We start from the raw sequence: 140,935 nt of genomic DNA, 5'->3' as shown, positions 1-140,935 counted from the left end.
CTGCAGCAGAGTTTAGCGTCACTTCAGGTGACTGTCATTGTGACATCACGACCTTACTGAAGCTTACCGGTACTTTCACAGTATTTATATAGCAACTAGATTGGCTTTACAATCGAAAAAAAACAAGTACATCTCATTTGCTACAATATGGGAACTTTAAGCCATTACTGTGTAGCTTTGGCTCACTGTCTTACTAGAAAACAAAACTTTCAAATCGGTTTAAACAGGTTTTATAAACATTGTAAACATGAGTTTATGTCTCAATCTCCAGTTTCAAGTCTTCTTCAACACAGCATGATGTTCATTTAGTACATTATGGTCCATTTAGAGTCAAACAGACCATAAAGCAGGGGATGCTTTAGGGCGGGGCTACGTGGTGATTTACAGCTGTCTGGTCTGGGAGTTAACAACTTTAACCCTTTCACAGTTTGTTTTCAGTTCAAAAAACAAGATGGCGATGGACAAAAACAAAGATGGCGGCGGGCAACATGCTTAACTCAAGGCTTCAAAAATGACAGTTCACAGACCAATGGGTGATGTCAGGGGGAATATGTCCACTTCTTAAATACAGTCTATGGCTCAGAGTGAAATGTTTGTTGGATGAATTGACAAGAAATGTGTTACAGATGTTCTATGGGATAAACTTTGGTGATCCTCTGACTTTTCCTCAAGCTGGTATGGGTTGATTTATAATATCTTGACAATCGGACATCAGAGGATGAATTGTTAGAACTTTGACTCGGGGACCTTTGATCCAGAGTACCAGTATGTGTGACGGGTGAATACTTTAATAAGAGTACCAGTATGTGTGGGAGGTGAATACTTTAATAAGAGTACCAGTATGTGTGAGAGGTGAATACTTTAATAAGAGTACCAGTATGTGTGACGGGTGAATACTTTAATAAGATTACCAGTATGTGTGACGGGTGAATACTTTAATAAGATTACCAGTATGTGTGACGGGTGAATACTTTAATAAGAGTACCATTATGTGTGACAGGTGAGTACTTTAATAAGAGTACCAGTATGTGTTAGAGGTGAATACTTTAATAAGAGTACCAGTATGTGTGAGAGGTGAACACTTTAATAAGAGTACCAGTATGTGTGAGAGGTGAATACTTTAATAAGAGTACCAGTATGTGTGAGAGGTGAGTACTTTAATAAGAGTTCCAGTATGTGTGAGAGGTGAATACTTTAATAAGAGTACCAGTATGTGTGAGAGGTGAACACTTTAATAAGAGTACCAGTATGTGTGAGAGGTGAATACTTTAATAAGAGTACCAGTATGTGTGAGAGGTGAATACTTTAATAAGAGTACCAGTATGTGTGAGAGGTGAATACTTTAATAAGAGTACCAGTATGTGTGAGAGGTGAGTACTTTAATAAGAGTTCCAGTATGTGTGAGAGGTGAATACTTTAATAAGAGTACCAGTATGTGTTAGAGGTGAACACTTTAATAAGAGTACCAGTATGTGTGAGAGGTGAACACTTTAATAAGAGTACCAGTATGTGTGAGAGGTGAGTACTTTAATAAGAGTACCAGTATGTGTGACAGGTGAATACTTTAATAAGAGTACCAGTATGTGTGAGAGGTGAATACTTTAATAAGAGTACCAGTATGTGTGAGAGGTGAACACTTTAATAAGAGTTCCAGTATGTGTGAGAGGTGAATACTTTAATAAGAGTACCAGTATGTGTGAGAGGTGAGTACTTTAATAAGAGTACCAGTATGTGTGAGAGGTGAGTACTTTAATAAGAGTACCAGTATGTGTGACAGGTGAATACTTTAATAAGAGTACCAGTATGTGTGAGAGGTGAGTACTTTAATAAGAGTACCAGTATGTGTGACAGGTGAATACTTTAATAAGAGTACCAGTATGTGTGAGAGGTGAATACTTTAATAAGAGTACCAGTATGTGTGAGAGGTGAATACTTTAATAAGAGTACCAGTATGTGTGAGAGGTGAATACTTTAATAAGAGTACCAGTATGTGTGAGAGGTGAGTACTTTAATAAGAGTACCAGTATGTGTGAGAGGTGAATACTTTAATAAGAGTACCAGTATGTGTGAGAGGTGAATACTTTAATAAGAGTACCAGTATGTGTGAGAGGTGAGTACTTTAATAAGAGTACCAGTATGTGTGAGAGGTGAATACTTTAATAAGAGTACCAGTATGTGTGAGAGGTGAATACTTTAATAAGAGTACCAGTATGTGTGAGAGGTGAACACTTTAATAAGAGTACCAGTATGTGTGAGAGGTGAATACTTTAATAAGAGTACCAGTATGTGTGAGAGGTGAATACTTTAATAAGAGTACCAGTATGTGTGAGAGGTGAACACTTTAATAAGAGTACCAGTATGTGTGACAGGTGAGTACTTTAATAAGAGTACCAGTATGTGTGACAGGTGAGTACTTTAATAAGAGTACCAGTATGTGTGACGGGTGAATACTTTAATAAGAGTACCAGTATGTGTGACAGGTGAGTACTTTAATAAGAGTACCAGTATGTGTGACGGGTGAATACTTTAATAAGAGTACCAGTATGTGTGACAGGTGAGTACTTTAATAAGAGTACCAGTATGTGTGACGGGTGAATACTTTAATAAGAGTACCAGTATGTGTGACAGGTGAGTACTTTAATAAGAGTACCAGTATGTGTGAGAGGTGAATACTTTAATAAGAGTACCAGTATGTGTGAGAGGTGAATACTTTAATAAGAGTACCAGTATGTGTGACAGGTGAGTACTTTAATAAGAGTACCAGTATGTGTGACAGGTGAGTACTTTAATAAGAGTACCAGTATGTGTGACAGGTGAGTACTTTAATAAGAGTACCAGTATGTGTGACGGGTGAATACTTTAATAAGAGTACCAGTATGTGTGACAGGTGAGTACTTTAATAAGAGTACCAGTATGTGTGAGAGGTGAATACTTTAATAAGAGTACCAGTATGTGTGAGAGGTGAATACTTTAATAAGAGTACCAGTATGTGTGACAGGTGAATACTTTAATAAGAGTACCAGTATGTGTGAGAGGTGAATACTTTAATAAGAGTACCAGTATGTGTGAGAGGTGAACACTTTAATAAGAGTACCAGTATGTGTGACAGGTGAATACTTTAATAAGAGTACCAGTATGTGTGAGAGGTGAATACTTTAATAAGAGTTCCAGTATGTGTGAGAGGTGAATACTTTAATAAGAGTACCAGTATGTGTGAGAGGTGAATACTTTAATAAGAGTACCAGTATGTGTGAGAGGTGAATACTTTAATAAGAGTACCAGTATGTGTGAGAGGTGAATACTTTAATAAGAGTACCAGTATGTGTGAGAGGTGAATACTTTAATAAGAGTACCAGTATGTGTGACAGGTGAATACTTTAATAAGAGTACCAGTATGTGTGACAGGTGAATACTTTAATAAGAGTACCAGTATGTGTGACAGGTGAATACTTTAATAAGAGTACCAGTATGTGTGAGAGGTGAACACTTTAATAAGAGCACCAGTATGTGTGAGAGGTGAATACTTTAATAAGAGTACCAGTATGTGTGAGAGGTGAATACTTTAATAAGAGTACCAGTATGTGTGAGAGGTGAGTACTTTAATAAGAGTACCAGTATGTGTGAGAGGTGAACACTTTAATAAGAGTACCAGTATGTGTGAGAGGTGAATACTTTAATAAGAGCACCAGTATGTGTGAGAGGTGAATACTTTAATAAGAGTACCAGTATGTGTGAGAGGTGAGTACTTTAATAAGAGTACCAGTATGTGTGAGAGGTGAACACTTTAATAAGAGTACCAGTATGTGTGACAGGTGAATACTTTAATAAGAGTACCAGTATGTGTGAGAGGTGAATACTTTAATAAGAGTACCAGTATGTGTGAGAGGTGAACACTTTAATAAGAGTTCCAGTATGTGTGAGAGGTGAATACTTTAATAAGAGTTCCAGTATGTGTGACAGGTGAATACTTTAATAAGAGTACCAGTATGTGTGACAGGTGAATACTTTAATAAGAGTTCCAGTATGTGTGAGAGGTGAATACTTTAATAAGAGTACCAGTATGTGTGACAGGTGAATACTTTAATAAGAGTACCAGTATGTGTGAGAGGTGAATACTTTAATAAGAGTACCAGTATGTGTGAGAGGTGAATACTTTAATAAGAGTACCAGTATGTGTGACAGGTGAATACTTTAATAAGAGTACCAGTATGTGTGACAGGTGAATACTTTAATAAGAGTACCAGTATGTGTGAGAGGTGAATACTTTAATAAGAGCACCAGTATGTGTGAGAGGTGAACACTTTAATAAGAGTACCAGTATGTGTGAGAGGTGAACACTTTAATAAGAGTTCCAGTATGTGTGAGAGGTGAATACTTTAATAAGAGTACCAGTATGTGTGAGAGGTGAACACTTTAATAAGAGTTCCAGTATGTGTGAGAGGTGAATACTTTAATAAGAGTACCAGTATGTGTGAGAGGTGAATACTTTAATAAGAGTACCAGTATGTGTGAGAGGTGAATACTTTAATAAGAGTACCAGTATGTGTGAGAGGTGAATACTTTAATAAGAGTACCAGTATGTGTGACGGGTGAGTACTTTAATAAGAGTACCAGTATGTGTGAGAGGTGAGTACTTTAATAAGAGTACCAGTATGTGTGAGAGGTGAATACTTTAATAAGAGTACCAGTATGTGTGAGAGGTGAATACTTTAATAAGAGTACCAGTATGTGTGAGAGGTGAACACTTTAATAAGAGTACCAGTATGTGTGAGAGGTGAATACTTTAATAAGAGTACCAGTATGTGTGAGAGGTGAGTACTTTAATAAGAGTACCAGTATGTGTGAGAGGTGAGTACTTTAATAAGAGTACCAGTATGTGTGAGAGGTGAATACTTTAATAAGAGTACCAGTATGTGTGAGAGGTGAATACTTTAATAAGAGTACCAGTATGTGTGAGAGGTGAACACTTTAATAAGAGTACCAGTATGTGTGAGAGGTGAACACTTTAATAAGAGTACCAGTATGTGTGAGAGGTGAACACTTTAATAAGAGTACCAGTATGTGTGAGAGGTGAACACTTTAATAAGAGTACCAGTATGTGTGAGAGGTGAATACTTTAATAAGAGTACCAGTATGTGTGAGAGGTGAGTACTTTAATAAGAGTACCAGTATGTGTGAGAGGTGAATACTTTAATAAGAGTACCAGTATGTGTGAGAGGTGAATACTTTAATAAGAGTACCAGTATGTGTGAGAGGTGAATACTTTAATAAGAGTACCAGTATGTGTGAGAGGTGAGTACTTTAATAAGAGTACCAGTATGTGTGACAGGTGAATACTTTAATAAGAGTACCAGTATGTGTGACAGGTGAACACTTTAATAAGAGTACCAGTATGTGTGAGAGGTGAATACTTTAATAAGAGTACCAGTATGTGTGAGAGGTGAATACTTTAATAAGAGTACCAGTATGTGTGAGAGGTGAGTACTTTAATAAGAGTACCAGTATGTGTGAGAGGTGAATACTTTAATAAGAGTACCAGTATGTGTGACAGGTGAATACTTTAATAAGAGTACCAGTATGTGTGAGAGGTGAGTACTTTAATAAGAGTACCAGTATGTGTGACAGGTGAATACTTTAATAAGAGTACCAGTATGTGTGACAGGTGAACACTTTAATAAGAGTACCAGTATGTGTGAGAGGTGAATACTTTAATAAGAGTACCAGTATGTGTGAGAGGTGAATACTTTAATAAGAGTACCAGTATGTGTGAGAGGTGAATACTTTAATAAGAGTACCAGTATGTGTGAGAGGTGAATACTTTAATAAGAGTACCAGTATGTGTGAGAGGTGAATACTTTAATAAGAGTACCAGTATGTGTGACAGGTGAACACTTTAATAAGAGTACCAGTATGTGTGAGAGGTGAATACTTTAATAAGAGTACCAGTATGTGTGAGAGGTGAGTACTTTAATAAGAGTACCAGTATGTGTGAGAGGTGAATACTTTAATAAGAGTACCAGTATGTGTGAGAGGTGAGTACTTTAATAAGAGTACCAGTATGTGTGACAGGTGAATACTTTAATAAGAGTACCAGTATGTGTGACAGGTGAACACTTTAATAAGAGTACCAGTATGTGTGAGAGGTGAATACTTTAATAAGAGTACCAGTATGTGTGAGAGGTGAATACTTTAATGAGAGTACCAGTATGTGTGAGAGGTGAGTACTTTAATAAGAGTACCAGTATGTGTGAGAGGTGAATACTTTAATAAGAGTACCAGTATGTGTGACAGGTGAATACTTTAATAAGAGTACCAGTATGTGTGAGAGGTGAACACTTTAATAAGAGTACCAGTATGTGTGAGAGGTGAATACTTTAATAAGAGTACCAGTATGTGTGAGAGGTGAGTACTTTAATAAGAGTACCAGTATGTGTGAGAGGTGAGTACTTTAATAAGAGTACCAGTATGTGTGACAGGTGAATACTTTAATAAGAGTACCAGTATGTGTGACAGGTGAACACTTTAATAAGAGTACCAGTATGTGTGAGAGGTGAATACTTTAATAAGAGTACCAGTATGTGTGAGAGGTGAATACTTTAATAAGAGTACCAGTATGTGTGACAGGTGAATACTTTAATAAGAGTTCCAGTATGTGTGAGAGGTGAGTACTTTAATAAGAGTACCAGTATGTGTGAGAGGTGAGTACTTTAATAAGAGTACCAGTATGTGTGAGAGGTGAGTACTTTAATAAGAGTACCAGTATGTGTGAGAGGTGAATACTTTAATAAGAGTACCAGTATGTGTGAGAGGTGAGTACTTTAATAAGAGTACCAGTATGTGTGAGAGGTGAACACTTTAATAAGAGTACCAGTATGTGTGACAGGTGAATACTTTAATAAGAGTACCAGTATGTGTGAGAGGTGAACACTTTAATAAGAGTACCAGTATGTGTGACAGGTGAGTACTTTAATAAGAGTTCCAGTATGTGTGAGAGGTGAACACTTTAATAAGAGTACCAGTATGTGTGAGAGGTGAACACTTTAATAAGAGTACCAGTATGTGTGAGAGGTGAACACTTTAATAAGAGTACCAGTATGTGTGAGAGGTGAATACTTTAATAAGAGTACCAGTATGTGTGAGAGGTGAACACTTTAATAAGAGTACCAGTATGTGTGACAGGTGAGTACTTTAATAAGAGTTCCAGTATGTGTGAGAGGTGAACACTTTAATAAGAGTACCAGTATGTGTGAGAGGTGAACACTTTAATAAGAGTACCAGTATGTGTGAGAGGTGAACACTTTAATAAGAGTACCAGTATGTGTGAGAGGTGAATACTTTAATAAGAGTACCAGTATGTGTGAGAGGTGAATACTTTAATAAGAGTTCCAGTATGTGTGAGAGGTGAATACTTTAATAAGAGTACCAGTATGTGTGAGAGGTGAACACTTTAATAAGAGTACCAGTATGTGTGAGAGGTGAACACTTTAATAAGAGTACCAGTATGTGTGAGAGGTGAACACTTTAATAAGAGTACCAGTATGTGTGAGAGGTGAATACTTTAATAAGAGTACCAGTATGTGTGAGAGGTGAACACTTTAATAAGAGTACCAGTATGTGTGAGAGGTGAACACTTTAATAAGAGTACCAGTATGTGTGAGAGGTGAATACTTTAATAAGAGTACCAGTATGTGTGAGAGGTGAACACTTTAATAAGAGTACCAGTATGTGTGACAGGTGAGTACTTTAATAAGAGTTCCAGTATGTGTGAGAGGTGAACACTTTAATAAGAGTACCAGTATGTGTGAGAGGTGAACACTTTAATAAGAGTACCAGTATGTGTGAGAGGTGAACACTTTAATAAGAGTACCAGTATGTGTGAGAGGTGAATACTTTAATAAGAGTACCAGTATGTGTGAGAGGTGAATACTTTAATAAGAGTTCCAGTATGTGTGAGAGGTGAATACTTTAATAAGAGTACCAGTATGTGTGAGAGGTGAACACTTTAATAAGAGTACCAGTATGTGTGAGAGGTGAATACTTTAATAAGAGTACCAGTATGTGTGAGAGGTGAATACTTTAATAAGAGTACCAGTATGTGTGAGAGGTGAATACTTTAATAAGAGTACCAGTATGTGTGAGAGGTGAATACTTTAATAAGAGTACCAGTATGTGTTAGAGGTGAATACTTTAATAAGAGTTCCAGTATGTGTGAGAGGTGAGTACTTTAATAAGAGTTCCAGTATGTGTGAGAGGTGAACACTTTAATAAGAGTTCCAGTATGTGTGAGAGGTGAACACTTTAATAAGAGTACCAGTATGTGTGAGAGGTGAATACTTTAATAAGAGTACCAGTATGTGTGAGAGGTGAATACTTTAATAAGAGTACCAGTATGTGTGAGAGGTGAATACTTTAATAAGAGTACCAGTATGTGTGAGAGGTGAACACTTTAATAAGAGTACCAGTATGTGTGAGAGGTGAATACTTTAATAAGAGTACCAGTATGTGTGAGAGGTGAATACTTTAATAAGAGTACCAGTATGTGTGAGAGGTGAATACTTTAATAAGAGTACCAGTATGTGTGAGAGGTGAACACTTTAATAAGAGTACCAGTATGTGTGAGAGGTGACTACTTTAATAAGAGTACCAGTATGTGTTAGAGGTGAATACTTTAATAAGAGTTCCAGTATGTGTGAGAGGTGAATACTTTAATAAGAGTACCAGTATGTGTGAGAGGTGACTACTTTAATAAGAGTACCAGTATGTGTTAGAGGTGAATACTTTAATAAGAGTTCCAGTATGTGTGAGAGGTGAACACTTTAATAAGAGTTCCAGTATGTGTGAGAGGTGAATACTTTAATAAGAGTACCAGTATGTGTGAGAGGTGAATACTTTAATAAGAGTTCCAGTATGTGTGAGAGGTGAATACTTTAATAAGAGTACCAGTATGTGTGAGAGGTGAGTACTTTAATAAGAGTACCAGTATGTGTGAGAGGTGAACACTTTAATAAGAGTACCAGTATGTGTGAGAGGTGAATACTTTAATAAGAGTACCAGTATGTGTGAGAGGTGAACACTTTAATAAGAGTACCAGTATGTGTGAGAGGTGAACACTTTAATAAGAGTACCAGTATGTGTGAGAGGTGAGTACTTTAATAAGAGTTCCAGTATGTGTGAGAGGTGAGTACTTTAATAAGAGTACCAGTATGTGTGAGAGGTGAACACTTTAATAAGAGTACCAGTATGTGTGAGAGGTGAGTACTTTAATAAGAGTACCAGTATGTGTGAGAGATGAATACTTTTATAAGAGTACCAGTATGTGTGAGAGGTGAACACTTTAATAAGAGTACCAGTATGTGTGAGAGGTGAATACTTTAATAAGAGTACCAGTATGTGTGAGAGGTGAATACTTTAATAAGAGTACCAGTATGTGTGAGAGATGAATACTTTTATAAGAATACCAGTATGTGTGAGAGGTGAACACTTTAATAAGAGTACCAGTATGTGTGAGAGGTGAACACTTTAATAAGAGTACCAGTATGTGTGAGAGGTGAGTACTTTAATAAGAGTACCAGTATGTGTGAGAGGTGAATACTTTAATAAGAGTACCAGTATGTGTGAGAGGTGAATACTTTAATAAGAGTACCAGTATGTGTGAGAGGTGAATACTTTAATAAGAGTACCAGTATGTGTGAGAGGTGAACACTTTAATAAGAGTACCAGTATGTGTGAGAGGTGAGTACTTTAATAAGAGTACCAGTATGTGTGAGAGGTGAATACTTTAATAAGAGTACCAGTATGTGTGAGAGGTGAATACTTTAATAAGAGTACCAGTATGTGTGAGAGGTGAATACTTTAATAAGAGTACCAGTATGTGTGACAGGTGAACACTTTAATAAGAGTACCAGTATGTGTGAGAGGTGAATACTTTAATAAGAGTACCAGTATGTGTGAGAGGTGAACACTTTAATAACAGTACCAGTATGTGTGAGAGGTGAACACTTTAATAAGAGCACCAGTATGTGTGAGAGGTGAATACTTTAATAAGAGTACCAGTATGTGTGAGAGGTGAGTACTTTAATAAGAGTACCAGTATGTGTGAGAGGTGAATACTTTAATAAGAGTACCAGTATGTGTGACAGGTGAACACTTTAATAAGAGTACCAGTATGTGTGAGAGGTGAATACTTTAATAAGAGTACCAGTATGTGTGAGAGGTGAATACTTTAATAAGAGTACCAGTATGTGTGAGAGGTGAATACTTTAATAAGAGCTCCAGTATGTGTGAGAGGTGAACACTTTAATAAGAGTACCAGTATGTGTGAGAGGTGAACACTTTAATAAGAGCACCAGTATGTGTGAGAGGTGAATACTTTAATAAGAGCTCCAGTATGTGTGAGAGGTGAATACTTTAATAAGAGTACCAGTATGTGTGAGAGGTGAACACTTTAATAAGAGCACCAGTATGTGTGAGAGGTGAAAACTTTAATAAGAGTACCAGTATGTGTGAGAGGTGAATACTTTAATAAGAGTACCAGTATGTGTGAGAGGTGAACACTTTAATAAGAGTACCAGTATGTGTGAGAGGTGAATACTTTAATAAGAGTACCAGTATGTGTGAGAGGTGAATACTTTAATAAGAGTACCAGTATGTGTGAGAGGTGAATACTTTAATAAGAGTACCAGTATGTGTGAGAGGTGAACACTTTAATAAGAGTACCAGTATGTGTGAGAGGTGAACACTTTAATAAGAGTACCAGTATGTGTGAGAGGTGAACACTTTAATAAGAGTACCAGTATGTGTGAGAGGTGAATACTTTAATAAGAGTACCAGTATGTGTGAGAGGTGAACACTTTAATAAGAGTACCAGTATGTGTGAGAGGTGAACACTTTAATAAGAGTACCAGTATGTGTGAGAGGTGAATACTTTAATAAGAGTACCAGTATGTGTGAGAGGTGAACACTTTAATAAGAGTACCAGTATGTGTGAGAGGTGAACACTTTAATAAGAGTACCAGTATGTGTGAGAGGTGAACACTTTAATAAGAGTACCAGTATGTGTGAGAGGTGAACACTTTAATAAGAGTACCAGTATGTGTGAGAGGTGAACACTTTAATAAGAGTACCAGTATGTGTGAGAGGTGAGTACTTTAATAAGAGTACCAGTATGTGTGAGAGGTGAATACTTTAATAAGAGTACCAGTATGTGTGAGAGGTGAATACTTTAATAAGAGTACCAGTATGTGTGAGAGGTGAATACTTTAATAAGAGTACCAGTATGTGTGAGAGGTGAACACTTTAATAAGAGTACCAGTATGTGTGAGAGGTGAGTACTTTAATAAGAGTACCAGTATGTGTGAGAGGTGAATACTTTAATAAGAGTACCAGTATGTGTGAGAGGTGAATACTTTAATAAGAGTACCAGTATGTGTGAGAGGTGAATACTTTAATAAGAGTACCAGTATGTGTGACAGGTGAACACTTTAATAAGAGTACCAGTATGTGTGAGAGGTGAATACTTTAATAAGAGTACCAGTATGTGTGAGAGGTGAACACTTTAATAACAGTACCAGTATGTGTGAGAGGTGAACACTTTAATAAGAGCACCAGTATGTGTGAGAGGTGAATACTTTAATAAGAGTACCAGTATGTGTGAGAGGTGAGTACTTTAATAAGAGTACCAGTATGTGTGAGAGGTGAATACTTTAATAAGAGTACCAGTATGTGTGACAGGTGAACACTTTAATAAGAGTACCAGTATGTGTGAGAGGTGAATACTTTAATAAGAGTACCAGTATGTGTGAGAGGTGAATACTTTAATAAGAGTACCAGTATGTGTGAGAGGTGAATACTTTAATAAGAGCTCCAGTATGTGTGAGAGGTGAACACTTTAATAAGAGTACCAGTATGTGTGAGAGGTGAACACTTTAATAAGAGCACCAGTATGTGTGAGAGGTGAATACTTTAATAAGAGCTCCAGTATGTGTGAGAGGTGAATACTTTAATAAGAGTACCAGTATGTGTGAGAGGTGAACACTTTAATAAGAGCACCAGTATGTGTGAGAGGTGAAAACTTTAATAAGAGTACCAGTATGTGTGAGAGGTGAATACTTTAATAAGAGTACCAGTATGTGTGAGAGGTGAACACTTTAATAAGAGTACCAGTATGTGTGAGAGGTGAATACTTTAATAAGAGTACCAGTATGTGTGAGAGGTGAATACTTTAATAAGAGTACCAGTATGTGTGAGAGGTGAATACTTTAATAAGAGTACCAGTATGTGTGAGAGGTGAACACTTTAATAAGAGTACCAGTATGTGTGAGAGGTGAACACTTTAATAAGAGTACCAGTATGTGTGAGAGGTGAACACTTTAATAAGAGTACCAGTATGTGTGAGAGGTGAACACTTTAATAAGAGTACCAGTATGTGTGAGAGGTGAACACTTTAATAAGAGTACCAGTATGTGTGAGAGGTGAACACTTTAATAAGAGTACCAGTATGTGTTAGAGGTGAATACTTTAATAAGAGTACCAGTATGTGTGAGAGGTGAGTACTTTAATAAGAGTACCAGTATGTGTGAGAGGTGAATACTTTAATAAGAGTTCCAGTATGTGTGAGAGGTGAATACTTTAATAAGAGTACCAGTATGTGTGAGAGGTGAACACTTTAATAAGAGTACCAGTATGTGTGAGAGGTGAGTACTTTAATAAGAGTACCAGTATGTGTGAGAGGTGAATACTTTAATAAGAGTACCAGTATGTGTGAGAGGTGAATACTTTAATAAGAGTACCAGTATGTGTGAGAGGTGAGTACTTTAATAAGAGTTCCAGTATGTGTGAGAGGTGAACACTTTAATAAGAGTACCAGTATGTGTGAGAGGTGAATACTTTAATAAGAGTACCAGTATGTGTGAGAGGTGAATACTTTAATAAGAGTACCAGTATGTGTGAGAGGTGAGTACTTTAATAAGAGTTCCAGTATGTGTGAGAGGTGAAGACTTTAATAAGAGTTCCAGTATGTGTGAGAGGTGAATACTTTAATAAGAGCACCAGTATGTGTGAGAGGTGAACACTTTAATAAGAGTACCAGTATGTGTGAGAGGTGAATACTTTAATAAGAGTACCAGTATGTGTGAGAGGTGAATACTTTAATAAGAGTACCAGTATGTGTGAGAGGTGAACACTTTAATAAGAGTACCAGTATGTGTGAGAGGTGAATACTTTAATAAGAGTACCAGTATGTGTGAGAGGTGAATACTTTAATAAGAGTACCAGTATGTGTGAGAGGTGAATACTTTAATAAGAGTACCAGTATGTGTGAGAGGTGAGTACTTTAATAAGAGTTCCAGTATGTGTGAGAGGTGAAGACTTTAATAAGAGTTCCAGTATGTGTGAGAGGTGAATACTTTAATAAGAGTACCAGTATGTGTGACAGGTGAATACTTTAATAAGAGTACCAGTATGTGTGAGAGGTGAACACTTTAATAAGAGTACCAGTATGTGTGAGAGGTGAATACTTTAATAAGAGTACCAGTATGTGTGAGAGGTGAATACTTTAATAAGAGTACCAGTATGTGTGAGAGGTGAATACTTTAATAAGAGTACCAGTATGTGTGAGAGGTGAATACTTTAATAAGAGTACCAGTATGTGTGAGAGGTGAAGACTTTAATAAGAGTTCCAGTATGTGTGAGAGGTGAATACTTTAATAAGAGTACCAGTATGTGTGAGAGGTGAATACTTTAATAAGAGTTCCAGTATGTGTGAGAGGTGAATACTTTAATAAGAGTACCAGTATGTGTGAGAGGTGAATACTTTAATAAGAGTACCAGTATGTGTGAGAGGTGAGTACTTTAATAAGAGTACCAGTATGTGTGAGAGGTGAATACTTTAATAAGAGTTCCAGTATGTGTGAGAGGTGAATACTTTAATAAGAGTACCAGTATGTGTGAGAGGTGAATACTTTAATAAGAGTTCCAGTATGTGTGAGAGGTGAAGACTTTAATAAGAGTTCCAGTATGTGTGAGAGGTGAATACTTTAATAAGAGTACCAGTATGTGTGAGAGGTGAGTACTTTAATAAGAGTACCAGTATGTGTGAGAGGTGAATACTTTAATAAGAGTTCCAGTATGTGTGAGAGGTGAAGACTTTAATAAGAGTTCCAGTATGTGTGAGAGGTGAATACTTTAATAAGAGTACCAGTATGTGTGAGAGGTGAATACTTTAATAAGAGTACCAGTATGTGTGAGAGGTGAATACTTTAATAAGAGTACCAGTATGTGTGAGAGGTGAGTACTTTAATAAGAGTTCCAGTATGTGTGAGAGGTGAAGACTTTAATAAGAGTACCAGTATGTGTGAGAGGTGAATACTTTAATAAGAGTACCAGTATGTGTGAGAGGTGAGTACTTTAATAAGAGTTCCAGTATGTGTGAGAGGTGAATACTTTAATAAGAGTACCAGTATGTGTGAGAGGTGAATACTTTAATAAGAGTACCAGTATGTGTGAGAGGTGAATACTTTAATAAGAGTACCAGTATATGTGAGAGGTGAACACTTTAATAAGAGTACCAGTATGTGTGAGAGGTGAATACTTTAATAAGAGTACCAGTATGTGTGAGAGGTGAGTACTTTAATAAGAGTACCAGTATGTGTGAGAGGTGAACACTTTAATAAGAGTACCAGTATGTGTGAGAGGTGAACACTTTAATAAGAGTACCAGTATGTGTGAGAGGTGAATACTTTAATAAGAGTTCCAGTATGTGTGAGAGGTGAATACTTTAATAACAGTACCAGTATGTGTGAGAGGTGAATACTTTAATAAGAGTACCAGTATGTGTGAGAGGTGAATACTTTAATAAGAGTACCAGTATGTGTGAGAGGTGAACACTTTAATAAGAGTACCAGTATGTGTGAGAGGTGAACACTTTAATAAGAGTACCAGTATGTGTGAGAGGTGAGTACTTTAATAAGAGTACCAGTATGTGTGAGAGGTGAGTACTTTAATAAGAGTACCAGTATGTGTGAGAGGTGAATACTTTAATAAGAGTACCAGTATGTGTGAGAGGTGAATACTTTAATAAGAGTACCAGTATGTGTGAGAGGTGAACACTTTAATAAGAGTACCAGTATGTGTGAGAGGTGAATACTTTAATAAGAGTACCAGTATGTGTGAGAGGTGAGTACTTTAATAAGAGTACCAGTATGTGTGAGAGGTGAACACTTTAATAAGAGTACCAGTATGTGTGAGAGGTGAACACTTTAATAAGAGTACCAGTATGTGTGAGAGGTGAGTACTTTAATAAGAGTACCAGTGTGTGTGAGAGGTGAACACTTTAATAAGAGTACCAGTATGTGTGAGAGGTGAATACTTTAATAAGAGTACCAGTATGTGTGAGAGGTGAACACTTTAATAAGAGTACCAGTATGTGTGAGAGGTGAGTACTTTAATAAGAGTACCAGTATGTGTGAGAGGTGAATACTTTAATAAGAGTACCAGTATGTGTGAGAGGTGAACACTTTAATAAGAGTACCAGTATGTGTGAGAGGTGAATACTTTAATAAGAGTACCAGTATGTGTGAGAGGTGAATACTTTAATAAGAGTACCAGTATGTGTGAGAGGTGAACACTTTAATAAGAGTACCAGTATGTGTGAGAGGTGAATACTTTAATAAGAGTACCAGTATGTGTGAGAGGTGAATACTTTAATAAGAGTACCAGTATGTGTGAGAGGTGAATACTTTAATAAGAGTACCAGTATGTGTGAGAGGTGAATACTTTAATAAGAGCTCCAGTATGTGTGAGAGGTGAATACTTTAATAAGAGTACCAGTATGTGTGAGAGGTGAATACTTTAATAAGAGTACCAGTATGTGTGAGAGGTGAATACTTTAATAAGAGTACCAGTATGTGTGAGAGGTGAACACTTTAATAAGAGTACCAGTATGTGTGAGAGGTGAATACTTTAATAAGAGTACCAGTATGTGTGAGAGGTGAATACTTTAATAAGAGTACCAGTATGTGTGAGAGGTGAACACTTTAATAAGAGTACCAGTATGTGTGAGAGGTGAATACTTTAATAAGAGTACCAGTATGTGTGAGAGGTGAATACTTTAATAAGAGTACCAGTATGTGTGAGAGGTGAATACTTTAATAAGAGCACCAGTATGTGTGAGAGGTGAATACTTTAATAAGAGCACCAGTATGTGTGAGAGGTGAATACTTTAATAAGAGTACCAGTATGTGTTAGAGGTGAATACTTTAATAAGAGTACCAGTATGTGTGAGAGGTGAACACTTTAATAAGAGTACCAGTATGTGTGAGAGGTGAATACTTTAATAAGAGTACCAGTATGTGTGAGAGGTGAACACTTTAATAAGAGTACCAGTATGTGTGAGAGGTGAATACTTTAATAAGAGTACCAGTATGTGTGAGAGGTGAACACTTTAATAAGAGTACCAGTATGTGTGAGAGGTGAATACTTTAATAAGAGTACCAGTATGTGTGACGGGTGAATACTTTAATAAGAGTTCCAGTATGTGTGAGAGGTGAATACTTTAATAAGAGTACCAGTATGTGTGAGAGGTGAATACTTTAATAAGAGTACCAGTATGTGTGAGAGGTGAACACTTTAATAAGAGTACCAGTATGTGTGAGAGGTGAATACTTTAATAAGAGTACCAGTATGTGTGAGAGGTGAATACTTTAATAAGAGTTCCAGTATGTGTGAGAGGTGAATACTTTCATAAGAGTACCAGTATGTGTGAGAGGTGAATACTTTAATAAGAGTACCAGTATGTGTGAGAGGTGAATACTTTAATAAGAGTACCAGTATGTGTGAGAGGTGAATACTTTAATAAGAGTACCAGTATGTGTGAGAGGTGAATACTTTAATAAGAGTACCAGTATGTGTGAGAGGTGAACACTTTAATAAGAGTACCAGTATGTGTGAGAGGTGAATACTTTAATAAGAGTACCAGTATGTGTGAGAGGTGAATACTTTAATAAGAGTACCAGTATGTGTGAGAGGTGAGTACTTTAATAAGAGTACCAGTATGTGTGAGAGGTGAGTACTTTAATAAGAGTACCAGTATGTGTGAGAGGTGAATACTTTAATAAGAGTACCAGTATGTGTGAGAGGTGAATACTTTAATAAGAGTACCAGTATGTGTGAGAGGTGAACACTTTAATAAGAGTACCAGTATGTGTGAGAGGTGAGTACTTTAATAAGAGTACCAGTATGTGTGAGAGGTGAGTACTTTAATAAGAGTACCAGTATGTGTGAGAGGTGAACACTTTAATAAGAGTACCAGTATGTGTGAGAGGTGAACACTTTAATAAGAGTACCAGTATGTGTGAGAGGTGAGTACTTTAATAAGAGTACCAGTATGTGTGAGAGGTGAATACTTTAATAAGAGTACCAGTATGTGTGAGAGGTGAATACTTTAATAAGAGTACCAGTATGTGTGAGAGGTGAACACTTTAATAAGAGTACCAGTATGTGTGAGAGGTGAGTACTTTAATAAGAGTACCAGTATGTGTGAGAGGTGAGTACTTTAATAAGAGTACCAGTATGTGTGAGAGGTGAACACTTTAATAAGAGTTCCAGTATGTGTGAGAGGTGAACACTTTAATAAGAGTACCAGTATGTGTGAGAGGTGAACACTTTAATAAGAGTACCAGTATGTGTGAGAGGTGAACACTTTAATAAGAGTACCAGTATGTGTGAGAGGTGAATACTTTAATAAGAGTACCAGTATGTGTGAGAGGTGAACACTTTAATAAGAGTACCAGTATGTGTGAGAGGTGAGTACTTTAATAAGAGTACCAGTATGTGTGAGAGGTGAATACTTTAATAAGAGTACCAGTATGTGTGAGAGGTGAGTACTTTAATAAGAGTACCAGTATGTGTGAGAGGTGAATACTTTAATAAGAGTACCAGTATGTGTGAGAGGTGAGTACTTTAATAAGAGTACCAGTATGTGTGAGAGGTGAGTACTTTAATAAGAGTACCAGTATGTGTGAGAGGTGAATACTTTAATAAGAGTACCAGTATGTGTGAGAGGTGAACACTTTAATAAGAGTACCAGTATGTGTGAGAGGTGAACACTTTAATAAGAGTTCCAGTATGTGTGAGAGGTGAATACTTTAATAAGAGTACCAGTATGTGTGACAGGTGAATACTTTAATAAGAGTACCAGTATGTGTGAGAGGTGAACACTTTAATAAGAGTACCAGTATGTGTGAGAGGTGAGTACTTTAATAAGAGTACCAGTATGTGTGAGAGGTGAACACTTTAATAAGAGTACCAGTATGTGTGAGAGGTGAATACTTTAATAAGAGTACCAGTATGTGTGACAGGTGAGTACTTTAATAAGAGTACCAGTATGTGTGAGAGGTGAATACTTTAATAAGAGTACCAGTATGTGTGAGAGGTGAATACTTTAATAAGAGTACCAGTATGTGTGAGAGGTGAACACTTTAATAAGAGTACCAGTATGTGTGAGAGGTGAATACTTTAATAAGAGTACCAGTATGTGTGAGAGGTGAATACTTTAATAAGAGTTCCAGTATGTGTGAGAGGTGAATACTTTAATAAGAGTACCAGTATGTGTGAGAGGTGAATACTTTAATAAGAGTACCAGTATGTGTGAGAGGTGAATACTTTAATAAGAGTACGAGTATGTGTGAGAGGTGAACACTTTAATAAGAGTACCAGTATGTGTGAGAGGTGAACACTTTAATAAGAGTACCAGTATGTGTGAGAGGTGAATACTTTAATAAGAGTACCAGTATGTGTGAGAGGTGAGTACTTTAATAAGAGTACCAGTATGTGTGAGAGGTGAACACTTTAATAAGAGTACCAGTATGTGTGAGAGGTGAATACTTTAATAAGAGTTCCAGTATGTGTGAGAGGTGAATACTTTAATAAGAGTACCAGTATGTGTGAGAGGTGAATACTTTAATAAGAGTACCAGTATGTGTGAGAGGTGAATACTTTAATAAGAGTACCAGTATGTGTGAGAGGTGAGTACTTTAATAAGAGTACCAGTATGTGTGAGAGGTGAATACTTTAATAAGAGTTCCAGTATGTGTGAGAGGTGAACACTTTAATAAGAGTACCAGTATGTGTGAGAGATGAATACTTTTATAAGAGTACCAGTATGTGTGAGAGGTGAGTACTTTAATAAGAGTTCCAGTATGTGTGAGAGGTGAACACTTTAATAAGAGTACCAGTATGTGTGAGAGATGAATACTTTTATAAGAGTACCAGTATGTGTGAGAGGTGAGTACTTTAATAAGAGTACCAGTATGTGTGAGAGGTGAACACTTTAATAAGAGTACCAGTATGTGTGAGAGATGAATACTTTTATAAGAGTACCAGTATGTGTGAGAGATGAATACTTTTATAAGAGTACCAGTATGTGTGAGAGGTGAACACTTTAATAAGAGTACCAGTATGTGTGAGAGGTGAATACTTTAATAAGAGTTCCAGTATGTGTGAGAGATGAATACTTTTATAAGAGTACCAGTATGTGTGAGAGATGAATACTTTTATAAGAGTACCAGTATGTGTGAGAGGTGAACACTTTAATAAGAGTACCAGTATGTGTGAGAGGTGAATACTTTAATAAGAGTACCAGTATGTGTGAGAGGTGAATACTTTAATAAGAGTACCAGTATGTGTGAGAGGTGAGTACTTTAATAAGAGTACCAGTATGTGTGAGAGGTGAACACTTTAATAAGAGTACCAGTATGTGTGAGAGGTGAATACTTTAATAAGAGTACCAGTATGTGTGAGAGGTGAATACTTTAATAAGAGTACCAGTATGTGTGAGAGGTGAATACTTTAATAAGAGTACCAGTATGTGTGAGAGGTGAACACTTTAATAAGAGTACCAGTATGTGTGAGAGGTGAATACTTTAATAAGAGTACCAGTATGTGTGAGAGGTGAATACTTGAATAAGAGTTCCAGTATGTGTGAGAGGTGAACACTTTAATAAGAGTACCAGTATGTGTGAGAGATGAATACTTTTATAAGAGTACCAGTATGTGTGAGAGGTGAGTACTTTAATAAGAGTACCAGTATGTGTGAGAGGTGAATACTTTTATAAGAGTACCAGTATGTGTGAGAGGTGAACACTTTAATAAGAGTACCAGTATGTGTGAGAGGTGAATACTTTAATAAGAGTACCAGTATGTGTGAGAGGTGAGTACTTTAATAAGAGTACCAGTATGTGTGAGAGGTGAATACTTTAATAAGAGTACCAGTATGTGTGAGAGGTGAACACTTTAATAAGAGTACCAGTATGTGTGAGAGGTGAATACTTTAATAAGAGTACCAGTATGTGTGAGAGGTGAATACTTTAATAAGAGTACCAGTATGTGTGAGAGGTGAATACTTTAATAAGAGTACCAGTATGTGTGAGAGGTGAACACTTTAATAAGAGTACCAGTATGTGTGAGAGGTGAATACTTTAATAAGAGTACCAGTATGTGTGAGAGGTGAATACTTTAATAAGAGTACCAGTATGTGTGAGAGGTGAATACTTTAATAAGAGTACCAGTATGTGTGAGAGGTGAATACTTTAATAAGAGCTCCAGTATGTGTGAGAGGTGAATACTTTAATAAGAGTACCAGTATGTGTGAGAGGTGAATACTTTAATAAGAGTACCAGTATGTGTGAGAGGTGAATACTTTAATAAGAGTACCAGTATGTGTGAGAGATGAATACTTTTATAAGAGTACCAGTATGTGTGAGAGGTGAACACTTTAATAAGAGTACCAGTATGTGTGAGAGGTGAATACTTTAATAAGAGTACCAGTATGTGTGAGAGGTGAATACTTTAATAAGAGTACCAGTATGTGTGAGAGGTGAATACTTTAATAAGAGTACCAGTATGTGTGAGAGGTGAACACTTTAATAAGAGTACCAGTATGTGTGAGAGGTGAATACTTTAATAAGAGTACCAGTATGTGTGAGAGGTGAATACTTTAATAAGAGTACCAGTATGTGTGAGAGGTGAATACTTTAATAAGAGTACCAGTATGTGTGAGAGGTGAATACTTTAATAAGAGTACCAGTATGTGTGAGAGGTGAATACTTTAATAAGAGTACCAGTATGTGTGAGAGGTGAATACTTTAATAAGAGTACCAGTATGTGTGAGAGGTGAACACTTTAATAAGAGTACCAGTATGTGTGAGAGGTGAATACTTTAATAAGAGTACCAGTATGTGTGAGAGGTGAATACTTTAATAAGAGTACCAGTATGTGTGAGAGGTGAATACTTTAATAAGAGTACCAGTATGTGTGAGAGGTGAATACTTTAATAAGAGTACCAGTATGTGTGAGAGGTGAACACTTTAATAAGAGTACCAGTATGTGTGAGAGGTGAATACTTTAATAAGAGTACCAGTATGTGTGAGAGGTGAATACTTTAATAAGAGTACCAGTATGTGTGAGAGGTGAATACTTTAATAAGAGTACCAGTATGTGTGAGAGGTGAATACTTTAATAAGAGTACCAGTATGTGTGAGAGGTGAATACTTTAATAAGAGCTCCAGTATGTGTGAGAGGTGAATACTTTAATAAGAGTACCAGTATGTGTGAGAGGTGAATACTTTAATAAGAGTACCAGTATGTGTGAGAGGTGAACACTTTAATAAGAGTACCAGTATGTGTGAGAGGTGAATACTTTAATAAGAGTACCAGTATGTGTGAGAGGTGAATACTTTAATAAGAGTACCAGTATGTGTGAGAGGTGAACACTTTAATAAGAGTACCAGTATGTGTGAGAGGTGAATACTTTAATAAGAGCACCAGTATGTGTGAGAGGTGAATACTTTAATAAGAGTACCAGTATGTGTGAGAGGTGAATACTTTAATAAGAGTACCAGTATGTGTTATAGGTGAATACTTTAATAAGAGTACCAGTATGTGTGAGAGGTGAACACTTTAATAAGAGTACCAGTATGTGTGAGAGGTGAATACTTTAATAAGAGTACCAGTATGTGTGAGAGGTGAACACTTTAATAAGAGTACCAGTATGTGTGAGAGGTGAATACTTTAATAAGAGTACCAGTATGTGTGAGAGGTGAACACTTTAATAAGAGTACCAGTATGTGTGAGAGGTGAATACTTTAATAAGAGTACCAGTATGTGTGACGGGTGAATACTTTAATAAGAGTTCCAGTATGTGTGAGAGGTGAATACTTTAATAAGAGTACCAGTATGTGTGAGAGGTGAATACTTTAATAAGAGTACCAGTATGTGTGAGAGGTGAACACTTTAATAAGAGTACCAGTATGTGTGAGAGGTGAATACTTTAATAAGAGTACCAGTATGTGTGAGAGGTGAACACTTTAATAAGAGTACCAGTATGTGTGAGAGGTGAACACTTTAATAAGAGTACCAGTATGTGTGAGAGGTGAATAGTTTAATAAGAGTACCAGTATGTGTGAGAGGTGAACACTTTAATAAGAGTACCAGTATGTGTGAGAGGTGAATACTTTAATAAGAGTACCAGTATGTGTGAGAGGTGAACACTTTAATAAGAGTACCAGTATGTGTGAGAGGTGAACACTTTAATAAGAGTACCAGTATGTGTGAGAGGTGAGTACTTTAATAAGAGTACCAGTATGTGTGAGAGGTGAGTACTTTAATAAGAGTACCAGTATGTGTGAGAGGTGAATACTTTAATAAGAGTACCAGTATGTGTGAGAGGTGAATACTTTAATAAGAGTACCAGTATGTGTGAGAGGTGAACACTTTAATAAGAGTACCAGTATGTGTTAGAGGTGAATACTTTAATAAGAGTACCAGTATGTGTGAGAGGTGAGTACTTTAATAAGAGTACCAGTATGTGTGAGAGGTGAATACTTTAATAAGAGTTCCAGTATGTGTGAGAGGTGAATACTTTAATAAGAGTTCCAGTATGTGTGAGAGGTGAATACTTTCATAAGAGTACCAGTATGTGTGAGAGGTGAATACTTTAATAAGAGTACCAGTATGTGTGAGAGGTGAATACTTTAATAAGAGTACCAGTATGTGTGAGAGGTGAATACTTTAATAAGAGTACCAGTATGTGTGAGAGGTGAATACTTTAATAAGAGTACCAGTATGTGTGAGAGGTGAATACTTTAATAAGAGTACCAGTATGTGTGAGAGGTGAACACTTTAATAAGAGTACCAGTATGTGTTAGAGGTGAATACTTTAATAAGAGTACCAGTATGTGTGAGAGGTGAGTACTTTAATAAGAGTACCAGTATGTGTGAGAGGTGAATACTTTAATAAGAGTTCCAGTATGTGTGAGAGGTGAATACTTTAATAAGAGTTCCAGTATGTGTGAGAGGTGAATACTTTAATAAGAGTACCAGTATGTGTGAGAGGTGAATACTTTAATAAGAGTACCAGTATGTGTGAGAGGTGAATACTTTAATAAGAGTACCAGTATGTGTGAGAGGTGAATACTTTAATAAGAGTACCAGTATGTGTGAGAGGTGAACACTTTAATAAGAGTACCAGTATGTGTGAGAGGTGAATACTTTAATAAGAGTACCAGTATGTGTGAGAGGTGAATACTTTAATAAGAGTACCAGTATGTGTGAGAGGTGAGTACTTTAATAAGAGTACCAGTATGTGTGAGAGGTGAGTACTTTAATAAGAGTACCAGTATGTGTGAGAGGTGAGTACTTTAATAAGAGTACCAGTATGTGTGAGAGGTGAATACTTTAATAAGAGCACCAGTATGTGTGAGAGGTGAGTACTTTAATAAGAGTACCAGTATGTGTGAGAGGTGAGTACTTTAATAAGAGTACCAGTATGTGTGAGAGGTGAATACTTTAATAAGAGTACCAGTATGTGTGAGAGGTGAATACTTTAATAAGAGTACCAGTATGTGTGAGAGGTGAATACTTTAATAAGAGTACCAGTATGTGTGAGAGGTGAATACTTTAATAAGAGTACCAGTATGTGTGAGAGGTGAATACTTTAATAAGAGTACCAGTATGTGTGAGAGGTGAGTACTTTAATAAGAGTACCAGTATGTGTGAGAGGTGAGTACTTTAATAAGAGTACCAGTATGTGTGAGAGGTGAATACTTTAATAAGAGTACCAGTATGTGTGAGAGGTGAATACTTTAATAAGAGTACCAGTATGTGTGAGAGGTGAATACTTTAATAAGAGTACCAGTATGTGTGAGAGGTGAACACTTTAATAAGAGTACCAGTATGTGTGAGAGGTGAGTACTTTAATAAGAGTACCAGTATGTGTGAGAGGTGAGTACTTTAATAAGAGTACCAGTATGTGTGAGAGGTGAACACTTTAATAAGAGTACCAGTATGTGTGAGAGGTGAGTACTTTAATAAGAGTACCAGTATGTGTGAGAGGTGAACACTTTAATAAGAGTACCAGTATGTGTGAGAGGTGAATACTTTAATAAGAGTACCAGTATGTGTGAGAGGTGAACACTTTAATAAGAGTACCAGTATGTGTGAGAGGTGAGTACTTTAATAAGAGTACCAGTATGTGTGAGAGGTGAGTACTTTAATAAGAGTACCAGTATGTGTGAGAGGTGAATACTTTAATAAGAGTACCAGTATGTGTGAGAGGTGAGTACTTTAATAAGAGTACCAGTATGTGTGAGAGGTGAGTACTTTAATAAGAGTACCAGTATGTGTGAGAGGTGAATACTTTAATAAGAGTACCAGTATGTGTGAGAGGTGAATACTTTAATAAGAGTACCAGTATGTGTGAGAGGTGAGTACTTTAATAAGAGTACCAGTATGTGTGAGAGGTGAATACTTTAATAAGAGTACCAGTATGTGTGAGAGGTGAGTACTTTAATAAGAGTACCAGTATGTGTGAGAGGTGAACACTTTAATAAGAGTTCCAGTATGTGTGAGAGGTGAACACTTTAATAAGAGTACCAGTATGTGTGACAGGTGAATACTTTAATAAGAGTACCAGTATGTGTGAGAGGTGAATACTTTAATAAGAGTACCAGTATGTGTGAGAGGTGAATACTTTAATAAGAGTACCAGTATGTGTGAGAGGTGAATACTTTAATAAGAGTACCAGTATGTGTGAGAGGTGAGTACTTTAATAAGAGTACCAGTATGTGTGAGAGGTGAACACTTTAATAAGAGTACCAGTATGTGTGAGAGGTGAATACTTTAATAAGAGTTCCAGTATGTGTGAGAGGTGAACACTTTAATAAGAGTACCAGTATGTGTGACAGGTGAATACTTTAATAAGAGTACCAGTATGTGTGAGAGGTGAACACTTTAATAAGAGTTCCAGTATGTGTGAGAGGTGAATACTTTAATAAGAGTACCAGTATGTGTGAGAGGTGAATACTTTAATAAGAGTACCAGTATGTGTGAGAGGTGAATACTTTAATAAGAGTACCAGTATGTGTGAGAGGTGAATACTTTAATAAGAGTACCAGTATGTGTGAGAGGTGAGTACTTTAATAAGAGTACCAGTATGTGTGAGAGGTGAACACTTTAATAAGAGTACCAGTATGTGTGAGAGGTGAATACTTTAATAAGAGTACCAGTATGTGTGAGAGGTGAATACTTTAATAAGAGTTCCAGTATGTGTGAGAGGTGAATACTTTAATAAGAGTACCAGTATGTGTGAGAGGTGAGTACTTTAATAAGAGTACCAGTATGTGTGAGAGGTGAATACTTTAATAAGAGTTCCAGTATGTGTGAGAGGTGAATACTTTAATAAGAGTTCCAGTATGTGTGAGAGGTGAACACTTTAATAAGAGTTCCAGTATGTGTGAGAGGTGAATACTTTAATAAGAGTTCCAGTATGTGTGAGAGGTGAATACTTTAATAAGAGTACCAGTATGTGTGAGAGGTGAATACTTTAATAAGAGTACCAGTATGTGTGAGAGGTGAATACTTTAATAAGAGTTCCAGTATGTGTGAGAGGTGAATACTTTAATAAGAGTACCAGTATGTGTGAGAGGTGAGTACTTTAATAAGAGTACCAGTATGTGTGAGAGGTGAATACTTTAATAAGAGTTCCAGTATGTGTGAGAGGTGAATACTTTAATAAGAGTTCCAGTATGTGTGAGAGGTGAACACTTTAATAAGAGTTCCAGTATGTGTGAGAGGTGAATACTTTAATAAGAGTTCCAGTATGTGTGAGAGGTGAACACTTTAATAAGAGTACCAGTATGTGTGAGAGGTGAATACTTTAATAAGAGTTCCAGTATGTGTGAGAGGTGAATACTTTAATAAGAGTTCCAGTATGTGTGAGAGGTGAACACTTTAATAAGAGTTCCAGTATGTGTGAGAGGTGAATACTTTAATAAGAGTTCCAGTATGTGTGAGAGGTGAACACTTTAATAAGAGTACCAGTATGTGTGAGAGGTGAATACTTTAATAAGAGTTCCAGTATGTGTGAGAGGTGAATACTTTAATAAGAGTTCCAGTATGTGTGAGAGGTGAACACTTTAATAAGAGTTCCAGTATGTGTGAGAGGTGAATACTTTAATAAGAGTTCCAGTATGTGTGAGAGGTGAATACTTTAATAAGAGTACCAGTATGTGTGAGAGGTGAACACTTTAATAAGAGTACCAGTATGTGTGAGAGGTGAATACTTTAATAAGAGTACCAGTATGTGTGAGAGGTGAATACTTTAATAAGAGTACCAGTATGTGTGAGAGGTGAATACTTTAATAAGAGTTCCAGTATGTGTGAGAGGTGAATACTTTAATAAGAGTACCAGTATGTGTGAGAGGTGAATACTTTAATAAGAGTTCCAGTATGTGTGAGAGGTGAACACTTTAATAAGAGTACCAGTATGTGTGAGAGGTGAATACTTTAATAAGAGTACCAGTATGTGTGAGAGGTGAACACTTTAATAAGAGTACCAGTATGTGTGAGAGGTGAACACTTTAATAAGAGTACCAGTATGTGTGAGAGGTGAATACTTTAATAAGAGTTCCAGTATGTGTGAGAGGTGAATACTTTAATAAGAGTTCCAGTATGTGTGAGAGGTGAATACTTTAATAAGAGTACCAGTATGTGTGAGAGGTGAATACTTTAATAAGAGTACCAGTATGTGTGAGAGGTGAGTACTTTAATAAGAGTACCAGTATGTGTGAGAGGTGAGTACTTTAATAAGAGTACCAGTATGTGTGAGAGGTGAATACTTTAATAAGAGTACCAGTATGTGTGAGAGGTGAATACTTTAATAAGAGTTCCAGTATGTGTGAGAGGTGAATACTTTAATAAGAGTACCAGTATGTGTGAGAGGTGAATACTTTAATAAGAGTACCAGTATGTGTGAGAGATGAACACTTTAATAAGAGTACCAGTATGTGTGAGAGGTGAACACTTTAATAAGAGTACCAGTATGTGTGAGAGGTGAATACTTTAATAAGAGTTCCAGTATGTGTGAGAGGTGAATACTTTAATAAGAGTACCAGTATGTGTGAGAGGTGAATACTTTAATAAGAGTACCAGTATGTGTGAGAGGTGAATACTTTAATAAGAGTTCCAGTATGTGTGAGAGGTGAATACTTTAATAAGAGTTCCAGTATGTGTGAGAGGTGAATACTTTAATAAGAGTACCAGTATGTGTGAGAGGTGAGTACTTTAATAAGAGTACCAGTATGTGTGAGAGGTGAACACTTTAATAAGAGTACCAGTATGTGTGAGTTGTGAATACTTTAATAAGAGTTCCAGTATGTGTGAGAGGTGAATACTTTAATAAGAGTTCCAGTATGTGTGAGAGGTGAATACTTTAATAAGAGTTCCAGTATGTGTGAGAGGTGAACACTTTAATAAGAGTTCCAGTATGTGTGAGAGGTGAATACTTTAATAAGAGTACCAGTATGTGTGAGAGGTGAACACTTTAATAAGAGTACCAGTATGTGTGAGAGGTGAATACTTTAATAAGAGTACCAGTATGTGTGAGAGGTGAATACTTTAATAAGAGTACCAGTATGTGTGAGAGGTGAATACTTTAATAAGAGTTCCAGTATGTGTGAGAGGTGAATACTTTAATAAGAGTACCAGTATGTGTGAGAGGTGAATACTTTAATAAGAGTACCAGTATGTGTGAGAGGTGAATACTTTAATAAGAGTTCCAGTATGTGTGAGAGGTGAATACTTTAATAAGAGTACCAGTATGTGTGAGAGGTGAATACTTTAATAAGAGTTCCAGTATGTGTGAGAGGTGAATACTTTAATAAGAGTTCCAGTATGTGTGAGAGGTGAGTACTTTAATAAGAGTACCAGTATGTGTGAGAGGTGAATACTTTAATAAGAGTTCCAGTATGTGTGAGAGGTGAATACTTTAATAAGAGTTCCAGTATGTGTGAGAGGTGAATACTTTAATAAGAGTTCCAGTATGTGTGAGAGGTGAACACTTTAATAAGAGTTCCAGTATGTGTGAGAGGTGAATACTTTAATAAGAGTTCCAGTATGTGTGAGAGGTGAATACTTTAATAAGAGTACCAGTATGTGTGAGAGGTGAACACTTTAATAAGAGTACCAGTATGTGTGAGAGGTGAATACTTTAATAAGAGTACCAGTATGTGTGAGAGGTGAATACTTTAATAAGAGTACCAGTATGTGTGAGAGGTGAACACTTTAATAAGAGTACCAGTATGTGTGAGAGGTGAATACTTTAATAAGAGTACCAGTATGTGTGAGAGGTGAATACTTTAATAAGAGTACCAGTATGTGTGAGAGGTGAATACTTTAATAAGAGTTCCAGTATGTGTGAGAGGTGAATACTTTAATAAGAGTTCCAGTATGTGTGAGAGGTGAATACTTTAATAAGAGTACCAGTATGTGTGAGAGGTGAATACTTTAATAAGAGTTCCAGTATGTGTGAGAGGTGAACACTTTAATAAGAGTTCCAGTATGTGTGAGAGGTGAATACTTTAATAAGAGTACCAGTATGTGTGAGAGATGAACACTTTAATAAGAGTTCCAGTATGTGTGAGAGGTGAGTACTTTAATAAGAGTACCAGTATGTGTGAGAGGTGAATACTTTAATAAGAGTACCAGTATGTGTGATGGGTGAATACTTTAATAAGAGTACCAGTATGTGTGACGGGTGAGTACTTTAATAAGAGTACCAGTATGTGTGAGAGGTGAATACTTTAATAAGAGTACCAGTATGTGTGAGAGGTGAATACTTTAATAAGAGTACCAGTATGTGTGAGAGGTGAATACTTTAATAAGAGTACCAGTATGTGTGAGAGGTGAATACTTTAATAAGAGTACCAGTATGTGTGAGAGGTGAATACTTTAATAAGAGTACCAGTATGTGTGAGAGGTGAATACTTTAATAAGAGTACCAGTATGTGTGAGAGGTGAGTACTTTAATAAGAGTACCAGTATGTGTGAGAGGTGAATACTTTAATAAGAGTTCCAGTATGTGTGAGAGGTGAATACTTTAATAAGAGTACCAGTATGTGTGAGAGGTGAATACTTTAATAAGAGTACCAGTATGTGTGAGAGGTGAATACTTTAATAACAGTACCAGTATGTGTGAGAGGTGAATACTTTAATAAGAGTACCAGTATGTGTGAGAGGTGAATACTTTAATAAGAGTACCAGTATGTGTGAGAGGTGAACACTTTAATAAGAGTACCAGTATGTGTGAGAGGTGAATACTTTAATAAGAGTACCAGTATGTGTGAGAGGTGAACACTTTAATAAGAGTACCAGTATGTGTGAGAGGTGAACACTTTAATAAGAGTACCAGTATGTGTGAGAGGTGAACACTTTAATAAGAGTACCAGTATGTGTGAGAGGTGAACACTTTAATAAGAGTACCAGTATGTGTGAGAGGTGAACACTTTAATAAGAGTACCAGTATGTGTGAGAGGTGAATACTTTAATAAGAGTTCCAGTATGTGTGAGAGGTGAATACTTTAATAAGAGTACCAGTATGTGTGAGAGGTGAACACTTTAATAAGAGTACCAGTATGTGTGAGAGGTGAATACTTTAATAAGAGTACCAGTATGTGTGAGAGGTGAATACTTTAATAAGAGTACCAGTATGTGTGAGAGGTGAGTACTTTAATAAGAGTACCAGTATGTGTGAGAGGTGAGTACTTTAATAAGAGTACCAGTATGTGTGAGAGGTGAATACTTTAATAAGAGTACCAGTATGTGTGAGAGGTGAACACTTTAATAAGAGTTCCAGTATGTGTGAGAGGTGAATACTTTAATAAGAGTTCCAGTATGTGTGAGAGGTGAATACTTTAATAAGAGTTCCAGTATGTGTGAGAGGTGAGTACTTTAATAAGAGTACCAGTATGTGTGAGAGGTGAATACTTTAATAAGAGTACCAGTATGTGTGAGAGGTGAACACTTTAATAAGAGTACCAGTATGTGTGAGAGGTGAACACTTTAATAAGAGTACCAGTATGTGTGAGAGATGAATACTTTAATAAGAGTACCAGTATGTGTGAGAGGTGAATACTTTAATAAGAGTACCAGTATGTGTGAGAGGTGAACACTTTAATAAGAGTACGAGTATGTGTGAGAGGTGAATACTTTAATAAGAGTACCAGTATGTGTGAGAGGTGAATACTTTAATAAGAGTTCCAGTATGTGTGAGAGGTGAATACTTTAATAAGAGCTCCAGTATGTGTGAGAGGTGAATACTTTAATAAGAGTACCAGTATGTGTGAGAGGTGAGTACTTTAATAAGAGTACCAGTATGTGTGAGAGGTGAATACTTTAATAAGAGTACCAGTATGTGTGAGAGGTGAACACTTTAATAAGAGTACCAGTATGTGTGAGAGGTGAATACTTTAATAAGAGTACCAGTATGTGTGAGAGGTGAACACTTTAATAAGAGTACCAGTATGTGTGAGAGGTGAACACTTTAATAAGAGTACCAGTATGTGTGAGAGGTGAATACTTTAATAAGAGTACCAGTATGTGTGAGAGGTGAATACTTTAATAAGAGTACCAGTATGTGTGAGAGGTGAACACTTTAATAAGAGTACCAGTATGTGTGAGAGGTGAATACTTTAATAAGAGTTCCAGTATGTGTGAGAGGTGAATACTTTAATAAGAGTTCCAGTATGTGTGAGAGGTGAACACTTTAATAAGAGTACCAGTATGTGTGAGAGGTGAATACTTTAATAAGAGTTCCAGTATGTGTGAGAGGTGAACACTTTAATAAGAGTTCCAGTATGTGTGAGAGGTGAATACTTTAATAAGAGTTCCAGTATGTGTGAGAGGTGAATACTTTAATAAGAGTACCAGTATGTGTGAGAGGTGAACACTTTAATAAGAGTTCCAGTATGTGTGAGAGGTGAGTACTTTAATAAGAGCACCAGTATGTGTGAGAGGTGAGTACTTTAATAAGAGTACCAGTATGTGTGAGAGGTGAATACTTTAATAAGAGTACCAGTATGTGTGAGAGGTGAATACTTTAATAAGAGTACCAGTATGTGTGAGAGGTGAGTACTTTAATAAGAGCACCAGTATGTGTGAGAGGTGAGTACTTTAATAAGAGTACCAGTATGTGTGAGAGGTGAATACTTTAATAAGAGTACCAGTATGTGTGAGAGGTGAATACTTTAATAAGAGTACCAGTATGTGTGAGAGGTGAATACTTTAATAAGAGTACCAGTATGTGTGAGAGGTGAATACTTTAATAAGAGTTCCAGTATGTGTGAGAGGTGAACACTTTAATAAGAGTACCAGTATGTGTGAGAGGTGAATACTTTAATAAGAGTACCAGTATGTGTGAGAGGTGAGTACTTTAATAAGAGTACCAGTATGTGTGAGAGGTGAATACTTTAATAAGAGTACCAGTATGTGTGAGAGGTGAACACTTTAATAAGAGTACCAGTATGTGTGAGAGGTGAATACTTTAATAAGAGTACCAGTATGTGTGAGAGGTGAATACTTTAATAAGAGTACCAGTATGTGTGAGAGGTGAATACTTTAATAAGAGTACCAGTATGTGTGAGAGGTGAATACTTTAATAAGAGTACCAGTATGTGTGAGAGGTGAATACTTTAATAAGAGTACCAGTATGTGTGAGAGGTGAATACTTTAATAAGAGTACTAGTATGTGTGACAGGTGAATACTTTAATAAGAGTACCAGTATGTGTGATATTCATTCTTTACATCACATCATGTCTCTTGTAGCTTCCAGGTGCATGCTGGGAATCCACTTCCCTCCCAGACAGACAGCTGCTTGTCTTTGGCAGGGCAGCATGTTTACCTCCATCAGCAGCATATTAGTGAATGACAAGACCCCCCATTCAGACAGCAAACAGTGCATTAGCTACTGGCCCTGATTTGGCCGGTATAAGTCCCTCTCTCCGGCTTAATGCCAAGTGACTACACGTTTCTCCGTATGTGGCCATGTAGCTCCTTCCCACCGCAAACAAAGCATCATGAGTCGGTTTGTCAACAGCGGTGTGCCCGCGGCTTGACAAATGCTTCAAGTCATTAGGCAAATGATTTGCTCTTCTCCAGTTTCCTATAAGTGTAAATGAAGAGGAGGCGGAGGAGGCCCGCATGTGAATGTGATCATGAATGCGAATGGGGTCCAGACAGCCGAATGCTCGACAGCAGGGAATAGGACGGACCAGAGAGTGAAACTAAATATTTTATTTTCCAAACATAAACTCATCCATATTATGTACAGCTTGAAAAAAATATAACACATCAGACAGAATTTGAATGATTGCTGCAGATTCAACGCAAAAAGATATCACAAATTTACAAAATATATAAAAGTGCTTATGGAAGGAGATGGAGTTCATGGCGGCAGGGCTGCCATGCCGTGTGAAAATCTCCCGATAAATGTCCATTTAAATATAAAGTACTAGACGTGTTGTTTAACAGCATTAAACATATCAACATCCCAATGAAAAGACACTATAATATCACTGTAGTACTTACAGTCTGAGATTACGAAAGTACTATAGTAGCTGTCTATGACTTCATACTATGGAGACATTGTCCATAGTGCACGCGCACCTCTCTACAATCATGTTGGGGAACTCGGCCACTTCTATCTCGGTGTAGTCCCCCTTCTTCACCAGGTACATGATGGGTAACGGGGCGCTGTCCGACACCGTGCACCGCCTCTCCCCAAAGCTGTAGTTGCGCTTGGGCTGCTTGCAGCCTCCGGTGCACCTGAAGGCCTGGTACCCCGCCGGCTCGATGATCCAGTACTGGGTCCAGGTGAGTGCGCGGAAGTCGATGAAGTACTGTTCCCTGCAGCAGGTGTCTTTGTTTCGGTTGATGTCGCAGTCGCCGCGAGAACTGAGGAGGAAAGGATGAAGAACAGTTAGATGGACGCTGTTAGAAAGTCTCATACTGTTTTTAGTTTTTCTCTGGGGGCCCGAAGTCTCTTTGCTACGCCCCTGCGTGCCACAATTATTATTAATTATGTTTTTTAGTGGGTGAATCGACACAATTAGACCTTATTAGAACTCCATTATAACTTCAGCACAAAGGGTCAGAAGTATAAAACACCACAATTTGGGAGAACGCTTGAATTAATTCCATGTGCTTTCTGGACTCTTACTCATTACTCTTAATGATTTCTCCAAACCATGAGAACGTTAACTTGCAATGCAAATGGTGACAGGTAAAAATAGAGGGTGTGGGCCAATTACCACGCTGATACAATATCCTGTATATCAAACGCTCGCGCCCTTACCCGTATTCTTCGAGGTTCAGTGTGTAGAGGATGAGCTCGGGCCTTCCCAAGGTGTTGTCCGTCTGCTCCTGGGTGGTAAAGCGGACACTCTTGGCCACCTCTGCCGCGTAGCTGCCGGGTCTCTCGCCCTCGATCCACACCTCCATGTGCATAGGTGTCTTCTGCTGGGTCTTGGACCAATAGTGCACCGCCTGTGTCACATCAAAGCTCTTCCAGCCGGTCTCGTGAATGGGGATCAACCTGTGAACACGAGAGATAAGGGCGATTAATTAAAAGGAGTTAAAAGAAGAAAAAACAACGGATATTTCCTGGAGATGAATACAATTGAATTATTATTACTAAGATAAGCCACTTAGACTGAGATGATGTCCCCCAGTCATTGCTCGACAATTAAGATATTTACATAAATCCGCCGTGAGGAAACGATCCCTTACCGTGAATCTACCAGTGATGTCCGGTTGGATCCGTTGGGCAGCATCTCCACCCAGTAGATGCTGACCCGAGCGTTGTTGACGGCCCGGTGGTTCTTCCTCTCCACCGCGAAGCGTTTGTGGTAGGAAGCCCGCTGGTAGAGTTTCAGCTCCGCCATGGTCACCTCGCTGTTATCCGGAATCCTCGCCTCCATGTCGAACAATATGCGTTGCCGAGTGGTGTCGGAATACACATACTCCCCGGAAATGTCTAAAACACAGAGCAATGTAAGCGTTATGGGCGATTCTCTCTTCCGAGCAGCTTAAAATGTCCGTTTGGTAAAGGCAGTTTTGTGCGTAAAATAGTCTTTGCGCACCTTATTGTGTCATAATTACGCACGTAAATAACCGTTTACTTTAACTGGTATCTGTGTCAAAGTTACTTCCATTTGAATTGCTACAAATTACATGTTAATAATAATAATAATAATAATCCTTTATTTTATATAGCGCTTTTCTGTTGTGCATTTTTTAAATGGAAACGGTCCATACCTGCATTACCGGGGATTCCTCTGAGGATGCCCGCCAGACTGGGCAGAGATCTGCGTCTCCTGCTCTGGTGCATCTTCAGCATGGACGTGTACTTGTTTCTGATATGCGCTGGAACAACCAGATTCTCCAGATCCCTCTTATGGATCTTTGGAACTTCATCCAACCCGAGTTTCTGCAGCAGCGCGCCCTTCATATCCTGGTGCGTAAAAGCCTCGGCGAGACCGAGGAGAGCGGTGCAGAGGACACAAGCGCGGAGGAAATCCATGAGTCAAAACTTCAGTGTGATAAACAGCAGCACAGTAGCACGAGTCACCCAGAGATAGAAAGTGTCCCCCTGACACTCCTCCGGCCCCTTATATTGTTGCGGCCCTCCCAGTCGTTCGCACTTTGTCAATGGGGGCAGGGCCCCTTATCAGAACAAAGGTGCGACAATACAGCCCCATCCTAAACAGGATATCTAAGTGGCCATACTTCAAACAGCAACAATTAGACTCGAGTGCCATCCGTATTGTGGGTGTAACTTCACCATAGTTCCACTAAAAGATATGCCTGTGTTGCATTTGATGTCAGAATGAGGATTTAAAAAGCGGCTCTTTGTGGTGTAAATAAATAGTCATCAAGATTCATCTGGATTGTGGGAAATCAGACAATCAAATCACCATTTATTTGTACACCTTATGTATTTACATACTTGCTCAACTGTATTCTTGAAAGCCAAATGCACCACAAAGTTCAAATCATGATTGTTCATAATGCTCTTTCTGGGAATTCACTGCCCCAAAAGAGAAAAGGACTATTTGGCAGGATTTATTGTTGTTGTCTTTATACAATCTTCAACAAAATATAACTGACTACAAACATGATTATTAATGTCAACAACCCATCTGTCGGATTACCCAAAGTCACTTCTGTGTCCATTCAATTTCGTATAATCTGAATAGTGTTGGTAATTTATGAGCAGCCATAGCTGGTTATTTCTCCAAAGGTTTGTCTGAAGTGTGTTCTGTGCTGCTACACATGCGTCCCAGACAGACATCTCCTGACCCTGTGAACCTGAAGTGCCCTCTGTCTTCAGTAGCACCCTTGTCTACACACACACCTCACACTCTGCCGTGTACATTCCACTGGACGATGTCAGTCTGGCAACAGTCTGTCACACAGCGGCCTTATCTCTGTCTGGGTGGCCGGAGGGCAATTTTTGTCCAGCAAAAAAGTGGACTAAAGAGCGGGCAAAATAGCAGCAAGCGATTCCAGTCGGTTCATTTTTTGGCACATGTGTATAACAAGGGGGGCCGAGGAGGAAGTGGTGCAGAGCTCTAAAAAGGGAGGAGGGGGGGGACGAGCGGATTAGATGTTTATTCCGAGCCCTGTCACCCATTCTCGGGCAGATTAAAATTATTAGCCAAACAGACAGTTAATCCAGGGGGGCCGGCGGTGGATGTGGATTGGGGCAGGCTCTTCACAGGTTGGTGATTATCTGATTCCATTGCGAGGATTTGCCTTTGCCTTTTTTGTCACACAAACATTAGAAGAGGGGTGCTCTCGCTGGCTGCCCAGAAGGCCCGGCCTGTGGTTGTGTATTGGGCCGTGTTTGCTTAGAGATGTCAGACAGACTGAAGGGGCACACAGGAAGAGCAAATGACAGATGACTGCCAGACCTCCGCTCGCTCCAGCTATACTGCCTGCAGCTTACAAGCGAGACAAATTATGATCTGCTGTAGGCCTGGTACCGCACAACGCAACCCCCGTGTGTGCTACGATCACATGCAGCGATGCTTCACAGTATCAAAGACATATCCAAATGTGTGTGTGCAAAGAGTTCAGACGAATGACTTCATTGCAGAGTTATGGTCTTGGTGCTGTTGCATTTGTGTTTTAATTAACCAAGCACACCAAAGGTTTTTCTCTTTTTGTGTGACTGAACGGACAAATGAAATTTGCAACAGCTATTTGCAATCGTGCATATTGTATAAGCCTTGGTCTTATCCATGATGGAAGTTTTTCACTGAAAGCGTTAGCCTAATCTTAATCTGATTCCCCTGGCCTAAAACAAGAAGGAAAAATGACATACTGCATCGTGTAAAATTGTGTTTAATTATATTTCAAAAACAGTGAATAATGCCAGAGTTGCACACTGTTAAGTTATGTTTTTATAGGCAGGATCTGGGTTTTTCCAAATACTGACGAATGAAAAATGGCAACGTTTCCTCTCATTGTTATTTTTTTTAATGATGTAATTTGGTTATAAAGAAGTAGATCCCTGAATATGAACATCACAACACAGAGTCCAAGCCCTCAGCTGAGGTCCAAACTGCTCCACCGGATCGCCTGAATCATCGGTGCAGACATGTAAATTCAGAGCACACTCATTGTCCAGTCCAGCCAAGGACCAAGTCGAAGTTCCTGTTATAGGAACCCTGCGTTATCCTCTCTCCCTCACATTACAACCCCTAATTCGGGAAATTAAGATGCCCTGTGTGTGATATTTCTCAGTCTTTCTTCCTTCCCATGCCAATCAAAGACAAGTTGCCTAGTTCAAAGCTCATCTGATGCTCCCAGGTGCCATTTCTTTTCAATCAAAGGCCAACAAGCTCCCACAATCAACAACTCAGGTGTTAATTAACATCCAGGCATTTGCATTCAAAAGCGGTCCAATTTATAGGTCATTCCCTTCCATTTGTGAAACATGGCATCCCCTTTGCTCGGCAGGGCTGCTGTTGGCAGAGGGCCCAGATTAAACTCTACTTGAGACAAATATTACCGGGAGCCCCCCGAGAGCTGGCTTCAGTTTGGTTGTTTGTACATTAGACATCAGCATCTCGTGCGGCGTCTCCCTGGCAACAAGGCGGTGCTGCGCCAAAGAGTCAATATTGAACTTGTGTTGGTGGTCGGCGCAAATTCCTCATTATTCACGTGGCTGCTTTGTCACCGACTTCCTGATCTGCTATTGCCTCCTTTATCTCAATATCAAATATTTGGGGACATGAACCAGCGCTCTAGTTTGCACCTTAATGGCTCGCACATACCCCCTCTTATTTCCCCCGCAGCTGCAGACGTCATAAAGACGCACTCCGAGTCTGGATCCATCCATCGAAACGGAAGCCAATAATCATCGAGCAGTCTGTCAGCGGGGAAAGCGCTAGACCTGTGCAGGAATAATGCAAGTATTGCTCAATGGCCTCCACAGCTAGACAGAGTACAGGGCAGTCTGATTGCATTTCACACAGCTGATGGCGGACAATCAGCGCAGAGACGGAGGGTTTAGCGCAGACGTCGCCAAATAGGATCAGACATGATTAGATAGGACTATCAATTCACATTTAGCATTAACTCTTAATTAATCGACATAGGCGAGACTTTTAGTGTGCAGGATACTGATGATGAACCGGATCCAACCAATAAAATAAGTTTAAAAAATGACATCTAGATATTTAGGTTCTGTTGGATGATATGTCTGTAAAGTTCTGCATAAGTCCACAAAATAAACGAAAATATAGTCTGTTCATCGTAGAAATTGATCAATATCTACACGCAAAAGGAAAAAACTACCCTAAAACACACACGATGAAACATGTATAGTAAATACCAGAGTAAATACCCCCCCCCCCCTCGTTTGCAGCTGCATGGAGGCTGTTTGAACAGCAGAGGGCGCTCTAGTGACGCTATACGCAGCTTTAAAGGGAACATCCACCCTTGCGTTGTGTAATTTGGGACAGAGAAGGAACGATTTACAAAAGGTTCTTCTCAAACCGGAAACTACACTCAATACTTCAATCGATGACGTCACCCGTTCACATAATTTCTCTACTACACTTTTATATTCTGTTTTGAATGATGCACCTGAACTCCACTATAACTGCATGTACTGCAATGATCTATGTTATTGTCTACTTTAAAACAATTATATTTTATATATTCTTCACCTTATTTATAATACGTTTTAAAGACATAATAAATAAACAACATCTATATGTATAATATGATTGGAGATGTTTAATTTGAATGTATTTTAAATGTATCGTTGTTGTAGTTGTAGGCTACTCAAAAGGAAACTAAAAGATAAATGTAATAATGATGAAAAATCTTCATTCTGCCTGGCACTAGAGGCCTGGAGCAAGAATCCATTTAAACTGTTTCTGAAATATAGAAGTGTTTTATGTTATGTTGGCATGTTTGCTGGTGCGTGACACTATGTTTCTATGCCTGTCTCTCTACCCCCCGCCACACACGCGCACACACACACACACACAGTGTGACTGTTGTCTGAAGGTTGTTTGAATGTGTCCCACTGCAACAGCTATCAGGTCTCAGCACAGGTTGCATTGATGATGCAGACTCCACCATTGCAAAGGTATAATTAAAGGGACAGCACTCACTGTTGTCCCAGTTCTGCAGAAAATGTGTCCTCTCCGCACCACGTCACCAGCAGCCTGACAGACAGCCCGCAGTTTCCATTCACAACATTGACAGCCCCCCCCCCCCCATCACCCCTCCCGCACAGCAGATGCTGTGACGGGCGCCATGATGATGATCTGGGATTTTGCCTGCAGCAGCAACCAGAGATGCTATAATCTTGGGAGATATGCTGCTAGCTCTAAAGGAAAAGGAGGCGTTCAAGGAATGGCGCGTCAAAGATGGCCGCTTGAGGATTCAGCGCTTTACGCATGCGTGAAAGTTGAAAATGTACGGTGTTCTTCATAAAACACGGCGGTCTCGAAACGTATGGCGTTGCAGCTTAGGCATTCTATATTGAGTAAGGAAGAGGTTAAGTATTTTGAGAAGGTTCTTACGTTTTGTTTTCAATGTGTACATGTGGTGTCGCGAGCTAAGCGTCCATTTGTAACTCATTCGTATTTTACAACCGAGCTCTACTTCCCACAATCCAGTGCGACGTAGCGGACAGAGCTGTCTACTCGGCTGTCTTTCCCCGTCGAAAGTCTCTGTTAGCAGGCTGCTGGTAGCTTGACTGTGCAAAGACGACAAGAAGCGAAGCGACCGACCGGCGGGGGCGGCAGGCAAGGCAAAGGAAAGGAGAGGACGGGGGTAATTTAGGCTGAGTCCCGTATTCGGAATAAGCAAGACTAGACTACAGTTTTGCTCTTGACGTGAAACGAGCTCCCCTGTAACCTTCAAAAAAAGGACCTGCATTTTTGACGGCTAACTTATTGTTGGGCTGTCGGAACTCTTGAACTAATCGTTGTTTGAACTGTGAAGGAACTAAAGAGACATTTGGTTTTCTGGACGAAGAATGGGATTTAAAGAACATATCTGGCAGCACTGAGTTGTGAAAACTGGGAATATTTTCCAGTTTGATGGGAAATAACCAATACTGTCGAAAGGGGACACGTTCAGTGAAACGGCGTTAACACTGTGCGTATTGTTTGTCAACTCACGGGGAAAAGGGGCAACGATGGCATTTAGGAACGGGGAAAAGTAACGTTAACGTCAGCTCGCTGGCTAGCTACAGGGCTAACCTAGCAGCCTGCTAACTAAGCCTGTGTCGCCCTTCCATTCCTGGAGCAGAGGAGGGGCGCTGGGGCTTTGTAGCATTGCAGATCTGCCCTGCATTTTTTGGGGGGTTACTGCAAGAATGGAGAATCCCAAATATCTGCCACAACAGCTCAGGGGGATTTGTTGAACCGCCTCGACAACATTTATTAACATTTCTCCAACAGAAGACCAGAAAACTGCCAGCCTACGTTGGGATTTCATCGAAATCAGCCGGCCCGGGGCAGCCAGGGTCTGTGATTGTAATAAACTAGTTATTTTCCTCAATGCCCTGTGGGGATACGTATTACTAAATGGGGAAGTGCTACGCGTCTTAGTTACTGGGTCTTCTCTAGGGAGATAATGTATTGGGCGATTTTGACGCGGATTTATCCCCCGGCTCGTCCTCAACTTAAAGTTTTATAATTGTCGAGACATTCAAGGTGACAGAACTTCTCTACAGGCCCTGTGTGCTAACTAACAGGCCGAGGAGGTGCTCGCTCATTTCCCCTCCATCACCATCACTTCAAAAACCAGCAAGCCGGAATAAACATGTCGGGAGAGGTGCGTTTGAAGAAGCTGGAGAAGCTGATCCTGGACGGGCCAGCCCAGTCTAACGGCCAGTGTCTGAGTGTGGAGACGCTGCTGGACATCCTGGTCTGCCTCTACGACGAGTGCAACAACTCCCCAATCAGAAGAGAGAAGAATATCCTGGAGTTTTTGGAATGGGGTGAGCAAGTCTATTTCTTTTATTTCGTCTTGTTTGGCCGGTGTTCAGCCTCCCTGTCTGTATTATTTGAGTTGTTCTGGTCAGATGATAGGCTGATCGTGTTGGTGGTGCAGTGGCCCTCCCTTCCCCATCACATTCCTTTTATAGTAGTAGTGAGGCTCAGCTGGCCTGCTCTCTCCTCCCTCAAACTAAAAACAAGGCCACTTCATTCTTGTGTTTTTGCAAATGAAACACGCACGACTGCATGTTGAAGTGGCACGAAACACACATTAATCAGTGTCGTGTCACCCAAAACAAAAAGGTGGTACAGGGCAGACAACGCAAAGAAGTAACCAAGCACACAGAAGGACATTTACTGTAGTGAGGGGGATGTTCAACAGGCCCAGTCAGAGTTTTGATACCAATCCAGGAAAGATCTCATAAAGATGTTCTTATCCTCCAGGCTACCATTTATTCTTATAAAAACGCACGCTTACGTCAGGACGACGCCTCTCTGTCAGTGCACCTAACCCTCTTTGGTTTACTTTTTGTTTTCGCAGCCGCTTCGCATGTCATATTGGTTTCCTTTTTTATGGGCGTGTGTATGTGAAGGTTTGTTGACAACTAACTTAGCTGTCTGTCAGACATACTTTGTCAGAGGCCCAGCTAGCTGCCGGAGCACGCCTGGCTGGCCTGCATGTCTCTTAAAGCCCTGAAAGTCGTGCTGCAGCGGCCTGAGGCCGTGCAGGAGCAAATCATCGCCCCTGAAACGAGACGCATTTATGATTCAGCCGGCAGCACAAGTATCTGGAAAGAAGGGGCCGTTTGGCACATTTGCTGGCATCTTGTATTGTTTGTTTATCTATTTCTGAAACGACAATGTTAAACAGGCAGCAGTTTGGCCCACTGTAGAGAGGCAGACAAACAGGATGGCAGTTAAATCAGTCAAATGGTGGTTAAGTTTGGCTGCGGCTGCTTAGTTGGTTTACCCCACCAGCCACCACCTGGACAACTTATTCTGTGCTAAAGATGGAGCTGCGTTGGCTAGTAAACACTGGAAGTGGCTGGAATTTGGTGATTTTTGTTGTTATTGTGTATCTGACGAGATACTTTCCTGCCTCCCTAAAAGCCATTTTATCAAACTGTGTTTAGTCATTACACATCATGTGTTTCCTTTAGAGCATCCTGTCCCCCCCCCCCCCCCCCCCCCCCCTGACCTGCTGCATCGAGCTGGCCTTGCAGCAGTGCCGGCGTGCCCTGGCCTTGCTGCCTGGGCTTTGGGGGTGCCAAGTGGTGACTTCACCCTGACATTTCCCCGTGTCGACACTCGACACTCGCCCAGACGTGGCACACAGCGTGCAGATGTGCCCGAGCTGTCGAGGTCCCATGTCGTTGCTTGTTATGGTGTTTCACTCCAGAGGGATTTGAATGAGACTCCTCCAGCTTCCTCAGTTAATATCAATTAATTTAATTGAGTTGCAGAGTTTGTTCCCAAGAGGGCAATGAAGCTGAAAGTACTCAACAAAAATGATTTGATTATCCTAATCAGGTGGCGCTGATGGAAAGGCCTTATTGTCTTCTTCCAAAAGAGTCCTGTACTTCTATCGAAGAGTTCTCACTACAGACATGAGAGACAAGGGGACAAACCGTTAAATAAATGGTCTTTGCCATGTTGTGCTCTTAGTTTTACTTTATAAAACTGTACCCACTCCTGACATTAGCAGACACAGCCATCAAAACAGGAAATGCAGCGGACCTCCACTACTCACAGCTGAGGGAAACCCTGCCCAAACAGATGGCCCATGATGCTTCGCTCGCCTCCCTTTACCATGACTGCACATATTGCTCTCTGTAACAAAATTAAAGATGGCTATCAGACACGTGTTGTGGCTCCTGGTGGAGGTACCCAGCGAGACAAAGCGAGATCCTCTGTCTCCGCTGTGGTGTCGGTGATCTGGTGTTTTAGAAGTGTCACCATTAGTGTTGGCTGTCTTTGACTTTCAGCTGTTTGTCCAAATCAAATGTAGAGGGTGTCATCAAGATGGACGATGTGTTCTAAGTTAACCAAATAGACATTTCGGTACATTTGCTCATGCAGTTTCTTGCCGAGAGTTGGATGAGAACATAGATAGCACGTTCATATCTGCTGTTGCTTTATGTGATGCAACCACTGCTGTTCCAGTCGGAGCCTGAACCAGACGACGCTGCCCGTGTGTAACTGTCTGTTAACTGATAACACTTCAAATTGAAATTCTGTATTAAGTATCGTATAAAACAGGAACTCCGTTCAGTTACTGTAATGAAGCTTTTATTCTTTTGTCACATTTTTATTATTGAGCTGAGGTATAACTGCATAGTATCTTAATCACTGAAAATATACGATTACTAACCATATCTCTAGCTTCAACAGTCTGGCAACCACTTTAAAGATAGTGCTGAGCCCTGCTTATCTAATCATTCTATCAGCAGGACAAAATGATCTTAAAATGACAATGATATCAGTTATTGCAATATATCCCAGTTATTGTGACGGGTCCCGGTGAAATGACTTTGTTTTTAGCATTGAGATAAATCACGTCCTCTGGTGAAGCCATCAACGGAAATATGCTCTTGATTTATCTCTTTCAAAAAACACATGCAACGCTTTTTTCTAGTGTTTTGTAGAGTATCAGCTAAATGTTAGCTGAAGAAGTGATCTACCGGTAATGCGCCCCCCCCCCGAGCCAAAGTGCACATGACTGATTGAGGCCTATAAGGAACAGATTGGATCAGACGGAGAGCGTTAACACATACTCAAAACACAGTTTAGTCTTACACACAGAAAAATGGTTCAAGATGCGCCTCGTGAAATCCAAGACCTCTTCAACTTGTGAGTGATTTGCGTTTGTCAGCCACTCTGCAGCTACAGTGAAGAAAAGAAAGCGTACCTGTGCACCTTCTTATTGAAACAGCCGGTTCCGCGTTCCCTTTTTCTTCCTGACAATATCCATGAGCCAGAGAATTTGTATTGGCTTTTCTTTCTTGTTTGGTGACCTCATTTCAGCTGAAATAGAGACCCCGGCGTGACCTGCAGCCACAGGAGAAATGAAGAGGGGAAAGTATCCTGTATCCTGACTCCTCACATACTGTATATACCGCAGCAGCTTACTGTGTCCACCAGCTCACACCTGTGCTTGTCACATTCAACCCAAGCCAGCCAACTTATGGCAACACCTTCCTTGTTTGGAATGTCATCGGTTGTTTTTAATTTAATGAAGTTAATTACTGCAAAGAGTCTGTATTTCTTGGTGTAGGTGTTTTGTGCTCTTCATGGATGCCTACAGTTTTCTAAATAGGAAAGGGTTTCTGTGGACTTGCATTCATTTGTCTTAGATATCTCATACTTTCTTCCATCATTCCCTGCTTTTTTTTGTCCCGATCTCCGTCCCTCTTTTGGGAACCAGATTGCCGGCAGCTGAATGAAAGCGAGCGGCCATGCCAGCCCACAGTTGGCAAACATGGGGGAGGACGCCGAGCCTTTTCTCAATCTAGACTCCACGTTGGCCTGCAGTGGCCAGCTGTTCAGCTGCAGCTGATGTGTGCTCCACCCTGCAAGGCTTTCATTGGCAGCATGCCTCACACACCACTCACAGAGAGGCACACACACACACACACCCACACTTATTCTTGTGGCTCTGCTTAACCAGGCTATCTCATAGTTCACAGACAGAGTTCCTCCCTGTTATTCCCATCATTGCACAGACCAGAAGAGCTGCCACTACGCCTATAAGAATGTCATGGTTTTAAATTCTGCTTGGAGGCCATTACACCCCACCAAGAACAAAGCAGGCTGTATAACAGGCTAGCAGAAATACAGGGATAATGGCAACGCTGGGTCGAACGGTCTCTCTGCCTCGCTCCCTGTCACGCCAGAGAAGTTCACGCTAATGTTACCGAGCTAACTAGCCAGCTATCCGTCCCCGGAACTGCGTCCGCTCCTTCTGGTGAGCGGCGATAACACTTTACGGCCCCGCTGATGTGTGTTGTCACCATGACAACGAACAGCAATCACCATTTTCTTTTATATTAGTCAAATGACCACTGAAAACACAGTTCAATGTCCCATCTAATCCTGTTCTATTTCTATGATTGTGAAGCAGTGATTTATTGAGTTGAGGTCACGGTTCGGACTTTAGATGATAATAAATCCATGAAGACATGAAGTAAATGAAATATGTGCTGATAAACTAGTTGTTCAGATATAAAGTAATCCGGTATTAACAGATTTGAAAGTCATAGTTTACAAATCAAAACTCAAATGCGATCGATGCCGGGGAGATACATGTTTGCATCGAAGATGAACCATTATCACTAATATCCCGAATGTCAATATTGGTGTGGGACTTGAAAATCCGGTTTGGGCCGGATTCTATCAGGACATCCTTTTTGCCCCTCAAGTTGTTCTGCCGTTTCCCGTCTGGCCGTCCGGTGGTTACGGCGGGGCCCAGAGAACAGGAAGCAACCACAAGGACTCCGTTAGCTGGTGCGGACCCCTCCGGGAACATGATGTCATACCAGGAAGCGGGACAGCTGTACGGCATTGTGTCATTGTGTGCTCTGTGCTCGCTCGCTGTCCCAACAGTTTGGTGTTGTTGGGAAGGTGCAAGGTCACCAGCTTGTTTATTTCCTCGCTGGTGGTTTCCCCTCTCACATGCAGACAGTCTGCTCTCTTGAACACTCAGATGCTCTGAGTCTCACACACACACACACACACACACACACACACACAGAGCCTTTTCCATTGTCCGGAGTGGACTCGCAAACAATCAGACATAGCAGAGGGGCCCATGTAGATCCTCTCCTGGTGTCCGCTGCTTCTCACCACAGTTTAGTGTCCCAAAGAGAGCAGTCCAGCAGCCACTGACACTTTTTAATGCTTGTTTAGTTTTTTTGTCTCGACATTTCACTTCCTCTAAATGAACCCGGCAGTATTCCGAACAAGCCGGCCAAAAGAAGCAGACGAATCTCAACAGAAGATCATATAAGGATACAGAAACATGGGGAGCTTTTTGAATTCCAATGAAATCAGTAGCGTCGTCCTGCCTGGTGAACATTCACTCTTCTGTCAAAGTCCATGTCTCAGATTATAGTGCAGGCTTTCTGTTAACACTGAAGCCTCCACAGCTCTAATAACACTGACAACCTAGGTCATTTATTTCTTCTCAGACTTTGTAAAGCTCCCCGTGCAGCTACAGAGGACAGAGGCTGGGTAGTACTCTACATGAAGAATACACCCACCTCCATGTGTAGAATCAGTGGCATCCTTTTTCCCACAATGCAAAAGGCAACTTCTATTCTGGGAAAATAAATGGCATTAAATAAAGTCACATTATAATATACTGGGGCTGCTGGCTAACCATGAGTTATTGTAGCTTTGAGCCGTCATTTCATTTCATTTGAGGTTATTGATAACTTTCCTCCTGATGGGGTATCCATAACTTACTGCAGTGAGTCCAAGTATGATTAAGATTAGTCTGCTCTGATATGGGACCAATACTGACTTTAATATCTGTGGCAATGGGGACGACCTATTCAGTTAAGTTCTGTTTATATACGTCATACACTCTACTTTATATTTGTGTTCAAGTTTTGAGTTTTGTTGCATTTCAAACACTGAAAAAACCTTTAATTAGTTTAGTTTGAAGATTTGTTTTACTAAGTTGCTAGTGTACGATATATTATTTTAATAATAAATAACAACTCAGTAAATTTATATCCATGCATATAAGTTACATTTTTAGCATTTTGTTAAATAAATAATAAAAAATAAATTGGTATCAAGGACTGAAAAAGTGGGATCAGTGCACCCTTAGGTTGGTATCATTTTTTTTAAGTTGTCACGGCACCACTGGGTTAAGTAACTGTGTATGTGATGGGGTGCGGTCCATGCTCAGGTCTACCTGGAGCTGTACCGGAGTACCACACGTGAGACTGTGGTGCTCATTTTCAGCATCTGGGTGTTTTACGTGGCCTTTAAAAACCACTCGAGTCCATCTGTCCGGGAGCTTTTGTAGGCAGAGAAATGCCTGCTACTAATTGTGATGTGTCATCACAAAGCGGCAGGGGAAGGGTGGGCTTCCTGTCTTCGTCTCCCAGAGGACGCGCTGTAGCGCGGGTCATTAGCCCGCCTCTCAGGACCCTCGGGATCTGACTACAAACGGCCTCTCCTCCTCCTCCTCCTCCCCCTTTCCTCTTTACTTCACCTTCACTTCCTCTCATCCTCCTCTCTCCCATCTCCTCTCTCCACCTCATTCTTCCCCTGCAGTGCCCGTTAGCTGGGCTTCATCTGACCTCTGCTCAGCTGTCTGTCCAGTGTTTACAGACCAAATGAAAATGAACCTGCTCGGTTGGCTGCGTCGGCTCATTATAATGTAATGCTTCTTTTTTTCTCTACTGCAGCTTTCTTTCAAAAGGAGTCCCTCGCTAGGTGGACCTATGTTAGCTTGAAGCTCAAAAAAGCATGCATTAGCACAAGTTGCGTCATCAATTCTGTCTCATTAGGAATCGGCATCAGATTTTGTAAACCGTCATCTGTATTGATGTTAATTTAACTGCTTTACCCCCAGTTATTGTTGAGTTTCATTTCTGGTAAATTCCAAGAGGCCTCAGCACTACTTCTACCACTTTTCATCATTGGCGAGTGTGCTGCTCTCCACACACTGAAGGAAAGCTGTCTGTCTGCTCTTCCTGCCATGACTCTTCAGCTCAGAGGAGCAATTAGCAAGTCTTCCTCCTCGTGTGCCAGCTCAGTCTGCACCGATCTCTCTCTCTCACACACACACACACACACACACACACACACACACACACACACACGCAGACAGACAGAGCAACATTGTTTTCATTTTTTTTTTTAATGTTGTGAAAGGGTGACTTTGGGAAAGCTGCTCGCCCCTCCACCGTTAAGCCAAAACGGCCCCGCAGCCAACTGGCGGAGGCGCTTGCCTGCATAGTTTAGTTTCTTCCCATACTCTCTGAATTGTATGTGGTCTCACTGAGCAAGATGGAAGTAAAAGCCAAGTCAATAAACAGCAGAAAAATTCAAAAAACACATTTCTCCTTTCTTCATTCATAAAAACTGTGTAGAATCCATAATAGTTCCAGCATCACACTAAAGGAATGCTCGTATTGTATTCCATAGATTGTAATTTCAATAAGAATGGATCTAAATGTCTATCTCGCTCTGAACCAGGAACCCACAGATAATCATCACCGGACTCTGCAGCTCAACTCATCTCTTCACTAATTCTTTTGGTTTATTGCTATGATTCATGCTCATCGCTCTCGTTGCAGCATTTCCAGCTGCAGCAGGCAGCTGTTCTCACTTTAAGAGTTTTAGAATCCCACTGGCCAGCACCAAACGGCGCGCACACACACACATACACGCGCACACACAAACTAAGCAGCTAGCCGGTGAACATTAGCTATTAGCAGCTGAAGAGAGTCAGGAGTTGGTGGAGATCAAACCGGAGCTTAAAGGAGAGGGAGCGTTGGACTTTGTTTGCCAGAAACCGGTCTCCAATTGTGTGTTGCTTCTTACCTGCTGGTTGTGTAAATAGGCAACTGTATGCTTACAAGGTCGCCAGCAGTATGAGAGGGATGGTTGTGATGTTTACACTTTGCTTGTCCAAAGTACTTCTCCGTACTGTGTATTACTCCAGTAGATGGAGAAACCAGCCCGTGAGCAAAGCGCCTTAATAAACCAATGTCAGTTTAAGTGTGCGCTGTATTTACAATATTTGTACTGCGTTACCTTCCAGTCACACAGCCCTTTCTGACCAGATCATCCATGACTATCCATGCTCTGAATGGTTATTCTTGGTGAGCCTTTCTTGTTGGTGTCTGAAATAGGTCCACAGCAGTACACTGGTTTGCTCCTGTGCTGGTATTCCTGTCTGCTCCAAACTCTCCTGTAGTGATGCAGTATGGAGAAGTACCTCATAGCACACTTATAAACATCAACACTGTCTCTTTAAACTGTTACTATTAAACACCTGTTTTATTGACTGGAAAGGTGGCGCTGAGAAGTTTGTAGCTTTCTCCTTTTTAGAGAATTTCAGACATAGTCAGCCCGGAGTTACAGGTTTCAAATGAGGATCACGAGTCACGTCGTAACCAAAGAAGAAGAAGAAAAGGTCCACAGGATGCAGTGTAGTCCACCTCTCTACAGGGATCTTTGTTTTCATGATGACACACAGTTGCTCTCCTCTGGTTCCTTGTCTCCTCTCCTCGCTTGTTCCTAGGATGTTTCTCAGAGAAGCAGGTTGGCACGACACCCCAGCTGCGGTAGTACCAGGAGTCGCCAGGGAATCCAATCTTACTATCTCACTTCTGTTGTTCTTCTGTGTCTGCATGTTCCCGTTAGCTTTAGCATGGCTCATACCAACCAGCCCGTCCTCCTAGGTCAGTACTGGTGTTGTGTTCTGTAGATGGGGATGATGTTTACTTCCCTGCAACAGCTCTACTTCATCTGCTGTTGTGCCTTGGCTTTCTTTCACTGAGATCATTATCATACCTCTGCAACACCTTGAATGCATCCACTCTAGTGGTCCAACTAACGTCTATATATTTGTTACAAAACACGTGCATGTTTTAATTGCTAATGTATCCTATGACTGAGACGCAGAAGTCTGAAAAAGCAACTCTAACCTTTGGCCCTGGCTGCTTTATGTCCCTCTGCGTGTGCCGTAGCCTGCGCATGTTTGTAAGAAGCGCTGACTCAGGCCCCAGCCCTTCATAGCCTGTGGAATTTGGAGCAGAGGTGCAATGTTAGAGAGAGAGAGCAGCTGTTTAGATGAGGCCAGGTCTGCCTCTTTGTCTGTCCACTAGAGCCACCCGCCCCATTCTGTCTGTCTGTCTGTCTGTCAGCTCCTGGTATGTCTCTTGCTGTCACTGTTTTCTTCCATTCCCTATCTCCTCCACTCAGTCTTCATTGCTCGTGTGCACTGATAACACTGCACACACCTTGTTGGTTTCTCAGCTATCCTTGTCTCAATGTCGTCCCTCTCTTTTCTGTCTCTTTCCCTCCTTCAGTTCCTCTGTTTGTTTCCCCCCCCCCCCTCCCCTCCCTGCGTCTAGCAGCTCCTCCCTTGCTCCTGCTGTATCCCAGCTTTGCCTAGTGACAGAAGTGTGCGCCTATCGTGTGCGAGGGTGTCCGTACTTCTTTTGGGGGTATTTTTGCATGCTATGTTTTGCGTTGGCGTGTGCAAAAAGAGACCCATGTGAAGAGACTGAGTCGATCAGACAGCGCGGTCGGTCCTGACGGCACAGAGCTGAGCTGCATCCTTAATAAAGCTCTACTGCTATATACACACACACACACACACACACACACAGAGGCTTTGATCCTCTATCTGATGCTGTCATACTTGTAAGGGGACCTTCATGCTAAAATGGAAAGGACAGGTATTTGCCCTTTTGAATTGGTTGAGGCTAAATAAGGATGGCACACTAGCTGTCAGAACGGTGCTGGAGCAGCCTACAGGTTACACAAGCAGACAGAATATGTGGGCGAGCACCAGATTCGTCCCATCAGTAGTGATTCACTGATGCAGCATTTAGATCAGATAAAAGTATCCAGAATTTGTGGGTTCCCATGTTGTTGTTTTGAGAGTTGTGATACAGCAATGGACGCACGGCAAGAGCAAAATGGGGCTGGGGGGGGGGGGGCTTAGCCAAGGGTTAATTCTGCCTTTAACGTGAGCAACAGAGACTTTCATACTCTCATCTCCCCCCGACCTCCATCAGTGAAACCTCATGGGGAGAAATAGTTGAAATAGATTTGAGGAGCCCTCACTTTTTGCTGGGATCTGCTGAAGAACATATCGTGTGCAGTCAGTTCATGTACCTGCTGTAGTCTGCCCTCGTTCCTCTGCCTCAGTGCTGCTCACAGCAGCTGACACCGATGGAGCGCTGACCTTGGCTCGTGGTGCGGCGGCAAATTTGACGGTGACCCGCTCTATTTCAAGGCCCATCTGTGTCTACGCTGCTGCAGCGCGCATGTCTCTCGTACCCACTGTTCCGACCTCCCCGTCTGCACAGTGGAGACGCATGACTCGAGTAATGTTCGATGGGCTTGCCAGCTGAGGTCTGCATCCCTGTGTTGTCTCGCTGGATGCTGGGTGGTCAAATGAAGCCCCTGTGCAGCGCCCGGCAATCTGTTCACACACTCACTCGTGAGCGTGTTTCCTCCTCAGCGCTGTTACGTTCTGATTTAGTGGTTTTGTGGTATCTGTTTTGAAGGGGGTGAGAGTGAGTTTGTGACTGGTTATGTGCACAACTGAGAGAGAGCTTAATACCTGTTTGTGGGTGTTATGAAAGTACCTCTGCCCATTTCAGAGACTTGAATGTGGTTGGACCAGCCCACACCCCACTCTGCTGTCACTTTCCTCTCTACTGAGATGTCTCTGGGGAAATCCTGTGGTCGCTCAATTGTCATCACTGGTGTGTGTGTGTGTGTGTGTGTGTGTGTGTGTGTGTGTGTGTGTGTGTGTGTGTGTGTGTGTGTGTGTGTGTGTGTGTGTGTGTGTGTGTGTGTGTGTGTGTGTGTGTGTGTGTGTGTGTGTGTGTGTGTGTGTGTGTGTGTGTGTGTGTGTGTGTGTGTGTGTGTGTGAGAGAATGAATGAGAGCGGCCTCACACGGCTTCCTTCCTGTGCTGAAGGTCACGGTACAGACACAACAATTTGACATGTTGCTGATGAGTAAACTTCATCACCCCCGAAATCCATTTTCCCCTCCTCGGGCGCTTTGACTAAGAATAATCCGTGTCACAGTAACTTCATTTATTTCGCTCCCTTCCTGTTCATCGATTGCTCGGCTAGTGTCGTAGTGAACAGGGAGAGGCGTTGTTGGTATTCGGTTTAGAAAAGCTTTATTTCTTAGAACAGCAAATTAAACAGATATTTCGTGTGCAACAAAGCAATCGGACAAACAAGCAGAGAGATGTGCACACACACTCGTCTCCTTACCAATGATCTGTCGCTAACAAACTGTGAACGTGAGTCATGCGCTGATGATGCTGATAGTGTTCTGTACTAGGTAATGATTACCTTCCACATGCTCTATGGGGTTGTATCACCCACTGCACAAAAAGAAGTGCAGCAATACATCAATAAAGGATTTAATATTGGTGCACCAGCAAGTGTGAATTTTTGCAGATTACAGCAGATAAGTCCCACCCCCTTAGTTACTGTTGCTACGCCTGTCAAGCCACCTGTCATTTTTTGAAAGATCCATCATTTATTATAGTTGGCCCCATCATTTCTCTGGCCAACTTGTTGTGAAACTGTAAAAGGGTTATTGAATATAGAAACGCTCTCCGTTGACTTTGTACTGTGTGAAGGTGCCTCTGGATGGAGGCACTTCCTTCATTGTTTATCATTTTAGACATTTTATTTTTTTATGTGCACAACATAGTATCTATATTTCTGTGTGAGGACTAGGGGTGCAACGGATCGTATCAGGGATTGTATCACAGATCGGATCAGAACAAAAGAAGAAAATGGAACATTTCAGAGATCCCTGGTCACGTTTCTTTGCGATACTAATTGCCGATCATTTGTGATCCATATTGGCAGATACAGATCTCTGTTGTTTGATTCTACAGTTTGTCTACACTGATCCAGATTATTATTTTTATGCCACCTTCACAAAAATCATTTCAACTGCTTTGAAGTCTGTAAACTATCAGAAATTCTGAATTTTATGCTTTTATTTTTTCTTAAACACACAAGAAAATAAGTTTGTATTTTTATGGATTAAAACAAATCTTGTCATTAGTACGGTAGTTTTAATGACGTATTATCAGTTTAGAGCTAGTGTAAACAAGTCATAATTCATCTCTAACATCTATTTATGTTGTTTGAAAACATCTCCTTCAAACAACTGGATTTATTCAAGTTTCTCACCAACACTACATGTTACAGATTACATGTGAGTAGGTGACTTGGTTCTGCTGAACATCTTGTGCACACGTCGGTGGGAGCGGAGGAAGTGCAGCCTGTGGCGCATCAGCCCGCAGAGAAAGCGGGTTAGTGCCGTCACCTCGATGTCTCGCGTCCTCGTCAGAACACGGGCCCGTCCTGTGCAGCCTCCCACGCTGACTCAATCTGCTTATCGCTGAGGTCATTAGTGGCGTTAGCTGCTATCTAGGTGTCCGCCCGCTCCTGTCTGTTCCTGCAGCTTACACCGCCGGACCTGAGCTCATGGCTAAGTCTTAAATGTATAAGGCTGGAGTTTCCCCTGCCTGATTAACTCTTGGATGGCTCCTTTAATTGGTCGCCCAGTCAATTGAATCAAAATGTATGGATTTAGTGCCGTGTCAATTCATGAATGGATAACGTAGTGTGGGTTCTTTGATTTTGTGCTTTTAGAAGATGCTCTGCCCCTCTTCCTACCAGTTGTTGTGTAGGCCAGAGGAGCACAGATGAAGACAGCTTCTTATCTAATCTGTGTGTGATATAAACATGGGTAGTTTGTCTTGGGTAACAGCATGGAGAAGTAGCAGGCCCTGCCCTGATCAGCTCTCTGCCTGTCTATCATGTATCGCCGCTTTGAAATATCGTTCTTATTTTTGAGGTCACGTGTGCCTCCCTCCTGCTCTGCAGGGAAGGCCCGTCCTAACACGCCCAGCTGTTGCCAGATGCATATTTTCAGGATACTTTTGGTTGCAAGTCTCAGCACTGACACCTTTCTTCTGCAGGTTATAATTTGTAGCCTGGTTGTCTTTTATTTACTTCTGTTTTTTGCAGCGGTGGGGACTGGTTGTGGCCCAGCAGGAGTTTTTTAAATTACTTTTTATTTGTTGACCCCTACTCGTACTTTATTCTCCATCAAAACAAGACATGCATCATATATTAATCAAATACCTGTTTTTTAGAGAGAAAATGAGCACGGCACCCTGTGAATACACACCTTTGCATGTGTATAAGTAGGCGGTGTAGTTATACTGTCATGGACATTTCAGTGTTTTCTGAAATATCCCTCCTTCCACTCATCTTTTCTTTACTCCTTCCCTTTTCTCTTCCTGTCCTCTTTCCTCCTTCTCTCTCGTCTTTTTGTTTTCTCTTCTGTTCTCTCCCTTCCCTTTTTGTTCTCTCCTCTCTCTCCTTTTACCTTTCCTCATCTCCTTTACTTGCGACCTGCCATTCCCCTCTTTAATCCATGCCAGATCCATTTAAGTTTCCTTATTATTGTTATCCACTTCACTGTTGCTTTAAAGGTCTTAACAAAAGCCTGCTGGATGATTTCATTCATTTATAGCATGGGTGGTCCCAATGGGAATCAAACCCTTACATGGTGCAATGTCAGTGCCGGGCCGTACCAGTCGAGCCGTATCTTAGTAACCCCCCCCCCCCCCCCCCCCTCCCCTCATTTTCCATCCAGAGTGGAAAATGCATCAGAAAGGATGAGCCCAGAAAAGGCAGTAGGAACCTCACTCTGTGATATCTATCGGGATGTTGTGACATGGTGCCGGATCACCGCTGGCAGTAAAGTCTTACTTTTGTTTAAGTGACGGGTGACTTTTTCATTTGACTGCTCTTTAAATCCGTACGGTGCTGCTGGAAGTTGACGAGGAGCCACTGAGCGGCTACATTCTTGTTCCAGCACTCTGCCAGCTCCATTTTTACGCACTCGCTGTTGGAAAACGTTGTCCGGGTTGCTGAACGATCCCACAGCACAGGACGCCTTGGTATTGCTAGCTCTGGCTCTTGTAACCGCCCTGTAGTGTTTTTCCTCTCAGGCCAATGAAGGCACTCGGAGGCCGCCATAAAGTCATGTTTGTTGGATGGAGCAGCAAGTGTTTCTGCTGGAGTGAAGATGGAGTCAGGACAAACGTCACATATTATAGATAATGTAGTCGGGACTGTTTTAGTACAAAAATAGTTCACTTTGTACTTTTAATATCTTAAAGTCCTTCTAAATGGATCCTTTCTGGATAACATTTTTAAACGTATCACCTCATTAGCAGAGCGCCCTGTTGTTTATCTAGGTTGATCATGTCTACGTTTTACACAGAGGGACACTCTGCACTGATGGCAGCTGAAAGTATTATTCATTGCAGGCAACACAGTCCTGCTAGTCTAAATAACGGCGCTGACACCGAACACACGGAGGTTGCATTGAATTACAATATGATGCGTTCAAGGAAGGTAAATTACAGCGTTACCATAATGTGTTCAAATGTAAAATTGTGTTTTGTTGAGAAACACCCATTAATATAAAAACCTTTTTGTTTTTAACGTACCGGGGAGGAAAAAGCAGTATCGGAGCATCTCTAGTAATGACACTCGTGCAGTTCCTGTTTGCCATTGAGTCATCACTTGCTGACTCCAGGGAGGTGAAGATGAGTCCGGTTGTAACGTTAGTATGTCCAGCATCAAGCAGCGAAAATGATTTTTGCAGTCAATGAGCCGTGACTTATAACGGCTGGCTGTGGACGTCATGCTGGAGTCTGCAGAGCTCCAAAGCTCCGCCTCCACTGGTGCACGAAGAGCTATCGCTCGCTCAACGTTTATTATTGAACATGCCGCGTGTGCAAGTTGCACCAATTTGGACACTGCTCGTCCTTGGGTCTCCAGCAACACACCTGCCAAGAGTGAAGTAGACCGGATGAACGGTTCTCAGAATAAACGACTGACACACAGACAGAACTCCTTGCTTTATAGTTGTCCAATATAATTATGGGGAGTGATCGTATAGCATTGTTACAGTAGCATCACCTTCATAATTATCATTTGGAAAAAGGTTAAAATAAGTGAACCTTTACAATACACACCCATTATTCTTAAATGTAACAGCTATTACCACTGCTCAACCCACCCTCATCTGAGTGACCTCTGCTACAACCAATACAAACATTCAAAAGTGAAGTTATTTTGGATAACATTTTCAGTCAGTAAAATGTCTTCGATACATTCAGCATTAGCTATGTGACTTGAATTGTGTGGCACCATCCCGCTGTCTTATCCCAGCCATCTTTGTGTTACTACCACCAGCAGAGGAACAATGCAGCACCTGGTGCCTCTGCCACCTCCAGAGTGGCAGACAGCAGGGAAACCCAGCCACGCTCCTTTCATATCCTCTCTTTATCTGCAGGTGGTATCGGGATGCCTTGTTGTGCCAATGGACTTGTTTGCCGTGTGGGTTGAACAGGTCCGTGTGCGGGCTTGGATGATTCTTTGAAGTACTGGGAACCCTTCCTGTGCAAAAAGTGATGCAGCGAGGCCCGGGTGTATGCTCAATGCAGCAGTCTCTGCACTGTAGCACACACTACGCCTGACCTATTGTTTTGTCAAGCCCCGCCTCCCTCCTCTTCTTTTGGTGTTTGTAGTTTCTTAATATTTTGGGAACATCCTGTTTGTGTGCTTAATGCCGTGGAGCACAGATTGTTTAGTTTTAAAGCCATCTGACCACTCCTGCCCTCTTATTAGTGTGACGGGGCAGGAAAGACAGACCGAAGCAGAAGAGGGGGAGGGGCTGAGGCCAGCGGCCCAATGAGAAGAGAGGAGGACACATAGGAAAAAGAGATGAAGGGATGGAAAGAGAGATGGGTAGGGATGACTGTGAAAGGAAAACGGCGGTGAGGGGAAGTTGCAGTTGGCTGTGGTTGGGGGGGGGGGGGGGGGGGATGCGTTAATGCAGACAGACAGACAGCATTGGGAATTCTGGTGATGCTGGTGTGCAGCCTGACATTAAATGCAATTTAATGCGCCGAGGCATGTTTATGGATCTTGTAAGTGATTCCCTATTTGCCCTTCGTAAGTTTCCGGTGCTTGTCATTGGTTTAATGGCTCACTCCCTCCCTCCCTGTCAGATGACGTCCATCTTATGTGGCAGAACCTGGGTCGGGCCGCTGTCCTTGCCCCTTGCCACCGCCTGTGGGTGTGAGAGAGCGAGGCACGGAAAGGCCCTTTCTTGGGGTTGGTCGTGTCTACACGCACGCACGCACACACGCACGCACACACACACACACACACACACACCTGTCAGGAGAAGCTCTGGCTGTGACATAAAGGGGCCAAATGTGACACATTTCTACCTGTAATTCAGCTAATTTACTGGATGTTTTCAAGCTACTTGCTTTTGGATCGCTTCAAGAGCTGCGTGTTTGAAGTGCTGCTGCCATGAGCCTCCCTCTCCTTTAAAGAACGAGCTTTTAGAATTACACGCCTTTAATATTGGCTTTGATGACCTTGGTGTGCTGTTCATTCAGTCGTTGTTTTCTGGCCTTTATTCAAACAGGAAGTACTTCTGTAATAAGGCAGCTGTTATTTCTAGGAGACCAAAAGCTGTGTGTTTATAAGAAATACGACACGATGGAACAGGTTTTAACTTTGGTATTTTTTCCAAATAAATACTTTTCCTTCATGGAGTGAGCAAAGCAATAAGCACACTTTAGGATAGTGTCAGGAATGATGAGATGATTTGCTTGACACAGTAGCATTGTCATGTTGCATACGTAGCCATTTTGAATGGGAAGGTAACGCAGCAGACAGCCGGCCCTCAGCATCATTAGGCTGCGACCATATGATCTCACAGGAAAACTGCCTCTATGTGACTTTTGTAAACATGTTTTCTAATCATTACATTCCAGATTCCTAGAGGCAGTGAATGCATGTTTTCCATCTGCTGTGTTCATCGCTTGTCACACTAAAAGCATGGAAAACATTTAATAAAAACCAATTCTTCAGACCCATCATTGGGCCCTTTTTGTGACGGGGAGCCAACGTTTACTCTGGTCTAGGAAAGCTCCAGCCTGCTGAGGTGTTCGCTCCCTCCAGCCGTCGCACCACAGTCGGATGGAAGCAAATGCCGTCACAGGGTCTCTTCCTCTCCTCTCTGCCATTCTCTCTCTCCATGTCATATCCTGAACCCCCCCCCCCCCCCTCTCCGTCTCCCCTTTCTGTCTTGCGAGCGGCATTTTTGTGTCGTTACCTCACTGTGGTTGTAAATAATCCCCGTTATGGCTTCCAGATGTTCCTCCGTCCCACTCTGGAATCGGGGATAGGGTTTGTAAGGGTCCGACACTTACTGTAACCGGCTCAGCTGCCGACTGGGTCCAAGTATGTGAAGCCTTCACTGTCTCTCGTCTCCCTGTCCTGCCCAGTTCCCACGAGCTGCATTTGATTTGATTTGTATTTTCCACTCTTCTTCTCGTTTCGTTTCTATTTCTCAAGAGAGGAGTCAGCGGTGTGTGTATTATCAGTCAGACAGACATCTGATATCATACCACCCAAAATCACTGAACTAGTTTTCATCAAGACGACAGGAGCTGTATTTAGGTAACTACTGATTCCTTTCGTTGATCAGCGCCGCGCACTGACGCTCGTCTCTAGTCAGTCTCTGATCTAAACTTTCATCCCAAAGGTTTTATGGTGCAGTTGGTCATTTAAAAAATGAAAATGTTGAAACACTCATGAAATTCCGCCAACAATCAATAAATCGGACAAAAAAAGCATGTGGTATCTGTGGCAGGACTGTAATAAGCCGGTGCACTCAATGCGAGTCACTGGGGTCTTCCACGAGCTGCTAGCATGACAGCTGTCAGTACTAACAATATCCATGTTCTTTATCATCATTTTGGGGGAGTGGCTTAGAGGGAAGTCAGAAGAGGAGGGCTGTCTGTGTTGCCGACGTTGCGACTTTCTTGCGAGATGTAGCGACTTCAGGAGCTAGTGCTGCTAGCTACTGTCATTGTAAAAGAGTTGGTAACACGAAATTTAGTGTTTAGGTCAGATGAGATTTTCTCAAGATTAACAACCCCAGCCTTAAGATGATCAACTTTATAGTTTTGATTCAGGCTACACTGTTACTTCAATGTGTCGCATACATACTTGATGTTCCATCTGGGTAAGCTACCCATTATCAGAGCATCTGGATCTGGGCCAACACAAATGTGGTAGGGACATCTCTAGGACGTATGAGATTTGGGTCATTCCAATGGGGGATGACATTTCTCAAAAATTGATAGTTACTGAAAGAAAATCAATCATTTAGTTTCTTCTGCATCTCAGAGTTGGTGTGGATCGATACATTCATAAAATAAAATGCAAAATAAGCGTTTGAGTGTAATAGATGAGCGGTTTAAGTACTTGCCCCTCTTTATTCATTTATTTCTCTTCCCATTTGTCCTTGCTGATTCACATGTCTACTGAACTTGCATCAACTGCCGCGGGAAGCCATGGAATACATACCCTGGTATGTAGATACCTGGAAGGGCATGACTGACGTACACAAACAGTTCCTCTCTGACGTACACACGGTAACACACACATGCCCCGTGGTTGCTTTGCCTGAGTCAGATTGAAGTTATGTCTACAGTTTTCTCTGTGTGAAATCATCTAAAAGCCTTGTGTGGAGCTCGCTCTGCATGCGGACTTTACATCGAAGTCCGCTGCAGCGTAGATCTGCTCTGGGACTGAGGGAAGGAATCAGACTGTATGCGTCAGGTGACTGTTTTCCTGTGAGACATTTTGCACCTAAGAACACAGAACACGACACTCAACAATCCCTTGCCATGCTCGCAGTGTATTGCAATACTTTAAATCGTTCACTCTTCTGAAAATGACAGCAGGGGAAACGGTGACTAAATTTAGGGTTGGTTGAAAAAAAACAAGACTTGTTTCCGACTATTCCAAATAAACAATGTGGGTCCGCCCGGCGCTGAATCACACACATGACAATGTTTGAGACATTGTAATCCTGGCTGCACTCGTGACACACGGACGAGCTTCCCACGAACACACCCTGGAGACGCAAGCATGGAAGAGACCCAGCTCCGAGGCCCGCTGTGAGCGCCGAGCATGTCATTTGCGGGCCGGCTGCTAAGTGAACACACTTTCCTGCAGTTACCGAGTTTCACACGAGCGGCTCAGATTGTACGGAGCAAGATGGGCCTGATAAGCACTCAGCGTTTTGGGGCTGAACCAGTCTGGCTATGCGGATTAGCTGGCGTCACTCGTGTTTTTCCAGTTTCACTGCATCCTAAGGCCCACACTACCCAACATGTGCTGCACGTGTAAGTGTCCTCTAGTGTGTGTGTGTGTGTGTCTATGAACTCATACAGTGTCTGCGGATGGTCGTCTCCCCCACAAAGCGTGTTGTACATTAATGTAACTGTCATCTTCGGCTCACTTGCACATTGCAAAAGCTTCTGCAGACAAAGCGCTCCAGTCACGCTAAAGCTTGGATAGTCACTTTCCCAAGCGTTGCCAAGGGTTTCCTAACACACCTTGTCATAGCAACTGTTGCTATGTTTCGGCCTACCTGTGTATTTTGTCAATAAGTTAAGATGTATGACACCACTGTTTGGTATTTTTCTGTTGTAAAAAAGGGATGCAGCACGCCGCTGTGAATCCATCTCTGCAGCAGGAACAGTACAGACACACTGATCCCTGGGTAGACGAGCTCAGCGAGGACAGGCCGTTCTTGTTGGAGTCGGGGTGTTTCATACTGTATGTTGGCGCTGCGCGCTGACATATGGGCCCGGTATTTACAAAACACTCACTTGAATTCCATGTATAAATTACAGGCCACAATAACTGGTTGATAGCCGCCGTGTGCTTCAGTAAACCACCTGCCGGCGGAGTGATGGCCGATGATTTATTTTTTATTTTTCCTCTCCAGAAAAGCAATTTATAGATAGTCTGTTTGGCTGTGGTGTGTCTACTGAGGCCAAGGCGAGACATAGTCACCAGTTGTGTCAGATGTAGGGAACTAGATCTTGCTGTGTGTGCGCTTTGTTGTGGACTGGGCCTGTGGGCTCCTGGCTCAGAGATGAAAGACATTTCTCATGTGGCTGGTTTAGTGGAGCTCCTGAGTCAGCATGCAGCTAGTAATCAGACTGTGTGTTCTCCCTCTCAGCTAGCCCGACTCCGCTCCCCCTACTCTTCGGCCTGCCAGCTCTGACTCGCACAAGCAACAGTTAAACCAGAAGTGAACGGGATACATGCAACCTTCAGCTATATAGTTAAATAACAATCCTACATCCTGTCTGGTGAGAATCAAAGCAGCGCCGAGCCAAATGGTGGTAAATCTGACTTCTTATGAGTTTGTCTGCCAGACACTTTGGCAGTTGCGTGTGATCCGCCTATCCTGAATCAAAGATGTGATCATGAAATCAAACCATCACAAATTGATGATCTTTTTAATAACGCATGCACAGAGATTACATCTTTATGTCTTGAGGTGGGTTTTTGTGGTTGGCGTTGTGCAGTCAGTCAAATTTAGAGAATGTGTTTTGCCAGCCAGCCATCTGTTGTTTGGATGTGATGCATTGCTTCTAACATCTTAGGTCTTTCCAGGTCAGCACGCCGTACATCGTCGTCTGTCTGAGTGTTTTTGTTGGAGAATGTACGGGCCGCACTTGTCTGCGTGACGGCTACCTCGCTGAGCATCTGCAGCTCGCACCCGTGTGGTGTGCGCTCAGACGGCCAGCCCTTCTTTCTACATAGCTTCTTTCATCATGTCCTTCAATAATTCAATTTCATCATAAATGTCATTTATATTTATTTTAGAAAGAAAAAGGTTATGTGCTCATTTTTAACAATCCAGAATTCTATTAATGCATCTGTCCTGTAAATATTTCACAATAAAAGCCTTTCATTAATAAATGAAAGGATTCTGTGCACCGAAAGACGCTGCAGGGCTTTTTATTTTGGAACAAAAACAGGAAGTGTTGAGTTAAAAATAGACTTTTTTTTCCTGTCTGACATGTGCTGCAGATACACACATTGAAAGTGTAGTAATGTTGCTGGTGGGATGACGATATACTGTCAAAAGATCATGTTCACCGTCAGCCACACGGCAAAAATATTGATAGAGGCCTCGAATCTCGAGAAGAGACGCAGCCGAGCCGCGCTGCCCACTGGAGAATTGTGACTGCTGTACCCTGTTAAGTTGGGAGCTTAAATAGAAAGAGAGGAAAGTAAACACAAGTACACGTTGAGAGAGAAACAATTAGCTGTTAGTCTGGCTCCTCATCATTTGGACTTGTGGCGATGTCTGAAGCTGGATCACTCAGGGTTGATCTACCATTAGACACAGTTTTGATGTTTCTGTCACTGACCTTACTCTGAACACCACTGTGTATGTACGTGCATACATGGTGGCACACTGCACTGGGCCCTACTGCCCCCCCCCCCCCCCCCCCGTTGTCATAGCAGGCCGGGGCCAGCTGTCAGCGGAGTCGAGGAGGTTGTTGAGCTGAGTGACCTGTGTGTTTTATTTCTCCGCATGTGTCACAGCGGGAGAACGTCCTTCTCCTCAACACTGGAGGTTCTTTAACGTTGTGACGACCAGATGAGATTAGCATGATGTCTGGCCAGTTAGGGAGTGTGGATAGGCCTGACTGGTGGTCAGCTCTCTCTCTCACACGCACACACGCACACACACACACACACACACACACACAGACCGAAGCACCAACCGACAACCAAAAGTGTGTTTGTATGGCAGATGGAGATTTTGTTAACCAAAAGAGCTGCTATGTGTAAGTGAACGCTTGCTTGTCTGTGTGCTAACAATGCTAAAGTCTAGACGGGCAGCATACTTTTCCAAACGTTACGGTGTACTTCTCTTTGTTGTCAGACGATCGGAGTATCGGTGTAACCAGAATGCTGACCCTGTGAACTTGCAGCCAATCCAGGTTGTCCTCGGCATGCTGGGATCATGTAAACCAGGAAGTGGTTGAATAGCTCTCCACAAATGAGGGAAACGCTGACTTTGTCAGCCGAAGATGGAATCTGTTGAGCTTTGTGAGAGAACGCCGGCGACTCTCGCAGATCCCTCCCAAGTCCCCTTTTTCCCACCAGGAGCCACAACCTGAGGCGTAACAATAGCTAGCGTTATCATCTAGCCTCCCTGTGTCCGGTGCTTGTGTTACACACAGGGGTCCAGGTGGTCACGAACACTTTGATAAAGTGCATTTACAATGGCATGGCAGCCTTTAGTGAGGTACGAGAATATTGTGGGTCCCTAGAGGCTGATCATGTGACTAGCACAAGCATGTTTTCTGTGTGCCTGGCTCGTAGGATTAGGGGACAGTTCTTCATTTTGGGTTCCTGACACAGAAAATGCCCAAAACCTTCCATCTGAGTCCACAGACTGATCAGAGGAATGTGCTGATAAGAGGAAAGTGTAAATTATATTCAGGGTTTGCCCCATGTAATGTGAACGCAGCAGTGTGTGTACAATGTATTTGTTGGTGAATGAATGCTATGAACCTTCCAGATCCAAGCTAAGCTCCTGTGTCTTGCTTGCCACCTGCTGATTAAAGTGAAGGGGGGGGGGGTTAGCCCCGAACATGGCGACAACAGCCCAGGCTCACAGCTGCTTACTTAAGGTGGACCGACCTTTAAGGTGGACCTGCTTATATTCTCATTTTCGTGACGAGCACCTCACCAGCTTTCACCAGTAACAGGACTATTTTTATTAATTTTTTTAGTAAGAAGAATAGATTGTTATTCATACAAGAGCCCAGTGATGAAATAGTCAAATCATATTTTAGATGCTCTTTGTGAGTTTATATGACTGTATAAATTGGGCATATTGTCTCCTATCGGTCACAGGCCTCTGAATTAAATTGAATCAATCAAAATCGTATCGTGGCAGACTTTGAGATCAGCAAATACTTTATCACTGTCCAAAGAATGCATATTGTACCGTGATGAAGCTTGTGATAATTGGTTGACTGACCTCCATCTCCTGTCTGACCACAGCTATTGATAAAACAAGTCCAGCTGGTCAATATGACCATCAAACGAGCTTTGACTCAATGGTGACAGTCAAAGTAACTTCAGTCTGACCTGCAGTGCAGCTCTATGCTCTTTTCTCACACATCAACACCCAATTCTGATTGATTTTCTTTTTCCACCAACTTGTAAAGACACCGACTGTTTTCTTTTTCTTTCTGATCGACCGATTACCCCGAAGCATCTCATCTCACTACCGATGTCGTAGGGAGACGTTGGCCTTTCGTGTTCTGACTTCACATTTGTCCTCTTTGCCTAAAGTCTGTCTCTCTTCTCCCTACAGCCAAACCCTTCACTTCCAAAGTGAAGCAGATGCGCCTGCACAAGGAGGACTTTGAGATCCTGAAGGTGATTGGACGAGGAGCGTTCGGAGAGGTAATGCACTTCTGTTTTTACACTCTCCTTAACCAAGCAGCAATCCATTACCTAACACGTTGAGAACCTGCAATTTGTTTTTTCCTCTTGTTCTCGTTGGGACAAGAAGCAGGTGTTTTTCTTTTTGTCTACTTGTCTGTTTTGATAGAAGACATCTTTGTGACAAAAGCTGCCAATAACCGGCTGTATTGTGTTGTACCCTTAGACCTTAATACCCGAGTTATGAAGAGCAAGTGGTGTTGTGTTGGATGGTGGATCACTTTCTGCTGCATTCCAGCAGCAGTGCGTCGTATTGGTCTGCTGCATGAGCATGACTCTACTTGCAGCTTGAAAAAAACAAACAAAGTAGTTCTTTCACATTTACCCCAGGAACAGTGTGCCAGTGAAACCATGCAGTTTGCTCTACTTCCTTTTTGCTCCAATGCACTTCCGTAGGGAGGTTTGCATGCATGTGTCACTGGGTTTCAGGTTATGTCAAAGCTGGGGAATGTCGGCGGGACAGGTACTGTGGTCATGCAGCCAAGACTCCTGCATAAAGTTGGTGTCCTGCAAAGACATCGTGTCCTCGCACTGCCAGTTTTTTCACCATTGTGCAGAATCGTCTTGACAATCGCACGTCCCATCTTCATCAGAGGTTTTGTTGTGTTTCAGCACTGAATTGATCACCCTGCGCTACACCCTTCCAAACACAGAGTCTCTCAAAGTGTTAGTCCTCATCTGTACAAACAGGTCAGCGAATTCCTGAGTTGTTTTGAAACACTCGCAGGTGGAGAGAGACAGAGGAGGAGGATGCAGGTAGATTTGGGCACACCTGCCCTGCCAGCATGAAGCTGCAGTACCAAATCAGAAAAAAGAAAGTGCTCACTGGGAGTGCTGGTACGTGCATGTGTCCGTGTGTGTGTGTGTGCGTGATCTATGAACCGTGCTGCCTTGTGGTAACGTTCCAGTGCCTTCTCACCAGGTCAGCTGTGCTAGAGCCACTTTGTGCGATCTCCCCATGGCTCTGCGTTGAGGATACTCTCACAGTGTGTTGTACTGTGGACGTTCATGTGATGGCATATTGAACAGAGAAAAATAACTCTGGTGGAATTAGGAGCTTGTGGCCAAAGCTCGATGTAGTTGAAAAGAGTTGTCTGCATCTGGACAGAAGACGAGTTCATTTTTTAAAATCTTATTGTTGACTGCTTTTATAGTTTATTATCTTTCTTTCCTTTGGCTGATCGTAGATATGAAGGCAGGACTTGCTCAAGTTGTTCTCTGACAGAACACGTTTACGGTGTTGAAAACATGACATTTAGCAAGTTCTTCTTCGTGGCTGTTTGGATCATAAAGTTAGGAAGGCTTACTGTATTCTAGTAGGATGACGGTAATAACAGCCATGTGACCAGAGGTGTGAATCTTCACCTCATGGTTCCACTAGGTTCTCCATGCAGCTCATCCCATATCACTGCACACATGGCTACGTTCTCTCAAATTCATACAAGCAGTCAGAATCACCTGAACTCAACAACCGCAGACTCCAACGTTCGATCATATAAAAGTCTTTTCAATACCGGCATCTATGTGAGCCTCCTCAGCACATAACTATTACAAACACAAAACATAAATCCCTCTGCATTCATCTATAGAACTAAAGTTTTCACAGAGCAGCTCTAAGACACTTCATGACTGTCTATGGCATTTTACACTGCATGAATTAGCCTAGCGGCTAGCAGACATTTCCTTACTATTACCGTAGGTTCTCTACTCTCACTATGTATTTTTTTACTCCAGCATTGTTGAAACAGAGCAGCTAATATTGGTAGCGAGAGCAACAAGCTAACGGACTGCCGAGTTCAGACTTTCTACTCTGAGCACGGAGAGTGTGTGAACTTCCCGAACTGATCGAATCGTTATTTAACTTGTCCTTTGCAAGTGCCTTCATCATTTCAAGTATTAATTGTAAAAAATAAATGTTAGATGAAAGCAAAACACGGTGAAGACTCACTCTGAGCTGAAATGAAACCAAACGTCAGTCCGTGGATGCAGCGTTGTTCACGTCCGCATCGCGATGTGTCTTAGAATCAAGACCTTTCCACACCTCTACGTCTGACCTCCGGTGTTTTGGGAAGGCCTCGTGGAAATTTATAACATTTTCTGTGTCGTCAGTTTTGGAGTTTTTGAAGAAAACTGAGCCCAGACCTGAGCCTGAAGCATGGGAACAGAGAGACACAGAGCTGAAGAGAGACAGAGACGGAGATAGAGATTAACCCAGATTGGCAGACACAGGAAAGCAAAGTACAGAACAAATACTTGAGTCAGAAGGGAGGGAGGAGACAGCTCTGGAGTGCAGGATGTTTTGATTTCATCCTCCCATTGTCAGCAGCAGGCAGGGAGACGGGCGCGTGACGTGCGATGAATGTACCGCCCTCCTGCCTGAGAGGACCGGCCCCAGTAGGACTCGGTCGCCAACGCAAAAGGGCCTAATGGTGCTCGGCCCGGTGGGTCCTTCAGCTGACATTACTGCAGGAGAGAAGCCGTCGGAGGAGACAGTGCGTGCAGGAGCAGACCATAGAGGAGGGGATGCGATGCTACCAAGAGGACCAATCACAGTTGTTGTGGTCACTTCGACGTGTAGTTCCAGTTTTGGTGTACGTCGGTATGCATCTACGTGATTCAATGCGGGAGTTTAAACCGGCCTTTAGAGGTTCTGTTCCCAAAGGCTAGCCTTGCTTGAGGTGTATGGCACCTTGATGATTGTTGTTGCAAGTGTCTAAGTGCTGTAGCAGTTTCAGCAGATAGCTGGTGTACTCTTAGTACTTGGCCTGTGGAATAGTTCCATCAGCTGCTGTAGTTTGTTTCCAAACTGATCAAACCAAATTTGAAGACTCAGTTGAGCCTCTCCGCTGACAAAAAAACCAACGAAAACCACAACTTTCAGCCATGAATAGTGAGGTAAACTCTCACTTAGTCCTTTCCTGAGCTCTGCAGCAGACACCCGGCTGGACAAGATGAAGGAAGGAGCAGTGGGGAGAGGAAAGGAGAAAAAGATGAAAAACAGCGCCCCTGTCCTCCTCCGTCCCTCCTCTCCTCTGGTGAGGGATCACTAGGGGAAATCCAAACACTGCAGGAATGTTATCATTGTATTGCATTAGCAGCATTCCCCAGCTCATTTAATAGACTACAGACCCCTCTGTTGCACTGTCTGTTTGTTTCACTTCTCGTGTGCGCAGTGCTCTTACAAATTCCTGTCTGTTTACTTGCTTGTATTTTTGTTGTTGTTGCTTTTTTTCCCTTCCAACTTCTGCATATTTTCTAATTAACCATCAAAAAGGCCAAATAAAAGAAAAATGAGAATCTCCTTTGAGAATTAATATAATCCTACAAGAATATGAAGGAGGCTAAAATAAATCAGCCGGATGTGAGTTTGCATGAGCGTGTGCTTTGGCTGTGGGCTTGCAGGGCTTTGTCACAGCAGCTCGTGCAGCTCCTTTTTTGGCCAAGCGTGAAGCCGGAGCTGGGGAAGTTCGTCATGGCAGTTATCAGTGAGGGGAGAGCTGGCAGTTATGCCGTTAAGACAGAACAAGAAGGGTAGGATTAACAACACAAGGGTGAGCACAAGAGTGTGAACAGCTGAGCGGTGTGAGGTGGTGACTGTGAGAAACTAACCGACAGGCTAACACTTGTAGCTACGCAAATCTCCAGCATTTACCTCACTTTGCAAATCCATCACATCACACGTGGGTTCAAGTTCAACTCTCCAGCTTCAGCCAGAGGTCTGAAATGTGGCCAGTATGAAATGTATATAATACATATACTAAATACATAGGATGTATGGGTCCTGTGTGATGATGTGTTTGAAAGGGAAAACAATGAGTTTGCGGTCGTCGCGCTCTGAACGGGGCGGGGCCTAAGTGGGTAAAGGAAACTAATGGAGCAGCTAGAAGTCTGGTGGGTGACAGTGACATCACTGTACTGTAATGCAGCCTTTAAAACCAAGAAAAGGGCAACACACTTCTGCCATATTTCCATATTACAAAATCCAAAATCTAGGGCTGCCCTCACCCAAAGAAGTTGTTAGTCCAGTAACAATCGTATGATTTTGTTGACGAACAGATTAGTTGATTCAATCAAAGGATCTGTTAAATGAAAGTTTCTTGTGTTTTCCAGAGATGTGCTTCTAGTCATTCAGCATGAAAAAAGCATAAAGAACGACTAATGGACACGTCTTAGTAAACTAGGATCTAAACAAGTTGACTCATCAACTAAAATCTAAGACGATATGGAGTCTCATGTCATGGAGATAATGCCCATGTATTGCCCCAAATCTGTCCATTCACGAGGGATTCGTCGTCATTCACAAATGATTGCACACAGTGATTAGACCAGTGCTCTAGTTTTCCGCTCATAATGCAGACTTTGCTAGCAGGAAGCATGAATCACATTTAAGTATCCAGCGCTGTGCGTTAAGAGTGTGGATGTGGATCCAGGTGGAGCGCATCTGTTGGCCTTGTAGGGCAGGACTTTAGTGTCCGTGGTCACTTCCTGTCCCCTGCTTGGCTCTCCTCTGCTTTCCCCGTCTTCTCTATGTTCTGTCCTTTTCTTCACTGCCGCTTCTCCTTCCTCCCATCTCGTTTCCTCTTTCTCCTCCTCCTGTCCTTTTCCAGTCATCTCTTCTGTTACTCTTCCTTTTCAACTTCTTTCATTCAGGGTGGTGTCCTGAGATGATCTCTGGTTCTTGTACTGTTTTACTACAATACAGCTTTTTCAAAGGACAATTATAATCTGTATTGTTTGTTGTAGTTTGGTATCGTTAGTACTCATGAAGACTTAAGGCTTTTTTGTTTCACTTCTAAATTGTATGCTTGTTGTTTTTGGAGCTGTGAACGATGATCACATGTGATATACCATCGTGTCCATCTCTGCTTGCTTCAGGGAGGAGCATCAGTCTGGTATTGCTGCTGGTCTGTGGTTTTAGCACGGGTCACATTCTTTGTTTGACTTCGCTGTCACACAAACGACTGAAACGTGTCATTAACACGGCAAACTCTTCTTTCCTCTGTGCAGGTTGCCGTCGTAAAAGTGAGAAACACCGACAAAGTGTTCGCCATGAAGATCCTCAACAAGTGGGAGATGCTGAAGCGAGCTGAGGTGAGCGCCACTCACAGGCGTTTAAAAGCTGTTGCTGGGGTGCTTTTCGATACGGGGGGGGGGGACCTGTAAAGAAAGTGATGAAGACGATTTATGATTAACCATCCGCACTCAAATAAGGCCTTCGTCGCTAAATTCTTTGCAGAACATGTTGCTGCAGGAGCTGCCGATGCACGTTGTACTCATCGACCTCTTCCTGACAGTCTGACATTCCTGTTGCTCCCTTGGGTCTTTCAATCTTCATGCCTCAAACGTCACAGGCTAAAACTGTGTGTGCTAACGCCTCGACATGGGAAACAATGTAGAGCAGCAGATGCACTGGAGACGGTGCACGCTAAGCATGTAATTGTCAGAACATCAAAGTCCCGTAAAGTATTTAAAAGTCCTGCCATTCAGATTCTGTCCTTCCCAGTACAAGATCAGGGGGCCATATTTGGATGTGGTGTTGATTTCTATTACAAAGCGTTCCATTGAAATTCAGCTTTAAATTTGTGACTTGAGTCTGAGTCATGTGACTTGAGTCCACACCTCAGATGGTTATTATAAAGTCTTTGTTTATGAGGTAACGTGTTCGCTGCATCTTTCTTTAGACGGCGTGTTTCCGGGAGGAACGGGACGTGTTGGTAAACGGGGACTGCCAGTGGATCACCACCCTGCACTACGCCTTCCAGGACGACAATAATCTGGTAACAGAGCTTTCTCTGCCTCCTCCTCTCTGAATGTGTGTGTCCTCATGAGCAGCTAGTTGTTGTTTTTCCACCAACCTTCATAAGTGTATTTCCAGGAATCCCTCTGCCAGGTTTATAACCTTTCTCTGTGAACTTTTCACCTTTTACTTATCCGACGATCACCCCGCCTCACTTCATATATTTCAGCACATTCATACTTTGGTACTTTCCAAAGTTACAACCACAGTCCTCCACTGATGCACCACCTCTGCATGATGGCTGGGGACCTGCCAGACGCTGACCAGCACATTCACTTCTCACCACAACACGTAGAATGGAACTGCAGGAGATTGGGCAACAGAAGCGAACACGTCCAAAGTAACATTTACGTAAAAGACCAAAAGAATGACTTTGGAGCTGGCTCTGCCTCGCTCTCATTGGCTGCTTTCTAGCCTGATGGTCTGTCCTCTCCCTCTCTGTGTGACCCCGAGTTCAAATGCCAGGACTGCTTATCATTCCAACCCCCACAATCTCACAACAAAGGCTTTACCCGGGACTCTCCCCAAAGGCTTTAAAAATATTCACCACTGCCCGTCCAGCCGTCTATTTTTAGCAAAACCTTCAAAAGTTAAGAAGCGTTTGTGCTGGCTGCCTCACAGGCCCTCTGCAGCAACGACACTGAGAAAATAGGATCGACTTTTTCCTTGTGTGTGTGACTTCCTTATATTGTTTCTACATCAATCATCTCACTGTTTCACATCTTTTTTAAACTCGAGTATTCCGCCCTCCACCTGGGTTCAGACTGAGCAAATGTTTATCTCACCTGACCGATCAGCTGTTTCTGCTGTCGGCGTCTTCTTGGACGTTCCCATAACGTACGGATGCTTGTCTTCATCTCCCGACTACAAGAAACATGGTCAATACTCTATTTCGTTGACAGTGAGATGACCATGACAACCTCTCCTTCTTCTGTGTTTACTGGCAGACACGCGTAGCCTGTAGCGCCAACTTCTGACCAAACTATGCTGTGGCAGAGTTTATTATCTCCAAACCAGCTGAATAAACTCACCTAATTCACTTGTTTCTTTGCAACATTTTAGAAGTTTTCTTAAAATTTGCTTGACAATTTAATGGAAACATGGCTCCAGACATTTATGTCTCTTTTTCACTCCCTCTGTCCGTCTCCTGGTCTCTCTAGTACCTGGTCATGGACTACTATGTGGGTGGAGATCTGCTGACTCTGCTCAGTAAGTTTGAGGACCGGCTGCCGGAGGAGATGGCCAAGTTCTACCTGGCTGAGATGGTGCTGGCCATCGACTCCGTTCACCGGCTACACTACGTCCACAGGTGAGGAGCAGGCGGAATGTGTGTGTCTGTACTATTGGTGCAGAGGAACAGATGATGGACGGTGCAGTGTGTTGACATGATTCTTGCCGTGTGAGCAGTTTTCCAGCTGTGGGAGTAACTGCAGCTGAATGAAAATAGTGGAGGGTGTGTGCATATCTTTGTCGTCAGTCATCACTTAAGACAGTCAATACAACTGAGTGGAGTATATCATAGATGCTATTAGTGTGGGTTCTTGTGTGAACATTCACATTGATGTGATGTGTGTGAGATAAAAAATCACTGCTTTCAGATCATTTACTTAAATACAACATGTCACCACAGGTACAAATTCTAAATCCTACTTAAGTATTATCACCTGCATGTAATTAAAGTGTCTATAATCAGTATTTTTATAATAACAATCTCTCAAATGACTGAAGACGAGGTGAAAAGCTCTAAAAGCCACTGAGCAGCAGACAGACTCCGTTAGAGACTAGCTGGTGGAGCATTGAGCAGCTAAAGAGACAGATTCCTCCCTCAGGAGTCCATCAGCCATGCCACCTTCCCAAACATAATTTCAACCGCAACCATCAACAACTGTAAATCTTACCATACAGAGCATGAATGCATCATAATGTAACTGATTTTAACCTACGTCCGTTAGCCGAGGTGCTGCCACCGTTACCAGCTCTCCTGCTTTCAATTTCAACTGATTAGTTGTTCACAATGTAATGGGGAGCGTACGGATCGACGAAGGTCCGTTTCACCACTACAGCATGGTGGGACTTTCCACACCGTCATGAATACAGACGCTGTGCGTTCTACGATGCTGTGTTGATGTGATGTGTTGCAGTGCACGGTACGCGCCACCAGAGTCTCTTTGGTGTAACCGGCAGCTGAGCTCAGAGAGATGGCCACTTGTGTTTTGGGTTTAGTCTTTTTACAAAAGCAGCCGCATGACTTTATTCAGCTGCCAGTCTGCCACCACCTGGACCAGCTATTCTCATTTTATAGATGAGCAACTCCTACGAGTTTTGCTCAGCACCCCCCTCACAGCTCAGCTGCCCCCTTGTGACCCAAAAACAAAACCACGTATTGCAGCTTTAAAGTAAGAAGCATCTTAAAAACACAACAACATAGATGGCAAAATAATTTTACAGCCAACAGAGGATGCCCTTGGGAGCAGGAAGTTTGGCTTTGCCAGACAGGAAGTGGTCACATCGGCATGTTGACACAATTACAATGCTGCATTCGCCGGGGGGCTCGTCAGAGCAATTTAGTTCAAGGGGCAAAGGAAAGGATGGATCGAGAACAAGGGAGGGTCAGAAAGAGTAGGATAAGGCTGTGCTGCTTGGTGGGAAGACGGTTTGGGTGTGTCTGCAGTCGCTCTGATCTCTAATACGCCAGTGGAAAGTCAGACGGAAAGAAGCGTACTGAGGGAGGACGACAGACCTAAACAGATGTAGATAGAAGTGTATAAGTAAAGAAAAAGGGAGTGAATGAGAAGGGACCAGGGAGCCACTAATTGCATGGTGTTATCTGGGGGCCGTGGGTGGGGGTTGGCAGCGGAGACGGAGATGGAAGGAAGGAGAAAAAAAGGGACAGGCAAGAGGACACGGCACCGCTTCTCCTCGTGGACGCTTTGGGACAGTAATGATGGGGTATGGGAGGTGTGTGGGTGGGGGTGTGGTGCGGTTCCCTCCCCCCCATGTACCAACCCCCCAACTCCCCCTTTGCTCTCTTTCTCACTTGCACACACGCTCGTGGGAGATTTGCATGCTTGCTTTGCAGATGGGTGGAGACGGCCAGGCAGGTCCCCTGAGGAGGGCGTGTCCTACTGGCTGGTCCCGTGTGATCTGTGTGTGTGTGTGTTTGGGTGCATGAGGGTGTGGGTTCGCTCAGGGATAGTGTGTATGTGGGAGTTCAATGCGTTTCCTTTTCCTCTGTCGATGTTGGAGCACAATGCATTAACCCCGTAATTGAAGACTCTTATGTCCATTAAGAGAAAACCAACCGCCCTCAATTCATGGCTCGCTTTCAGTTCCACCAAACACACACAAGCAGGCCGGCGCTGGGAATATAAGTGGGCAGGTTGTGGCATTACTGCTGCGCAATGGGTTTTTTTGAGGTCCTGTACTAACTATACTGTGATCCACCCTCAAGTCCTTATCCTGACTTTTAAAGTCACCTTTGTCGGTCTCTAGCTTACGTTAGCCACCTGTGTGTTTGTGCCACCGGCCGGGGCTGTACAGTCCGTGTACGTTTTATAGTTTGTTTATTGGATTAAATCCAAAGTGGTAGAAACAATGAAACAACCTGCACCTTCATCTCGAGTGTGAAGCTAACTTCGTGGTTGGCCTGATGTACGTCATCCCTGCAGCTCTCTATGGTGCATTATGCTCACCAGATGTAGTGTTCATCAAGTCGTCACCATCTAAAATGGATCGGGGGCTAATGTTTGCCCGGTACCCACTTTGCCAGAGTTATAATATGTTCCAGGTCCCTGGATGGGACTGAATGTTTCATTTGGTTTGCAAGCTGTAAAAAGAAATGAGACATAAATAAACATTGACATATTCCTGTCATAAGTAAAGAGTCAGGGGAATATTTCACAGTCCTGGTCATCGACTCCAGCTCCCCACCAAGACTCCTGAGGTACTCGAGTATCATCCAGACATGGTACATAAGATAGATGTGTATATGTTATGCTTATGGTTATGCAATATCGCCCCAATGAAATTAGAGAATTAAAGAATAAGGCAAGTGTATAGAAACACGTTTGTTGTCTCGTGGTATTTATCATCATGTTGCCTCACCATAAGTTATATTGCTAACCTTTTGGTCCAAATGATGCCACAATGCTGGCCCAGTTGAAATGAATATCTGCGTCATGTTGACGCTGATGAAGTTGAAAAGATCCCAAAGTGAAAGAAATAAGGAGCAAAGAGCCTCTGGGTCAACCTTCTGTCCCCCTCAGAGTCCCGTGTGTGTGTGTGTGTGTGTGTGTGTGTGTGTGTGTGTGTGTGTGTGTGTGTGTGTGTGTGTGTGTGTGTGTGTGTGTGTGTGTGTGTGTGTGTGTGTGTGTGTGTGTGTGTGTGTGTGTGTGTGTGTGTGTGTGTGTGTGTGTGTGTGTGTGTGTGTGTGTGTATTCAGTGATCCGCGTGGCCCCCCAGAGGGGCCGGACAAACGTATCAATAGGCTAACTCAGCATGGCTTTGTGCTGCCGAGCACCACATCTGTCTGCCGAGAGTGAGGGTGTGTGGGTGACACTGCGTGAGATAGGGGGATTCTGATGGAGTGAGAGTGGAGATGGGGGTTGGTAAAGAGGGACAACCGTGTGTGTAGAGGGACAGATGTGGTCCTGGAGAGAGGGACAACAAATGAAATGAGATGTCTTGAGAGGGGCTGACTGTTGAGGGGGGGTCTTACTACTGTAGAATACTTGTTAGTGTGTGTTTTCCTGTTGATTGTAGCCTTTGTGTGTGTAATATTGATCAGGGCCAATTGTCTCTTCACAGTTCAGTGAGCTAAAGCTGCGTTTCCACCAAGAACTTCCTGGTCATTTTAGTCCCGGGACTACTTTTTGAGGAACTAGAAGATTCCTTCCACCCTGTTGTGTTGTGTGTGTTTCTATAGCGGTCTGGAGATCTGGAGACTGATGAAAGCTGCTGCGTAGTATTTAGTAATGCATGTTGGATGTAATGAGGAGGAAAAGGAAATGAAGTGCGTGTGTCTCCACAGTACATCATCTGTCGAGTGTTTGATGGTTCTTTATTTGTGCTTTAGTATGTAATTCCGTGAACGTACTTTCTTTTCTCTCATCCACAGCACAAGTTCTCATCTTTTTTGTTTTTAAATTGGTAAAGAAGTCGACGACAAAGCCTAACTTTACTTTGACTGTCATCAAACAAAGTGAAATGCTCTCTTAAAATGTCCTAAAATGGTCCTGAATCAATACTGAAGCGGTTCAAGAGTTGAAGCAGCAGCACTGTCTGTGTTTGACCAATCGGTGACAGTCATCCCTGCAAACCCCACCATGAACGTTGCTGTATTTTCAGAAAGTGCTACCCCACTACCACAGCCTTTTTGGGGGGTAAAATGTCCCCTGAACTTAATTTAGACCCTGGTCCCCGAGGTCAAAACACTATGAACACTCAAAGGCTCCTCGTTCATGAGAAAGGAGGAAAAGGGGCTCAAGAGAGATCAGGTCTCTCTGATGTCTTGGGTGTTGGAGGTATTCTCCCCCTGGATAGAAATGGACGCTTGTGATGCCAGATGTCACAGTAGTTCTTTGAAGCATTACTCAACGAGCGCTTGGCCGGAGCCATGTGGACGAGCCTCGTCTGTGCAGTCTCCAGTGTTGCTGCGGGGCCACTTTAGTGCGAGGTGGCGTCCAGATGGCCCTCACAGATGGAGGCCGCGGTCTTAAGAGGAGATTACCTCCCGCTATTCTCGTCTCTGCGCTGATCCTTAAGACCGCGGAATCCCTGTGACACAGGAGCATAATTAGCTACGCTAACCAGCGTAGCCTAGCACTAGCACTAGCTTAGCACTGCTGCCTCTCTGGGACTCGTCCATGTGTGGAGGGCTAAACGTGAGTCAGCTCCTGTGCTGTCAGCCTCCGGCGGTGTGAGCTGGGGGCTTGTATGCGGCTGCACTGATGAACAGAGGGCTCATCGCAACAGTCGGCGTGAGGCACATTAAAGGAAAGATAATTTTAAGTGCAGCAGCGGTTGAAGTTTGGTGTCTGAGAGAGATAAAAAAGGGTTCAGGGAGGTGAAAAAGACACATTTGCTGCTAAACAGAGAGAGGGGAGTGGGCCGACGGGGGCTTTGCAGAGTTCTAAATGTTTCATCAGCAGCACCAGTACCCCTCTCCCTTACCCCCACTGTGCTGCTTGTCCTCCACACACACATGGACAGGAGAGGGTCAACTCAACCACAAGTCTCTGGAACAGATTAAGGCTTTCCAGCAATTGAAGCACCTGTGAGTGCACACGCACACACACACACATACACATACACACACACACACGCACACACACACACACACACACACACATGCTCACAGTCTAGTCCAAGTGTTCCGGGTGTCATTCATGATTTGTAAGGTCGACCCTTCCCGTCAGGATTGCGTGTGTGCCTGGTGATGGATAGCCACTCTAGTGATCACACAGTCCTGTGTGAAATGAGTCCACATTTATTGAAGTAACAAATTATATCCACATCCTTTGTCACTGTGCAAAAACTTAACTTAGGTATCTTGTAAATGGAAATAGAAAAATGAGCTGATCAAGTCCTCTGTGTTTATTTTAGCCTTTGTAACCTGACAGACCCAGTACCGGCTCTGTGCATGCGGCTATGAATTGCGATAGAAGATGGTCTATTTATAGAAGACATGCATGTTATACTGTTTCAAAAACACGGGGTCTTAGGCTTTAAAGTCTGTAGTGAAGTTTGTAGTCTTATCAGAAAGTATTTAAATAAATACAGTTGTAAAAATGTAAGATTGATCTTCGTGAGCTCAAACAAAGACAGAGAAAGTCAGAACTAGTAAAGCTCCTCACTCATAAAACACACGATACATTAAACTAAACCAGTTATAACCATACCCATGAAATAACTGCAAAAGCATGAAACAAATAAAATAACATTGGATGAAATCCAACACATAAGAACACTACAGATGCAACACTTGCACCCGTAGTGAAATAAGCAGCAACATCACACGACCCACTAAGTGTGTTAAAACCAGTTATTTCACCTGCCGACCGGCCTTTGTCCTCACAAAACTTTTGCAAAGCCGAGCTACTAAAAACAGTGAAACCTGCGTTCACGTTGCTTACTTGCTGGCTGTCTTCTTCTTAAGCCTCTTCTGGTGTATTGGCACGTTTTTTGGCACATTACCGCCACCTGTGGGTCAATGTGTTTTGGGTCACCAGCATGATGTTACGCGTACATATTCGTCCGCGTGCACATGCGCAAGAACAGCAAAAGCAGAGACCCACTCATAAAATCATAGCACTGCAAGAGGTATAACACTCCACAGGGCACCTTTAACTTATTGTTTGCATTGAATGAGACCGAGTGGACGGCTCTTCTAAAGGCTGAACATGTTCCGAAGCTTCTGTATGCAACATTAGACTGTAAGCCAAAAGATGCTTTTTTTTTCACAGCGAGAATGCCCATGTGTGTGTCCCAACTAAGCCCTCCATTATGTGCAGAAAGCAAGATACCGTTCTCTCAGAAACATAACAGTCATCTGTCTTCAAACTCTAATCTCTCTGATAGTATGACGGTGAGCATACGTCCCTCCGGTCGTTGGTGTGTGTTAGCGCCTGCCAAGTTCATACTCCAGATCCTTGGCGTGAATGTATGCACTCGTGTACTGTGTGTGTGCGGTCTCCATATAAAATGCTATTTACAGTATCTGCTTTGGAAAGCGATGTCTAATCTGGAAGTCATCTGTGAGCACTCCAGATCTTTCAAAAGTAACTCATGATGCAAGCAGTGATTTGGGAACAGTAAGTGTCAATAGTTTTGGAGCCTGACTTTTATGAGTCTTCTCAGGTCATATATGTGCACACATTCCTTTAATCTGCGGTTTCGTAGGTTGGTGATATAGTGGCGTATCTACAGTGATATCTAAGCATGAGATGGGACTATTAACACTGCCTTCACATCTGGCTCTCAAGAGGTCTCGAGCTGAGGACAGGAACATCAAAGACAGTTCTTGTCTGGTCACTCTTTTACAGGAAGAAAAAGCTCTCTTGTGATTGTCTCAAGTATTTAACGAGTAGTTAAGAACAGTTTAAGCGAAACTCAGATCAGAATGTGTGAATTTCATGAGCTTTAAAGGAAGACCGTACCCACAGAATGACCCTGTGTTCTTCTGTTTATCCCTTGAATTCTTCAAGAAAAACCTTTTCTCTTTCTTTTCATCCACTTGTGATTTATGTGTGTGTGGGGTGTGGGGGTGCGGGGGTGTGTGCTTGTGTTGGGCATCAGGTATATTATTTTAAACAGAGTCATGCTCACATTACTGCACAGAAATAGCAGCAGCTCACTTGTGTGTGTGCGTGCGTGCGATACCTTGTGTATTGAGCCGCGTCGTGGTCCTCTGTGTTGATAAGAGTGCCACAGACACGGGGCTGGACGGGGTCTGCCCTCAGGGGGACTCAGTGGAATGGGCAGGCAAGGACAGAGGCTATATTTAGCCTCGATGGTGGGACACAGTGATGTCTCCGTTTCATACCAGTCCAGGCCAGCGATCATTGGGGACATTTAGTGTGATTGAACAAATATTACAACATGGATTCAAACCACAGATGAGTTCAGTCACACATGAAACAGAAGCAAACTAAGCTTTTTTTTGACTTGAGTAGCACAAGCTGAGAACCCCCCCCACCAGAGACCAGACTAGACAGAGATCTACACCAGCACCCACATTAGACAACATCACCAGCAGCCGACACAAAGCACCTGTCAGCGACCACCTGTTAAACACACTGCAGGGCCTCCTGCACCTTATTCCCTTCAGGATACCTTCCTAATAGTTTGTTGCTACCTAGAAAGAGAAGTTACTATGGCGATGGTTACTTACAGGAAGTGAACAAATGTTTCATAATGTTGCAAATAATGCAAAACTAGCACAGAGCTACTTCTTGGACTAATCTATCAGCTGTTCAGATGACAGCGTAGCAATGCGTCCTACCAGCTGGAGTCAGGCCAGAGTCTGTACCTACGCTGCACACAGTAGTGATGCAGGTTGAGAGGGAGATCTGCAGAGGACAGCGGCCACAAACTGGGGAGTGTGTCTTTAGTGAGCGTGTTTGTGTGTTTTTTAAAAGCTGCATACTGTGCACACGCACACTTTGTGCACTGCTGATTCCCACAACATTTTCCAGTGTTGATTCTTTCCTGTGGTCAATTTAGACTCGTTACGCCGCTGATACATGGGCAAGGGGGGGAAATTACACTTCATTGAATCATAACTACATCTGAATTATCACACGCTAGCTTTACAGGCAAGTTTCCCCAGGTCATGTAATTTAGTTTGATAATTGATGTGGTGACATGAGACCGGGCTTGTGTGTGTTTGGAATGTCCTCGGTTTTCTTTGGAAGTGGTTTTCCTCGTCTTCTTCGTTCTACTCTGAGGACTCGCTTGCTCACTTTGTCTTCTCTCCTCTTTTTCTCCTTCAGGGACATTAAGCCCGACAACATTCTGCTGGATATGAACGGCCACATCCGCCTGGCCGACTTCGGCTCCTGCCTCAAGCTCATGGAGGACGGGACGGTACGTGTTTTCTTTTGTTACCACACTGCTGCTGATGCCTCCTCCTCCGGTCCAAAGTAAACAAACCAGAGCTTTACTGACCTCCTCGTCAACCCCCGGGGGTCTCCCAGGAGGAGTGTGTGGTTCAGCTGCTTGGCTGTGCCTGCAGTTTATGATTCAGACAGAGAGAAGAAATGTTCCCCTCAGGTGTTACACAAGAGAAGAACGACAGGATGAAGTAGATGAGCAGAGAAGTGCCAGAGTATGTCTCTCCGATGTTAATAGAGTGATGAGGTTATGTGATCATTTGGAAAAATAAATGTAGGGCTTGTTTGACGCTTCGTCTCAGACTGAAACGTCGAGATCGAAGCTTTGAATCATGATAAGAGTGCAGTTCATCTGCAACCTCCTGAATAACATAGAGAGACGAGCCAACATCTGCCTTTTCTCTTCCACTGTGGCACTTTTGTGGAAATTCATTATGATACTGCTTTGATTTTAATTCCAAATTCAGCATCAAATGTGCACTCTAAATATTGCTTTGATAAAATAAAAACAGAGTTCTTAAAACAGTGTGTAGACCAGGGCAGTCATCCTGTAGTGGAGGTCTGAGAGCTCAATATGCTCTTTGTTTGGCGGTGGTATTCATCGCGCATACTTCTGGACTTCAGCCTGTAACTCATCATCATCATCATCATCATTACTTTCATTAGCATGCTGAACCTGGACACTGAAGTTTATTGCATCTTCATGTGTAGGGTTTTTAGGATCAGGTCTTGACTTTTGCTCTTGTCCACTCTTCCAGGTCCAGTCCTCCGTGGCGGTGGGGACTCCCGACTACATCTCCCCAGAAATCCTCCAGGCCATGGAGGATGGGAAAGGCAAGTATGGACCTGAGTGCGACTGGTGGTCCCTGGGCGTCTGCATGTATGAAATGCTGTACGGGGAGACTCCTTTCTACGCAGAGTCTCTGGTGGAGACCTATGGGAAGATCATGAACCACAAGGTGAGCTGGTACACTTGGTTTTACGCTGCGTCTCTGTAGGTGTAAGTGACATGCTAATACCATTGCCATGACATATCAATGCTGCAGTAATGGAGTTTCTGAGCATAAAGTAGAAACAAAGGGACCAGTGGGCGTGCATGGATAGAGGCACCCTGTCTAGTAATGATCTCTGCTTCCTCTAATGCACACATCCCGTCTGGCACAGGAGCGCTTCCAGTTCCCACAGCAGATAACAGACGTGTCGGAGGACGCCAAGGATCTAATCCGCAGGCTCATTTGCAGTCGAGAGCACCGATTGGGCCAGAACGGCATTGAGGACTTCAAGCATCACCCCTTCTTCATTGGTACAGTCCAATGTCACCATGTGTTCCCTGATTTGAGTGTCGTTTCCTTTTCCATTGACATTCATTAATACGCCCTTTTGGGGTTCTTAAATCCTCTTTTTGTGCAGTGCATTTTTTGTGTCTTGTTATCTGTGCAAATAAATGAAACCATAGATGTATACTTAAACTTCATGTGATGTACTGCATGTATTTAGTATATTGAAGAATGACAGCGGTAGCGTGCCTTTTCAACAGAACGTGACAATGATGATAAAATCAGAAGAAGTTGACTTTTAAAATGTTTAATACCTTTCCAGCATCAATATTTAGCGTTGATAGATTCTTGCCACTAATTTGTGCTTATTGATGAAGGAGTCGTGTATCATCCTGTGTTGTAAGTGTGGCCCCTCTTGTGTTCAGGCATTGATTGGGAAAACGTTCTCGCGTGCGAGGCCCCCTACATCCCAGAGGTCAGCAGTCCTACTGATACCTCGAACTTTGATGTGGATGATGACTGCCTGAAGAACTCGGTGAGGGGGTTGTGTTCATATTGTTCATTATCACGTGTGTGTATATGTGTGTATATATATATATATATATATATATATATGTGTGTGTATATATATATTAGGATTAAAAGTCTCACTTCTCTCTCATGTTTCCTAATACTCTTTCAGGAGACCATGCCCCCCCCCTCTCACACTGCCTTCTCTGGCCACCACCTGCCCTTTGTGGGCTTCACCTACACCAGTAAATGGTAAGTGCCAAAATAGATTATATTTCGAGGATTATTTTTAACCACGGCCTAAATTTAGACTTGGTGTCTTTCTTTTGGGAAGTCGTCGTTCACACGTTATGATTATGTTATGATTATGATTAGTGGATCTTCAGTGGACAGATGAAATGAAGCAAAGGCTCTGTTCTGCTCCAGTGTTCTTCAAGTTGGTGAAATTAAGATCATATTGTTGAATACTTAAGGGAGTCATTGATAAAATGAATGCACTGGTCAGTGTAGAGACTTTGGGCTATTTTGTCTTCTTTAAGATTAGTGGAAGGAAAACATCCAAAATACACACCTAGGTGTTTATTTTACTACGTTGTCTATTTTTGTCGTTGGATTTTTCCGAAATTCACCAAAAGTTACTATTAGATAATGCCTCATTTGCATATTTAAACATAACATTTCAGAAAACCTGTAATACAAACAATAATCGTCTTAATATGAGTAATCAACTGGTCACCATGGTTTCATGGCGATATCTATCAGTTTATTGTTTTAACCCTAATCACCCGGAGTGTCTTTAGAATGTCTGTAGTTTAACAGAACATATCTGTAAAGACCAGACACCTCCACTTCAGCAGCTCTCACACACACCAAACGTCCCTCTTTCATTCCTCTCTGTATTCTGAAGGTTTGTACTGAGGGGTTTGTTCAGATATTAGTCATAGCCTGATTTATGTTGTTACTAAAAACATGGAGAAAATAGATTTTTTTTATGTCTGTAGCCTACAGTATTTTCTGATTCATGTAACGCTACTAGGAAATATCCAAAATGTCCTCTGTAAAAACGTTTGACATATCAATGCAATGAAACAATCATTTTGAACCTGGCTTTACCCAATGATCAGATTTCTCTTCTGGAAATGATACAAAAAATACAAAATAAGAAGGTTTCATGGTAATATCGTTGAGTTACACGTTTGACCGTATTCACCTGCAGGGTCTCCCCTTTAAATAAATAGAGAAGCGTGGCACCTTGTCACAGTCTAGCATGAAATATAATTAGCCATTCTAAATGGTCAGCCTGCTCCTCATCCATCTAAAGAGGTGTAGGAGTGCTGAAGTAGCCTCCCTCCCGAATAAGGTGGTGTTCACACTGAAGGCTGCCTGTGAGAAAGCAGCAAACCCACCACTTACTTTCTTATCTCTTCAAGGCTCGGTGATAACGGCCTTTTCCACTCTTTCTTTCTCTCCTCTTCCCCCCGCTCTCTCTCTCACACATCTTCCTTTATGTGGCTGTCATTCCTCCCTCTCTCCCTTCCTCCATGACTCAACATCCTCTCCACGTTCAACTCATCTCTATCTTCTGTCGTCCACTTCTCTTTCCTGTTTCCCCTCTCCTGCTGTTTCCCTCCGTCTCTTTCCCTCCCTTAACTTTCATTTTGAATGTTTGTATACTGTTAAAACCACATTATCCTCATTTATCCCCACTCGTTTCATCACCGGTACGGTTCTCATGCCTCCTACACCTTTTCCCCGGCCTCCTCCCCTGTAGTTCCCTCTCCGACCGGGCTTGCCTGCGACAGCTGGCGGGGGAGTCGGGTAAGGCGGGCCAGGACCAGTTGGACCTGGATGTCCAGCGCAGCCTGGAGGACAGCCTGGCCACAGAGGCCTATGAGAGGAGGATCCGCCGCCTGGAGCAGGAGAAAGTGGAGCTTTGCCGCAAACTGCAAGGTGAGGCTGACGAAACGGCTCGTCTTTGCAATTTGAGGCGGAGAGAGAGAAGAGACGCATACTGTACTTTCATTGGTCTAACTGGAATGCAGACAAAGTTGAATCGCATATTAGCGCAACTTTTTTAAAAGTATAGCAAAGCACGAAACTGATGCCTCCTACCTGACCGGTTGCAGAGGCAACTCAGACGGTGCAGGCCCTGCAGCACCCAACAGGAGAGGGCCCTCCCAGCGCCAACAAGGAGGTGGAGATCAGGAGTCTGAAGAGTGAGATCGACATCCTCAAGAAGCAGATCGCTGGTCAGGATGTTTCTGTTTTTGTTCATATTTAGTTCAGCTCAGTAGTACAGTAGGTTTCATGCACCCGCCAACCGAAGGGGACATTCGCTCCACCAGATTTTGAGATTAATAAAACTCTGAACAGAACTGTGGAGTATTTGTAAACCTTGGAAACAAACTAACACAGCCACAGTCAAATTCTGTTCCAAGCTAAAGTAAGGTTTCATTCCATTTGAAACCTTTGCATGTGTGTCAGACTCGGGCCAGCTTGAGAAGCAGCTGGAGGACGTGTCGCTGGCCCGCAGGGACCTGGAGGACTCATCGAAACACGCCAAGACTCTGGAGAGACGGATGAAGAGCGTTGCACAGGAGAAGGATGACATGCACAAGGTAGAACCAGCAGTGTTCTGTCTGCGCATGGGTTTTGTATTTTCTGTATATTTATTTAAATACTGTGCCCATATTATCTATAGTAACACAAATGTAGCACTTAGTCTCGAGGGACAACAATGCTTCAAAAAGTACTTCAGTGGTGTTTTATTTTTTTAAACTTTTTTTTACTTTTTTTGAGAATTGTACCGATACCAGTAACTGAAAGGCATCCGATAAAGCCTAAAACACTGGATCAGGTATCGGCGAGCATGTGAATCTATGCACTGATGCGATTTTGTGTAATATTATCATTTATCAGCTAATTTATGCTACGGAGGAAAAACAACTAATACATGTCACTGGCGACCCGATCGGTACATCCGGAGTGCTGCTACTGTACATGTGGACCCAGCACTACACACCTGTAGTTAAAGCCTCTCATGCACCCTGTGTTTCCCTCATAGTATTACATCGTGAAGATGTCTAGCTACTTAACGTTAGCAGCACGGTCCTGCTCAGCTACATATTGGAACTAACAGCTGGTAAAGGGTTGCATTGTGTTACACTGTGATGTGTTCAAGCCCTGTTCTGTAAAGAATGACGATTGGGCAAAGTTCAATTGTAACCTCATCAAGATGTGTTCAAATGTAATATTTTGAACACGTCCAGTTGTTTGAAGGAGACTTTTTCACAGCAATATAAAATAGATATTTGAGGGAATGATGCCCTGTGTAACCTTTTTGTTTTAACGCGTATCAGATTGGTATTGTGTATCAGCCAATTTGCAAGTTCATGTATCTGCAGTACTTTTCTTCACATGAGCACTTAAAAAGAGAACCGGAACTAAAGCGGCTCCTACAAACACACCATCGATGTTCATATAGAAACCAGACTGCTCAGCTTTGATTAAAAAAAAGGTCAATTCAACCATTCTTGGATTGAGATTAATTGTCCTAGGAGCCACTGTAAGAATCTAAATGTGTATTGACACCCTCCCTTTTGTCTGGCCAGGATCTTCTGGAGGCCAATGAGAAGCTGAAGTCTCAGTCCAAAGAGCTGAAGGAAGCTCACAGCCAGAGGAAACTGGCCATGCAGGAGTTTTCTGAGCTTAACGAGAGACTCACAGACCTCAGGTAGGATCACTGCTCCAGACCATTCCTCAAAACAAACACTAGTTTTTGAATGCCCAATCTGTTCGTCTAGGTGGTCATATACTTGCTCAGAGTTTCTCCCTCACCTTTGACTGAACATTTCTCCCAGGTCGGTAAAGCAGCGCCTGACTCGCCAGGTGCGCGACAAGGAGGAGGAGATGGAGAGCAATGGTCAGAAGGTCGAGGCTCTCCGCCTTGAGGTGCGGAAGGCCGAGAGGGGCAAGAAGGAGGTAGAGTAGTCTCCCTGTGGTTGCTAGCACACCCTGTTCTGTCTCCATCCACTGGTTGGTGCACAATTCAAGCTTCTACTGCCTTCTGTGTGTTGTAGAAATATTTACAGATCTCATGAATATTTAGACGGTAGATGTCGCGGTGGCTGTAGAATGGTCTATGCTCTCCTCCAAATTAGAGTTTTTCTGCTCGAATCAGATGGAGGTGCAGGCGGAGGAGCGGGCGGCGGAGGCTCAGAAGGAGAGGAAGCTGAGGGAGCGTAACGAGCAGTACAGCCGACAGCTGGAGGAGGAGCTGGAAGGGCTGAAGGTAAGTGTGCCAACAAACACAGCTGAACACGAACCTGTCCGTCTACGGAGCCTCTGTGCATCCTTAGAAGAGAACACTTTAGCCCAGAAGCTTCGGGCAGCTGTGTGTTTGGTCTGTGCTAATCTCTATAAAGAGATTCAGTACTCGCATGAAGAGTCTGGAGGTTCTGGTTTCCCCTTGCCCCCTGAAGCTTATCTGTCATCAGAGCAATGGTTGATGGCTTCTGAGATTGGCTCTGTACTTATTGGTCCTTCCACGCTCCTTTCTCCATACTTTACTTATCTTCATCTCACCCCGCCCCCCCCTCCACTTTTCTCCATCTCCTCACCACCCAGGTGAAGCAGGCCGGCTCCTCTGCTGGCCCGGCTTCGGCGGACCAGACCCAGGAGGTGGGCCGCCTGCGGGGGGACCTGGAGAAGAAGACAGTCCTGTACGAGGAGGAGTTGGCGCGCAGGGAGGCGCAGCACGGCACCGAGCTGAAGGCCCTGCGCAAGGAGCTGCGGGACGCCGAGGGCCAACACCTGGCGCTGCAGAAAGAGATCCTGATGCTCAAAGACAAGCTGGACAAGACTCGCCGTGAGAGGTGCTCTTTTCCTTCTTTCCATCCGATCAAGGCACATGTCTTTTTAGTTTTTTTTTACTTCTGTATTTCTGGTTTCGTGGAGTCCAATATCTGGGCTATCATGACGTTACTTTAGTTTCCTTTATTGTCTTTTCCAGTGATGATTGTGTGAGGTAATTACCATCCTATCAACAAGTCCCTGTCTGGTTTTAATGTGTAGTAACTGTGAAGTGCTGTTTCTTTTGAATAGTTATATTTGATTATAATATTAACCCAACCAGAGAATACATCCTGATGCAGGTAACCTCTTTGCAAGGGTTTCCAAATACTTTCAACGCTCCATATTGACCCCTGTTCCTCAGGAGGTGCATTTAGATCAAGAGTGCCATTTCAAAGATGGTTTCTACTGCTTCAGAGAACCCGTCTACTGATATGATATAGAGATCCTTCAACAACTCTTGTCAAGCCTCTGAATGAGAGCTGCTGGTGTTTACCTCAGTGGGTCACATCCTGAGCCCGGAAGCTGAAGTTGAAAGCAAATACCCGAGTGAGGCAATAACAGTGCTGTCGAGATGATACATCGTCATTTTACATGTTTACGGAAATCTTGGGTTTATTTCTGAATTGAAACACACTGGCAATTTATATATCTTATTGTGACTTAAAGTGTAGATTTGAATGGTATAATTAGGATGAAAATGGTTGGATGTGTCGAAAAATCAGTCTAAATGTGCCAACTCTGATATTAAAATACCAAGAAATCAAAATGAGTAATTTATTATTCTGCTGCAGACCCCCTGGTAGGTACTCGGGGCACCTGATCCCATGTTGAAAACCGCTGGATTAATCGCATTTAATAAGATGTTGTTGTTGAGGAGAAAGCTGTCGAGCTTTGTTTTTGTGCCCTGCAGCATAACTTCCCTGCCTGGTGTTACTGACACATTATTCTCACTGCTTTCTAATTAGTTTTATAACACACCGCCGTATCAGATTCTAACTGCATTAATGTGTTTGGGCTGAATAACGGTGACCTGGGTTGAGCACCAAGCCGTGGATTTAGGTCTTAGAGGAAATGTGTGGAGTCTGAGGCCCACACACCAACATGGGTAGGAGGACAGAGGAGGTATTCTAAGAGATTGGTAGTTTTCATTTCATGTATGTATTTCAAGTATGTACGTTTAATGTAGAGTACCTGCATTTGAATTTAGGAGGATGGAAAGCAGAAATATCCTCCCACGAAATAAAAAACTGACAAGTTTAACAATCGGCGTGCGTGTGCTTCCTCCAGCCAAAGCGAGCGGGAGGAGTGTGAGACCGAGTACAAGCAGAAGTACGAGAGGGAGAGAGTCCTGCTCACTGAGGAAAATAAGAAGCTGTCCAGTGAACTGGATAAGGTAAGAGATTTGTTTACATGCACACAAACTAAAATCACTCGGGTTAAAAGCTGTGAAGTGATCTGTTCATCTCTTATCTCTACCACACACACATGCACACACAAAAATAAAATACAACTCCCTAACCCCAAGTAACCCGGCCCAAACCCTTTCATCACATTCCTCTCGCTCAGCTCTGCCAAAGCAATCACGGTTCAATATCCCCCATGAAAGCACTCTGTAGCTTCCTGCACATGCAGATGGAACGGCTCTCTGGATTTCTCTCTATTGACTTTGGAATTCGCTGTTGGAAGTTCAAGAAGGCTCCGAATTTAAACAATGTCTGAGGGAGCGGGAGGCATTTGGACATATGGAATAAAATGTCGGTGTTGTTTTTAAAGTCTGCAACTGATAAAATGGAAAGTATCTGGATGAAATGGAGCCAGTATGGATGTGGCTGCCACCAGAGTGAAAGCACACGTCACGCTACATATTTAATGTATTATTCTGTTATTTCACATTCTGAAAAGTGATATTTATAGAAGCTTAAGAACTCAGATTAGCACAGATTAGATGTTTCTGTATGATTTGCTTCTCAGTACAAAACAGTCCTTGAATACGTTTGGAGAGCGTGAAAATATTATTGTTTTGACTCGTCTTATCTTTCAAAGGAAGGCGCTGAAGCGCAACTCTGTTTGTTTAGGAGCAAAATCAGGCTTCAATTCAGAATGTCTTTACGTGCATGTTCTCAGAGCGGGGAAACCTCTGCAGTTTGTCGAGTAATGACGCAGAAAGTCCAGCTCTGCTGTAGCAGTTCAGCCAGACATGAGACTCTTTTCACTGCGTGTTTGGAAGTGAACAGGAGCGTTAGATAAGTTCCTCTTGCAAGGATGTTTTCACATTCTCATTCTAAATCTTTGTTTGCTCGTACGATTCAGATCCACCAAACTCCACAAACCTGCCCGTAAAATATTCGTAGAGGATGTTTAAGGCTCTCATAAAATTGGCAAGCCATGATTGTACATCACGCTGCAAAATAATGTCCTGGTGTCTGATGGTCATTTCCAAACCTGTGCAGACATCCGCGTGATACTCCGTCACATCGGGGTACGAGAGCCTCATTTACAAGTCAAACTCCAAAACCAACGGACCAAATAAGTCAAGATGTACTTGATTTATTGTGTGACAGATGTTGTTGGCACCGGTATATCAGCAGATATAAATCAAATCCACCTTCAGTGATTTCATGTATTTCAAACCATGAAGTACATTGGACCTTATGCAAGAACATTTCTCTAATTATTTTGTACGAGTGTGCCACTTCAAGGACTTCTCGTAATGCGAGGATGTGCCGGGGATCGCACCGGCAACATTGTGATTAAAGGTCGACCCGCTCTACCCACCATGCAACAGCTGCCCCCTTGAAGTGTGTGTGTGCGTGTGTGTGCGTGCGTGCGCACAAACTATTATTAAACATCTCCGTCTTGGTTAACAGCAGACTAGCTGCACATGACATGGGTTCCCAGCTAAGAAAATATGACAAAATACCAGGAAGTTGGTGAAAGGTTTCCTAAATCACTCGTACAAGCTATTTAAGAAGGAATCTGTTGGCATGGGGGGTTCTTGCGTGAGGCCCATTGTGTTTCTGATGAGGTGCGGCGTCTCTGTTTCTATTAGCATCATTACTGGGAGTCCATTTTGGAATGCAGCATATGTCATTTCGTGGGCTCCTACTCAAAGATTCACAGCACATGCCAAAGAAGCAAATATTTATTTCAGTTCCATGTTTGCGTTCATTACAGCGGCTCGAAGGCGTTTTCCCAAAAACTTAATTTATGACCGTGACCGACTACATATATTCCAAACGTTAGCGACCAGCTCCAGGATTGGAAAGCCATTGCGAAACAAAAATAACTTAGTATTTTAACATACACATTACATCAGCCTTTAAAGTTGCCTTGCACTCAAAAAGAGACTGAGCCCACAAAGCAGGTATTCCAGCAAACAATGGGGCAGTTTTACACTTGTAATGACACAACTTTCTTGAGATGAGTCACCTTTTACTCTGTGTAGGTGCGTGTGCGGGAGTCCACACACTTCCTTAGCAGCCCTGTAGTCTAGCGGGGTTGAGCACCTAGGAGTTAAATCCTAACGACTGTCATAACAATACAATGATTCATCCTCCATATTGAACCAGTCATCACGTTCAAGGCTGAGCACCTGTTACACTCATTACACAGGTCCTGTGATGTAATGTCACTCTATTTCTATATAAATGAATCCATTTAGCACATGTCACAGTTCCTAGAGAGCTTTACGGCTCTACCCTTTTTAGTATGATGGTGAATATGATCTGTTTTCATTACTCGTGTGTGTGTGTGTGTTTTCCCCTCAGCTGACCAGCATGTTTGAGAAGGTGAGCAGCTCCAACAGGCAGCTGGAGGACGAGATGAGGGAGCTGGCTGACAAAAAGGAGAGTGTAGCTCACTGGGAGGCCCAGATCACGGAAATCATCCAATGGTGAGACACGCGCACACACACACGCACACACAGGGACTTTCTCCAACCACCACAATACTTGCTGAGGCACATACTTTCCCATTAATGCTTGAGCACAAGCTGAAACACAGCTATGTTCAGTCAGCCACACACGCACACACTCCCATGCTGTTTAGTCGGGTATTGAGTAGCTGCAGCATTTCTCACATGCCTCCAAAGATCTTAGTGCTACTTGAACCTCCCTTTCTCTCAGATCACTTCCCATTGCAACTGACACCTCGCCAGCTGCTCGGCTTCTTTCTGTTGGACAAACCCTGCAGTCCTCACATAGCACACATACCACACAATCACTCACACACACACACACACACACACACACGATACATCCATTCAGATACTCACATACACCAATGCACACACTCACATTCCAAACATGCACATACAAATGCTGAGCCTGGAATGCATTTCTAGAAGAATTTAGTGATGCATGTTGCCCCCTGGTGGAGTAGCAGTGCTGCTGCAGTGGACAAACTGGATCAGTTAGTGGGTGGTATATTACACGTAGTCCTTATCGTTAAACAGTCTGAACAGTTATGAGGCAGGCCTTCAGTATTAATGGTTATGGGTGAAAGTATGTCCTTGGAATGTCTTTGCATGTATAGTAATGCAAATATGTGTATTTGCGCGCGTGTGTGTGTGTGTTTTCTGCAGGGTGAGTGATGAGAAGGATGCTCGGGGTTACCTGCAGGCTCTGGCCACCAAGATGACAGAAGAGCTGGAGGGACTGAGAAACACCAGCCTGGGAGCGAGAGCCATGGTGACACACACACACACATACGCTCTGTCTCAAACTGCGGTAGGGGCTGTTAAGTCAAATGAAAAATCCTCTATTATTTAGATGCAGGCTGTAATTAAGATACAGATGATGAATGTCCTCCTCCTCTCTCACTTCTCCTTCCATCTTTTACCGTTTTTCGTTTCATTTACTAACTTTCTTTCCTCTGTGTTCCAGGATATGCCGTGGAAGATGCGGCGCTTCGCCAAGCTGGACATGTCGGCCCGTCTGGAGCTGCAGTCTTCCTTAGACGCTGAGATTAGAGCCAAGCAGGGCATCCAGGATGAGTTGAACAAGGTCAAGGCCAACAACATGTCCACAGAATGGTACGAATGCTTTGTAACATCAGTGAAAACATGAATTATTCAAATAAAGAAATCACTGAAAAACATTTGTTTTGTTGTTTCTTTCTTAAAGAAAAAAATCTTTATGAAAGTCTGCATAGTATGTGACTCATCGTTGTCTGTGAACCACCAGTAAACTGCAGGATGTGGAGAGTAAGAACCAGGAGCTGCTGGCCGAGATCGACAGGCTGAAGAAAGAGACGGAGGAGCTGCGGCTACGAAGAGGTACGACTGAGAATATATCAAACGACCTCCGTTTTCTTGTCACCATAATGCACAAAGAATGACGTAGCAAATGTGTTGATGTATATATTTATAATTTCTACTGTGGCCCCTAAAGTGCTAATGGCCCATTGATGCAGACAAAAACATACCCTTGCTATTGTTATAATACATTTTTCAAATACAGTGGTCTTTGAAAACACATGGGAGGATACGTTATATTGACACACACTGAAACCTTTCGTGAGAGATTCTCTGTGAAAGGAGGGATAACTACACCAGGGACCCAAATTAGAGGGTTTTGCGTCAGCAGCCCTATTTTAGAAATACAACCATGTGCTATGTACATGAAATGTATTGTTACTAAGGTCATATGAAACACCCCCCACGTCTGAGAAATGGTCCTGTGACTCATTTTGTTTAAGTCACCCTTTGATGTCTTAATATCACTACTTAACCACCACTATTGTGTGATTTGTTTTGTGTCTGTAGGTGTCAAGCACCAGGATTCCCAGAATTCCTTCTTGGCTTTTCTCAACGCCCCCACGTCGGCGCTAGACCAGTTTGATGTAAGTATTCAGGACAAAAGATCTAACAGAGGCTCATATGTGATCAACCCTAAATCTGTCTGCAGTTAAAGATTTTAAATCTATGCTCATAAACAACCTCAAAATCATAAATCTGCAGGAAATAAAATTATATCTGTGCTTTTTATTCACGCTTTTATGTTGGTTTTTTTGTTCACATACATTTCTTGAGATCTTTATTTTTGTTCTATCTTTTTGGTTGTTTCCTTGCTTCATTCTCTGGTACATCAGGACTCTTATTCCTCATCCTCATCTTCTTTAATTGAGTTTTGGGAAGACGTAAGTTTCTCTTGATTAGGCAGAGGTGTGCGTGTGTGTAGCAGTAGCTGTATGCTGTAAGACTCTGAGTATTTTATTGGCAGAGAAAGACAGGATAGATTTCTGTCTCCATATTGCGTCTTGTGAGTTTGTGCCTGTGCATCAGTGTAACTGAGGGCAGAACCACTGCAAACACTGTCAGTCCTTTCATTTTAACAAGGTCTAAATCTTATTTTTTTTACAAGAAGTACAAAATACATGCAATGAGATTAATTAATGCGCTTCTAATTCACATTGTGCATATACTTGTTAAGATTGTGGTGTTTTTTGCAGTCTGCTGCCATTTTTTTCTGTTGCTTGCTAGTTCTTTTAGGCCAGTGGGCTAGTTGAATGGCTTTGTATTAGCTTTCTGGTGCTCGAACAGAACCACTACGTACATTTTCTAAATCCCCTTTCCTCTATTGTTTTATCATTTTGTAGCCAGAAAGAGAACTTGAGTTGTCGCTGTGCTCCATGTTTGCTTTTCCAGCTCACTTTCCATCGCCATGTGTATTTTTTCCATTTGCACCCATCCACCCTTTCCAGCCTCTGTCCTCATCTCAACTCTGGTGGACATACAGTAGTCTAATGCAGTGATTCCAGTAATGAACTGTTCCCCAGGTTGTACTTGAGCAATTGCCAGGGAGCATGTTGAAAGCTCAACTAATTAACTCATCTGAACTAAACTAAGTCAACTACAATATATAGAAAATGTGATTTAATTGAAGAAATGCATCTACAATTTTTGTTGGGGAGACAAATAAACAAAAAAAATCACAAAAAAATTAACTTAAGATCACACTAGTGTGATCTTAAGTTAATTTTATAAAACAAGTAAGCTGAGTCAGATAAATGGTTAAAATAGTTAGCTAAAAGTAATGGATAAATGGTTAAAATAGTTAGCTAAAAGAAATGGATAAATGGTTAAAATAGTTAGCTAAAAGTAATGGTTCATGGTTAAAATAGTTAGCTGAAAGTAATGCATAAATGGTTAAAATAGTTAGCAAAAAGTAATGGTTAATGGTTAAAATAGTTTGCTAAAAGTAATGCATAGCCATGCACATAGTTAGCTAAAAGTAATGGTAAATGGTTAAAATAGTTAGCTAAAAGTAATGGTTGATGGTTAAAATAGGTAGCTAAAAGTAATGGATAAATGGTTAGCTAAAAGTAATGGATACATGGTTGAAATAGTTAGCTAAAAGTAATGGATAAATGGTTCAAATGGTTAGCTAAATGGTTAATGGTTGAAATAGTTAGCTAAAAGTAATGGTTAATGGTTCAAATAGTTAGCTGCAAGTAATGCATAAATGGTTAAAATAGTTAGCTAAAAGTAATGGTTAATGGTTAAAATAGTTAGCTAAAAGTAATGGTTAATGGTTAAAATAGTTAGCTAAAAGTAATGGATAAATGGTTAGCTAAAAGTAATGGATACATGGTTGAAATAGTTAGCTAAAAGTAATGAATAAATGGTTAAAATAGTTAGCTAAATGGTTAATGGTTGAAATAGTTCGCTAAACGTAATGGACAAATGGTTAAAATAGTTAGCTTAATGGTTAAAATAGTTAGCTAAAAGTAATCGGTAAATGGTTAAAATAGTTAGCTAAAAGTAATGGTTAATGGTTAAAATAGGTAGCTAAAAGTAATGGATAAATATTAGCTAAAAGTAATGGGTACATGGTTGAAATAGTTAGCTAAAAGTAATGGATAAATGGTTAAAATAGTTAGCTTAATGGTTGAAATAGTTAGCTAAATGGTTAATGGTTGAAATAGTTAGCTAAAAGTAATGGATAAATGGTTAGCTAAATGGTTAATGGTTGAAATAGGTTGCTAAAAGTAATGGTTAATGATTAAAATAGTTAGCTAAAAGTAATGTTTAATGGTCAAAATAGTTAGCTGAAAGTAATGGATAAATGGTTAGCTAAAAGTAATGGATAAATGGTTAAAATGGTTAGCTAAATGGTCAATGGTTGAAATAGTTCGCTAAAAGTAATGGATAAATGGTTAAAATGGTTAGCTAAATGGTCAATGGTTGAAATAGTTCGCTAAAAGTAATGGATAAATGGTTAAAATAGTTCGCTAAAAGTAATGGATACATGGTTGAAATAGTTAGCAAAAAGTAATGGATAAATAGTTAGCTAAAAGTAATGGATAAACGGCTGTGTTGGTTATAAAAAAAGAGTTCGGGAACCACTGAACTGATGTAATACAGGCTTATATTACCATTTTCACATTTCTCCCTCAGTCTGTTTAACTGTGTTTTCAGCTCTGTTAGACAGCCTTTCTGATATTCACTCATCTCTCTATCTCTGCCACGCTCTGCCTCTCCTGCCACTGAAGCGCTCGCCATCCGTTGGCCGATCTAGCAAAGGCAAAGGCAGACGCGTAAGCACCATCACTGCGCTCTGTGGTTTCATTGAGCCCTTCTAAATGTGCTGTCTCTTCACATTGATGTTTGATTTGTGTGGATCTCCTGTGTGTGTGTGTGTGTTTACTGTGGCTGTCTGATTGCGTGGCATGGGTTCTGAGAAATATAATATTTTGACATTTGTGTGTGTGTGGCAAATGTGTCTGATATTCTTTGTTTTATTTCTTTGTTTATATTCCTTTTTGTGCTGCCTGTGTGCATTGGTGTTGGTGTGTTTTTTTCTTTTCATTCAGTTTAGCTTTATGAATGGCCATGCATGGTGTATGGTGTATGCTTGTGGTGTCTCAAATTAGCATGGTCCCTGGGCTGTGATGTGTTCCCGTGTGGTAAAATACATGGGGTACAATAAAGTTGTGGTGGTTTTCCTTTGTGGCTTTTAAAGTCCAGTGAATATGATGACATATATTGACAATATTTGTGTATACTGTCTTCCATTTGTGTATCATGGCACCCGCTACTTCTCTCTAAGTTTGAATGCAGCATATTGTTCTTTGGTTTGTTTTGTTAAATTAAAACTCTCCTTTCCATCGCTCTCTTTTTGTCCTCCCTTTCTCACTTATCCTTTCTCACTTTTCCCCTGTGTCTTCTCGCGCTCCTCCATCCTGCCTCTCTCTCTCCTCAGGTGGACTCTATTGATAACTTCACCCCCTCCAACACTCCATCCAGGGAAGATGACCCCAAGTCCCACCTAAAGTCCCGATCGCGGTCACCCTCCATGGCTAGTGATGTGGAGCCCATAGAGGTCAGACAATCCCTAAGTCTGTTATTGTATCGAGGCTGGTATCCTACCAGCAACATAGATGTAGAAGATGTCTGAGTACAAGAGGACTATATGTCGGGTGTAATTCCCTATCCTATCCTATCCCCAGTTAGGTCTGATTTAGAAGATGTGCATTGGAATAATGAAGATTATAAGACTGGTATAGTTCTCTCTTTAAACATGGCAGATCTGTATGTCTGGCATGTGGAGGAAGAAAACAAATGCATCCAAATATTCTTCACACCAACTCAAGCAGCTGAAACTGTGACTCAGCATCTCACAATACCACATTTGTCAAATAGGTCAGCCCATGTGAATTGCAAGTAACTCAATTATAGAGAAATGTGAGCCGTGCATTGAAAAGGAGAACATTGAGGCCAGCAGCAGACTTCAGGCTGTTCTCAGACTGTTGGTGACTATGGTGCTGCGAGTCAACACCAGTGTCCTAATTGTGGACTCGTGGTGCATGTAGGAGCAGATATACGACTTGCAAGTTCCTCAAATTAAAAAGTATTAATGGAGTCAACCTAAAGCCAGTTGAACTGTATGGATGTGAACAGAGAATATGAGTCATTGCTAATATTTTGCTAATCGGAGTCTGTTGGAAACTGAAGAGAATCCGTGCACCGTCACCCATACATTGATCACAAACACAGCATCTCACTGCTGCCTGTTTTTGTGTGTTCTATGGTGCAGCTGATGGACCATCCTCCTCGCACAGTCCAGACCCCCACCATGCGCTCAGGAGGGTACGGCAGCATTGGACGCTCCTCTCCCAAGGTCAGACATTCTTTCTTTTGCCTTATGTTTTGATGCTTTTAATGGTTTTATGTGAAGCACTTTGAATTACCTTGTTGTTGAAATGTGCTATACAAATAAACTTGCCTTGCCTTGTAGGCTCGCACTTCATTGTTGAACTTTGCCACAACAGACTTCATGTGTTGTTAATAACCACTGATTGTGTCTCTCTTGCTCGATCATGCTCATTTCTTCACGCACTCCACAGCCCAAAGCACATCAGTTTGTGGTGAAGTCGTTCAGCACTCCCACTAAGTGTAACCAGTGCACTTCCCTCATGGTGGGGCTCATACGTCAAGGCTGCACCTGTGAAGGTAAGGACAGGAATATCGAAACGGTGACTTAAACTGTTCTGCCAACTCTGATTTAACCCGTAGACACCATTGAATCTCTATAACACACCCAAAACCTGTATAATATATTGCCTCAATGATCCCAGTTTATATTATTCTCATCTTAAAGTTCAACTAATTCCCAATGATACATGCCCAGTTAAACACCTCATTCGTCCTCACCTTGTCTCCGTCTCTCTCCTTGTCCAGTGTGTAACTTCTCCTGCCATGTAACCTGTGCGGACAAGGCTCCGGCTGTGTGTCCCGTTCCCCAGGACCAGACCAAGGGCCCGCTGGGGATCGACCCCCAGAGGGGTATTGGTACTGCGTACGAAGGACACGTCAGGGTGAGTCACGCCCTGGTTGTCTATGCCCACTTGAGTGCAGATGCCCCAAGTGGTAATTCAATCTGAATTGTCACCTTTGCATTTCTAACACTGTAGAAGGTATTTCTGCTCCGACCTGCGGTGTAGGTCCATGTTATTTCATTCACCCATGTCTCTGTGTCTGTCTTAGGTGCCCAAACCGACAGGAGTGAAGAAAGGTTGGCAGAGAGCGATGGCTGTGGTGTGTGACTTCAAACTGTTCCTCTACGAACTGGGAGAAGGAAAAGCCACGCAACCAAGTGTAGTAGTCAGCCAAGTCATAGATATGAGGTAGGAGAAGTGTGGAAAGTCTTCTTAGTCATTAATGAATACTCTGTTCTGTCCTACATAGTTTGGTGCTTTGGTTTAGCTGATAAATGTGACAAAGACAAAAAGAAAATAGTCACATTTCAGAAGCTGAATCTAGAAAATGTTTGCCATTTTTGCTAGAAAATGACTCTATAGATTATCAAATAGTTGCAGATTCATTTTCTGTCTCATCATTTAATGCATTAATAATCTCTATAAACATATCTTTATATGAATGCAGAATCTGTACACAAGGTTTTGGTTTTGGAAGCGTTCTGGTTTCTGCAGTCCATTTGTAGTCTGAGTCGTATCGACCAATCACGTGTGAGCGGGCTTTGGTTGAATGCAGGTAAACATCTGTGAGGAGAGTTAAAGAGGCGGACCGCACTGGCCCAAATGCAATCTAGGGACTCTGGCTATCGTCTGACGATGATTTAGCATTTTATTAACCAAAACATTATCTGCATTGAAACATGAAACAATCGGCTCGTCTCTCAACTCCAACTTCATTTTCGCATCTTCATCTTCATCTTCATCGTGCAAGTGCAAGGGAAATAAATTCTGAGGCGGATAACTGCTGGCTCCACCGGAACCACAGACATAATCTGCATTGCCCCCAGAGGCTTTAATTGTCATCAAATGGATGGGCGATGGATTCTGAGGTTGTAGAATATTCGACCAATCGTGGCAGCTCTAGGTCCTGGATGTCTAACCTTTGATCTCATTCCTGTCATCCAGGGATGAAGAGTTTTCAGTCAGTTCTGTCCTGGCCTCTGATGTCATCCACGCCAGCCGCAAAGATATCCCTTGTATATTCAGAGTAAGTTTTCTTTATAGTTTTGTTTTTAGCAACCTAAAGTTTCCAAATGATCTGAATCCCATGAAATTCTGAAATACTATTCAACACCGTAATGTGACCTTTCACCTCTCCTCTCCTCAGGTGACAGCGTCCCAGCTCTCCCACTCCAGCAACCACAAGCCCTCCATCCTGATCCTGGCCGACAGCGATCAGGAGAGGAACAAATGGGTGGGCCTCCTCAACGAGCTCCACCGCATCCTCAAGAAGAACAAGCTCAAGGAGCGCTTCGTCTACGTCCCCAAGGAGGCTTACGACAGCACCCTGCCGCTCATCAAGACAACACAGTCTGCTGCTATCATCGGTGGGCCTTCAGCACTCACAGCACTACAAGAAAACATGATGCGTCCCTGCTGATCAGCATCCCAGATGTACATTCGGTCTGGTTTCTATGCAGTACTTATCTCAACAATAGACGGCTCTTTCTTTGTGTATGTAGTTGTTCCAGGTACAGCTCTTTTCTTTACAGAGAACCAATTAGCTTCCTGTTGCGAAAATAGAAACTAGCAGATTGGAACCTTTCCTGTCTCCGTACTGGCACTGAAACGGACGCCTGCTTCATTTGCTTTGCCCTCAGATCACGAGCGCGTCGCTCTGGGCAACGAGGAAGGCCTTTTCGTCATCCATGTCACCAAAGATGGTAAGATCCACTCTCGAGGATCTGTTCTGTCCTTGTTCACTTGTTTTGTCCCCCCCTTGCTGTTGTAAATGTGTTACTGTGTGTTCTTGTTACTCCTTTCTCTCCCTCCTTCGTCCTCACTTCTTTACTCACTCCGTCCTCAGAAATAATCCGGGTGGGGGACAACAAGAAGGTGTACCACATCGACCTGATTCTGCAGGAGCAGCTGCTGGCGGTCATCTCCGGCAGGAACCGCCACGTCCGTCTCTTCCCCACGCAGGCCTTGGACGGCCGTGAGACCGAGTCCTACAAGCTGGCTGAGACAAAAGGCTGCCAGACCGTCGTCTCCGGCCCCGTCCGCAACGGCTCGCTCACCTGCCTGTGCGTGGCCATGAAGAGACAAATCATCTGCTACGAGGTCAGAACACACAGAATAATTAATAATGAATGAATCATTTCTTTCTCGCTAACTTGAGTGCTGTGTTTAGCTTTTTGTTTCTCTAATTGATATCACTTTCTGCTGTAAAACCTCCAGGTGAATAAGAGTAAAGGACGTCACCGTCGACTACGAGAGGTGCAGGCCCCGGGGCCCGTTCAGTGGATGGGTCTGCTCACCGAGCGTCTCTATGTGGGCTACCAGTCTGGCTTCACCCGCTACAGGTACGCTACCTGCTCACGGACTGACCTCGATACAGTGCAGATGCTATTTTAATGGTTCTGATGTCTGTTTCTGCTGTTACCATATGTTAAGGTTTGTTTATTGGAGTTGCTGAAGACTTTGACCAAATGATTTGAGTCACATGTCTGATATATGTATCAACTAAATGGTCTCAGTGAGTCTGACTCTGATGTCCTCCACAGTGTCCATGGTGACATGTCCCCTGTCAACCTGCTCCACCACGAGGACCACACCCTGGCCTTCATCCCCCAGCAGAACCTGGAGGCCCTCTGTTGTGTGGAGATCTCCAGCAAGGAGCTGCTGCTGTGCTTCAGCTCCATCGGAGTATACGTGGACTCCCAGGGCCGCAGGTCACGTCAGCAGGAGCTGATGTGGCCAGCTGTTCCCTACTCTGCCTGTGAGTGCAGGGGATCCTGTTCAGTCACATGGTGATGAAATGAACAGGCAGATTTCTGAACAAAATTACTTTTCCTTCTGTCCAGGCTACAACGCCCCCTACCTGTCAGTGTACAGCGAGAACGCCGTCGATGTGTTTGATGTCAACACCATGGAGTGGATTCAGACCATCCCTCTCAAGAAGGTCAGTGCTGTGGACGTTGTTGTGATTATGACGTGACTAAAGCAGGGGGCAGCCTCCAGGTCTGAAAAGTGAAGCCAATGCTTCATGTCTTGAATCTGCATTCTCTCTAGTGTCCACCAGGGGGCGACTCCTCTGGTTGTATAGAAGTCTATGAGAAAATGACTCTACTTCTCTCTTGTTTTATTACCTCAGTAAACATTGTAAACATGAGTTTATGTCTCAATCTCTAGTTTCAAGTCTTCTTCAACACAGCATGATGTTCATTTAGTACATTATGGTCCATTTAGAGTCACACAGACCATAAAGCTTCAGATATTGGTCATCTCTAAATGTCTTATTCAGCGTTGGGTTGTACTTAGCTCCACTCTCTCGCGTCACTTCTGCTCACAGAAACACAAAATGGTGACGGCTCAAACTCATTGTTTCTAAACCGTAGATGTCTCGGTGACTTTGTCCACGTCTTCTATATTCTATCTATGGTGTTGAGTCCTCCAGACACCTGGATGCACCTCTGGCTCCACCTGGTGGATTAGATGAATGAATCCTATTTGCCTCTGTCACCATAGCAACCAGACTTATTCTTCTGATTGCCGCCCCGCCATATTGATAGATGAAATAACTCCAGATTTCAGATTTGTGATTACTGATCAGGAATCAGTTTTGCTTCATGATAGATGTCTCTACTTCCCCTTCAGGTGCGCCCCCTGAACGTTGACGGCTCTCTGAACCTGCTGGGACTGGAAACAGTCCGGCTCATCTACTTTAGAAACAAGATGGCCGGTAAGAACACCACGCGGCTAAAAACTACAACAATGTCAAGGATGACCGAGTACATTCTATTGTAATTCCATTGTGAAGTCGAGGGCGTTCAGCTCCAGCAGGAGATGTAGCTGCAGGCCTTGGAGCAGATGGGCTCTTATTTGCTCACTGTTTAACCCTTCATCTGCTCCTTGCATAACATGTTCTGTACAACAAAAGCAGCTTGAGTAGCAGCAGAAGGTTTGACTTGCTGCTCTACAGCACCAAAGCACATTTGCATCGCTTTGTAGTCGTTCACGTAAACATGCCTGCGGCTTTGCTGCGCTCTTCCAGAGGGCGATGAGCTGGTCGTCCCAGAGACGTCAGACAACAGCAGGAAGCAGATGGTGCGCAGCATGAACAACAAGAGACGCTTCTCCTTCCGGGTGCCGGAGGAAGAGCGGCTTCAGCAGAGGAGGTCGGTACATTTCTACTCGCTCTGCATCACCCCAATCACTTTCATCAAATACACTTGCTTGTACAGCTGCCTTCTCACTGAAGAGCATGCAGGGGAACCAAAACCAATATTACATGCTGTAGATATTCAACAGCAGTAAAAGCTCTGTCTCTCGACTTATCTTCTCTTTGTGTTTGTGTTTCCAGAGAGATGCTGCGAGATCCAGAGATGAGGAACAAGCTGATCTCTAACCCCACCAACTTCAACCACGTGGCCCACATGGGACCAGGAGACGGGATCCAGATCCTTAAAGACTTACCCATGGTACACTCACACATACATTTATATACATGCGCACACACACACACACTTGCATAAGTACATACAGGTGCACACACATTGTTCTTAAAGACTTGTTTAGGCAGACTGGAGCACACAAACATAGAGGTACATATTCAAACAGACACACTGGGACTGTTTGACATGTGTGTGTTTGTAGACCGGCTTTTGTAGACCCCCCCCCCCCCCCCACCACCCTGCAGCATGTCAACAACTGAGCAGAGAAAGTCTCAGTTTCCAAATGATTCCCTGTTTAGTGAAGGAACCTGAAAAGCTTGGTTGAGTCACACGGTGAGCTCCTCCCTCTCATGCTGCTCCTCCTGACCGGCTGTGCGTTAACGGAGACCATGCACGTGCCTCTCTGCTCAAACCTCAGTGGCCAATCACCCGCGGCGCCACCTTGTGTTCAGCTGTAGAGCATGTCGTCCATCCACGCTCCTCACTCCTGTGCCCTGCACTGTGTGTGTGTGTGTGTGCGTGTGCGCTCTGTGTGCGTGTGCGCGCGTGCTCTGTGTGCGTGTTTAAACCAGAACGTTCGTGTTCAGGAGAGCCGCGCGGGCTTCAGCGGTTCGGTCAGCATCCCCTCCATCACCAAGAACCGCGGCGAGCCGGGCCGCTCCATGAGCGCCAGCAGCGGACTGGGCATACGTGAGTAACCGCAGGACCCCGTCGCTCCTCGTAGAACCAGAGTCACTTCAGTAACTTCCATCCGCCGCAGCATGAATTTCTTTCTCAAGTATTCTTCCGTCCGTCCTCTCCGTCCAGGCTCGTCCTCCCAGAACGGCAACGCCCTGCGCAGAGAGCTGTCCAGCGGAAGCTACGGATCCAAACGGCAGACCATGACCTCTCCCTCTGAGAGCTCGCTGTCCTCTGGCGGAGGCATGGACTGTGGTGACGCTCCACTCTCCCAGTTTGACAGAGAGGTCCGTAAATACACCGTCGCTGTACACATCACGAGAGTCTGTGTGAAACACTGTCTTTAAAGAGAGTTTGTTACGGATGGCCGTCATCCAAATGCACATCCTGATTGTAGAAGCTAGACGTCATCAAGTGTTTGAAGAAGCGATCCCATTGTTCCCCGTTGAAAGAACTCCTCCCTGTCCCATCCGTCACAAACATCCCGGCCTCTCACCTCATCCACCTCTCTGACCCACTGGTTGGCTCCCTTCTCCCCCTGTATAGCCTCTCAATGGTACCTGCTTCAGCTTTAGCTCGGGCTAGTTGTTGCCTCAAACGACTGAATTGAACTACTGTTGATGAACAGTTTGAACCCATCTCGAACACCTGAGATGTAAGTGGAGTCAGACAGAGGTGGCGTTTCGTCAGTCGTCCTCCTGTGTCGCTTCCTGTTCACGTAGCACCGTCGGTTTTATACATTTCCTTACAAATACAATGGATCAAACGATAAATACATCAGTTCTTGCGGCAACTTCTACCTCCCGCCCACCCATCCACCCAGACCGCCTGCCATCCTCCCCGTGACCCCCCCCTTCCCCTTCCCCCATCCTCATGGCCCATACGCCTGGACACTGTCAGCTCCATTTTTGCCCCATCCCACTCAGCTGTGCCTCACCCCCCCCTCCCCTCCGCCTCCCCCGCCCCAGCATGTTGTCTGTGGGCCGGGCGCTGAGTTCTGAACTCTCCTCTGCAGTGGCAGGCAGTCTCACCGTCGGAGAAGACCCCCGATCTGAAAAGGGCTTTAAGGACCCTGCTTAGTAAGATGAAGGTAATGTCAACAGCTGCCACGACTGCACCCAAACACGGAGAACACACTGTGTCATTTTCAATATCTGTCAAACCAACGCATCAGCACGCGGTGTGTTTGAAGCTGTCGTCACATGTTAGCCGAGCCTCCGCCCTGCCACGGCTCTCGCTGCTCCATTTCAGCCCCGTCACCTCAGCAGCATCTGTTTCACCCGAGCATCGGTCTGCCCTCGCCTGGCCGGGGTCATGTGTCCCTTTTCTGATTTGAATCGGCTGCTGAATCACAGCGCATGTCTGCTTCCACTCAGCCCCGTGTTTCTAACCACGAGCAGTCCGGCTCAGAGCACAACTAGGCCAGACGGACACCCAACAATGAGCGTGCTCAGGGCTCCACTCAGCTCCCTGCAGGAAATCACTCTTTCTGTGAAGGGAAAATACATCAAAGTGATTGATGTCATTCGATTGCATCTCTGGTTCAAAAGACAATGGCTGACTGGTTCATATGGGCAGTGCTTCTCCCAATACACAACCTCTGCAGCCTCTGCACTCAACACATAGAGCAGACAGCTGCCCATCTACATTGACCTGTGAAAGGCTCCTGTGTGTGAGATGTGAGAATAGATGGCTGACAGCACTTTGCAGTGTGAGTGTGTGACGCTTCATAGCTCCGGTGTGTTGTTACTGCAGCCGTAGATGGTGGAGGTGAGGCAGTGGAGCTTAGAGGGAAGGAGTGGCGAGCATCCTGTCTGGTTTAATGTCCTCACATAAGTCAGTCATACTGTATGTGCCCCCCCCCCCCCCCCCTCCCCCTCATCTGGCCTGGCTGCATGTTTGTTTTCCTTCAGCTGATCATTTCTGGTCAATTGAGCTGTTCATGTGCTGATGATGTGGAAGATGAGGGTGGGGGGGGGGGAGAGCAATGACTTCAATCTGCTGCTTTCATCATCTTATTTATGCACTTTTACCCCTTTTCACCCACTTGCTTCACCTCTCTCTCTCTCTCTCTCTCTCTCTCTCTCTCTCTCTCTCTCTCTCTCTCTCTCTGTCTCTGTCTCTGTCTCTGTCTCTGTCTCTGTCTCTCTGTCTCTGTCTCTGTCTGTCTCTTTCTCCTCCAGGATTCGGATTCGCCCCGTCACTCCACGGCCTCCAACAGTTCCACCTTCAGCAGCCCTCCCAGTCCGGCCTCCCCACACAAGGCCAAGTCCCTGTCCCTGGAGAGCACAGACCGCATGGGCTGGGACACATGAGCCTCCGTCAGCCCCCCCCCCCAACAACCCCACCGATCTGACCGACAGCACAGGACTCCAAAAACCCTCCTCCCCCTCTCGCATCCTCTCTGAATACTCCCCCTCACTGCCCAGAGAACTGCACCTCCCAACCAACATTCGTCCCACTTTTACAACCTCCGTTTGTCTCTCGTCGTACTTCCAGGACACTGAGAGAGTCCGTGGTTCTGAAGTACGAGTGGTAGTGTACACGTGAGCGCTGATGTTTGAGGGTGCAAAGTGTGTGTGTTTGAGAGAAGCTGTGCATGTGTGGATTCAGAACGTATGATACAGGAAAGAGAAGCTCCCGGCTCGGCTCAGTTCAGCTACCAAGCGAAGCGTCGTCCCTCTGTCCTCGGCCCCTCTGTCCTCGGCCCCTCTGTCCTCGGCCCCTCTGTCCTCGGCCCCTCTGTCCTCGGCCCCTCTGTCCTCGGCTCCTCTGTCCTCGGCCCCTGTTGAGATTCACTCTAGACTCTAAAACCTCACGATGCAACAAAAAGAGAAGAGGATTAATATGGAGAGAAGGTGATTTGTACTTGTACATAGGACCCTCTGGGTTTTAGGGGACAATTTTAATTTATTTATCAATCTTAGACGAGGAAAGCTTGGTTTGCGTCATGGCCTGAATCAGACGGGTGGAGCTTAGCCCCTCCTCTCTTCCCTCCTTTGCTTTCTCTTTGGGTGCTGCAAAAATTGAAAATGTAAAAAAAAAAGAGAAAGGAAAGCAACGATTTTTGTTGTTTCTTTTGCTCATGATATTAAGTGCAGTGACTTCATAATGTTTTATTTTGACCATCAGCAACAAGCAGCGTGACATCACACCACAGCTCCTCTGTGCTACATCATCCAGCAGCCCCTGGACGTGTCCTCCGTCGTAGCGCTGACGTCTCTCTGCTGTACAACCAAACTGAACAGCTCGCGGCTTCCACCACAATAATGTACATAGGTTCAAAGTAGAGAGTAATATATGATAAGGAACATACTATAGCCAACTAACCGGGAGAGACACAAAATCCTCTTTCGCTTTTATTTTCCATGTTTTGTTTCTTCCGGGTGATTTGGGGTTGTATTCACACAAAAAGGCCATTTTAAACCACTTTCCAGTTTTCTTTTTTTACCGATTGATTTTAGATTGGTTTGTTTTATATCGTATGTACGACACGCATTGTGTGTTTGTTTTGATTTTTCCCTTTTTCCCCACTCTGTTTGAGTGAAGAAACCTCCCGTATGGATGGACGTACTGTAGAGTGAACACGTGAACTATCACACACACACACTGAGGTGGTGTTTTCATGCAGCCGATGCCTTGTCCTGCTCTGATCATTTCATCAACAGTGTGTGTGTGTTGTGAATGGGCTGTGGTCCTGGATGGGGAGAGCAGTCCTTCCACCGAGCGTGATTTAACCAAAAAGAGGGAGACTTGGACACTGTTTTGTCTTTCTCACAGCCGTTGCATATTCTGAAGTTTTGGTTGATCTGTTCACTACAAAGCAACATTTGTAAGAGCTCTTGATTAACGAGAACAACACTAAAATGAGAATGTAAACACTACAGTTAGCACCGTTTTGTCTTGATAGAGCGCAGATACGATGACCTCAGACCTGTTGTCTGTAGACCTCACAGGGCTGGAGCTCTAAACCCCTCCAGCCGGCTTTTCTTTGGCAGCGTGGAAAAGCCTCTGAAAGAGCATTTTACGGTGTGGCAGCTCCTGGCAGGAGAGCGGGGCGTTCACAGCCAAACCCACTTACCTCTGTTCATCTCCCTCTGCTGACACACCCACAGAAGAAGCATTTGACTGGAGGAGTCGCTCATAGGGCAGAATGAGGTGGAACTGTGAGGGAACAATAAGCACGGGGCTGAAAAGTGTCCCGACATTGAACACTAACTACAATGTGGTTCTAATGTGGTATTATCTGTGAGCTGAGCACACGTACTGTGTTTAGGAACAGGCTGAGAGCTTCATGTGCCCAACAGATTCCTGGGTCACAACCCTCCACTTTATTCTTGTTTGTCAGAAAGGGAAACGAGTTCGTCGGTGCTCATTCCTGCCGATTCCCCAGTTTTGAACAGTGCTAAAAAACCCATTCCAAGTTTCTTTTCTTTTTTTTTTTCTTCTTTTTTTTTTTTTAAGTATTCCATTTTTTAAGCAGAGAGACGGGAGGTTTGGAACGCCTCAGTGTGACGCAGCTGCTTTTATTCCAAACAAACAACCACCTCTTGTAAGGCTAGTGAGTCTGGAGTGTCTGTAGAATGTATTAGATGGGGGGGCGGGCTGTTTTAGCCAGGTGTTTTATTGTTGGCCATTATTGTACAGAAAAACTGACCCTAGACATGCCAGTTTAAGGAGAGGGGAGGAGAAACTCAGGAAATGTCAGAACCAATGAATTATTTTCATTTTTATGAAAATGAGTCTGTTTGATGGATGGATATGAGAGAGAGAGAGAGAGAGAGAGGGATGAGTCTGGCTGTAGTGAGCAGTAGATGTGACCCGGTGGAGAAGACGGGAAGAAGAAGAAGGTGACTTATGGCTGAGGTGCCACCGCGGTAACATTTAAGAAGAAAATAATACAAAAATAATTCAAACGCCTTTGCATTTCAGTGAGGTCTTATCTACAGTACCTTCGATATTATTTTGCTCTTTCATATCATATTACACTTTTTTTCTAGGATTGCTTTGTAATAATTTGTACAGTTTTGCATGTTGTAGATGTAATCTTTTGTTTTTTCGGTTTGTTTTACTTGGACTTGCTCCTTTTTGAACGGTTTGGGCGTTTTACTGAGGATAACCCACTACAGGTGATGTAGATTATTTTTTGCACAAAAAAAAAATATTTAAGGTGTAAGGTCAAAACAAAAAATAATGTATGGAACTGTCTGCCACACTCATGTGGAGAACTCATTATATTAACCTGACTCTGATGTATTTCAATAAAGCGGAGGGCTGTTACAAATACAATCCAGTGTGTCGCCGTGTGGTCATTACTTCTGATGAATGTCTCTGTCCGTTCTTTACAAAAACTTTATTACAACGGTTCCCTTTTTACATCTATACAGCTTTTGCCACTCGAGGAAATGTTGGTCTAACATTTGACAGTAGCCACATGTAAGGTCACATTTGAAACGGGACAAACTACTGATTCTAATTTAAGGACGCTCTATCTATTCAAACTGAAGGTGTGTCCACACAAAGAGCCACTGAACAGACATCGTACCCACTGTGTTAGCAACGCCAGCTGTTCAGCTCCTAACAGGCAGATGTTGAAGTAGAAGCCTTTGACTCTTCTTTCCACTCAGTTGGTCGGTCATCAGTCATAAGGCAGGAGTTTGGATTCAGCTTTTCCTGTATTTTAGCCCTTGCATTCTGGCAAACAAACATTTTTCCTCTTATTACATCACAGCAAAGCAATGAAGTACCTCAATATGTAAAAAAAACATTTTTTTGAATAAGACAATGCTTCACAGTAAAGTTCAGGAGTCATAAACAGCATTTGTAGAGAGCGCTTCCCAGAGGTGGTTCTCTGAACTAATGTGGAGTTTCAAGTCAGGTGTGAATAAATGTCCCCCCCCCCCCGAGTGCTAACCGTCACTCAGTCCCTTTATACAAAAAGGTACAGTACAAGTCACAAACAGTCCAGTGTTTCTGGACTGATCAGTAAAGTAGGTCCAACAGTCATTTTCCAGTGTTGGTCGTCATCAGGACCGTAGGATCAGCTCGTGGGTTGAGTGAAGCTGAGAGGACATTTTAAGGCATCGATCCACACTCGGTCCTCCTGCTCTGGCTGGATGGAGCCCTGTTCTAGCTAAACTGTGCCTCAGCGCTGAGCTCCCAAAATTCAACAGGAGAGGACTCCACAGTGGTTGCTCCTGTGCATTTTGTCAAGCTTACTGTGGATCCTCACGCATTCTTTAATTCTCTGGGAAAAGAAAGAAGTCATCTTTCCCTCTCCCTTCCAGTCACATCTTCCATCTTCAGAAGCATCGCAGATCCTCTTCAGGCTGTAGCTCCGTCCTCCTCCAGGACTCTGTGTATCCCGTTTCCAGGGACACCGAGGACAGCTTGGGTGGTGCCGGTGAGGTCCCTGACGCTGCTGTGCTGGCTCTCCAGTCGTTGGGTGGAGCCGTGCCGTGATAGGCTGTCTAGGCGGTTGGTGCTGCAGTGTCTGGACTGCGGTTGGTCGTTGAGGCGAGACATGCTTCCGTAGAGCAGCCGGTCGTCTGTGGCCCGGAAACTGGAGGCCGTATATCTGGGACAAAGACAAACGGCAGCATCAGGAGCCGGGCTCTCTGTGGACCAATGCAGGACAGAGACAAACCACCTCTGAAGGACATGAGACCCACCTGTCGTCTTGGGGGCGCTGCAGGCTGCCGTGATAGCTGCTCATCTTGGAGCGTGCGCTGCGGACCGAGCCGGCCCGGCTGGTGCTGGCGCTGGGCGGTTCATCCAACATGGCCAGGTGGGTGGACGAGGCGTGGGTGGAGGTCCCCTGGGTGGACGTGCCCTGGGACTTCCTCACGATGGGCGCGTTGGGGTCCCTGAGCAGCAGCTGGGCGAAGTCGGGCTCCTGGAGCACCTGTCTGCTCTCGTTGACCATCCCGCTGCAGCAGGTGAAGGAGGGCAGGGAGGGAGTGGAGCAAGAGGAGCAGGAGGGGAGTGGAGCAAGGGAGGGCAGGGAGAGACGCAACAGGGAGGGGAGGGACAGGGGGAAGGTGGTGGGGGCGGTAGAAGAGAATGGAGCAGGCGGTGGGAGAGGGGGTTAATGCTCTGAGTTTGGAGGGGAGGGGAGTAAGCGCAGAGAAGGGCCAGTGTTCAACACCAAGCCATGTACACACATCTATGTACATGTATACACATCTATGTACATGTATACACAGGTACACACATGTACACACATCTATGTACATGTATACACAGGTACACACATCTATGTACATGTATACACAGGTACACACATGTACACACATCTATGTACATGTATACACAGGTACACACATGTACACACATCTATGTACATGTATACACAGGTACACACATGTACACACATCTATGTACATGTACACACATCTATGTACATGTATACACGGGTACACACAGGTACACACATGTACACACATCTATGTACATGTATACACGGGTACACACAGGTACACACATGTACACACATCTATGTACATGTATACACAGGTACACACGTACACACATCTATGTACATGTACACACATCTATGTACATGTATACACAGGTACACACATGTACACACATCTATGTACATGTACACACATCTATGTACATGTATACACAGGTACACACAGGTACACACATGTACACACATCTATGTACATGTACACACATCTATGTACATGTATACACAGGTACACACAGGTACACACATGTACACACATCTATGTACATGTATACACAGGTACACACGTACACACATCTATGTACATGTACACACATCTATGTACATGTATACACAGGTACACACAGGTACACACATGTACACACATCTATGTACATGTACACACATCTATGTACATGTATACACAGGTACACACATGTACACACATCTATGTACATGTACACACATCTATGTACATGTATACACAGGTACACACATGTACACACATCGATGTACATGTACACACAGGTACACACATGTACACACAGGTACACACATCTATGTACATGTACACACAGCTATGTACGTGTATACACATCTATGTACATGTATACACAGGTACACACATGTACACACATCTATGTACATGTATACACAGGTACACACATGTACACACATCTATGTACATGTACACACATCTATGTACATGTATACACAGGTACACACATGTACACACATGTATACACATCTATGTACATGTATACACAGGTACACACATGTACACACATCTATGTACATGTACACACATCTATGTACATGTACACACATCTATGTACATGTACACACAGGTACACACATGTACACACATGTACACACATCTATGTACATGTATACACAGGTACACACATGTACACACATCTATGTACATGTACACACATCTATGTACATGTATACACAGGTACACACATGTACACACATCTATGTACATGTGTACACACAGGTACACACAGGTACACACATCTATGTACATGTACACACATCTATGTACACACATCTATGTACATGTATACACATCTATGTACATGTACACACCTATGTACATGTACACACATGTACACACACCTATGTACATGTACACACAGGTACACACACCTATGTACATGTACACACAGGTACACACATCTATGTACATGTACACACATCTATGTACATGTACACACATCTATGTACATGTACACACATGTACACACAGGTACACACAGGTACACACATCTATGTACATGTACACACTTCTATGAACATGTACACACAGGTACGTACATGTACAAACAGGTACGTACATGTATACACATCTATGTACATGTACACACATCTATGTACATGTATACACATCTACATCTATGTACATGTACACACATGTATACACTTCTACACACATGTATACACTTCTACACACATGTACACACTTCTACACACCTATGTACACACCTATGTACATGTACACGGCTATGTACATGTACGCACATGTACACACGTCTATGTACATGTGCGTACATGTACACAGATGTACGCACATGTACACGGATGTGCGTACATGTACGTACATGTACACGGATGTGCGTACATGTGCGTACATGTACACGGATGTGCGTACATGTGCGTACATGTACACGGATGTGCGTACATGTACGTACATGTACACGGATGTGCGTACATGTGCGTACATGTACACGGATGTGCGTACATGTGCGTACATGTACACGGATGTGCGTACATGTACGTACATGTACACGGATGTGCGTACATGTACGTACATGTACACGGATGTGCGTACATGTACACGTATGTACGTACATGTACACGTATGTGCGCACATGTACACGTATGTGCGTACATGTACGTACGTGCGTACATGTACGTACGTGCGTACATGTACGTACATGTACACGGATGTGCGCACATGTACACGTATGTGCGTACATGTACCGTGTACATGTACGTGTACCGTGTACATGTACGTGTATCCGTGTACATGTTCGTACGTACGTACACGGATGTGCGTACATGTACGCACATGTACGTACATCCGTGTACATGTGCGTACATACATGTGCGTACATGTGTGTACATGTGCGTAATGTGTGTACATGTACACACATGGGCGTAGATGTACACGCATGTACACGCATGTATACACACTGACTGTCACTAGACAGCCAGCAGTACAGGACAGTGTTTGATCTCAGCAGAAGAGACCAGCATCAGTACATGTTTGTCTCATATTACTGTATGAGGTACTGATCCAGAGCCACTTCATTACCTACGGTGAGCTAAAGTAATGTGCTGCTGTTGAATAAAGTATATAATATGTCTCAAAATGTCATCAAAAAGTTATAGCATGTCGAAGAAAAGGCATAAACAAGTCATAGTATACTATGTTTAAAAAAGACATTAAAACAATCACAGTATATGTCGAAATATCATAAAAACGTAATTCTAAAAAAGTGAGAAAAGAAGTCAAATCATACATACTGCCTATAAATTCATATATACTGCCTATAAATTCATATATACTGTATATAAATTCATACATACTGTATATAAATTCATACATACTGTATATAAATTCATATATACTGTATATAAATTCACATATATCTATATCTGAAGCCATGTGTGCAGCTGAATGAACTGCCCGTTGGCTGTCGGTGTGCATTCAGTACGTACTCTTTGCGTCTCTTGCCGTGGAAGAAGCTGGCCCACTCGAAGCAGGTCTTCTTACTGCCCACCCAGAACACAGAGGGGATGCCCGCGATCAGCATCATCACGTACTTGATCAGGAACAAGGCCAGGTCAGGACGGCTGGTGCGCTCCACCTACAGGGCACAGACGTGCACAGGGCTGTGCTCATTCTCTGGTGTGTGTGTGTGTGTGTGCCTGCTCTATACCATCACTGACAGACATACTCTAACAGCTGATAACTAAACTTCCTGCTGCTTCCTACGTGTTTATTGTCTTCACTTCTCTTTCATGGTCATTCTACGGTATTTACCACTGCAGGTTAACATTTAACAGGTTTTAGGTTTATGTTCACTTCATAAATATTAAAGTCTCTGTCTAGTGCAGATCATATTTGTGGTGATGTAGGTCAGTGTGGATGCAACTATCATAACAAGGCATTGCATGTACAAACAGTGTAGATACTGTTCTACGCTGACTGTGACGTCTTTCATCTCCAGTAGAGAAGACGTGCCGAGTCACCACACTGCTGCTGCTGCCTGCTGGCTGCACTGAAGCCCAGGATCAGGATCTCCTCCTCTCTTTCTGTCTCATTATGTGCTCACGATCACGCAGCCCCACACAGACGGAGTCATAGTGGGCTCATTATGAGTGGGCCCTGAGGCCCAGCGATCCACACTCATTTCAGCAGAGAGACGCGAGACGACAACCACCGTCCTCATTACAGACAGTATGGACTACGTTCTGCTGCTGCACAGGAGCTTAGGGCTCGATCACCAGTGTGTGTGTGTGTGTGTGTGTGTGTGTGTGTGTGTGTGTGTGTGTGTGTGTGTGTGTGTGTGTGTGTGTGTGTGTGTGTGTGTGTGTGTGTGTGTGTGTGTGTGTGTGTGTGTGTGTGTGTGTGTTTAGCAGAGTGGAGGTCTGAGCCTCAGGGAAGGCTTTTAAGATAAATATAGTGAGGCACTTTGAGTCTAAGCTATCTACTGATGCACGTTACTGACTGTGTGTGCGTGCGTGCGTGCGTGCGTGCGCGTGCGTACTGTCATCTGAACAGAGTGGGGGAGGGGTGGAAACTACGTTGACGTTTGTGTGATTTTGGCCCTAGAGGCATCTCCACAGTGCACTGGTGTACGGAGTAGGAGGAGAACGGTGCTCAGATCTGCTGTAACTACAGTCTGTACGTGGTGCAGTTTGACCCCACTGACCCGTCCTCTCCAGCACACACACACACACTGCACACACACACACAATGCAGTGTTTATGTGACAGATTAAGAGCACCACTCTGATCTTACACAATGCTCATGCATCTCTGCCCACAGCTGCAGCTCTACATCACCACAATGCTGCGACTTTCAGGTCGCCAACTCAGCTCATTTCTACACATCGAATGAGTTCCAGTGAGCGTCTAGTGGTGCGAAGACACGGAACCCGACGTCGCTGCCTATTTCACAACAAGTACACAGGAGAGTCAGAGTCTCTGACTGAGACCCGGATCAAGTGGAAATAAATACCAGTGACAGAGAGAGACTGTTACTGCAGCACAGCGCTGAACGCCTGATAACAATACAACACACACCTAGTCTGCACACCTGCAGCACGCCCTCCCTCCCTCCGTTTGTTTCATATATGACGGTGTGTGTGTGTGTGTGTGTTTGAATGCACAGTGTTTGGTCATATCCAGGACACACACTCTCACTGAGCATCCTGCTCTCTAATGTCTCTGTGTGCAAACACATCTGGCAGTTGTCAGCCTCCTCCCAGCTGTTAGCTCCTGCTCTGTCTTCTAGCTTCCTTGCAAGAGTCCCAGTTGTACATGTAATGTGCACAAACATCTGTGCACACTGTGCTGGACGTCTATGAGTATCTCAGCACCTCCAAGGGACTAAACGTAGGGTTATAGAACTGAAGTGAGTGGGATTCTGGGATATTTCAACAACAGCAAAATGGTATATTGCAATAATTACATATAGTGTTTGCATGTGTAATAAGTGGTAATGTGTGTCATGACCATATGGTGCCAAACATCAGCAGAAATCACAGATTGTGACTTCTTCTCCATCTCTCTGCATGTTCCACAGAAGAGGAGGAGATCTGATGATGGCAGATATGCGTGCAGACAAGCTGTGCTATTATTATCCTACAACAAAGAAACTAAACATACATATCTTCAACTTGAGTTCTGCACATTACCTGGTAGGGACAGGGGATGTGGTAGTCTCTGCACTTCTCCTGGACCCAGGTGGTCTCCCAGATGGCCCGGTGGCTGTTCTCGTAGAGGCAGCAGGCCAGGACGGCCAGCAGAGGGACCAGGTAGAGCACGGAGAACACGCCGATGCGGATCATGAACTTCACCAGTTTCTCCCGGTTCTCCTTCTCCAGTGGGATCTCCATGCGGACTCGGTTCAGGGCTGCGATGCCTGCCAGCAGCAGTGCCACGCCAACCTGGGAGGACGGGATAGAGGGATGGCTTCATGGTTTTCAGTGATCCTGTAAAGCAGATCAGTGTCGACCGGCTGCATCTGTTAGCACTGAATGCTATGCTTCACTTCTCGTTATCTCTCTGCTCCCGTCAAGGTGAGGCAGCACAGTTCAAACATGTTCTCTTGTTCTACTCTTCCTCACCACTACGTCCAATCCCAGCGGAGCCAGCAGGAACCAGCGCAGGGCCGTCAGGTTGTACAGCCCCACGAAGCACACCCCGCTGACGCTGTCGCCCTCGATCTTGTTCATGGCGAGCAGGGTGACGGTGAGGACGCCGGGGATGCCCCAGGCACAAGCGTGGAACAGGAGGGCCTTCTTCTCGATTGCCTCACTGCCCCACTTGGGAACAGCCGCCAGGAACCAGGTGATGGTCAGAATGACCCACCAGACACTGCCGGCCATGGTGAAGAAGTACAGCACCATGAAGAGGAGGGTGCAGGCCTGGGACAGAGAGAGAACGTACAGGTGCAGGATCAATATCAATATCTAGGCAGGAGACAAACCGAATAACATACAGTCAGGAAAATATGTATTTTGACCTTATTATGGGAGCCTTGGGTCACTGTAGCAGCCCTGAACCTCCCGGGACTCGCTGCGTTACAGGAAACGTTGTCCTCCAACAGAAACCCGAGGAAGAACACCAGGGACACCATCATGTAGCACACGGCGTAGAATATGATCGGACGCTCCGGGTAGCGGAAGCGCGACACGTCGATGAGGAAAGTCAGGAAGGTGAAGAGGGTGGCGGACAGACAGACGATGGACACCACCCCGATGAAGTAGCGGGCGAACGTTAGCTCCTCCCGCGTGAAGTACATGTTGGAGCAGGGGGGGGAGCAGTCGCGGACCCCCATGAAGGAGTAACCCAGCTCGGGCTCGATTTTGAGTTCTCTCGGACACCAGAAGCCGTAGTCCCGCTGGACGGAGACGGGGGATTCAGTCGTGTCCGAGCCGGACAGCAGGTCCACGGGACGGGGGTACGACTCGTCACAGTCTGGGAACCTGAGAGCAGATGAGACGGGATGATCTCAGGGACAGCTTTCAGATTGATGAACACATGTTCTATGGCGCTCACAGAAGTGCAGGAAACAGGAGAGCAGATACTCCATTCTAGAGAGCGATTACTAAGTTTCACTATCACTGCCTTATATCACCGAGCAGCTGAATACTGCTTACTCAGGTGTTCTTGAGGTGTTTGTATCCCTATGATGGCACATAGTAGGAGGCTGAGAGTCATTGTGGTGAGAGAGATGGAGGATGTCTGTTGCTGGTCAGCGTCCTGGATGCTCTCTAATGCAAAGCTTTATCAAAGTCAAATAAGCTCTTTCAACCTCACTTCTGGTCATATCCTCCTCAGCAGATTGTTTTTCAGTCATTCTTTTAAACCATGTCTGGAATCTTAAAATGACCCACTGAGCCTCCTCCCCTTTGGTGTTCACACTTTCAACCTTCTTGGTTGGTCCTGTGTGTGTGTGTGTGTGTGTGTGTGTGTGTGTGTGTGTACTTGCTCGATTGCATCATATTTTTTACGTCATCTCTTCTCATTGTGACGATGTGTGAATGCGATGTTTTTGGCATTGCAGTCCTGTGTCACGTGTTGGACCGGTCCGTGTGACGTGTGTGTTGCTCCTGATGTGTGTAATTTGATGTGTGATTGACTGAATCAATTACCTGGTTTACCCTCTGGGATTCAAACAGAGGTTGAATTAAGTCAAAGTGTTTAGCAGCCAGTTTTCAAAATCAGATCACCAGTTTCTGGAGATCCTGGTATTCCTCGAAGCCTCTTCATTACTATGGTTCAGACATGTTACTCTTCACACACTCGCTGGACTCCTCACAAAGACAATCTGCTGACGTCACTGACGCAGCCGGGCTGTTGCTGCTGAGGTTGACCCGGGGGAGAAGGATCACTGCTGTTCTACCAACCTGTTGCAGTCCATTTCCTGCGGCCAGCTGACACCAAACATGTCCATGAGTTTGTAGCAGTCGCTCTTGGCCTGCAGGCAGAGGCGGCGACAGGGCAGAGTCAGCCGACCGTACTCGGTGCACACCGGAGCGTAGAGCGCACACAGGAACATCCGGAGCTCCGGAGAGCACTGGAGGTTCACCATGGGATGGAACGGCTGCAGGTGGAGACGGAGGGCAAAGCAATGCAAGTGTGAATGAAAACAACAGCACTCAAGAATAAAACGTATTCTATTTGAAACAGTTTACGAAGACACAGCCGGAGTGTGGCCCCAGCTTCACAACGAGGGCCAGAGAGAGGCACAAAGAGATCAGTGGAGCATGACTCCAACACTTTCTGGAGATGAGCCCACAAAAACAACTCTGGCCTCTTTCCTAATAATCCCCTCCACCCCATGATGTTAGCCCCCCCCCCCCCCCCCCCTCTCTCCCCTCTCTCATCCTTCCCTCCAACCTTCAGACAGGCACTGGGCCACCCCCACCTCTCTCTCACACACACACACACACACGCTGACAGGACCTTTGTGTTACAGGGAGGACCACGCTGTGGCTGACTGACACTGCGGCAACGCGCACACACTCACACACACATAAGCCAAAGGACTGACGGAAGTATATTATTTACATGCTAACACACCCACGTACCGGCAACATAATGGCCTCTCGCATATAAACGGAGCCAAGAGGCGGCAGCGCAGGAAGCTTCTGTGGGCAAGTTAACATGCAAATGCACAGTGTGTCTGTGAGAGGGAAAGCATACACGCACCCACACGTCCAAGAGACATGTGTCTGTATGCACGGACACCTCGGTGTGGTGTGTGATGCAGAGAAGCCTCCAGTCAGACTAATGCTACCCGCCATCCCCCAACATCTAGAGACAGAGGGACAAGCAGGGGGAGGGGAGGGGGGGACAGCAGGGGGCCGTCTGTCTCAGTGTCTGTTAGACGGGTGGATATTCACGAGCACTTGTCTCTGTGGCAGAAACACGTTCAGCCGTGAACCGTTAACGGATGTTGAAGGAAGAATGTTGGGAATACGTGAAGTCACCAGTGACACTTTCACAGAGCTTTGGTCTGGTTAAGACTCGGGTCAGCCGACCCTGGTGGGCACCAAACAACCAGAACCAAGACCGCCTGAAAAGGTGGGTCGGTCTGCTTCCCACCGGACTCTGGTGGTTCGGTTGTCCCAGGGTTTTATGAGAGCAGAAGACGTGATCGAGCATCATTGCAAAAGCTAAACTACTAATCAATCAATCTTCTGATCGTGAAATCTGTTCAGGAATCAATCTAATAATTGATCTGTATGAAGCCACTTATATACATCAACATGTGCTCGACTCTGTGTACGTTGTTACTTCATCAGTCTGTGAACAAGTGTGTGAAGGTGATGCCGCAGTCAAAAAGCCCAGAATCATTACTGCAGAGCGTCCTCTGTAAGTCCCGTCTGTACCGGTCACTCCTTCTTCATAACATGCAGTTGATCTGCAGTCTAATAATACCGATAAAGTTTACTCCTCTTGGTTAGTTTGTAAGACGTCTGCGTGAACAGGAACCGGACCAGAACGACGGAGTCAAAGGAGGAGCAGCACACAGTAGTGTATCCAACATATAAGGCTCAGTTCTGTTCTGTTCTGACCCAGCTGGGTCCTTAAGCATACAAAACATGTCTCAGACAATAAATCCCAAAATGTGATTATTAAGCAACGTAAACATGAAATGAGAATTGGAGGCTGCTGTTATACGACTGGTCATTGAGGCTGAACATGGATATTTGGAAACACACTTCATCTCTTTAATCCACATTACACAGCACTGAGCTTTAGACAGGTCCGACCATTTGAGCTCAGAATGCAGAAATAAATCATTTCAGAGACTTTTGCTCTGCTCTGTTCGCCACCTTAACTGCATTCACATTTGAGCAGCTGTTGCAAAGCGTTACCCACCATATGTCTGCCACATCAGCATGTTTGCCTGCCACCCACATGGGATGTCTTCATGTAAAAAGGATCAGAATGCGTGTTAGGCTTGGCCCTTAAAGCACAAAGCATTCACATCCATGCAGCGTCTGTTCATATCACTTCTCCAGCGAGACAAACACATGTTCAGTGGAGTAATCACACTGGTTAGTCACCTCCAGTGTGAGGGATCAGGGATGGATGGGTGATGACGAGGATTGGTGTTCACATAACGCGAGTCTTAACCCAGCGGACAGTTCATCCGCACACGCCTGTCACAGCTGAGATCAATCAAGCAGTCGGTCGTGTCATTTCTGTACAAATGGAGTCATCCCGTTTCATTGAGCACCACTGCACGAGGACTCATGCTGTGAGGTATTGATAAAGCATTGACACATCCGTTATGATGGTCTATTACTGCAGATGTACGCCATCAATCACACTGGACTATTTAAAGCTCTCCAAACGTGACACACAGAGTCTAACCTCAGCATCAGAGTTATACTCTTGGCAGTCTGGTGATGACATCACACTGAAGTCCATGTTGCTACGGCCGTGGTGTAGGTGTGTGTGACCAATGATCCTTCCATGGATGGATGAAGGGAACTGGGTACAGCGTTGGAGGCGGGCCCCGTTATGACAGTTGCTCAGTGGCGCATGAAGCAACACAAAGTTTGACCCAGTGTGAAATGACTTGGATTTAGAAAACCAGCAAATAATCAGAAACAATAAAGCTCCTCTGTAGTACGAGCAGAGAAGCCAGACTGAGACACCTGATCTCAGTACTGTGGGTACAGATGGACAGAGAAGTGGCTGCTATTGGAAAAGCATTAAAAGGGCTTCATGGGATAATTAAAAGAGATGCCGTTCACAATAGTATCTTTAGATTAACACATTACAGCTAGAGTCAGGGTCAAACAGAGAGAGAGGAAGCCCCCCCCCCGTCAGTGCTACTGTGCCTCCTGTGACGTCGAGGACTCATCGGAGTCGGTGAGCCACTCAAACATGATCGAATGCAGCTAAAGTGAGCTTGCATCTTCACTCCTCCACTCCGCTCTGACTCCCGCAGGCTACCGATGTGCTCCATAGTACACAATGCACTGTAATACACTGTACTACACTGTACTACACTGTAGTGCACTGTACTACACTGTACTGCACTGTACTGCACTGTACTGCACTGTACTACACTGTACTGCACTGTACTACACTGTACTGCACTGTACTACACTGTACTACACTGTACTGCACTGTACTACACTGTACTGCACTGTAGTACACTGTACTGCACTGTACTACACTGTACTACACTGTAGTGCACTGTACTACACTGTGCTACACTGTAGTGCACTGTACTACACTGTACTGCACTGTGCTACACTGTACTACACTGTACTGCACTGTACTACACTGTACTGCACTGTACTGCACTGTACTGCACTGTACTACACTGTACTACACTGTACTGCACTGTACTCCACTGTACTACACTGTACTGCACTGTACTACACTGTACTGCACTGTACTGCACTGTACTGCACTGCACTGTAGTGCACTGTACTACACTGTACTGCACTGTAGTGCACTGTAGTGCACTGTACTGCACTGTAGTGCACTGTACTACACTGTACTACACTGTACTGCACTGTAGTGCACTGTACTACACTGTACTGCACTGTAGTGCACTGTACTACACTGTAGTGCACTGTACTACACTGTACTACACTGTACTGCACTGTACTACACTGTACTACACTGTACTCCACTGTACTACACTGTACTGCACTGTACTGCACTGTACTACACTGTACTACACTGTAGTGCACTGTACTGCACTGTACTACACTGTACTGCACTGTACTCCACTGTACTGCACTGCACTGTACTACACTGTAGTGCACTGCACTACACTGTACTACACTGTAGTGCACTGTACTACACTGTACTGCACTGTACTACACTGTACTGCACTGTACTGCACTGTACTGCACTGCACTGCACTGTACTACACTGTACTGCACTGTACTGCACTGTACTACACTGTACTGCACTGCACTGTACTACACTGTAGTGCACTGTACTACACTGTACTACACTGTAGTGCACTGTACTACACTGTACTGCACTGTACTACACTGTACTGCACTGTACTACACTGTACTGCACTGTACTACACTGTAGTGCACTGTACTACACTGTACTGCACTGTACTACACTGTACTGCACTGTACTACACTGTACTACACTGTACTACACTGCACTGCACTGTACTACACTGTACTACACTGTACTGCACTGCACTGCACTGTACTACACTGTAGTGCACTGTACTACACTGTACTACACTGTAGTGCACTGTACTGCACTGTACTGCACTGTACTGCACTGTACTACACTGTACTACACTGTACTGCACTGCACTGTACTACACTGTACTGCACTGTACTGCACTGTACTACACTGTACTGCACTGTACTACACTGTACTGCACTGTACTACACTGTACTGCACTGTACTACACTGTACTGCACTGTACTGCACTGTACTACACTGTACTACACTGTACTGCACTGTACTCCACTGCACTGTACTGCACTGTACTGCACTGTACTACACTGTACTGCACTGTACTACACTGTACTGCACTGTACTCCACTGTACTGCACTGTACTGCACTGTACTACACTGTACTGCACTGTACTACACTGTACTCCACTGTACTGCACTGTACTGCACTGTACTACACTGTACTGCACTGTACTGCACTGTACTACACTGTAGTGCACTGTACTACACTGTAGTGCACTGTATTGCACTGTAATGTACACTGTACTACAAACAGAGATGCCATGGGGAACGGTTGAATAAATATACAGGCTACAGGGAGTGATGATCTGCTGGGGGAAACGATGTGATTCTCTTCATCGTCATCCCTCTTCCTATTCATCATGCTTCCCTTTTTTCTATTTGTATACTCCTCCAGCATCCTTCCCCTCCTCCATCTCTTCAGTATCTCTATTCGGCCATTTTATCCCAGCCAACCCATCATGCGAGTCAGTGCGGGCAGGACTCTGCTGGTGGATGGGACATATGGCTCGTGACAGCTCCAACCACCAAGATCTGAGGCCCTGCGGACCCTCCACACTCTGCACGGGGAACAGCTGGTGAACCACTGGACCGATGAATGGCCAGGGGTCTGTCATGGCGCTTTCCACCCCAGAGCCGCCCGTGTAAGGAGAATCGAGCGTGTAATACGCGACTCTGGTGCAGGCCTTGGGGTGAAGGGGGGGGGGGGGTGCTAATGTTATTTCACCTTCAATCCCCGCACCACAGTCATTACGTATTCATGAGTTTGTTCGGGGATTTTTGGATCTGTGAAAGTGGAATAAAATGCAGCTCACACAGTCAGTCAGCTCGTTCACTGCTGCTGTGTTCACTACCTGTCGATGGAGATATATTTATATTCTGGAATTCAATTTGCTCAAATGAAATAGTGCTGTGAGATACTGTCTATATCTATCATAGATCATCACAACAAGCAGAGAGGGAGGTTTTCCAGTGCTGCAGGAGTGAGAAGTGTTTCCTGAAAGCTTTCACACGCCAACTCTAAATGTTTGAAACACTCAAGACCAAATCTCCATAAATAACCAAAAATACATAAGTAGACAACATAAAAGTCAAGAGACGAGGAAGACTAAAGTGAAGAAAAACCAACGACAGCCAAAGTCAGAGCCCAGACGGGCCTGAGCAGGAGAGCCATGGCTCAGTCAGCCATGACAGCCGGGACAGTACCAGGACCGTCATCATGCACACCAGAGCTTTTACTGCTGGGACATTTGTCTTCTGTGAGAAAGACGTCTTGATGATCCGGAGCTGAAGATGCAGTTCTGTAGTGTGCATATTTCTGCATCGTTAGGAGAAAACCAGTCTGCCTGTGAAGAGCTGAGACAAACAGCCTTGACCGCAGTTTCCCCTCCATGAATATCTGAGATTATCCAGCAAGTTTTCAATCAGATCAAGATAGCCGTGATATGAAATATTAACATGGCCTCGTCCAATGAAGCCAGAGGCTGGCTGTGTGTAGCGTGCTGATGCTGAAGTCATCTTTTAATGAAGGCTCAGAGGCTGCTGCTAAGATGCGGTGACTGATGAATTGCTGACAAAGAAGCCCACCGTGGCCAACTGGTCTGTGTGGATTTGTTCTTTTTGAAATACACCCCCCCCACACACACACACACACACCCTCCCTCCTGCATTTTCTCTCCCCCTTTCTCCTCTGCTGCCATTCCAATTCTCCAAATTTCCAAGCTCAGCGCCATGACAACGAGTGATGCATCACCAGGGGGGGGGAGGAGGAGGAGGAGGAGGAAGGAGAGCAGGGTTCGAGGAGGTCAGGGTGCGGGGCGGAGGGGACCACCTCCCGGGAGGCAAGAAAGTCTCCGCTCCCTTTGTTAACAGCACAATTGGGACTGTTCCCTGGGCAACGGGAGAGCCCTGCGCAGGGGGATGGGGAGGACAAAAGAGATGGGAGGAGGGGGGGGGGGGTTGAGAGAGACACAGAGAGAGAGAGAGAGACAGAGAGCGAGACAGAGAGAGACAGAGAGAGCGAGACAAAGAGAGAGCCAGAGAGACAGAGACAGAAAGAGAGAGAGACAGAGAGCGAGACAGAGTGAGAGACAGAGACAGAGACAGAGAGACAGAGAGGGAGAGAGAGAGAGGGAGAGAGACAGAGGGATGGGTCGACTGAGTCAACCGTGTCATTCACCGCTAAGAAATGTTTGAAAACCTTGTGCTCTGACAGTGTGCAATGTCCATGTAGGCACACTCACACACACACACTCACTCACTCACTCACTCACTCACACACACACACACACACACACACACACACACACACTCACTCACACACACACACACACACACACACACACACACACACACACTCACAGAAAGGTTGTTGTGGACCAGCGACTTGCTCTCTGGATGTGCCTCTCTTTCAGTCCACTGCCAATAAACACGGTGTTGGACATTAAATAAAACAAGAGGCTCCTTTACAGCCTGGGTCACGCTGGGTAGGATTTATCAGACCATGTTGTGTGTGTGTGTGTGTGTGTGTGTGTGTGTGTGCTTAGCCGGGAAACATCTTCACTACTTTAAACAATGAGCATGTTACATGCTGTACCTTTTAGTTCACTGCAGCCCGTTTTAACAGACTTGCAGCCATCAGAGAGCGTTATCAGCACTTTACTGAAACTCTCTCTCACACACACACACACACACACACACACACACACACACACACACACACACACACACACACACACACACACACACACACACACCTCTCCTTTACAAATCCATTCACACAGCATGGGTGGAGTATCTGGGTTATTCTACGCAGCAGCTGTAACATGACACAGTTTATCTGAATGCATTGTAAAGCTGAGACAAGAGGCTGGTTTAAGGAGCTGAATGGAGGAGATGAGTGGAAGTGGGACAGAGCAGACTATTGATCAGTCTGTGTGTCCCTGCACACCCTTCACACGGCACAAAACGCCACAAATAACATCTAGATCAAGAAAGGACTTTTTAAATTCCATCCTATTACTACCAGTGATGCTATTGTAGCTCTAGAGGCAGAATAACCTGCTCATTGTGACAGAATAGGACATTTTAGGGCTGAATTCCCAACATTCATCGTTTTTATCTTGCAGTCATTAAAAAAGGTTTGCCGGCTTGGCTTTGGCTTCATGTAAACAAACCCCGCTAATAAATCAAATTGAATTAACCTTCGCTTGTCATATCTGGCCTTGAAGAATCTCAACACTAACCACCACAGTCACGTCTCCTCCGCCCTCCTCCATCACCTCCGCCCTCTATAGAAACACAGTCCTCTCCTCTGGACATTTGTAAAGCTCAGGACACATTTTCCATCAACTGGCTGTAGAATAAGGCAATACAGATTTCCACTATAAAAATAATGAAACATTTGATTTAGCATTTCATTTAAGTCTTTATGCTGTGTTTTGCAGAACTTTCTTTTAGGGCCAACTAAAATCAACACACGGCAATTCTTAGAAATATAATTTCTCACGAGACAAAGAAATGTTTTTAACAATATCGTGACATTTACCTCCGCCAAAGAAATCCCTAAAGGAAAAGCAAATCTATTAGAGAATGCTGGTATCATACTGAACCAAAGGGCCTCCGCTTGAATGCCAAAGACGGTTCATAGTTCATACCATTCCAGCTGTTTACTGTGGTGAGCCCACGCTGCCATACATTAAAGTGTGCATCTCTCGAAAGAAAGGGGGTTTTAGCCCCGATCGCTCTTCTTTTGGTAACGCCAGTGAAATCCGCCACGCTCTTATCTCCTGTTTCTGTGGCGCAGTGTCATTGTGGCACAGGAACAGGCCGTGTCTCACAGCCCCGAGACCGCTGCCCCACCCCCGCTGGGAGGTCATTGGGCGGTCAACACTGACACAGGAAGTCCTGTTTGTACGATCACCTGTGAACGTGTTGTTGTGGTTTGATGATGATCTCTCATACAGCAGAGTTACAGTGAACATCTCTACATGCTAATATTTACGGTAAACCTCACCAAATAAAGCAACAAGAACGTTTATAACGATATTGTGACAAATTGCGCTCACTTTCCCAAAACACTAAAACCTTGAAAAGACCTTGAGAAGCGAGACGGGAGAAAAGGGACTCAGACAGACTTCAGGGGGTTTGGAACAAAACTGAAAGAACGGCAGGCGTTGGTTCTCGTCCAACTCCCAGTTTCTCCACGGTGCAGGGCATTCATCATCATTATCACGGCTATTCAGCGGACCTAATTCCCTTTAAAATCAACTGTCAATTCTCATTTGGCTGCCCTCGACATCTTACCGGCTTTGAATTCTCCCATGAACTGGATCTACAGCGAGTTATCTGGAAAACTCTGGAAAACAAGAGCCAGGCAGAGCCGTGGTCTCTCCTTGTTTGGAACCTACTGGGGTTTGCGTCCAAAACCCAACTACCATTTGTGAGCTCTAAAAGAGACTTAATTGTGGATCCATGACCAATCAAAGTGAACACCGTCGAAACAGAAGTGCCTCTCTCTGTTCACTGCGACCCACACACTGCGAGTAGGCGCAAAGAGCGAACGCAGCGGCGACTTCTCCGTCAATGAGGAAACGATTCTACCTAAACCACATACATCTGTCGCATTCACACGCTAAACATTCTAACGCATTTCCTTTAAAGAATCCATCAAAAGTCAAAACTAAATCCAGGAGATGAGAGTGAATATGTGGACACGGTGAGTACGAGCGGGCAGGAGAGGTGGGAGCAGTTGCATCTTCTCCAAACGCGAGTGCAGCTGTGATGTGATGATGTGATGCTGTGATGTGATGCTGTGATGCTGTGCTGTGATGCTGTGATGTGATGCTGTGATGTGATGCTGTGATGCTGTGATGTGATGCTGTGATGCTGTGCTGTGATGCTGTGATGTGATGCTGTGATGCTGTGATGTGATGCTGTGATGCTGTGATGTGATGCTGTGATGTGATGCTGTGATGCTGTGATGTGATGCTGTGATGTGATGCTGTGATGCTGTGATGTGATGCTGTGATGTGATGCTGTGATGTGATGCTGTGATGTGATGCTGTGATGCTGTGATGCTGTGATGTGATGCTGTGATGTGATGCTGTGATGTGATGCTGTGATGTGATGCTGTGATGCTGTGATGTGATGCTGTGATGTGATGCTGTGATGTGATGCTGTGATGTGATGCTGTGATGCTGTGATGTGATGCTGTGATGTGATGCTGTGATGCTGTGATGCTGTGATGTGATGCTGTGATGCTGTGATGCTGTGATGTGATGCTGTGATGTGATGCTGTGATGTGATGCTGTGATGTGATGCTGTGATGTGATGCTGTGATGTGATGCTGTGATGCTGTGATGCTGTGATGTGATGCTGTGATGTGATGCTGTGATGTGATGCTGTGATGTGATGCTGTGATGCTGTGATGTGATGCTGTGATGTGATGCTGTGATGTGATGCTGTGATGTGATGCTGTGATGCTGTGATGTGATGCTGTGATGTGATGCTGTGATGCTGTGATGCTGTGATGTGATGCTGTGATGCTGTGATGCTGTGATGTGATGCTGTGATGCTGTGATGTGATGCTGTGATGTGATGCTGTGATGTGATGCTGTGATGTGATGCTGTGATGTGATGCTGTGATGCTGTGATGTGATGCTGTGATGTGATGCTGTGATGCTGTGATGTGATGCTGTGATGCTGTGATGTGATGCTGTGATGTGATGCTGTGATGCTGTGATGTGATGCTGTGATGTGATGCTGTGATGTGATGCTGTGATGCTGTGATGCTGTGATGTGATGCTGTGATGTGATGCTGTGATGTGATGCTGTGATGTGATGCTGTGATGTGATGCTGTGATGCTGTGATGTGATGCTGTGATGTGATGCTGTGATGTGATGCTGTGATGTGATGCTGTGATGCTGTGATGTGATGCTGTGATGTGATGCTGTGATGCTGTGATGTGATGCTGTGCTGTGATGCTGTGATGTGATGCTGTGATGTGATGCTGTGATGTGATGCTGTGATGTGATGCTGTGATGTGATGCTGTGATGCTGTGATGTGATGCTGTGATGTGATGCTGTGATGTGATGCTGTGATGTGATGCTGTGATGTGATGCTGTGATGCTGTGATGTGATGCTGTGATGTGATGCTGTGATGTGATGCTGTGATGTGATGCTGTGATGCTGTGATGTGATGCTGTGATGCTGTGATGTGATGCTGTGATGTGATGATGTGTGCCAGGCCCTGTCCGGACTAGATTACATAACCCAGGATTTTCCGTCCATCCCTCACTCGTACAGTGCAGTGCAGCAGGCACAGATGGTCGCCAGGGCTCGGGCACACATCACCACTGTGCCGGGCGAGGAGGGGAGGAGCGGGTGTCACAGGGTAAAAGTGATGGAGGGAATAAATAAAGTGAGGTAAATAAAGATGGATGGACTGACACACACACACACACACACACACACACACACACAGATGTTGCAGCCAGACTCATGTTTTGGTGCAGTTTGGCCAGTAATTGCTAGATAGATTGAGCTTCCAGAGGGATCAGCCTCTGCAAAGGCGGGATTAAGCTAACGAGGTGATGCATCTGCTCCATGATTGTGTGTAAATGCCGAACTCGTCATTTCACAGAGGACAACACAGCCACAACAGTCCGATGCTGTGGCTGGTACATCTATAGATGATCTAAGGGGTAGAAGGATAAACGGGGACTAAACACAGGAGCCGGAGCATCATCTGAACCACCGTCTGGGCTCTTTACTCCCAGGCTGAACGTAGCTAACTGCTCAAAAGCCACTTATGTAAAATGTGAAGAGTGCCTACATGTTGTGGTGAATCAAAGTCAACATGCCGGTCGGTGGCCAGAAACCATGTTAAGGACAATTTAATAATGCACTGTGCCTCCGGGACAAGTATTAAAAGTTAATTTTCTGCTTAATGTTTTGGTAATGCGTTCCCAATCCCTGGAGCGAGAGCAGCCAAATGAAAGTAGACGAGCACTTTGATATCACTGCATGGGCTGCTGGTGTCTGCACACTCATCAGCTTCATCAGCATGTGAGGAAGACGTTCCTGACCTCACAATGTGTGGGTTGTGCAGTATCACCTCTGTAGAGTCACAACTATGTGAGGCACCGACAACAGAGTAAAGAAAGAGTGAAAGGACCAGAAGGAAATGCTCAGAAGAGGACGCTGAGGGGAATAAAGTGCGTGTGTGTGTGTGTATGTGTTGGGGGGGGGGACAGGAGAAAAGGATGCATTTCAAAAACATATATATAAATATTGAAGGTACCCAATTTCTCATAATACGTCATCTCCAAAAGATACAGTATTTGGGGGGAAAATGCACGTTTATCTTTTTAACCCCTCGAAGACACAGTGATATGAAAACATCTGAAAACATCTGGGTCTTTACCAGGACGGTAGAAAACTGAAGAAATCTAAGTCGACCAAAACGACCGATTAGTCGACTAATCGAGGGGTTATAACTAGGTATGCCCAAAATATGAAATGATTTCTCTCAAAATGGGATTTATGAATAACTTTGTTGAGGTGTAAGCCTGTCATGTAGGCTGGTACCTATTCACGTTCCTAATCCATGTCTTTACTAAAAATCATTTAAAACACCGGCAAACTCAAAATAAAATTCCTGCTTAAATTAGAACTGAAATGAGTCCAAATCTCAATTCAAAGTTCACAATCCATTATTAATATAGCCAATGGAATATCAAAAACCTGTGAAAAAACATCACAATTTCTCAGATCCCGAGATGTTTAGCTCAACCAACAGTTTTATATCATCATACTGTAGGAGCTGAAAGCAGCAGATGTTTAAAAATGACTCAACGGATGAATCAAAATGCTTATCATCATTTGATTATTTGATTATGAACTAATCAACCAAATGGATAATTGTTTGAGCTCTAGAAATGTCAGCGACAGGAAGAGCGTGGAAAAGAAACCGCGTCAGAAACAAGATGCAACACTTCTGCGTTAGACACAATATGTTATGAATTAATTTCCACGTTTTACCACCTATGAAAAATTGCGTGTATCCAAGTGTGACATACTGCAATTATTGAATTTACTTTGATCAGGGAATTACCTATTCCTGTCATAAATGACACCGCTTTAAATAGATCAATTCATATAAAAATAAATAAAACAGGGTGCTAATAATAGAAGGTTAATTCATGGCCGCTATATGTTGCATATTTAAATTTCCTAGCATTTCATCATGTTAGTTTTTTAGACATGAGTAAATTATGTCAGGTCTCAAGAAGTCCCCACTACGTCTCACTGCTCCGTCTGAATGTGTTTCTAAACGTGCTGATGAACATCACTGAAGATCATTCGCACAACATATATCAGCAAACACCTGTACTCTGCCTCACGGTCTCATCTTCCAGGAACACAAACTGGAGCTTTAAACAGGTCAGCGGTATACATTACCTCCATGGCGAGCGCCGCAGTCTGCTGGTCGTAGTGATTCAGTATGTTGGGCATGTAGGTGGAGTTGTAGGGCAGCCCCTGGCACATGCGTAGGGTTATGGGCTCACAGGTGAACAGACTGTGGCTTTCCTCCACCGCATCCATGGGGATGGCAGCGCACGCCGTCAACATAGACAACGACAGCACCCACAGCACCCACAGGAGCTCCATGACCGGTCCGTACAGCAGGAGAGAGGAAGAAGGGTTGAACCCAGAGAGCCACTGGCTCAGTCAGCAGGATGGGGAAATCACAGGTGACTGTCTGGTAGTCTCTTCCTCCGCTTCAGCTCACAGAGAAACCTCGTGGGTCGGGACCGCGAGTCCAACACGGCCATGACTGAAGCTGGCTGCATCCATCACCGTGGGGAATCCGGTCAGCGGCAGCAGAGCGTCACAAGACCTCCATAGTCCGGGAAGATGCCGTGGTCCTTTAAGATGCCGTGGTCCTTTAAGATGCCGTGGTCCTTTAAGATGCCGTGGTCCTTTAAGATGCCGTGGTCCTTTAAGATGCCGTGGTCCTTTAAGATGCTGCGCCGCGACCGCCGGCACTCCTCCCTCTCCTGCCTCGATGGACAGCGGTGAGGCTTTGGAGAGAATAGTGATGACGACCACCGATGAAGATGATGTTCAACCTGCAATCTGTAAAATAAAAATATATTTTGTATCAGGTCACCAGTAGTGGATTATTCATAATCTCTTGTATGTTTTGTCGTAAAGAAGATCAGGTTGTATTTTTTTTAATGAAAACTAGAGAAATAATGGGCTGCAACTGGAGAACACAAAAGGCTGTTTGCAGAGGGTTGGTGTTCATCTCACTGTGGGGGGTGCTTGTGAAGATGAACGATGACATTAACAGAATTAATTAACAGCAATATATCATGCTAGAGACTACCAATTACAACAACACTACTACACACAGGGCAATAGCTAAATAAACATTTACGTGGGAATTTAAAGCTGTTTTTGAGGTTGTTTATTGAGTGACATCATAATTTATGGAATGATATTATTTATGGTATTAGTGTATTTTAGTTGTGTAACCTTGAGTTGTCGACATTTTTTTTATTTGAGCCTTTTTTCTTTTTCTTTATTTGAACTATTTGTTCCATTATTTGTTATTGCTACATAGACATGACAGTACACACCCATAACATGAACGGCTCCTCATAATTGCGCGTGTAGCTAGTTATAAGTAACGGAACCGGGACGTCCTCGCGGTTGTTTGTTTGTCTCTGCCAAACTACAGAAAAAAAGGTTCAATATAACACAATGGCATGCAGCGCAGCGGAGACAAAAGATGATCCTAAATGATAGTAACCGTGGCATATGTAGTTCTAACGTTAATTCACCGCACCGAGCCGGGCTGCTCGTGAGAAACAGTCCGGTGGTAAATGTAAGCTAGCTGTTAAACTGGTTTAATTAAAGGCAACTTTACCTGAATATTGTGCCGGAAATTCACGTGTAGCAACGGGGTCTCCGCGGCTCCTCGAGTTGGTAACAATGAGTGAATGTCCCCCTTCCAGCACCCTCCTCCCGTCTCCTCCTGTCCTCCGCCTCCCCCCTTCTGCTCCCCCCTTCTCCGCCGAGCGTTAAGCGCGCGACATTTCAAAAATGGCTTCCAGACAAGACTCTAAACAATAAAAGCTTCATGAACGACAAAACGAGACGAGAGCCAGGAACAGAAGACAGTAAGCAGTAGTGGAAAAGTATTTACACCTTATTAGACCTACTTCACTATGAATATCAGTGTTAAATTCCGACTTTTCAATTCAATTTTTTATTCAATGTTATTTGTATAGCCCAATATCTTGAACCACAAACTTGTGCAATAGATGTCATGTGTACAGAATGAACAATATAATACAACAGCAGAAATGATAATAGAAAAAAATAGCACCTCTATTAACAGCAGCAGTGGATATAATATAATGGAAATAAATAATAAAACAGCAATAGTAATAGAAATGTGACTAATAACAATGATAGTAGCAGGTGTCAGCAGGGCCTCGGCAGCAGGCAAAACCCCGGTCCAGATATAACCCTGATCCAGATACAACCCTGATCCAGATACAACCCTGATCCAGAGAGAACCCTGATCCAGATTCAACCCTGATCCAGAGAGAACCCTGATCCAGATTCAACCCTGATCCAGAGAGAACCCTGATCCAGATTCAACCCTGATCCAGAGAGAACCCTGATCCAGAGAGAACCCTGATCCAGATTCAACCCTGATCCAGAGAGAACCCTGATCCAGATACAACCCTGATCCAGATACAACCCTGATCCAGAGAGAACCCTGATCCTGATTCAACCCTGATCCAGATTCAACCCTGATCCAGAGAGAACCCTGATCCAGAGAGAACCCTGATCCAGATTCAACCCTGATCCAGAGAGAACCCTGATCCAGATTCAACCCTGATCCAGAGAGAACCCTGATCCAGATTCAACCCTGATCCAGAGAGAACCCTGATCCAGATTTAACCCTGATCCCTGGAAACCTGTGAGGAGAGAAAGCACAAAGACTGAAGTAAAGTCAGTAATGAACATTAATGAGGCATGAATTCATAAGGAGAGGAGGAGGAGAGACTCCTCTACATGTATTATCACTCTACAGTTATTGCCACACATTATTTACATTTCAACATTCTTCATTATTAACAAGTCTATAAAATATAGTGCATTGATAAAGATTGCCAGCCTCAACAGTAAAATGGTAGACCTGTTTAATATTCCCTGATGCATCAATATTGACAATTCTAATGTAAGTAATATCACTCACAGGGGGATATTGTGACGTGTGAATCATAACAGATTAATATAAATCCGAATAACAACTAGCGTATGTCTTCTATGTGCTTTTTGCCATAGTATATTCTACACTATTACTTTGGAGGCCCGATGGCTGGTTTCCGGTCTGGCTCCGGGTGTGTTTTGTTTAACTTGACGCAGCTTTCAGTCTTTCTTCGCAGCAGGTTTTCTGTCTTCGTTGCGCGCCACCGCCCATTCGAGCACGAGCAGGGCTTTCTGCTTTTGAATGGGAAACTTCTCAGACCGGTGGGGCCGAGTGCTCGAGCTATTCGTCTGTAAAATGGATCTCAAACATTTTTCATTGTTAATATTGGCCTGCAGCTGCGGTTTGAACTCAATGCAACAGGCGCATTATGGGAAAAAAACACAGAGCTAACGCCTACATTATTAAGACAGCTACTGCTACTGATAATACAAATGATTAATTACTGACATGTTCTACTTACATGTCTCATGTATTTAGTGTTTTAAAACACACATCGTGAATGAATGTGGAATTCAAGCTGTAACAGGTATTCTCTGCATCAGTGTATCAGAGGTCTCCATGGCTGCAGCGTCAGGCCTTCTGCACCACCACTGTTTGGCATCATTAGAGCCAGTGGGGCCTGCACACCCCACACTCTCCACTGGTTTGCTTTGCTGCCCCCCCCCCCCCTCCTGTGTGTGACAGGATGTGGTAGCCAGTCCATGTAAGGAGAGTATGCTCACTGTTACTATGGGAACAAGTAAACTGTGCACAGGGAAAGGGGAAGAAGGAGAAAAGAAGAAGAGTTGGGTGTACGGACACAAAGACCATCAGGAGTTTGCACTCAGAGAGAGAGAGTGTGTCGGGTTTAATTCCTTCAGAGGAGAACTGATGGTGAGTGAAATACCAGAGGAGTGTGTTCTGCAGTTCTGATGTTAACTCTTTAAACACTGCAGTGTTTTGTGTGTGTCAGCTTCTCTCATTTAGGCTTGGGAACTGTTTTACTGTAGACTTTATCCATTTTAAAGGGCCAGTTCACCCTACAATATAACAGGACTAAGGACTCAAGATAGTCCACAGACCTTGTTCTGTGGACACCAAAACAATCCAAATAGCACTAACAGGGAAAATATGTATTTTGGATTTGGGGTGAAATGTCCCTTTAAGTGAGATAATAGCTGGGATGTTATTGAACTGAATATTGTTAGGAGGATGAACATTAGGCTTCAAGCCCTCTGGCAGATGCTGCATGCTTCACATACACACAACATGTAAGAAACTAGTAGCAAACATGTGAATAAAATTTTGGGCACCTTCAACCAGCTTTTACTCAAAGATGCCTCTTGGTGCCAGAGTGCCACCGAGGTCATCTGCTAGCTGTGCTAAGATGAAGACCACACGGAGCACCTGGACTCCTCTCAACCACCCGGTGTCCAACAGCAAGGTACGCTCATCTGCACCGGTGCCCTCAGACAAATACTGTACATGTTCCTCACAATCATAGAGTACAGCTTTCATCTTGTGAATAGTGGAAAAAAGTACTCTGACAAGTACTTCAGTAGCAACACCACAGTGTAAAAATACTCCATCACAAGTAAAAGCCCTGCAGTCCAAATGTTACCAAAGTAAAAGTACAGAAGTATCATCAACAAAATGTACTAAGAGTATCAAAAGTGAAAGTACTAAACGTAAATGGCCTCCGTGAAAGACATTATTATATTTGACATCATTACATTATTAATAATAGAGCATCAATATGTAAGCAGCATTTTACTGTCACAGCTTTTCAAAGTGGAGCTCCTTTGAACTTCTTTATAAATAAATGAATAAATCAGAAGATAATTAATATGCAGGTAAATCTGTATGTATCTTCAGACTTTTCTCTTTTTTGTGGTGACACATTAGATAACCTTTCCCCCATCAGAGCCATGTACTTAGTTACATTCCAGCCTCGGCGATGTACTCGCACATTTGTACTTCATGCAGATACTTTCAACAACAACCATCAGATTCAACGTCACTATTTTATTCAGAAGCATTTTTGAGTTAACCAAGTTCACTGAGTGTTTCCTTGAAGGATTTGGTATTTGTGAACTATTGAGTGAAGTCATGTCTCAGTAACTCGAGAAGTTGCATTTGTTGTGCGAAAAACTTATCTCCCACACTCAGAGCGGATTTAAGAGGACAACGAAAGCTCTCAAGAGGCGTTTAGTTATATCAAAAAGCAATAGGTTTATTATCAACAGAGTTATGCAGCCCCGCAATTCAACATGCATGGGTTTCTAATAGCTTCACTCTCAATCGAGATCCGCCATAAGAACAACACTTCACCATAGCAGCGCAACGATGTATATAGGTTCTCCTTATGGAAGCCTATTGGTCAAAGTCAAAGATGCAGGCGGAGCTTGTCTGTACAAGTAATCCACCTGGTAGGAGCCTGGACAAATCCGTCCACACTGGCCCGTCCCAGAAGGCGTAGTCATCTGTCAGTGTGTTATGAAATGTTGTAGACTGCAGGGGAGGACTGGTTTAATACAGCCCGAGGCTGTTGGGCCTACCCTAAGATGGCGGCACTGCCCTTGTGACGCAGTTAAGCCAGTAACCTTCCACTGCTTCTCCCTCGCCCTACCGTCTCATATGAGTATTGCCTGAGTAACTATTAAAGCTAAAACTATTAAAGCTGTTATAAAGCTATTTTATCCATACTAACTGCGAAACAGTAGAAGGTGTAAAATATTACACCTTAGAAGAAATAAGATTGCATAGCATTTTATCAATACATTGTGATGAGTCATAGATTTGTGTCAGTGTGAGGAAGACCAACATTAAGCCTCAAAGCCCAGAAAGAGCCGCCACACAGCATCACCCCGAGCAGAACAGTGACTCCGTCAGTAACGGGCTGACAGGAAGTCTTACTGCAGCTTCAGAGTTCTTAAACCGTCTTCATAAACCGCTGAGTCACGAGCAGGACCCAGCAGCTCATCGCTTTGCTCTTCATTTAAAATATCTCGTCTCATTCGCACCATCATCACCTTGTTGTTCCTGACAGTGCAGTTCGATGTGATCACGAACCTTCTTCACTTTCCTCTTCTCTCTCAGCTGTTTGAAGAGAGGCGGAACCTTCTGGCAAAGTGGGTGAGTTAAAGGGACAGTTCACCCCTAAAATCAAAAATACATATTTAACCTCCTCCTTGTGGTGCTCGTTATCTATCCAGATAGTTTTGCTGTGAGTTGCCTGGTGTTGGAGGTCCCAGCTGTAGAGATGTCTGCCTCCTCTCCGATATAATCGCACTATACGGCGCTATGGAACTCTGCTTGAAAGAAAATAGTTTTTGGCGGTTTGAGCGCCACAAGCAGAGTGTCATAGTCCCGTTATAGTGGAGAGGAGGCAGACATCTCTACAGCTGATCTCTCCAACACCAGGCAACTCACACCTGAACTATCTACGTTGATAAATATCAGTACATTTAAGAGGAAAAATCTATGTTTTTGATTTTGGGGTGAACTGTCCCTTTAAAATGATGATGATGATGAACAGAGAAACAGTAAATGTAAATCCTTGACTGTGCAGTGAGCTCAGTGTGAGTTTAGAAACCAGTCTCTGAGGAGTCCATCGTCCGTCCAGCTCCCTTCACCTGACACGGTCCATGTGGAGGAACTCCGGCCGTGTTCGCTCACGTTTTTATGTCAGTTCGACAGGTGGTCTGACGGCCAGAGGAAGGCGGTGCTGCAGGACTTTGTGCTGAGCTGTTCGGTGGAGCAGCTGAGCTTCCTGAGCGTCAGCGTGAGCACACGGCTCCCCCTGCAGGCCGCAGACCTCTCCTCCCTGCTGCCCAGAGCCCTCTGCCTCTACCTCTTCTCATTCCTGGACCCACGCAGCCTCTGTCGATGTGCCCGGGTACACAAACCGGACCATGATATATATATATATATATGTGTGTGTGTGTGTGTGTGTGTGTGTGTGTGTGTGTGTAGAGTTGTCAGCATGGATAACTCAACTTTTTTTTCTTCTTCTTCTGCGAGCAGGTGAGCTGGCACTGGAGGAGCATAGTGGAACTGGACCAGCTGTGGATGCCCAAGTGTGTGAGGCTGGGCTGGTGCATCAGCTTCTCCCCCGGCCCTTTGGAGCAGGGCGTCTGGAAGAGACACTACATCCAGACTGTGCAGGAGCTGCGACTCACCTCGCTGCAGGTCAGGAGATCAGATCCAGAGCCAGCTCACCGGTCACATATCAAGTACTACGGCTCAGGACAAACCCTCATGCAGAACAGAGCGATGTCACAGTGTAATGTCCACCTCCAGGCCGCCTCATCCCAGCAGCAGTTTGTGGTTCCACCGGCCTTCATCGGTGAGGAGGCTTCAGCGCCCATCACCCCATCACCTGGAGGCGTCTCCAGGACGGGATCAAGAGGAGAGAAGCAGCCGTGGAGAGACTCTGACAGACGTCCCACAGACACACTGCGCTTCAACTACCTGGACAACCTGGACCCCAGTGAACAAGCGCTCAGAGCGTGAGGCTGCACTTCTCCAACAGGCCGTCAGAGCCGGTCCGCTTAGACAAAACCTGAAGGAAAAAACAGATCATGCTCAGCAAAAACAAACTTACCAATTGCTGAACTTCATCATGTTATTAATGGATGTGATGAGGAAGATTAATATTAAGTGGTGTTATTAATTTATGGACATAACATTCGCACTGTGAGACTTGAATATATTAAATGAGTCCTTTAGCCAAAGAGAAGCTTCTGTAGAGTTTAACTCCAGACGCTCAATAAAGCCAATGTGTGAGTCGCAGATAATAAGAAATGTAGAAATACATATTCTAAAACTAGGATTTCTGTTTCTAACGATGCATAATAAGCTGAAAAGAAAAGACAACTGTGTGAATAAATCAAACGTAATGTTCCACAGTGACTTAAAACACCCAAAGAAGTGTTGAAATATGTGAAATAACATAACAGAAATCCAAATATAAGATCAGACTTTTTCTATCCCCGCAGCACTGAGAGGTATCAGGACAAACAACTATTTTAGTAAAATCATTTAAAAAAAAGTGAAATTTAAAAAGCTATATACAATATATCCATTAAAATACTACAGAGTTTATAAGCAAATTGTGCAAATACTGTACACAAGAGGTCCAGCAGTGCAACTCTGGTTGAGGCCACAATGTGTAATAATCAGTACACTATAGGTACATAATGTAGTAATAAAGTATATCATGTGCAGTGGATATAATGTACACATTACAACTCAACTGAACTCAACTGTCTGCCAGCAAACGCAGCAGAAAGGAGGAATGAAACAATCTGCTTTCCAGCAGAAGAAATGGACAGAAAAAGTCCAAAGAGGGTTTAAAAAGGTTGGTGCTCCAACGGAGCTCAAGGTGTAGCTCATAGTGCACACACCCGAAGTATGAAACATGAAGGTGCAGCATTAATTCAGGGCTTTCTTTGGTTCATGATTTGCAGAGCAACAGCCACACCTTGCTCTTTGACCCCCCCTGACTGATTGATGTGTGTGAATTCTCTGCAGACCCACCGAAGCTCCAGCTGCTCACCGACTCTACTGTCTCTCTGCAGGGCAGTGAACAGCGGAGCCGCCGGCCGCCGCAGCAGCGCGTGGAGGCCAGGCGACGGCAGCCAGAGGCCGCTGTCTGAGGCGCATTACAAGCTGCACAAAGCCAAGTCGCTGGTAAACCTCTCCATCCATCACCAGGGGGGGGTAAGCGTGGGGGACTCTCTGGAGACTGTGCAACCAGCAGGCATCATGCATTATGGAGCAGCGTTTACGCAGAAAGAGCATGTTAATGAGGAGCTGCTCAGAGGGAGCTGAAACCAAATGATGCTGATGATGGGGTTCGAGGGAAGAGGGGGTGGGGGTGCGATAGAGGACACTGTGGCATTTAATATTCAGACTTTGATGAAATCTTCATACATACTTTTTTTTGCCTGCAGGAACTAATATGAAATACAACTCACTACATCTGGAATCATGTTGAATTCTGGTTGTCAAATGATAACTTTTGTCTCTCCTCCTTCAGATGTTCCTCAGCTCCAACTGCAGGCCCCAACATCCTCCTCTTCCTCCCCCTCCTCTTCATCACCCTCCTCTTCATCATCCTCCTGAGACCCAATCGCGACCACCTTGGGCGTCTCACAGTCTCGACCTCCCCGTCACCACGGAGACCGCCATGGGCATGCTGCGCCTCACCCGGTGGAACGCCGGGATCCGTCCGGGGCCGGTGAGGTCGGCGGTGCCCCGGCTGAGCGTGGAGGCGCTCAGGGCGTCCCGGCGCTCCCACCGGAGCGCTCCCAGTAAGCAATCCCAGCTCCTCCACTTCCTCTGGGCTGAGTATGATGTAACCACACAGCAAGATATTCAGGGGTTTAAAATGACTGATTCTGCAAGAAAAGTCGCAGACGGAGTGCAGTTTGTGACGCTGTTAGAAATGTTTCATGTCTTGTTACTAACTCCTGAGTGGAGCTAAATGATTGATTCTGAGTATTTTAGTTGTTTTAATTTAAAGCAAAGCATTCGAAGATTTGTTTAGGAGGCATCTAATTAACGGGACATCTGTTTCTTCTTTTATGTCTTCTTTTAATAGAATATCAACAGCTTTGTTCATAAAGTCAAACAAAACATGACAATTCAAATCAGACAGTATAAAGTCTCAAATGCGTTAATATGCATCATCAAAGAGGAACACAAATGTTTCAAATTCAAGTTACAATGAAATGAAAAATGAAGTGATATCAGAGAGCGTGCCTTAAAGTTAAGAAGCTGACATGTCCACATACTCATGCTTCTGTTTAGGACTCACAGCCTGAAGTGGAAAGATCACTAATGAGGTGAATGTTTCTATCAATCAGCTACGCCACTGTCCTGGACTGGGTCTGCTCCACACACACATCAGCAGGACGTCAGAACCACAGCTTCAGGACCAGATTCACAGCCACAGCTCTACAGTCAGAAGGTTTGATGTATATTCGTACACGGAATGCATTCTACAAATGCTATTCGTGTGCATGTTATTGAGTAAAGGCAGCACTGGATGGAGATGAGGAGAGACATGAACATTCTGATGACATCTTGATGTTTCATGTCATTATTATAAGAGTAGACTTGACTCCTAATGTAGAACTTTAAATAAGTTCCAGGGTTTCACACAAGGAACAAAACGCTTCTTGAAGAAGGAAACCGCTCATGAACATGGAAAGATTTTGTGAAAGAGTTTTTAGCACAAGCTGGAAAAAAAGTGAATAGCCTCGTTATCATAGGACGGCATCTTATCGAATATTTTAACAGTTCTGCTCAGTAATGATGTCTGACGTTTAAACATAGCACATAAAGGCGCTAAACACTCGTCTGTGAATATTTCACATTAAAACTGATCATTTTGTGAATTTGCAACAGTTGCATCACTTTTTCAGTAAAAGATTTGAATAGACTCATACAGCCAGAGACCCAACGAGGATCAGAGCAGCGTCCGTCAGTCAGTCTGAGCTCAGCTGTTGTATAACCTGAACTACTGTAAGATAATAAATTGACTCTACTTTTAGCAGAATGCTCTGAGTGAACATGAGTTCCCTCTGGAAATACACAGTGTGTATGTCTAGGGCTTTTATTGTGAAAGGTAAGAACAGGAGGAGTGGATCTGGTCTGCGCTGTCCTGGTTCAGGACTACTGAGACTGTGTTGTTGTACAATATATTGTATGTTTTCAATATGTCTGTTTAACACAACGTGATTGGTTGACATCTTTATTTGCAATGTGAAAGCTCAGAAAAATGTATCTTATTACTAAAAAGAGAAAAAAATACTTTTTTGCAGCATCTGGTATAAAACCACCCTAGCATGTCAAAAACAACCGTTTGCAAAAATGTATCAGCTTGCAAATGAATCGCACAAAATACACCCCAGTACGTGAAGACCTTAACGGTGCTTGTTTTTGATGACTTTGAGCAGATGTAATTGTTTAAAGGTCCTCTGTGGTTTAGATGAGCTGGTCCTCACAGTCCTGATGATGACAATAAATGAACACTTCCTTCATTTCAAGCTAGTACTATAGGCTGTCTGTGTGGAATGTAACAAAGTGAAGTCACTAAAGTACTGTTTCAAGTACACATTTGTACTTCTGCATTTATTTTCATGCTTTCTACAGTGTACCTTTTACTTCACTACTTTATTTGATAACTTCAGTTATTTTACAAATAAAGATTGTTTTTACATACGAAGAGCCAATAAAGTATTTTTTGTTGTAACTTAATTACAGCCTGAATGATAATTCAACAGTAAAACTGAGGATTTATTGCTTTTTCCTTTCATTGTTTGAATAATAA

The 140,935-nt window shown here is 43.6% G+C and overlaps 4 protein-coding genes across 8 annotated transcripts; 2 read left to right on the top strand and 2 right to left on the bottom strand.

The window, feature by feature from the left end:
• Nucleotides 1-32,952: 32,952 nt before the first annotated feature.
• Nucleotides 32,953-35,082, bottom strand: lft1 (lefty1; the record flags this gene model as incomplete). Its single annotated transcript, XM_079291025.1, is given in 7 exon segments — nt 32,953-33,277; nt 33,678-33,917; nt 34,112-34,358; nt 34,640-34,907; nt 34,911-34,954; nt 34,957-35,007; nt 35,010-35,082. Coding segments are annotated over 7 exon segments (1,248 nt in total).
• Nucleotides 35,083-39,697: 4,615 nt separating this feature from the next.
• Nucleotides 39,698-107,426, top strand: cdc42bpab (CDC42 binding protein kinase alpha (DMPK-like) b). Of its 5 annotated transcripts, XM_079291313.1 has the most exons (43): nt 39,698-40,856; nt 63,909-64,000; nt 69,047-69,130; nt 69,721-69,816; nt 70,997-71,145; nt 79,328-79,421; nt 80,206-80,406; nt 80,612-80,750; nt 81,150-81,259; nt 81,407-81,486; nt 83,006-83,184; nt 83,361-83,483; nt 83,719-83,852; nt 84,846-84,967; nt 85,095-85,215; nt 85,415-85,525; nt 85,861-86,108; nt 87,376-87,481; nt 89,856-89,980; nt 90,671-90,776; nt 90,972-91,120; nt 91,272-91,363; nt 91,853-91,929; nt 92,179-92,226; nt 94,582-94,626; nt 95,292-95,411; nt 96,126-96,209; nt 96,436-96,541; nt 96,770-96,906; nt 97,076-97,215; nt 97,972-98,053; nt 98,174-98,393; nt 98,667-98,729; nt 98,873-99,126; nt 99,244-99,368; nt 99,570-99,784; nt 99,870-99,967; nt 100,663-100,747; nt 101,060-101,183; nt 101,369-101,486; nt 102,032-102,149; nt 102,267-102,424; nt 104,321-107,426. In XM_079291313.1, the coding sequence occupies exons 1-43, from the start codon at nt 40,679-40,681 to the stop codon at nt 104,450-104,452; spliced, it is 5,388 nt and encodes a 1,795-aa protein (XP_079147439.1). In that variant the 5' UTR covers nt 39,698-40,678; the 3' UTR covers nt 104,453-107,426. The 5 variants fall into 5 exon arrangements, with proteins under 5 accessions (XP_079147439.1, XP_079147436.1, XP_079147435.1 ...); XM_079291310.1 differs by lacking the exon at nt 92,179-92,226 and having other exon boundaries at nt 102,047-102,149; XM_079291309.1 differs by lacking the exon at nt 92,179-92,226.
• A 660-nt stretch (nt 107,427-108,086) lies between these two features.
• Nucleotides 108,087-129,925, bottom strand: fzd3a (frizzled class receptor 3a). The gene is given in 9 exon segments (XM_079290563.1): nt 108,087-108,714; nt 108,809-109,185; nt 109,187-109,232; nt 112,318-112,466; nt 114,522-114,773; nt 114,954-115,253; nt 115,352-115,814; nt 116,739-116,935; nt 129,783-129,925. Coding segments are annotated over 9 exon segments (2,124 nt in total). The 5' UTR covers nt 129,870-129,925; the 3' UTR covers nt 108,087-108,461.
• Nucleotides 129,926-133,930: 4,005 nt separating this feature from the next.
• fbxo16 (F-box protein 16) lies at nt 133,931-139,506 on the top strand (the record flags this gene model as incomplete). The annotated part of the gene is made up of 7 exons (XM_079291110.1): nt 133,931-134,038; nt 135,694-135,729; nt 136,286-136,492; nt 136,621-137,105; nt 138,177-138,288; nt 138,638-138,911; nt 139,411-139,506. The coding sequence occupies 7 exons, from the start codon at nt 133,931-133,933 to the stop codon at nt 139,422-139,424; spliced, it is 1,236 nt and encodes a 411-aa protein (XP_079147236.1). The 3' UTR covers nt 139,425-139,506.
• Nucleotides 139,507-140,935: the final 1,429 nt, after the last annotated feature.

Source organism: Melanostigma gelatinosum, assembly GCF_949748355.1.
Source record: "Melanostigma gelatinosum genome assembly, chromosome: 19".
In the NCBI taxonomy this organism is placed as follows: domain Eukaryota; kingdom Metazoa; phylum Chordata; class Actinopteri; order Perciformes; family Zoarcidae; genus Melanostigma; species Melanostigma gelatinosum.
This window is presented reverse-complemented; position numbering and strand designations above follow the sequence as displayed.

Bases quoted from the DNA above. Each gene is read 5' to 3' on its own strand.
- cdc42bpab (XM_079291313.1), top strand. From the start codon at position 40,679: ATGTCGGGAGAGGTGCGTTTGAAGAAGCTGGAGAAGCTGATCCTGGAC. The intron at 81,487-83,005 runs GTAAGTGCCAAA...CCTCCCCTGTAG, and splicing joins TTCACCTACACCAGTAAATG to TTCCCTCTCCGACCGGGCTT. The intron at 99,785-99,869 runs GTGAGTGCAGGG...CCTTCTGTCCAG, and splicing joins AGCTGTTCCCTACTCTGCCT to GCTACAACGCCCCCTACCTG.